Genomic DNA, 144,179 nt, shown 5'->3' with positions numbered 1-144,179 from the left:
TTTCAATGAGTACCGCTGAACACCACTAACGGTTAATACCGTTGAGCATAATTAATTTAATTTATAAAAATTTAAAATTCTAAAGGATTTAACATATAATTATAAATTAGTTAAAAATCTAAAGATAAATTATTTTAAATAAAATATTAATTATATTATTTTCCATAATCTTTTTTAAAAAAATTGGATCAAATATATGGCTTGCCTTGTTCAATAATTTGTCGTCCAAATATCGCCTGCATAAGATGGGCTTGGAGATTAATCTGAAGTGCGTGCTCTCAGGGAGCTTATTCTCCGTCTTTGCAGGTTAGAGTGCTCGTCCTTTGCCTGGGATTTTGTGTTATGTTGGGCGATCTCTCGTTTCAAGGGTAAAACCTTTGTTGTTGCTGTTGTGTTTTGGTTGGCATTGAGTGCTATCATTTATTTTCTTTGGGAGAAAGGAAATGGGAGGGTTTTTGGTGGATCTCCGAGGGGTATGGATGATGTTGTTGGTTCTATCAAGAAAGTTGTTCGCTCTAAGCTTCATGGTGTTAGGTTTAACATGTCCTTGTATAAGAACTTATGTATAGATTGAAGTTTGGTCTGATTTGAGCATCAGGTTTTGTTTGATGCTTAGGTATTTATGAGCTTTGATCTATTTCGAGCATTGGGATTTTTGTTTGATGCTCTTGTCTCTTGCAACAGTTTGCTGCTTTTCTCTTGGATATAGTACATACATTTTATCTAAAGTGGATTAAATACCAACTCAAAATATTTGATCCAATTATTGTTAAAAAATTATAAAAAAAAATAATGTAATTAATATTTTATTTTAAATAATTTACTTTTAAAATTTTAATTAATTATATTTTTAGTCCTTTAAAATTTTAAGTTTTTATAAATTAAATTAATGATGCTCAGCAGTACTCGTCGAGCGTGATAAAGTCATCTTATTATTAACAAAATACCTTTTTTAAATAAGTTTAATTTTTAAAGAAATTAATTAAAAAAAACACAGTTTCTCCCCCATAGATATTATTTTTAAATAGGAGCCTTGCTCCCCTCATTTAAAAAAGTTTAAAAAAAATAATTTCCTCCCTTTTAAGTTTTAAAAAAGACCATTAGAACTTTAAGTTTTTAAATATTTTAACTTGACCTTATAATTTATTTTAAAATTCTCATTAAAACTCTTAAATTTTAAAATGTTTTGATTGAATCTCCAAAAAAGATTTGGAAATTTTAATCAAATCCCTTTAAGTTCTTTTAAATTTTAATTAAGCCCCTTCAAAACTTAATACCAAGTTCCGCCACTATCAAGTATTTCCCTATATTAAAATAATGATGAAATAGAGTTATTTTTTATAATTAAATTTATTTTTTAAATGAATAATAATCCAGAGATCAAGAAAGCTGAAATTATAAAAATCCTTTGACCCGAACAAGCATGGATCAAAATTAATATGGCCTTAAGTCCGTAACGAAATTTGAGTTGCGGTAGAACATAATATAAAGAAAGAAAGAAATGTTGAGAAGTTCTAAGAATATATTGTTAAATGTAAAGATGAGATCATCAAAGTTGAAATTTACACTAAATAGGAGGACATCAAGTTCCAACTAATTTTCATGTGTTTAGGCAACGATGCTACAAAGCGCAGGAGATCGAGCTTGCCACTTAGTCCAGGAGGCAGGGTTCCTTCATTCTCACTCAACAGCGGAGGAACTTTGCAATATTTGGAAGCACAAGCTCCCTGCAATGCAGATGCAATAAGGGAACCTTGGACAATACACTTCCCTTCTGAACATCCAGACCTTCCGGCCTCCGTAACTATTATGGTTTCCCAGTCCTTGGTTCAATATCAGCTAGAGGCATCTGCTTCCATTTCCAGTGGACAAACCAGCCGTACTTATAGTCACCAACAATGGGAGTCCCTAGAGCTTCAAGAAATTGGAAATATGAGATATTGGGTGTGATTCATACAAATATGTGCCTCCTGCGTACATCGCTATTCAAGATAAACAGAGATAAATATGGTACCTGATGCTTCCTGGTAGTAAGTGGGCACAGTTCAATCCACGAGCATCCATTTATCATAGGACCTAGTACCCGATACTCGGTCATAGCATCTTGAGAAGGTTCTAAACCCACATTCTGAGCCAAGATGACCATCTCAGTCTTACCATTGTCGAGAAGAATCTAAAACAAACAACAAAAGATACGTGATTAAAACGCTGGTCAAGGCAGATGCAAAGAGAACCTTCGAAAGAGGAGCACAAATTAAGCCCTTCATTCTCCTTTGGAGTGCCTATCACCAACGCACAATACCGCTGAAACTTTGCATCGCAAGCATCATTCCAAGCCTAAATTCCAACGGAATATTTGTAAACTAAAAGAACAGGAAATGTTCAACCAGCAGTTTATAATGCCTGTACAAGTTGGCAGCCATTGCGCTAATAAAAATATACATAATAACATGGGATGTAGGAAGCAGGCATCTGACAATTTGTTTTCACTAGTTAGGGTACATGTTACCTTACAGGAGGATTTTGCTGGATCTATGTCATTGAACAGCCAATGAAGATGACTTATGCTTTCTTTGGTTCTCCCCATTAAGAGGAGGCCACTGCTTTCTCTATCAGGTCGATGCACCTCATAGAAGTTCATAATAAAAGCATGAGTGAAAAAGTCAGAATTGGCTTTCCAGCAAAATAAAAGGTAAAATCAGATAACAATTCATTAATAGCTACAAGCTACATTTCACTTACAAGTCAACTACAAGCAAATCTTTCAATATATAACTTACACTCCCCTAAGCCTTATCCCAAGTACAGAAAAATTACTTCTTGTGTCCTTTTTAAGAATTAGCTGAATAAGAAGCACCACAAACCCTCAAAAAAATTATTAACATCTTAGTCATCATTACTCTCAAGATATACAGTTTAACATCAATGAATCAATGAAATAAAATAAAATTACTTCAACAAGGTCCAATTAACTTGAGACTTCAACAAATGATAATGAAAAAAGAAAGAGGGGATAAAATAATTTGTACTTTTTTAATCCTATTCCCAAACATATCTTGTAAGGTTGATACAGTTTTTACCACCAAATAAAAAAATACACATTTCTCCCATGAAAAATGAGACGTGTGCTTTCTTTGCAATATTGAAGAAAAAAAAGTAAAAATCAAATACCATGTTATGGATCTCTAAGCAGAAGTCAAGAATATTTTCCAAAATAAAAGTGCATATGTGTGTGACTGAATACATACACGGAGATGATAAGAAATATATAAAACTACAACTATATAAAATACATATATCTACCCTGAACTCTTAAATCATAGTTACATGTGTGGTGTCAGGCTATTATTCGTCCCATATGCTTCACCATGATGCTAGCTCTGCTCTCAAACAAGAAAGCTTGTGTTCAGTTAAATCCAAAGCTTAACCATTAGGCCACATTCTATTATCATATGATGCTATCTATATATATCAGTGGATCAAGAAAAGTATCGACTTTTTAACTGTTACTGATATATGGCAATAATAATAACAACCAGAAACTGGTAAAGGCATTCACCATATAATTTCTACAATAAATGAGCATACCAGTTTAGGACCCTCATCATAATCATAAGACAGAGCTGCCGCTGCTAATGCATCCATACTGTTATATACAGGCAGACTTCCCTGAAGATATTGTGATAGACCAAAGTGAGAGGAAACACAATATGCTAAGACAACAACTCAAATACCTTTAATGACGTAACCAAACCTTTACTGGCAGCTTGGGGGTTTATTTAGTACAAGAATAGCATAGTCCTGAAACATAAAACAGAAGAAATAAATATAGGAAGGACATGTTGTGGGGAAAATACCTTCAGACTGAAGTAAGGAACTTGTAGCATGCATCATCATTTATCCATGAAGTGAAAAGTAGCATACTAATTAGGACGGATGCTTATCAACTTAAAGGTTTGCCCCCAAGGACAAACACATGCAATAACAGAGTAATAAGCACACGGGTTGATAAAAGATACCAACAAGCAATTAAAAACTCAATACATGCCTTGTACTTGACAAGTCTTCGCAAATAGTCAATCTCATCAGCATTTGGATGAAGAGTCCCACTCGGTATACAGTCAAATCTCTTGGAGACTCGAGTCTCTGCAATCGATACAGGTACCCAAACTCTTGCCCCTACTTCCATCACCTCATTATGCTTGATCTGTAGGTAAGCTGTATAAGTGCAGAGTAATTAAACCCGCACGGAAGGGCCCAAGAAAAAAAAGTTTTTAATTCTGAGATTAAGGGTACTTTCTCAAGGGTTTCATTTGACCACCACTTTCTATGAAGGAATCAGCTGCATCACGATTTGAGGACTCGATATCTACCTGCAACAAGAATGACGGATATGCATATGTTGAATGCTGAGATAGGAAAGTGGCAGAGATAACTACTTGGCCTAAAGCATCGAGCAAAGAAATAGGTCTCTTTTTGTGTGTAATACTAAAAGTGGGAGTAGTTTGGAATACGTACGAGGACCTTGTTAAAATGAGACTGAATGGCGGAGTCTGAAATTTCATCGAAGTAATATTTGAGCCAACTGATAGCAGTGACGCGACCAGTGGCAGATTTCTTCCCAGGGAAAGGGAGCAAGGAAAGGAGTTGGCGAGGCTTTGTACCCTGTTTTGGACTGCCCAAGTAAGCCACGTTATTGGAGACGCGGATGACCGGCTCAGCATACGCAGGTGGAGGCGGAGCTACTCTGGAGTAGTGTCTCGCTAGAGAATAAAGTGGTGACCAAGCCTATTCTTCTGCATTAGTAACCATTCACAGATTATTTTTTTTTCTTCTTTAATATGTAAAAGGAATTTTGTCGAAAACTTGGTGTGCAAAAACTCGTTGCCTTATTTAACTCTGGTCTAGTGATATTAAAGGAAAAGCTGGCGCTTTTTTATCTTTTTCGTTTTGAAAATTTATGATCAAGAGGCTCATACAATTTGATAATTGGCTTCATTGGCTAAATAATTCATGCGAAAAAAAATTATTAATGTATGGAAATTAATTTAGAATATGAATCATTTGTTAGTAGCGCACGTACAATTTATCATGAGACATGATGAGTTTTTTTTTTTAAATAGATATAATGTAAAAATAGTCTCTAATATTTATCAAAATTGTCATTTTGATCTATATTATTTTTTTAGAGCATTTTAACACTCACCATTTTATTTTGGGTAAAAAGCCTCTCTATAGATATAAATTATTAGTTAGCACACGATTAACACTCTAAAATAGGGATTTTGTTACCTAAAATGAAACACTGTAGTTAAAATGTTCTAAAAAAATAATAAGAGTCAAAGTGATTATTTTTTTCAAATATTATGGGCCTTTTTTTACCTTAAAATGAAATGTTGAACGTTAAAATGTTTTTAAAAAATAAAATAAGGTCTAAAATGACAATTTTAATAAATATTAAGGGCTAATTTTGATATTACACCTAACAATAATAAATAATTAGAACTCATCATAAGAGAGTGACGAGTTCCATACAAATTTATTTCAATTTATAGGATGAATTTTATTTTTTAAATATATTTTATGAAATTTGTCGTCCCCTCGTGATAAATTCTACATGCACTATATCAAATGACTTAGACCATAAAATAATTCTAAAAAAAACTCTCATTTTCTAAAAAGAAAAAAGGAAATTTCACCAATAATATTCTCAAATTTTAAATTCAATAATTGTAAAACTGTTTTTTTTATAAAAGTTAAGTTATTAATTAAAGGGTGTTAATATATTATTATATAAATTTAGGCTTAATTAAAAATTAATTATTTAAATTATATTGTATACACTTTAAACTTTTAAAAGTTTTTGGCAAAAAAAGGCATCAGATGTCCCTATTCATTAAAAAAAATTAATGTGTTCCTCATATTATTTTTCTCTTAATGTGGCCCTCGAACTCTGAAAACATGTCTAATGTGATCCTTTGATCAACATTTTATGTCGTTAACCGTTACGATGTTGACGTGACAGTTCACGATGCTAACATGGGATCCACAAATCTTGTAACACTCCAACTCATATCCGACCCGGATACGAGTCCGAGATGTCACATTGACATTTCAAAACCTTTATTCTTGCAAAATAACAGAACATTTGAACTTATTTTAAGAAAATACGATCATATATTATTGAATTGTGTTTGTTATAAAATTTTGAGGCAAAAACGTATTTATGAACAGTAAAATATGGTATGATCAGTGCTGTGAATAATAATGAATAGCACCCTGCTACAGTATCTAGCTACAGTACCAATGTTAAAATTTTCCAGATTATCAAAGGGGAACTGATTCCCCTGCTACAGGGAATCGATATCCTGCTACAGTATTGTTACAGTAGTTTCGTAAAATACGTATAAATTCGTAAAATTTAAAACGTTCATCATCTTTCATTTACCATTTACAAATATACGTTTAAAACATTACCAAAATTCAATCATATGATTTTACAAAACCGATTAAAACATATCGGATTCAAATCTTTGTTTACATGCCAACCACTATAAATATTACAAAATACATACTATTAACTTATTTTTTGATCTGATCTTTGGAAATGAGAAACTGACATGTCTTGTATAACTTTTATCAATCTTCTCTTTTTCGCTTTCCAAACCTACGTGTGAAACAATCGCACGCTAAGTCGATGACTTAGTGAGACATATAAAACATATATCATTTCATATAAACAAAAGGCATATATATGCAAATACTATCATTAATCCCTTTTACTTACCATATATTCATCATATAACACATATATCACTATACCAAGGAATAAACATATCATCGTGAAATTTCTATACAGATCATGGAACACATATACCATTATCAACATGTTTAACATTTCATATTCATTATCATTAATTCTTATAATTTAACAGTCTTATACATAACGCATCATGCATTAACCAAGCAATACACCATTATGTAAATCATGTGATCTATTCCATATAACAAACCACATATACATATCATGTTCAGTATCTTTGTTTATCTCTTTATTAGCCCATGGTACACTGGTGAGAACTGAAGGTATGTGAGTACATTGAGGTTGTGCACAAATGATGTCACCACAGCTCGTATAAATTCCCACTAAGGGCACTGAATATTTGTCCCAAAGGACCGCGTAGAAATGTCTCGAAGGACCACTATGTCCTGAAGGACCACTCCTTAAGAACCATATACATAATACAATAGACCAAATAAGTGTACCGAAGTACCACATACATGTTCCACATAATTACATATATGTCCCGAAGGACCACGTAGAATTGTCCCGAAGGACCACGTAGAATTGTCCCGAATGACCGCATAGACCCTCGACTCTTGGCATGCCAACTATACCTATAGCTCTCGTATTGTATAACATGAGCATTATTATTTATCATTTCACATATTCATATCACTTGTTATTTCTCTTCTGTCACATACCACATGTATGTGTAACCGTATATCTCATATCATATCACATGTATCACAAGTGCATGTATTCACGTAGATAGTTTCATATGACTTATATCATTTCTCATGTTATTATATAAGCACATATGTCACATCTTGTTCATATATACATCACATATCACATAGAATAACATATAAACTTATGCCTAAATCATTTCCATTTGATTCACATGTCACTTATCTCATTGCTTATATCTCTTAAGCACTTAATCAATTGTCTCATAATTTCATATATTCACATATCACTTATCACATTGTTTATATCTTATGATCATGTAATAATACCAAACATATTCACACATACATGTATTCACATAAATCACATGTAGAAATGCACTTACTCTATAGACATATGCATGTATTCATTTTATTGCTCTTATAATCACATATAATAACATATATCTATTTTCATGTACTCATGCACATATAAGAATTCCATCAACTATATAAACATTTAAGGAGTCACTTCTTACCATAGTAACTCCACCACTGGCTCATTGCAAGCCAATGTATGTTCAATAACATACGTAAAATTAAATTGCACTCACCTTAGCCTTGCTTTGATTCGATCCTAATTCTTTGATTGTTCTGGAACTTGTTTAGGGTCAATATCTACATAAATATAATTTTCAAAACAATTATCAGAAGCCTAAACCTTAAACTTGATGTTAATAACTTAAGCCCAAAATTCCATATTTTTTTCTTTAGAGGGGAATTGATACCCCCAGGGGGGAATCTGTACCCCCTGCGTAATATGGAATTTTCGTTCAAGCCCAGAAAATCACTGTTTATGCACGAAAATTCACTATATCAACTTAAATTCTTCATGTTTCATTCCCTTTCATATTCTTAACTCAAATATACATACTTAAACTAATTTATATCCATTTATTTCATCTTAAACCTCAAAATTCTATTCTCCATATAGAAATCAATAATCATACCAAATTTTCCATGTTATCCAAACTTAATTCTAACACTTCTAATTTCTTATTCTCTTAGATGACAAGTTAAATTCATCATCCAAATTCATTTAAACCTTCCTATTCAAAATTTCACTTCAAAACCCATTTTCTTTAATCTGTCATAACTCCTTTATCTTTTGATTTTAAGATAACTTAAACTTTCCTTAAGCTTAGTTATCATCTAATGATCAAAACCCAACATTTATAACAACAAATAATCAACAAAACAGAAAACTCACCTTTGCCTAGCTTCCACGGGGAGGAGGAAGAAGAAAGGAATAAGAAGAAGATAAAATGTTTTCATCTCCCCACGTTTTATCTCCTATTAAAGGGGAGAAAAATATCTTTTCTTGTCAATTGACCATCTTGCCCTTTAATTCCTTTGATAATTACTAATAACTTTCAGGAAATATCTCCACATAAATCATTGAACTATTTAACTATTATACCTTTATCCCAAAATTCCAAAATTTTACAATTTAATCACTAACCCTTAATTTGGGATGTTACAAAGCTAATGTGGCAATCCACTATGGTTAATGACGTGGCAGATAGGCTAAATTATTTTTTTTAATTTTGTTCGAGGGCTAAATTGATTTTTATAAAGTGCAAGAGCTTATTTAATTTCTTTTCAAAAAAATAAAAAATAATTTTAAATTATAAATATAAAATTATTTAAATATTCAAAAATTAAATATAAAAATACTAAAAAATAAATTACTAAAAATTTGACCGTACATATTAAAATACTAAATTTGTTATATATTTTTTTATAGAAAGCCTCTAGTTTTATTAAAAATAGAAAGTATCCAGAATTACAATGAAGATTTACGAGCATAACCGTAAACTAAATTATAATTATGACATTTTCCTATAATCGTTAACACAAAAACTAGTCACCTAGATCACACAATGACCATAAAAGGAAAAAGTTAAAAAACCTAACCAATGCTCAAATAAAATAAAGATACGAAAAAAATTTGATTGTAACGATAAACGAACCACAAAAGGGATGAAACTATTGAAATACTATCGACAAATCGCAAATCAAAGTTAAGCGGCGTGAGAAAACTATCTACAAGCGCAAAACGTGCATCAAATCAATCTGATGGTCCAAAGCAAGGAAGACTATCATGATAACAAATAAACGCTATATTGATAAGTTGTGACGATGTCAAATCCAAACCTGCGAAAAAAGATAAATAAAAACGACAAAAAATGGTAAGCTACCAAAAGACAGAGAAAACGTGCCACAAATGCAGAGATAAAAATGTCATAAATGCAGAGAACATGTCACAGAGACATAATTATTCTTATTAAAAAACTAAAAAGAAAAAGAAAAAATATAATCGGCGGGCGGCAATCAACATCAAAATCGGTTTCGTCACTGGTTAAACAAAATTAAAGAAGAAAAAATTGGATTGATCTATAAATTTGACACAAGTTGTAAAGAATAAAAAAAAAGGGAAGAGAAGGGGAGGAAGAAATCGACTAATTGTTATATTTTCTTTAAAATTTTGGATATATATAATAGGTTATAAAATAATTACTTATAAATTATCAAAAAAAAAATAAAAAAAAATATTTTTAGAAAGATATATTGAACATAACATCTACATGTAACATATATGCATAATATCAGCACTTATATAAAGTTTGGTGTCTGAACAAATTGAGTTGTGGAATGAATTGCTGGTTTTGAAAGGGCCGAATTCTACTTGTTGGCTAATAGCAGGTGACTTTCATGTAGTTCGAGCGTAGTGGTTGTTCTAGCATGATTTCGGGTTACTTACAATTTATTGAATTCATCTCCGGTTGTAAACTGATTGACTTGCCTTTGAGAAGGGGAAAATTCACTTGGTTTAGCCTAGGCAATAAAAGGAGTAGATTAGACGGATTCCTTATCGATGAACAGTGGTTCGTAGAAATTGAGAACGTAGTGCAACTGGGTCTCAAGAAGGTTATTTTAGATCATGTTTCGGTACTTCTGCCAGACCTGTGGTCCGATGCCATTCAAATTCATCAATTGATAACTTAGCAAATCAAATTTTAGAAGTTTGATCAATGAGGTGCTCCAAGATGATTCAAATGATAAAGCTAGTTTTTGAAGAAGGCTAAGGAAGCTAAAGGTTCACTGAAAAAATGGAATATCGAATCTTACAAAAACTTCAATTCAAAAGTTAAGGACATGAAAGATAACATCTATACCTTAGAAAAACATGTATTGTAAGTGGATTAAACGTATAAGATCAAATGAAAATAAAATTTTACATGAAAGAGTTGTGGGATTCATTTTAGAATGCAAAAAGTGCTTGGTGTCAGAAATTCGATTGGTGGGATAATCTTAAGACGTGTTTTTCGTAAAAAAATCATTATTCGTTAGGTTCACCTTCTTTTTTAGTCGTCGTTTTCATTGTATCTGGTTTGTCCAAGGATGTGAAAAGTGTGGTGATGTTTTAAGGTTTATCTTTGGGGAATTAAGAGCATTTTTCTCAGGCCTATTAATGAGACATCAGTTGATTTTGCTGAATTGTAACATCCTAATCCAGTCCGACCCGAAGATACATGGATTATGATTCCACATTAAATTACCAAAATGGTCAACCCAAAAAATTATTTTTCAAAACAGTTTATAACCATCGAAAACATCCATCATACCATATGCGGAATACAAATAAAGTTTACAAAATGTGGGAGTCTCCCAAATACGTACAAATACAATCCATGAGTTTGAAAATCAAAATAGAGTTACGACTCGAATACACAAGGTCCATATAGAATACATGCCCTCTACAAATACTCAAAACATACTCTGCAAAACATCTAGTCTGAAACGATCCTGTACTAACCTGCGCAAGGAAATACATTCCATACGCTGAGTTCACAAGCTCAATGCAAAGTACATGCATTCTTCAATTGGCTTATATATTGTTTGATCTCTTGAAAGCGGGTTTGTGTTTGAGCCATGCAGGTTTGTGTTTGTGTTTGAAAATTTTCTTGTGCTATGACCAATTTCTCGAAAATGGTTTCAAGAGATTATGTTGAAACTATTATACAGTTTGTCTCATTATTGCCTTTTCTTATGGAGCTGAATGTTGCCCTTGTAATTCTTCCAGGATAGACTGACTGTCAGTCCTGACATATACCCAAGCTTAAGCATTTCAATCAGCAAGATTTACAAGGATGGTGGTGTTGGTGCCCTTTATGCTGGTCTTTCTCCAACACTAATGGGCATGCTTCCATATAGTACTTGTTACTATTTCATGTATGACGAACTAAAGAAATCCTACTGCCAATCAAAGAAGAAAAAATCTCTAAATCGTCCGGAGATGGTTGTACTTGGAGCTCTTGCAGGTAAGTCTTGGCCTGAACTGTTTGTTTGAAATTATTAAATGGGGTTTCCCATATATCATCGATAAACCTTTGTTTCCCCCCCCCCCCCCCTCAAAACACACACGCAGCTTTTTTTACCCTTCCTATTTGTTATTTTGACCATTAGTGCATCAATGCTTAAAGAGCTAAACTGGTTCAATTGAAATGGCCAGGTTTTATTGCTAGCACCATAAGCTTTCCATTGGAAGTAGCCAGAAAACGGCTAATGGTGGGAGCTTTGCAGGGTAAGTGTCCACCAAACATGGTAGCAGCACTTGCTGAAGTAATCCGGGATGAGGACTTAACGGGTCTTTACAGAGGGTGGGGTGCTGTTTAAAAGTAATGCCCTCTGGTATCACGTGGATGTTTTATGAATCTTGGAAAGACTTATTGCTTGTTGAGAGACGCATATTATGATGGCTCTAGAAAAGAAAAATACTTCCGGTAGCTAACTAGTTGAAGTTCCTCTCTTTAAAGTGCAAGAGGATGCTGTGCTAGCATGGTAGTAATTTCAGTGTTGTTTATGGGAGCTCCACATGATGGTATTTAATAGTACCAACACCCATATACATATATGAATAACCCTATCAATGTCTTCATTTAAAAAAAAAATAGTTCTGCCTGATTATCAAGTGAGCTTCAATTTTGTTCCGCTTGACGTGTACCCTACAGATTTCTTATACATCACATGAGATTTTGACCAATTTGGTCTCTATATCTGCCAATTTCTTGTTTGAATTGAGATAATTGAACAATATCCATATCTTTCCTAGAGATGATCTTTCCGTCAAAAAATGTAATCTTTGAAACCTGATATTGCTTTGCGATGGCCGTCTGGGTAGTGGGCTAGTGGCACGGTAGTGTTGTTAATGCCATTGACACTGTTCTGTGTGAAACATGAGATTCTTCCTGCAATCGTCAATGACATTTTGAGCTTATAATTATTGATTCTGATTATAATGGTTGATATAATTGGGCGTCCTAACTAAAAAAGGGGGGGAAAATCTTCCTGCAATTTGTTGGTAACATTAACAAGAATTCCGTTGTGTCAACAAATAATCAAGCATAAATAGTTCTGGAGTTTGTACTTCTCATTGATATATTGACGTTGGACTTACAGAAACCATTAGTGCTACAAATGTGCTAAAACAGGACGCAAAAAAAAAAAGTTAGAATTTCATTCTCGGACGTTACATTTTATGGACGGAAAATACAGAACTAGAAATCAGCAATACATCTTTCAGTCTCGGCCTAAGTATAGTAAAAATCAGTAATACATCTAACAGTCTCGGCCAAAGTATAGCAAAAGTCAGTAATACATCTTACAGTCTTGGCCAAAGTATAGCAACGATACTCAACAAGGCTAGGTCCAAAGATAAAACAAAGTTTGGAAGCTTCAACTTGCTTTACCGTATGTTCAAACTGCACTTGCAATTACATATTATCGACTTCAACAGTGGTGCCATTTCTTGGCCTTTGAAACTGGGGAACGCATGTTCTGATTGACTGCAAGCTTTCCGCAAGCGTGTAAAGGCAGAACAAGCACAATCCTATTTAAGAAACACATTTTTTAAATTTTTCATAACTCTCAGAAAGATATAAACTTGAGGTGAAATGTAGAAGGCAAAACCATTTTATCAAGCATGCTAAAATTTCTGGTTGTGAAAATTTAATACATAAAAAGCAAGGGTTCTTTGATGTCAAATAGCAAATCACTTTTTACATATTTCGGCCATATTCCCAATCTTGTCGGGGAGAAGTCAATGACATTTAAATAGTATTGATAATACGGTGATTGCTCCAAAGTAGAAATATGAAATATCCAAGTGCATAAAATAATTCATGGTGATTGAATGAGCAAAAGAAACTTGACAGGAACTTGAGACAAATAGTGTGTGCTTCATTGAACATTAACCCGTTCAAATATATGTCATGTTTTACTACAAATATTAAAAGATGCAATTGATTTCAACAATAAAAAATGGGAGTTAATGGCAAGCATACCTGCATAAGCAACTGTAGCACCAGAGACCAATCGTCCAATGGCTGACAGTATGTAAAGACAAACAACGACCTGAAGGTAGACATGCATCGAATTAATAACCATGCAAGAAAAAAATCTCAAGATAATTGCAGTACAATATTAACATAATAACTTTCAAAAAGCATCAAAGCAATGAGAAATTCACTAGACGAGAAAAACAGTTGCCCAGGGTTCCAAGGAGAAGGGGGTGTTTCTCGGAGGATAGAAGAATCAAGCCGTTTGAGATGTATATTCAAAGGATATCAACTAAAGCAGAAGAATTAGGATCTAAATAGAAAAAAGTTGCTGATTTTATAGTGAACAGCTATTTAAGTTGCAACAGTTTACCCCAAAAAATAGTCTTTTGTCGTGCGCAGTTGCTGCAACCCTTAGGACTGACTCAGCTGCGCCAACAGTATTAGCTAACCATGCAAAAATGCTATTAGCGGCATCCTGTGAGATCTGCCACTCAAGTGGATCTACCGGAATCCTATAAAACATCTTTGCATTATGAGAGTGAAATGGTTCAAGGCTTCAAGCATAAAAATTCAAAAATTCATTACTAAAATGAAAAAGCAAAATCATATGAATGCCATCAGACAAGTCACATTGCATATACGCACATAAGATATCGTGATTCGTAAACACACAATTTGATCAACACTGGACTAAATTTGATAGTTCGAGTGAAGCAGAAAATAAAATAAAAGTGAGGAAAGGGGAAAGAAATATATGACAATATTAGATGAACGGGGAAAAGGAACCCCAACCTGGAGGTGAATTTCAACACAAATCAAAATCTAACCATAATTCAAACCTATTACAAACAGAAACATCTTCAGCACAATTGGAGCCTAATACAAAACTCAATTAACTCTAAAGCCCTAATAATTCACTAGATGTGGTGAAAGTTAAGATTGGATCGAACAAATACTTTCAATAAACATCCAAAATGCTAAATCGTTCAGTAAGCATGTTCTTGTCAAACATCTTAAAAAATTCAATAATTAACATATTGATAAGCACGCATAATTTCTGCTGTCACCGTGATTAATTAAATCATCTAAAACCTAAATCCAGAGACTACCGCGGTCACAAAATAAGAAGCTTACTTATTGTAAATTAAAAAAAAAGGGAAATTGGTCTTCAAAGGAAAAGAGTTCAACATCAATCCTAAACTAGCAGGAACATAAATAAACTAAAACCCCAACAAATAAAAATGATAATTTGAAAGAAACCCAGAGGTGTAAAAGAGAAGAAAGCGTACGAGATGTTCATTTGATGAAAGAGGAGGCCGAGAATAGCAAGAGAGCAAAGGAGAATGATCGAGACATCGGAGAAGAGATCATTTGATGAAAGAGGAGGCCGAGAATAGCAAGAGAGCAAAGGAGAATGATCGAGACATCGGAGAAGAGAGAGAGAATGGTTGAATTGCGGTAGGCACAGTGGTAGTACACCAAGGTACCACATATCAGCAATCCCAATGCTTTCCCCACATCGCTCCTCCCTTCGCCTTCCATCGTCTCTTCTTGCAATCCCTTTTTAACTGGGATTGTTCCAAAATTTTGCTTTACATTTGGAATCTTAATTTTCAGTTTCTTCTTGCCCCCGATGTGGATTGGAATCTTAAACGCCTTTACTCATTTATTTTATTTTAGAGTAAATTACACTATTAACCACTAAACTTTACTTCTCTCCCTATTTTACTCACTGTACTTCCAATTTTTCTAATTTGCTCACTAAACTGTACAGATTGAATCATTTTGCTCACTCTGTCATTATACACTAACGTTGTGATGATGTGTTATTTTATTATTATTATTATTTAATATATAAATAATTGAAAATATAAAGGATAATTTACACCATTTTCACTGAATTTTACTCTTTCTCTTATTTTGCTCATCCAACTATAAAATAAAAATAAAAGTGGTCGGATGCCACTGTTGGCCACCATCGACCGCCGTAGATGGTGGTCGTTTGGTTCTCAATTTTATAGGTTGCTTCGCTTCGACACATTGAGTCCGAATTTGACCTCTATTTTATCAGAATTTGCTCCGAAGTCCACAAATTGAAGATTAAAAGTGAGGAAGCCGAAATGTTTCAGTAGGGTTTTACGGATTTTTAGACATTTTCCGATTAAAAAACCACCAGATTTGGACTCATGGGTCAAGACGAACCGAACCATGAATTTTGAAACTGAACGACCACCATCAACAACGATAGACGGTTGTCGTAATGAAAAATGACTTGGTGACCTGCGGTGATAATGAGGGAAAGAAGATGATTCAAAACGACGTCGTTTTGGTGTATATTTGAGTTTTTCAAAACAACGTCGTTTTGATGCTTGTGCCATGTCATAACACCATTAAGAATTTAACGACAGAGTAAACAAAATGATTCAATCAGTAAAGTTCAATGAACAAATTAGAAAAATTGAAAGTACGATGAATAAAATAGGAGGTATGATAAAGTTTAGTGAGAAACAATATAATTTACCCATTATTTTATTTTTCTTAATCAATTAACATAATTTGTTTCATATTAATTTATTATGTAAATATTTTTTAATATTTAATTTTTTTTTTGAATGTAAGGAGGAAAAACAATAATTTAAACAGAGTAGATCACTTGGGGAGGGCTGTGAAAGAGAGTGCAATAAGGTAGCTGATGGATATTTTAATATTTTTTATTAAGTTAAAATAATTATAAAGTATTATATGTTCTAAATATTTAATTTATGATACAAATTTAATTGTGGATATTTTATTAAAATAATATAAATTTATTAGTGTTTTATTTTTATTTTTTTAAAAAGTTTAACTTATAAGTCTATAAAAATATAACTATTATAAGTTATTTAAATTCTCCTAAATTTGGTTCGATGATAGAGATATTAAAATTTAAATTTCTACTATTACCCTACTTATATGTCCTCCATGAGCTGAAAAATAAATTTATTGTATATTTTACATCAATCCCCCAGCATTGGGATTGCTTACTTAGAAGTTAACTTAATAATGCAACCTTTAGTAGTTTGTATTTGGTTCACGAAAGGTAAGATTATCGGTGAGAATGTAAGATTATCAGGGAATGTTGTATTTTGTGTTTGGTTGGTTTAGCAGGTATGTAAGATTAACGTGTTTGGTTAAAGAAATAAAAGATTATTGGAATGTATATTTAATCAAATTGTCCTTATTATATATTTATTTTTTTAACAAGTTAAAAAATATTTATATATTTTCTTTAAAAGTTTTAAATTTATATATATATTTTTTTACAAAATTAAAAATATAAAAAAGTTTAATGAAATGGTAAAATTTTATTTTAACCCCTGAACTTCATATAAAATTTTAATTATAGATTTTTTTTTATAAATCTAAAATAAATTAAAGATAAATTTGTAATTTAACCTTCGTAAAAATTTTATTATTCAATGACAGAATAATGATATTTTTGAAAGAAACAAAATTAAGGGCATTTTAGTCCAAAACGCCGGTAATCCAGCAATACCTAAGAAAATTGAGGTAATGTCATTCACATTAATATATCCTAAAAATCTACTATTGGTAATAAAACATTACCGAGAATGAGATTTTCGACCAACTAAACATGAGAATGTAGATTCCATTATCATAGAAATCTCACATTCCTTTATCCAAACACCTCTTAAGATTTTAAGGGTGATTTTGGTAAATTGAACCGAGTATCTTGAGTTTTCTAAGGGTCAATTCATCAGATAGTCCCTTGGTTTTAAGGTTCTTTATAGTTGGGTCATTTAAGTATACTCGAGATACTAGGTTCAATTTTAGCGAAGCCGCCCTTAAAATTTTAACAATTACAATACTAAATTAACTTCAAATTAAGCTATCCCGATGCAAGGGGACAACTTTTATATATCTTTTATATATATTCATAATTCATTATAGTTTAATTAAAATTTTAAAAAAATAATAATTAAATAATATTATATATATATATATAAATATAAATAAATATATAGATATATTTTGGTTGTCCTTCTGGTTGCCAAGGTTTTACCTTGAATAATTCGGAATGAGAATTTTTTTATAATTATATATATATATATATATACACACACGTGTGTGTGTGATTTTAGTCTTAAATCTTATATCCAAATAATAAGGTTAAATTATTTTAAGAGACTGAGTTAAGAATTACAAAGATTTTATTACGATAATTTAAATATTTTTATTATCGATTGGTTTTCGAAACAATATCTATAAGAGATTTTTTTATTAACATAAGAGATATTTGTGATATAGAGATATTCTTTAATATCAGGAGAAAATTTTGAATTTATATTTTTTTAACATAACATACGTTTAATAGATTAACCGCTAATGACATCAATATACCACATTCAAATCAGAACCAGGTGTTTCATAACTATAAAAATAAATACATAGAAATAGTTAAATATACGTGAATATAATATTTTAATCGATAATTTCACAACAACACAATGCATGATTTTTAAGAAGTTTTTTCTCAACAATATTGTAAATTTTAATATTATCTCTTTGAATATAAAGGAAGGAAAAACTTACTAACTTAAATTATAATTGAAGTTTGATAAACTACACCGTTACTCACTCTACTTTACCCTCTTTCTCATATATTGCCCACCAAACTTTCAATCTTTCTAATTTGTTTACTGAACTTTACAAATTGAATCATTTTGTTCACTCCCTCGTTTTTTCTCTAATGGTTGATTTTTTATTTAATATAAAATAATTAAAAAATAAAATAAAAATAAAAGGTGGTCGGATGCCACTGCCAGCCACCGTTGACCGCAAGTAGATGGTGGTCGTTTGGTCCCAAAATGGTATGGGTCGCTTCGTCTCGACGTTGTGAGTTTGAATCCGACCTCAATTTTGTCGGAAGCTGCTCCGAAATTCACAAATTTGAGATTGAAAATTAGGAAATCGAAACGTTTCAGTCCAAAATCATGGGTTTTGAGACATTTTCCGGTGAAACAACCACCAGATCAGGACTCAGGGGGTCGAGACGAACTGACCCATCCCATTTTGGGACCGAACGACCACCATCTACGACGGTCGACAGTGACTAAAATGAAAATAACGTGGTGACCGACAGAGAGAAAATGGAAAAGAGAAGGAAAAAGAGTAAATTATTACTCTATCTCATATTTTACTCACCAAAACGACGTCATTTTATAGTATAGTTGAGTTTTTCAAAACAACATTGTTTTGATTCCTGTGCCACGTCATAACGACATTAAAAAAGTTAACAACAGAATGAGCAAAATGATTCAATATGTAAAATTTAATAGGCAAATTAGAAAAATTAAAAGTTCAGTGAGCAAAATAGGAGATAAGTGAAGTAGAGTGAGGAATCGTGTAATTTAGCCTTCTTTATATTAAAAAGCTCTATAATTGAAGTTTATTAATAATGATTAGCGCAATGGTAATTTATGTTGAAAATCATGTTTACAATTTTAGAAATGATATTTATAAAAAAATATAATTGTATATTTATAAATCTAAATAATAAAATTAGAATAAAAGATTAAAATATAATTGAAATTTTTAGAATTAAACAAGTACCTGAAATCGACACGTGTATCAATATTCTTAATGAATGGATCTATTGTTGGACGTTGAATTATAGGCTTTGGATACTCGTAGGGCGCGGGATATATTAGGGCGAATTTTCCAAAAAATCATTCTATATCCATCTTTATTTCCCTGTCATATATTCATTTAATTTTATTTTCAGAACTAACACTTTTTGCAGAAAGACGTAGTTCATACATCGCGTCTTACGCCACGTGCTGAAAGATGCATAGTATAAAAATTAGGTGTTAGTTTCGTAAATTTTTTAAAATGTGACTAATATATAATTAATTTTTGTTAAGGTGATTTTTTGTGTAAAACCGTTAATTTTTTTTTTATTTTTTATGTGTGCAAAAAAAAACTTTCTCTATTAAAATCTTTAAATATTCTTTTGCAAATTATTTTTATAATTCGACAAATTTTTATTTTTGTATGAAATTACACAATACGTATAATCTAGTGTAGGAAAACTTTGAGTGTAAGTAATTTAAAATATGAATAATTTTATAAAAGTTTTATAACTAGTATTTCTTTTACAAAATGATGATGATGATAAGAAATGTTTTATAATTTAAAAATTATAAATTTCATATATTTTTGAAAAAATTATTGACTTTTAAAATTAATTGTTTAAAAATATAAAAAAAATATTAAAATAAACTTTTAATTACAATTGAGGGATCAAATGAATTATTATTCATTAATTATTATTTTTAACAACAATTAATAATATTTATTCATTTTTAATAAAATTAGAATTTAATATTTTTTTAATATTTTTTAAAATTAATATTAGAAAAAATATTTTAAATATATAGGTGATATTTTTTAGTTTTACATTCTTTTTTTATTGAATTTTCTTACAAGTTTAGATAGTAACACAAAAGAAAGGAAAATCATTAGATTTTCATGTATGCATTTATACTTTTCTTTTAGAAACATTTTACCATAACTTTTCTTAATTAATTTGAATAATAGTAAAATAAATGATTAATTTAAATTATAACTCATATATTTAAAAATTAATAAAAATATAATAAAAAAATTAAAGTGAATAAAATTTAATAAAAAAAGAATGTCAAGCTAAAGAATCAATAATTTTAATATTTTTTATATTTATAAATAATTAATTTTAAAAGTCAATAAATTTTTCAAAAATATATGAAATTTATAATTTTTTAAATTATAAAATATTTCGTATCATCGTCATTTTTAAAAAAAATACTAGTTATAGAAGTTTTATAAAATTATTCATGTTTTAAATTACTTACTCTTAAAGTTTTCTATACTAGATTATATGTATTGTGTAATTTAATGTAAAAATCAAAATTTGTTGATTTATAAAATAATTTGTAAAAGAATATTTAAAAATTTTAATGTAGAAAGTTTTTTTTCACACAAAAAAAATAAATAAATAAAGTTGATGTTTTTACACAAAAATCACCCTAACAGAAATTAATTACATATTTGACACTATTTTAAAAATATTTACAAAATTAACACCTAATTTTTACACGTGACGTCACATCAGCGTAAGGTGCGGTGCATGAGTTGCGCCTTTCTGCAAAGGGTGTTAGATCGAGAAATAAAATTGCATGGGTATCTGACAGGGAAATAAAGATGAATAGGGTGATTTTTTGGAAAATTCGCCATATATTATAGCGTTCCAATATAAAAGAATATTGTCACTGTCAAGCACATGTAACGTAAACCCGATAATTATACTACCATTTTTATTATAGATTATTAATCGATAGAAATGCTCCGGTAAGATATTGGCAAAAAAATTTATCCAGTTAAAGTACCATACATATTATTTACTTGAGGATTAAACAGTAACATCAAAAGACATTGAGAACACACGATGTTTTAAAGCTACAGTTGAATCACGATGACTGATCTTGTTTTATTGCTGAAGTTCTTCTCTCTCTTTGTTGCAGCCCTTCTTTGTCTTCCTCTCTGTTGCACATTTTAAGTTTAAAGCAACATAAGAGGTGAAAAGTATGAAGACGATACATATTTCAGCTGTCTTTAAAAAGATGTTAGGTGTTTCGATCGACTCTTGTCATCTACTGTAACTTCCACCCTACTCCAAAAATATTTTATCGGTCAAATATATTTACTCTTTTGAAATATGATTTTAAACCATCAAAATTGTTAATAAACAATTAAAATTAAAAATAGAGGATGATTCGATTATAAGTAATTCAAACTATCAGATTTAGGAATTGGGACGAATATTCGGAGAAAAAGGTAGCTGTAAAAATGGTAATAATCATGGCATTAAAATAGGAAATGATTTTTTCTCTTTTGGAAAAAAAAAGATAGTTATGCGATAGTCTTAATATACGATTAAAAAAATATTATCTAAAATATTAATATTTTTTAAACATTTTCGGTAAAGTGCTACCTAAAATATTATTTTTTTATCAAAAATGTTAATTTAGCTACTTAATTTCCGGTTAAAAAATAATATTTTAAGTAATGTCCGATATTAATATTTATGGTAAAAAATAATATTTTATGTAATACTTTACTATAATTGTTAAACATTTTAGGTGATGATTAATATTAACATTTTCAGTAAAAAATAATACTTTAGATTGAGTTTTACAAAAAAATATTAAAAAATATTAATATTTATAATAATATATTTTATTAACCGTATATTAAGATTATACTATTTAGACATCCGATGAGGGGTTGTGGGGGAGACAAAACAACATTACGTTTACATGGAATTATTAAGGTGATATTATGACACACGGAGTTCGGCTTTTTCTTCAGGAAACTTCCTCCGCCTCCGCACATTCGACCTTCGTACAGTTGCGTTGTTCGTCCGTAAGCTGTCCACGTAACTACCAACTTATGGACTACATTTCTCATCATCCATACAACTCATTATATATTGATTTTTCAAATAATCCTGCTAACTTTTTAAATTAGTAATACCATTTAATTTTATTATAAAATAAAATTTTAAAAATATGAAATTAAAATAATTTTATTATATTAAACATTTATTTTTAATCACATTAAAGAGAATAAATTAAACACTCAAAAATATCTTAAAATAACACTAAATAATATATTTAAAACCATACATAGAATATAGGCTTCGTTTCCAAATAATTCAAACGATAAAAAGATTAAGGAAATATAGGGGTTGAAAAATCAATTTAAAAATAGGCTATTTATTATCTTATGTTTTAATTTTTTGTGAAAAAAATAACGAATTTTATAAAATATAATAAATAATTAAAACCCATAATATGAACATGACGAGTTATATATAATTTATCGTCCAATTTACATGACAAGTTCTATTTTTAATATATTTTATATGGTTCATTATGTGGACATCATGGTTTCTATGATCTATATGTATTATAACAAATGGCCTAAAACTTAAAAATAATTTTCTGTATTTTTCAAAAAATTTCTTCGCCCACAATATTTTCAAAATTTATTCTAGAACATGTTTAATTAAATTAAACAACCTTAAAACATATAAAAAATGATGTCAATGGTAAATGATAAATACTATTACAGAAAATAAATATAACGATAGAGATACATTAATAATTAACTTTATCATAATTTAAGTGTGATCTACTTAGAATGATCACGAGGATTTGTTGATATGAAATAACCATATTAATAATTCAGATTGAGAGTGAATATGTAATATAAGTGAACAAATATCAACTAAAGAGATTTAAATTTAAGTGTACAAACTAACCGATCTCTGTAGTAAAAATACTTCTTGTTATCTCTTGAGGTATTAGGTTCGAACATCGTGTACGTAGGTATGTGAACGTTTATGATCAAATAGTTAAAATTCTTTAAACAGATAATATCTTATATTCATCCAAAATTTATTAAAAAAACATATCATGAAATAAAAAATATATTACAATAGAATAAAAACCATCTACAAATTTTATTAAAAATAAGAAAATTTATTAAATAAAATAATATAAATAAATGTATAAAGAATCTAAAAAAATAATAAGATATATTTAAATATATTTAATTTTTACATTTTCTAATATTATAATAATAGTCATGTATTAACTTAATTAACATTTTAATATTAAATAAATATAAAAATTACTCTTATTTTTTCATATACTATTAATTTTAGTCCATTTTAATCTCTAAATTTTCATTTTTTCTTCAAAATTATACATAATATTTAGTTTTTGTTTCATTTAAATCTTTATTTTTAAGAACAAATTACATCGTTCATCACTCAATTATCTTACTACTCCTAATTTGATACGAAAGTTTAAAAATTTTCAGTTTAACTACTCAACTTTTAAATTGTTCATATTTTAATCACTCTAATTTATTTTATTATTACCTTAAAAAAATAATTTATTTTATTAATAGTTTTGACTTGAAATTTTTTATTATTTTATTAATATATAACTAAAAATAAAAAATAAATTTGAAAGTTAGAGTAATTAAATTAAGAGTAATTTGAAAGTTAAGTAATTAAATTAAAAAAGATTTAAAATTTTGTGACTAAAATAAGAGTTAGAGATAGTTTATAAATGATTTAATTTACACATAAAAAAGTTGTCGCATGCAAATCACCAGTTAAGTTTTTAACGACGATATACTAAAACGAAATAAAAATTAAATCTTAAGTATAATTTTAAAATATTAAAAATTTAAATATTAAAACAAATCAAAACTGATATTTTAAATACTAAACACTAATTTAATCATAATTTATTTATAAAGTACTTATCATCATCAGATATATCATGATTCACGGCATCTTCTCTCTCGAACTCCTCTGAATTGTTTTTCCTTCTTTGCATCACTGCATCTTTCTCTCGATTGAACCACTAGGATTTTGATCGGTTCTTGATTTCTTTTTCTCTACTACAGTGGCATCGATTTTACTAGTTTGATCAGATCTTGAAATTCCTTAGTTAAACTCCTTCACTCGATCATTATTTGGGATTCGTTTCATTTGTATCTAGTTTCAGTTACGTAAGTAGAAAAAAATGCCGGCAGCATTCGGAGCCAGATTGACGACGTTTGAGGATTCAGAGAAAGAGAGCGAATATGGTTATGTTCGTAAGGTGAATTCCTCCCTCATTATATTATTTCTTACCTTCCCAACATCATTTTGATTTGTTTTTAGGTTGGATTGAGTTTAACTGGATATGTTTCGAAGATTTTTATTGAATGATTTGCATTCTATCATGTGAAAAACCTTTGATTTTGTTGATTTTTGACGTTTTTTGTGCTTTATGATTTCTTGATCTGTTTTTTCAAGTTTGGATTGAGTTTTTTTTTCTTGATCCGTTTCCTTTGTTAATATTAATTATAATGATTTGGAAAATTGAATCTTTGATATGTTTTTCTGGGGATTTTTTTTCTTTTAGGTCTTTGTAATGTTTGATCGGTGAATTTTAGACTGATCTGGATGTCAATTTACACGAGTATTCCGACGCTTTATTTTACATGTTTTTATTTTTATTCAAACGGCTAGTTAGCCTAATAATATGTTATATGTGTTGGGACTTGGGGTTTTCTTTTTATGTTGCTTTCACTGCTTTGTAGTCTGGTAGCTTATCATTGACTTTCGTTTATATTTCCCTTCTTTTGGGGGGGGGGATTAGAGATTCGTTAATAAAGTTTGGCTCCTTTGCTGGTTTCCAATGACCGTTTATTTTGTCAACCTACTGTAGCTTTTGTTAGACCGGTAGTAGTAAATGTTGTGATTTGTTTTGTTTGAATTGCTTTCATTGCTCAATGTGAGCAATAATGATCTGCCCGATTTGGATACTCGCCTGGTTCAGAATCAACTTTACTGCCACCTTTTATAGCAGAGCATTTGATTGAGGAAACTTGCTATTATGAATTCAATGACTATACAAATGTAAACTGACATTTTTATGAGGATATATAACTAATTGAGTTGTTGAAGAAATTGCTAGATATTCATTTTTTTTTCATTTTCCACAAAAAAGAATATGATGCTTAAAGTATTTTCTGTTCTATCAACTTGAATTGCTTTTCTGATTGGCTACCAGCCTACTGAAATAGTTGGGTTAATGCATTTTACCCTCTTCTTTTTTTCCCCTTATTCTTCTGGTAGTTCCTTGTTTCTTCACTTCAATTTTCACATTGCAGGTGTCAGGACCAGTCGTCGTTGCAGATGGGATGGCTGGTGCTGCCATGTATGAACTAGTCCGTGTTGGTCATGACAATCTAATCGGTGAAATTATTCGATTGGAAGGAGACTCTGCTACAATCCAAGGTGTTTTATTAATAATAACATTATCCTTTTCAGTTATAGCTAGCATCTATTTATTCCCTTTGTTGTTCGGAAAGATAGTATGTACATAAGAGATAAGTAGGAATTATTGTGGCTATAGTGAAGATCCTTAGCAGAAACTAATAAGAAACTTCCAATTTATTTTTATTTCAGTTTACGAAGAAACAGCCGGTCTGATGGTGAATGATCCAGTTCTGCGGACACACAAGGTGTATTATTGTTTGTTATTTTAAAACTGCACAAAAACTAAGTACCTTACAGTGTGATGATTCTATTTTCAAGCTTATAATCACATGTTCATGTTGGCTGTTGCAGCCTCTATCAGTTGAGTTGGGACCAGGAATATTGGGAAATATCTTTGATGGCATTCAGGTTCAAGAATACTTTACATGAAGTTTAAATTCTTTTATTCCTAGGTCTTTCCGTGGATTATTTTGTCACTAAAAGCCATTAACCTGTTACTAGATATGCTGTTATTTATGATTGCTATTGTGTACTCAATATTAATTGATATCTACTATTTTGATTTGTTTCGATGCTATATATCAACACAGAGGCCTTTGAAAACTATTGCTAAAAGATCAGGTGATGTGTATATCCCTCGTGGTGTCTCTGTCCCGGCTCTTGACAAAGATGTTCTTTGGGACTTTCAGCCTAAAAAAATAGGTAAGGAGCTTCTAAAATGCAACTTCCACGGAAATTGGTTTATGAGGTTGATGTTTGATAAATTGCTTACTTCCTGCAGGTGAGGGGGACCTTCTAACTGGTGGTGACCTATATGCTGTAAGTTTAATGCCCATGCCCTTTCCCTTGTTCTGTCATATATATCTTATAGTAATAGTTTCTTAAGTAAGCTATATTAGATTGCACTATCAAGGTAATAGGCACCTGGATATCCATAGGGGAATAACCTTTGTGGGAGCTGCAAATGATGGTCAGTTGAGTAACACGCTAATCTCATTTTCAGAGACTGGTTGTAGTTTTCCTCAAAAAGGAAAATAATCAGATCATGGTTTTGGTTACAGATTAGGGGTGAAATTTTCTCTCACGTATGGAATTTAAGCAAAAGGAAAATTATCTGGTTTTAGTTTTAAAATAAAATTGATGGGTAGGGTTGATGGGAGTTACTAATTGCAATTTGCTTTTATTTTGACGTGCAAATGTGAGAATATAGACAATTCTGTCTTCAATAAAGCTGTTAAACACCTACAAAAAGGAAGCTGTCCTTTCATTCTATTTAAGTCTAGGGGAAAACGAGATCGTGATAGAATATATATGATTTCGGTGCTTTGCATCTTTTAAGGCGAAATATATGCACCACTTACCTTAGTATAAAGTTGGGGGGGGGGCAAGGGGGGATAAGCTATCTGCCTAGCCCGACTCAAATTGGGCCTGACATAGGCATGAATTATTTATTTTTCAATATTTCCTGAATTATTGTTCATTTAATTATAAAATGTAATTATATTTTTTTACAATATTTTATTACTTTTTATCGGTAAAATGGAATTATGGACCGTCTCAGGCTCGACCATGGCTTCGGTAAAGGAATGCAAAAAAAACAATGGCTGTGGCCTGGCCCTTTAACGCCTATGCTTAAGAGGATATATAGGATGATAGTTTGTTTCACTCATTTTATTTCATTTAGTTCTTATAAGGTCTTTATATTGATAACATGAAATCCAAATGCAGACCGTCTTTGAAAACAGTTTGATGCAACATCACGTTGCCCTTCCTCCTGATGCAATGGGAAAAATCACTTACATTGCTCCCCCTGGTGAATATTCAATAAAGGTTTGGTTGTTAAAACGTGCCATTTATATGCTTTATCGTGGTAAAAACTTTCTTTTTGTTATAATCGACCCTTTTACTTCACGGCAGGATACTGTGCTGGAACTTGAGTTTCAAGGCGTCAAAAAACAATTCACCATGCTTCAGGTCTGTTCTTTTCCTTTTCTTCATGACATTTTGCATGGCTTTATGTGACGGTGGGTTTGGGATCAGTTGTTGATTTGTTTGGTCAAGTTGTTGGGTGGGTCTGGTCATCCCTACCTAGGAAGGTTGAGCTGTCTTATTGGCTGCCAATTGTTAAATTTGTAGTCACTTTACATTTGGTTTTGACCAGTTTCTTTAAGCGAGGTCAATACTTTGCCTGCATTACTGATAACTACTAATCACATTTTTTATTTGGAATGTTCTACACTTGTCTGTAGACATGGCCTGTGCGTACGCCAAGACCTGTTGCATCGAAGCTTGCTGCAGATACTCCTCTGCTTACCGGGCAGGTAAGTCTTACTGTAGGTTGTTTCCATTGACTCTTCTTTCAAAGGATGTGATTTGCTGATGAATTTTCCCCTCTCTTTTTATTAGCGTGTTCTTGATGCCCTATTCCCTTCAGTTCTTGGTGGAACTTGTGCTATTCCTGGTGCATTTGGATGTGGTAAAACTGTCATCAGTCAAGCTCTTTCCAAGGTAATGTTCTTTCCCATATATTTCTATTGAGCTTTAGCTTCTTCCAATCATAGATATTCATTGTGGTTATTTTCCTTATCACATGCAGTACTCTAATTCTGATGCTGTTGTCTATGTTGGTTGTGGAGAGCGAGGAAATGAAATGGCTGAGGTGTTTTTTCATCTTCTGTTTTGGAATATTAATCAATCTTTGGAGATTCTAGTGTCCTGATTCTATGTTTCTTTTTAGGTTCTTATGGATTTCCCTCAATTGACAATGACATTGCCTGATGGTCGTGAAGAATCTGTCATGAAGCGAACAACGCTTGTGGCAAACACGTCTAACATGCCTGTGGCTGCCCGTGAAGCCTCGATTTATACTGGTAAAAGCGATGATCTGCTTATCATATCGATTGCATATCAAATAATTGCTTGAAGAGTAATCTTTGGTGCTAATGCCTAAGATTTATCTATGTATTACTTTTGGGAAATTTCCATAAATTATAATAATGATTGCGAGGATCTTGATTTGTTATTTCTATTATTCTTATTCTTATTATCTAATGTGGAACAATACATCTGCTTGTAACATTCTTTTGGGTTTCTATTTCGCGGATTTGCAGGGATCACTATAGCTGAATACTTCAGAGATATGGGCTACAATGTTAGTATGATGGCAGATTCAACATCTCGTTGGGCAGAAGCATTGCGTGAAATTTCTGGGCGGCTGGTAAAACTCTTCTTGTGAACTTCACTAATGGGATTTTTTTTATGAACTTTCATAAAGTTCAGGGTTTTAGTGCTGCTATTGTTTATCATTTAACCGTTTATTCAGTGTCTTTTATTTGCTTGTGCTTTTTATATCTAATTTCACTTCATCAATGAAAAGGTATGTAAATATTAGTTGTTTCTGTGTCTGATGATTCTGGTATTCACTCGCCTCACAACTTTCTTTCTATTAAGCTAATTTTGCTATCTGTTTTAATGTGCCTTGCAGGCAGAAATGCCTGCTGACAGTGGTTATCCTGCTTATCTAGCAGCAAGATTGGCTTCTTTCTATGAACGTGCTGGGAAAGTTAAATGTCTTGGTGGGCCAGAACGTACAGGGAGTGTCACAATTGTTGGTGCTGTTTCTCCTCCTGGAGGAGATTTCTCTGATCCTGTGACGTCTGCAACCCTCAGTATCGTCCAGGTATACATAGTAGCTGTTCAGTATTATTGCTTTTCCTTATAAAGGTAGCTATTTGCTGCTGCCTTTTAGCTTCAATGAATTTTGGACTTCTCCACAGTAAAAACTTAGCTTCTTTTCCCTGTTGGTTTGAATGTTAGGTTTTCTGGGGTCTTGACAAGAAACTTGCTCAGAGGAAGCATTTCCCTTCTGTCAACTGGCTTATTTCATATTCAAAGTACTCAGGGGTATGTACATAATCTGATCCCTCTCAGTTTGAATTTTCCCAAAATTCATTTTCTGTCTATTCTTCTCCCAAGCTGGCTTTTTTCCCAAGTGACACCAGTCTTTAATGGTTGTTTCTCTTTTGTTCTCAGGCATTGGAAACTTTCTATGAGAAGTTTGATCCAGATTTTATTAATATTAGGACAAAAGCCCGAGAGGTGCTTCAGAGGGAGGATGATTTGAATGAAATTGTCCAGGTTTGTTTCTTTATGTTGCAATGTGTCTTTGATGGAATGAACCTATTATAATGCTTAAAGACTAGAAAGATGGAGAATATTTGAAATGCGGAAGTTTTGAATTCTGTAGTTCAGTTTTGACAAAGTTTTGAATCGTACACAGCATAATGTTACTTTCTCCCTTTTGTCCCCTCCTTTTTGTTTTCACCACCATGTTCGTTTTTTAATGTTAACGGAAGTTTATGTAGCCTGCGGCAACAAATGTTTAGAACATCTTCCATCTCATCTCATTTCAACACTCAGTGGATTTTGTATATTTTCAGCTTGTTGGAAAAGATGCTCTGGCTGAAACAGATAAGATCACCCTGGAAACTGCTAAACTTTTAAGGGAAGATTATCTTGCTCAGAACGCATTTACTCCGTAAGCTCATCTGTTGCTGTTTTATATCATAAAATTGTCTTAAGTAGCTATCATTGTATCAATGCCTGTCTTCGTATGGTAATCCTTCTATGAAATGTTTTTGGATTTTTTGAGACAGATATGACAAGTTCTGCCCATTCTACAAGTCTGTCTGGATGATGCGCAATATTATCCATTTCAATAATTTGGCCAACCAGGTGAAGCGTCTATGCTCTCTGCCACTCCTTCAACTGCTGATCAATGCAACAATGTTTTTGTAGAATTTTTATTATGGTCATTTTCAGTTGTTTGGTAAAGCTAGGGAAGAGACAATGACCAATCTTTTTAATTGGATCCTTACTATTGTATTTTACTTGAAAAGTTGTTGAAGTTGGTATTTGAAATTCTAAATATCCATGGGGCTAAAGATTTAGACCGTGCCATAATGCTTCATTTTATTGCTTATATATAAAGTACAATTCCAGGTTCTAGAAAAAGAGGTCCACTTTGCCTTTAGCAATTTTATCCTGTTCTTCTGGAATTCTAGTTAAGTGGGTCATGTGTACTCTTGAGAGGTGTATATTGAGCTCATATCATTTTGCCTCTAGCTTTGTACATTTCAAACACTTTGGTGTCTATGCTATTTCATTGCTGTACTCTTTATCTTTTTCATTTATCAACTGGAGTCTGTAGGACTAATGTGTACTGCAATTTCCATGTGCAGGCGGTAGAGAAAGTAGCAGGTATGGATGGTCAGAAGATCACATACACTCTTATCAAGCATCATTTAGGAGATCTCTTTTATCGATTAGTGTAAGTTGAAGTTTTGTGATGAAAATATCTCTTCTAATGATTTTTTTGGCTACATGCGCTAGGCGGTGCTTAATGCGTTAATTTCTCGACACAGGTCGCAAAAATTTGAAGACCCAGCAGAAGGAGAGGAAGCTCTTGTGGAAAAATTCAAAAAGCTCCACGAGGATCTGACTGCTGGTTTCCGTGCATTGGAGGATGAGACTAGGTGAACGGAAGTTTTCAAGTTAGACTTTCCCAGCCCCAAGGTTTCGGTCGTTGGGGTAGGCTCTTTCCCTATCAATGTTTGTGTGTACGAAAATTCTCTTTCAGTAGGTGCATATTGTGCTGGCGTTGCAGCTCTGTTGCCCTGAATTCTAGAGTGCTATATAGTCTCGAATTCATATTTATTTTGCCCTTTCTTTTTTCTACAGCAGGAGACTAGAACCGTGATTTATTATTTTATGTTTTCTAATTTTGCAATAAGATGTGTACTTATATTTTAAATTTCGTCTTTGTACTTGGCTGGGTGTGGGAAAATGATACCGCGTATAACAACCGTGATGAGATATTAATATTCATAATTGAAAAAAACTGGTAACTAAACCAACGAAATTTGGTTAAAATACCAAAAAAGTGCAAATAAATAATTCCATATTTGAATTGAACAAGGACCGTTCCCACCACCACTACTAAGCATGTCAAAGCAGGTGGAGAGGGCAAGCACTAGTTAAAACATACAGGCTAAAATAGATAATTGAATAAAGCAACTGCAAATTAAACGGCATAACATGTAACATATCATCAACAAACTCCACAGAACAAAGCAGTTATCAGTTCTTGAGCTTTGGTACATGGCACATATGTTCCATCTGAAAACACCGAGATACCTTGTGTCACACTTCTGTTTACTTTCATCTTCAATTCCGCCGTGTAGTCATTAGCTTTTCAAATTCAACTCCGAGTTACAGCAGGCATTTTGTTGAATACAGGTTAGAATGGTTGGTGCAAAGATGCTGCAGTTGCTACTCCTGATTCCATGTCAACTAATCATTACGTATTCAATGCCTGCTCGAACCAGGGTAGGAGGAATCAGATTCATCTTTGAGTAGGAAATAAATATGGCAAACACAAACTTACTCATTCAGGTACAAGCGAGTGCCATAAGACCTTTCTTGTCCGATGTAAGATTGATTAATGTATTTGGTGTGCCATTTTCTCCTACCGAATCTTCACACCTTGTCACGAGTCCCCCCCCCCCCTTATTTTGTCTATGCTACTTACTTTATACGTGAAATTAAATAATAAAAGGTCCAACTCTTACAACAGTTGTAGTAGGTAGGGATGGGCATGGGTCGGGTTGGGTCGGGTTTTGGGTCCACCCGACTCGACCCGAAAAGAAGGGTACCTCCACCCGTGACCCGACTCGACCCGACGAAATTTGAGTTTTCACCCGACCCGACCCGACCCGATGGATAGTTCAAAAACCCGATTCGACCCGATTTAATTTTTTATTTATTAAAAACCAACCCTACCCGACCCGACCCGACCCGATTTTTTTATTTAATAAAATCAGTTTACCTTCAGTATATTTATTACTGGTGTTCTTGTCAATGAAGCTTGAAGCAGTCAATTTTAAATATAAAATAACTTGCAATCAGAAGTTCTGAGAACATAATTCATCTATGATAATGCGTAACAACAAATATTTAACAAACCATGTAGTTACATAAATTAAAGAAAAAGTACCAAGAGACATACATTTAATTTAACAATCCTGGATGGCATTTGTTTGAAACTGATGAAGGCTGAAGGAGATGCTTGGGTCGGGTAGGTAAAGGGACAATAGGGAAAGTGAAAAAATAATAAAAAATTAATAATTATTCATTAACTGTTCGGGTTGGGTTGGGTAGGATTATTTTAGCCCCCAACTCGACTCCGACCCGACTCCGAAAATTTCAATGTAAAACCCGACCCGACCCGAACCCGATTTTTTTTAAAAAAAATGACCCGATCGGGTCAGGTCGGATCAGAACCGGTCGGGTTCGGGTTTCATGCCCATCTACTATTACTATCCCTGAAAAATACCTTATTATTTCGTGTTCAGTTTTAGAGATTGTTCATTTTAATACTGAATTCAATCCGACTTAATTTTACACCTTATAAAATACAACTCAAATTTGCTTTTTTTAAATATTTTATTAAATCAAATCAAATTTCATTACATTTGAATCAAAATACCATCTGTGTATAGTAGATTGAGCTGTGAAAGTAATAATTACGAGGAAAATCAAAATTTATATAATTGATTGGCATAATGCAACAAAACACTCATAACATTTGACAATAATGTCAATTTGACATCTATTTTTTTGAGCATATTTACATAAAATCACACGTTGACGTAACAATATCATATATGCAAAGGTAATAACGTGACATTTAACACATGAACAAAACTTAAAATTTTTCTTGATGTAATTATATGCAATTTTTTTAATATTTATCAACCAATTCAATGATGATGTGTTATCATTTCATTGAGTTTGATATAAAGTTACAAATTTTGCATTTGGTATGTATTGAACCCAGGTTGCTATGCTGCACGTTACCACCAGGCAAAGCCTGAAATTTGATTTTTCCTTGCAAGATTTAATATTTATCTCATGAACTGTATTTCTAGTACATTTGATCGAACACTTTCTTCTTTGTTGTAATTTTGAACACATTTCATCAACAGATATATATAGAATATTCAGTTTTTTTTAAATGTAATAGAACTGGAAATTATTTTTATGATTTAATGGCAACAATCCATTACAATTTGGCTCATTTCATGAGAATTCGAACACCAGAAAACATCAACATCAACAACACCTTGACATCAATTGTCTGGTTCGACACCGTCTTCCCGTTCTCGTACTCTTAGACCACCTTGAGCTGCTCCTTTATCTGCTTAGCCAACTCAGCCTGACTCATCTTCTTCTCCAACTGGGACTTCTATATCGCTTGCCTAACATCCGCCGAGACTCGGTCCAGAGCAGCCAGTTCTTCAGCTTCGTCGAGCTTCCTGGCGTAAACCATCGGTCTCGCGGCTTTCTTGTTGGATCCGACCTTCTATAAACAGTAATATTTGTATTTCCTTTATTTGTCTCCTTTCCTCTTACTTCACTCATTTTGCAGTGTTGGACCTCTCCATTTTCTTTAATTTCTTTCACATTCAACACTATCGCATCTATCACTTTCTCACCTTTCCCTTTCCTTCGCCACCCAAACCCATCCCCGATTTCCTGCAACTTTTCTTTCCCAAGTATGGCTGGCAATAACGATGTCCATTGATATTAGACATTTAGAACTAAATAACTGATATTTATTAAGTTTAGATTTTGATTCGTTATTTGCATGGTTTTCAGAACCGGACCGGTTAACGAACCGGTCATGCTACCGGTTCACTGGTTCAACCGGTCCGACTGGTCGGGAGAACCGGACGACGTCATAATTATTTAAAAAATTAAATAAAAAATACCAAAAATATTTAATAAAAAATAATTTTTTATATCACAAGTCATATTCAAAGCAAGTCATAACATATATAAGTTAAAAACCATAAAATCAAGTGAAACAAAATGATTCAAATTAACTACAACATAATATTTAAGGTAAAACATATTAAATAATAAATATAATTATATAACTATAATTAAAAAATAAATTTGGGGTTAAAAAATCATAACAAAATGATATTGTTTGGTTTAATTTTTTTTAAAAACAATCTCACATGGCTAAGAAACATAGAAGAGCATCCCAAAAGTCTAAAGAGTAAAAATATGAGAACAAAACAATCTCATATTGCTAAGAAACATAAAAGCGCATCACAACTAACTTCTATAAATAATAGAGGTAATTTGGCATTCAAAATCATAGAATCTTTTGGTGAGCATTGAGTGAACTATTCTTTCACTTCAATTAAGCTCGAATTTTAGGCTTCAATCGAGCTTCTAATTTTTTTTTTGAGTTCAAGCCTTTTTGAGTTTAAGTTTCAATATTATATTTCGAGTTTGAGTTGAACTTGATAATTTTTAGCTTCTGAGTTTGAGTTGAGTTGAGCTTACTTTTAAAGTTTTCAAGTTTGAGTCGAGCTCAGCAATACTCGAGTTCGACTTGGCTCGTTTAACAAACGACGTTGTTTGGTTTAATTAAAAAAAAAAAACAAAAATCCCGGTTTTTCCCGGTTTTTTCTGATTTTCAGCCGGTCCGGTTCGAACAGTTCAGCGATTCTGGCCGGTTCACTAATAGCGGTTCAACCGGTTTAGATTAAACCGGACTAAACAACGGTTCCCGGTTGAACCGGCCGGTCCGGTCCGATTTTCAAAACAGAGGTTATTTGCTTCTTAACTCAGTTTTACTTTTGGTTTAGCTGTGCAATAACCTAGTTATTTATAGTTGATTTGTTTTATGAAATGAATATTCTAATCTTGGTTTGCATTTCTGTTGGCTATTTCTTTCTACAAAACATTTTTTGTGTGGATATTTTTGTTGTTTTTTTCACGGTACAGTTTTGGCTTATTTGTTGATTTTTTTGTATTGAAAATTACAATAAACAAGGTGTTTGAAATGTTTGGAAGACACAATACATGAAATAAATATTAGATCTTGGAAGGGAATGATAACATGCAAGTGCTTTAATCTTGGCAACCTGGGTTCCACCAAATACAAATTTAGCAATTTCATATTTAACCCATGAAATGATAACATGCGTTATCATTGCTTTGATTGACAATTATTAAAAAATTATATATATTATTTTAATAAATTTTTTAATTTTTGAGATATGATATTTGTCACTTCATTACCTTTGCATGTATGGCATTGTCATGTCAGCATGTGATGTTATGTAAGTTCACAATGTCATATTCATGCAATAATTGCTAATTGATTAACGATTTTTATTTAATGATAGAGTCTTTTGATCCAAACTAAAACGTTGGAGGTAATATGCTTAAAAAAAAAGTATAGAGTCAAATTGACACTATTGTCAAACATTATGAGTGTTGTATTATGCCTATCGAAAAGCACATTGAGTAACACTACAAGTATAACGTTGTTTAGTCATACACGAATTAATAATTTTTATTGACATGGCATTTATCACATCATTATATTTATATATGTGACATTTGGTACCTACAGTAGAGATTGGGGGTATTTGGCCCCAAAAGGGATTAGGATTTTAGATAATTGGAAAATCTTTTTTACGTCAGTGTGTGATGTTATGTAAGTTTATCATGTCATCTCTATGCTTTGATCATTAGTTAATTAAAACTTTTCATTCAATGAGAAAATCTTTTAACCAAAATTAAAACGTTGAAAATAATATGCTTAAAAAAGGATAGGAGTCAAATTGACAATACTATCAAACGTTAGAAGTGTTTTGTTACATTATACCTAATTTATGAACTAGAGCGAGTATTTCTTTCACTCCTAAAAACTTTCTCGTCTAACTGACGAGACAAAGAAACGATTTCCAGTTCAGGAACAGAACAATTGTGTTTTGTTGATAGAACACCATACGTCCATACCTATCGAAAAGCACAAAGAGTAACACCATACGTCCATACGTCCAGAACATGACACATGTCACTAACGAAATATTTTAATGATCATTACAGCTGAGACACCTAAATTGATAATATTTGTAACGTTAGACATATGGATGAATAAAAAAAAAATTAGGCACCTATTTGAGAAAAACGGTATAGTTTGAGCAATTATTTTATAATTAAGCATTTTTAATATAATAACATTGTTTTAAAATAACTTTTTTAAAATTACTAGAACATGACATGTGTCACTTAACACAATTTTTCTCGTTACATTCGGGACACTTAAAGTGGTAAAGTTTGTAATGTTAGACACTTGGATAAATTGAAAAAAAATAGGTACCTATTTAAGAAAAACGATAGAGTTTGAGCACTTATTTTATAATTAAGCCTAAAACAATCACGCAAAAATAAGGGTAAATTATATGTTTACTCACTGAACTTTACTCTCTCTCCTATTTCACTTATTGTACTTTCATTTTTTTTAATTTACTCACTAAACTTTAGACATTAATTTTTTTTACTCACTCTAAGCTGACATGAATTATTTTATTATTTTTCTCATATGACGTGTTATATTTTATTAATATTTGTAACCAAATATGATTAAAATAAACATAATTTTAAAAATTACAATTATACCCTTAAATTATACCTAAATTTTCAAATTTTATCCCAAACTCTAAACCCAAATTACAACACCACCCACCCACCCATCACCCTTGACAAGTTTACCTTTCCATAGGCCATCATTCTCTCACCGGCGATCATCCAAAGCTGGGAAGATAAGAAGCATATTATTACTAGCTAATGAACAATACCCACTGGCTACAAAATTGTTTGAAACCAAAAAGAGAGTCCCAAACCAACAATTCAAATTACAGCATCTAAGTTGAAAATTTCCATAGGAACCAAATAAAAGCGAACAACACAAAGTTGAACAGGTACATGAATGTAAAAGCCATGAAATTTACCTTTGGATTTTAAAAAATTCCCCTAAAACCATACCCAAAACCATGAATCAACAGTGTTACCAAACCATACCTAAAACCATGAATCAGCAGTGTTAAAGGAATCAATCATTTAGCAAATAAATTAAAAAAAGGAAAATATAGAATTTTACATTCGGGTTTTCAAAAGGGGCGGCTCCGGTGATCGGACAACAGATTCGAACGGTGAGAAATGACGCTATGACTAAGGGACCACCATATCTCAATTAGAGCTCCATCCAACAGTTGTCGATGGAGATCGAAGAGGGGAAGTCGGATTATTTCAGTACAGATTCGTTAACATCGGGGAATTTTTCAATGAAACTAAGAGCGAATTTGTGTTTATGAAGTAAAAAACGTTTGGACCAGAAAGTTTGAAGCTCATGGCCACCGAAGAGCACTGCAACAACGGCCAACGACGGCTCTAACCCAACGATGCAGTTGAAGCATGAATGAGGGTGAGAATTTTAGTTTTGGGTTTTGGGGGTATATTTTAATATTTATTTTTTATTATAACCTAAATAATATTAAAATATTAATAATAATATGATTTGTCATATGAAAAAATAATAAAATAATTCATGTCAGTTTAGAGTGAGTAAAAAAGTTCAATATATAAAATTTAGTGAGTAAATTGAAAAAAATTTAAAAGTATGGTGAGTGAAAAAAATTATATATCACTTGTATCTAATTTATCAATATAAAAAATAGTTTAATATCCTGATTATATATTGTCTGTATTTTATATTTATAGGTGTTAAACATGTAAAAGATATAATAACATTAATTTATGTATAAAAATTATTTAATTTTAAAAATGTTTCATACAAAATAAGTGTTTAAACTATATTCCAAATTAATTTTTGGTGTATAAAGAATTTTTATTAAAAATATATGTCTAATGTTTTCAACGTTATACTTTTAGGTGTTTAGACTGTAATCTCCCTTAAATTTAGTCTTTATCTTATACGTGTCACGCATATAAAATTTTAATTTTTTATTAAAGAAAAACTTAATATTATAATTTTAAAAACTTAAAATTTATTCTTTTAACCGTCGATCAATCACCATCGATCATTGGTCGTCATTGTTGACACCATTAGAATCGTCTCGCCATCGCGACCAAAACTCAGTCTTCCACCCACCATGAAACTGTGTCGATCGTCGTAGAAAACCCCGCGAATGGCGTCGAACTTTTTGGGTTTTCATTACTATTGTTTGACGGCTCTAACTGTCCGTGTATTACACGACTGTCACCATTTAATTTCTTGCTTTGCTCTGGATAAAACTCAGTCGATGGTGACCTTTTACCGTTGGAGGTGGAGGGATGAGAAGGAAAGAGAACGATATAGGAGTGGAGATTAATTTTTTTAAATAATATTTTTTATTTTAAAAATAAATAAAAGTATAACAGTAGACGCATAAAAATATAACGAAGAAAATATAAGACACTTATTATTAATGTAAAATCTTTAGACACAAAAAATCAATTTAATGTATAGTGCCTATTTAAAGTATAATTTTGTTACTTCCTTTTATATTAAACCTTAAAAAAACAGCTAACCCGTGGTATGATAATAAATTAATTTATTAATATAATAATTAAAAACAAGATAAATTATATATTTAGTACTCAAATTATTACTTTTATTCTATTTTAGTATCTAAATTTTATTTTTTTTAAATCATGTCTAACGTATAGTTTATATTTTAATTTGATATTATATAAAAAATTAATAAAATTGACGATGCGATATTTATTATTTTTTTAATAATAGCATGCTATTATCTCACGATGATACATTAATATCACTATTAAATTTTAACTAATGATATCAAAATAAAGTTTAAACTAAATATTATATATAATTTTTAAAAAATTAAATATCAAAATAAGATAAAAATAATAATTTGTAGTTAATTATTGGAGAAGTTGTCGGATGAGACAACTCACCTGCTCTTGCGTTGCGGCTCTTTCAAGTCTCGAAGTCTAAAAGACTGAAACACCAAGAATAATAATATAACCAAAAAAAAAAAAAAACTCACTGCTGTTCTTAAACTAAAAGTTAAAAAGCCCAAAAAGAGAGGAGGAGAAGAAAACCCAGTAAACAGCTAAAACTTAGAGGTAGGGGGAGGCGATTGTCTTGTTTTTGTTTTGTTATGTTTGATTATTCTTTTCCTCTTATAATGTCTCCAAATCTCCTGATTTCACCCACTTCTTCACTTCCAGGTATGTCTTTCTGTCTTCATATTCCTCTTTCAAAAGCTTGTTCATTTTCCTCAGATCTATCCCACGTTATTGTTTTTTCTTCGAAATGGTGATCTGGGTTTGCTTTATTTTGTTACCTAGACATTGATTTTATTTTATCTTAAGGGTGTTGTTAAGCAAAAAATGACCATTTCCCCATTTTCCTTGTATCCTTTCTGTATGGGTCTGTTGATATTGAGGAAAAGTGTAGGCTTAGGGAAAAAAATTATGTAATTAAGTATTTTAACATACATTGAGCTTCACTCTTTCAGTTTGAAAATCTCTGCTTGTTTACATTAGATTTCTTTAAAATCTATCTTAGGAAAAGAAAATAGGATGGGAATTCACTTTCCTTTTTTTTCCTGTGATTTGGGCTGTAATTTTGCTTCTTTGGCTGTCTTTTTGTATGGTATATTTCTTAATTGGAAAGTATGACAATCTACAATCTATTTTTGATTGGTAGCCATAAAAGCAGCCTGGAAATATTTAGTCGACATATTTGATCTTTGGGAACTTTTGTTACTATAGCCTTGGATCTCAATCTGTTCATTGATTTTGTTTCGAATTGTGATCTAGGTATGTTCTGTGTTTTTTATTTGGGTTTATCTTTTTAATGAAGATGTTAATGATCTCTTGTAGAATCTGAGTTATTTGACTTATAGTTTGATTTCGTGGTTCCTTCATCTTTTTAACCATTCAGGAGGAAAATAATATTTTTAGTCGTTAAAATCTCAGTGAACTACACCGGAGATTCTGGTTCTTTTTCATGGTTCTCTTCACTTCCGTTCAACATGTTTTTGCGGATAAACTCCGCATAGTAAGATGGGATGTGTAGTTTGTGGCTCTAGAATGCGTAGATAGGTTTTTGTGAAAATATGTGAACGAAGACCAAAGTTGTCTCGGGTCAATCATAATGAAGATCTTAAACTTGGTTTTAGGACATCATAGAACCTTTTAGAATATTAAACAGCTGAAGATATGTTTCTTATACTTTAAATTTGTTATTTGAAGCTATTTCGTGAAACAGAGGGTTATAGGTGTTGAATCACTGGGATTGTGTTATATGACTCTTCTTTTCAACAACTATTAACTTATCCTCGAACCTGTTTTCCAGTGAATTAATTGGATCTAGTTGGTTTATTCAATTTTACCTTTAAATTTTCATATCTTTATCATTTTTTTCCTGTCACTGAATTTTCTTCAGTGAGATTCATGATTTCTGCATTGCTGCCATCAGTTGTTCTGATGCATCACATTCAAAAGATCTGACTAAAATTGGACTTTACTATTAATCAACTAATGCTTTAGCACACATGGAAATTGTTGATAAAGAGTAAACAACATAGTGGAGAAGAAAAGGAACTCTTTTTTTTTATATATTGTGAATGGTGAAAATACATCTTTTTATAGAAAAAGTTAGGAGTAAGTTTTCTATTAGAAGTAAACTACTTAGTAGTTATCCTTATCTATCTAACTTTCTAAGAGTTAGTGTTATATTAAAATACTAACTTATCTATTGCATAACCTACACTCCCCCTCAAGTTGGGGAGTAAATGTTGAAAAGACCCAACTTGGATATAATCTCATCAAAGGTAATTCTTGGAAGTGCTTTGGTGAGAATGTCTGCTAACTGATTCTTCGTTGAAAAATAATTGAGCTTCACCGTTCCACCATTCACCTTTTCAGAGATGAAATGTCTGTCAATCTCCACATGCTTCGTTCGGTCATGATGAACTGGATTCTTTGCAATACTTATTACAGATTTACTGTCACTTTGAAGTTCAAACCATTTGTTGGCACATAACCCCAGCTCAGTTAACATTCTTTGAAGCCAAATTCATTCGCAAATTCTAAGTGCCATTGCTCTAAATTCTGCTTCTGCACTACTTCGAGACACCACCGCCTGTTTTTTGCTTCTCCAAGTAACCAGATTTCCCTAAACAAATGAACAATAACCAGTTGTAGATCTTCTATTCGTTAATTCACCTGCCCAGCTTGAATCCGAAAAAATTCTTACTGTTCTATCGTCACTCTTTCTAAAAATTAATCCATGTCTTGGTGTCATTTTCAAATATCTTAGAATTCTATTCACAGCCTCTAAATGTTCTTCTCTTGGATCATTCATATATTGACTCACTATACTAACAGAGAACACAATATTAGGTCTAGTAAGTGATAAATAAATTAGTTTACCTACTAGCCTTTGATACTGTTCTTTGTTCACAGGACTTCCCAATTCTTCTCTCCTTAGCTTCAGATTTGCTTCCATGGGTGTTTCAGCCGGCTTACATCCCTTTATTCCAGTTTCTGATAGTAGATCAAGGATATATTTCCTTTGGTTGATCACTATTCCTTCTTTTCACCTTGCAACCTCCATGCCTAAAAAATACCGTAAAGTTCCCAAGTCTTTGGTTTCGAACTCCTTCGCCAGTAACTTTTTCAATCTTTCTATCTCCATACAATCATCACCTGTTAGAATGATATCATCCACTTAGACAATCAAAATTGTCTTTTTGTTGTTTGAAGATGTTTTGACAAATAAAGTGATCTGATTGACATTGCTTGTAACCATCCTGAATAATCACCTTTGTAAATCTGTCAAACCAGGCTCTTGGAGATTGCTTAAGTCCATACAATGACTTTAGTAATCTACATGCTTTTCCTGTATTACTCTTCACACCCAGTGGAATTCGCATTTATACTTCATCTTCCAACTTTCCGTTTAGAAATGCGTTTTTGATGTCTAACTGATGAAGCACCCAATTCTCATTAACTGCTAATGACAGTAACACTCTCACAGTGTTTAGTTTTGCTACCGGAGCAAACGTTTCATGATAATCAACTCCAAAAGATTGAGTGAATCCTTTCGCCACTAATCTCGCCTTATATCTTTCAATGCTACCATCAGCTTTGTATTTTACCGTGAATACCCATTTGCAGCCGATTGGTTTTTTATCTTTCGGAAGATCAACTATAATCCAAGTATTATTGTTTTCCAGTGCTTTTAATTCCTCTTCTACTGCCTTTTTCCACTTGGGATCTTTCAATGCTTCTTCCACCGTATCTGGAACAATAATGCTATCTACACTTGCTGTAAAGTTCTTAAAATAAGGCGTTAGCTTTCCATATGCAACAAATCTCTCAATTGGATAATTTCTGCATTTTCTTACTCTTTTCCTTTGAGCAATCGACAAGTCATTATCATCAATTAAAGCATTTAATTCAATGGAAGAACTTTGATTACCTTCTTCATTCTCCAAAGGATTCTCGTTCGGTTTCGGTTCATGACAGTGTCCATGCTGTGTGAGAGACTCGGGATTAGGTTCAGGGATTGATTTAGAAATTGGTTTTTGTCGTCTCTTGTAAATCTGCAACTCGGATTGAGGTATTTGAGGCGAAGTGATATGTTGATCATGCCGAGGTAAATGTGTTTCGGTGGACTGGTTTGGCAAAGATACGTTTTCTGGGTTTGTTTGGTCTGGCTGTAGCGCTTTTGTAGGCTTATTCGACTGGTTTAACTGGTTTGACGGTGTTGGTTGATCAAAAAGAGCTGGCAGCAAATCAAGTGACAATTGTTGTGAGTCAATAAACTGATATTTCTTATATGACTCCCCCTGAATAGCAGTTTTACGGAAAAAAGGTGTTTTTTCAAAGAAAGTAACGTCCATAGTAATAAAGAATTTCTTTGTACAAGGATAATAACACTGAAAGCCCCTTTGAGTCGATGAATAACCCAGAAACACACACCGAAATGCTCGAGGATCTAATTTGGACCTGAAAGGAAAATTGCTATGAACGAACACAGTACAACCAAAAACTCTAAGGGGTAACAATGAAGTCATCGGTTTAAAATTGGGAAAAAACTGAAGAAAAACATCTCTCGGACACTTAAATTGTAACGGTGGAGACGGTTAATCAAATAAGTGGCAGTTAAAAGGGTTTTCCCCAAAAATAGTTAGGAACATTTGTGGAAAAAAGTAGAGACCGAGTAACCTCAAGAAGATGCCTGTTTTTTTCGCTCAGCAATCCCATTTTGTTGAGGAGAATTGACACACGAAGTAAGATGAATAATCTCGGTTTCCTGAAAGAAAGAACCCAAAACATTGGCAAAATACTCACTACCATTGTCAGAATGAAACATTTAGATTGAACACTGAAATTGAGTTTCAACCATCTTATGGAACCGTTTAAATATTTCACAAGCTTCATATTTGGTTTTCATGAGAAAGGTCCAGGTAGTACGAGTGTGATCATCAATAAATGAAATAAACCACCGAAACCCATGTAAAGATGCGACCCGAGATGGTCCCCAAATATCACTATGGATCATGCTAAATGGTTTGGACGATTTATATGGAGAAGGTAGATAAACAATCCTAGTTTGTTTAGCAAGTGGACAAATATCACAAGAAAAAGATTTTGGACTCTTATTGACAAACAAATGTGGAAACAATTTTGCAAGATAAAAGAAACTGGGATGTCCTAAATGAAAATGCAATAACCTAACATCGGTTGAAGGTTCAAGTAAAGGAAATTATTGTATAACATGGTAGGAAGTAGATGAGTGGGAAAATAAAGTTGCTGGAAGTAAGTAAAGACCCCCACAAAGCCTAGCACTGCCAATGACTTTCCCCGAGCTAGAATCCTGAAATTCACAAAAATCAGAATTAAATTTCGTGATACAGCATAAATCGGCAGACAACTTGCTAATGGAGATAAGATTGCAAGTAAGATTGGGAACATAAAGAACATGAGATAACAAAATGTCCTGATTTATTCGAATAGACCCATGACCGGCAACACCGGATAGAGAACCATTAGCTGTTCGAATATGAGAGATAGACGAGTCGGCATGAAAAGTGTGAAAGAGCCGAAGATCACCTGTCATATGATCACTTGCACCAGAATCCACAACCCAAGTAGGAGTGGTGGATGTATTAGCCAAAGTAGCATAAGGAATTCTGCCTGCAGGTACTGATTGGGAATGAGTGTTTAACTGACTAAAAAACTGCTACAACTCTTCCATTTGTTTTTTAGTAAACGAACTTCCTTGTAAACCAGTATTCACATCACAGTTTTCTTGAGTATCACGATGTTGATGCTGTTTTGAAGACTTCCCATCAGTAGGCTTGCCATGTAATTTCCAACATGAATCCCGCAGATGGCCAACCTTCTTACAATAGTCACACCAAGGTCTCCCCTTCTTTGGCCGAGTAGTAGTTTGAGAGTGAGGGATATAATTGTCACCATTCAATCGATGACAGGTGATAGAGGCTAAAGAAACATCAGAATGGGGTGAATTAATGAGGATTTCCGAAGTGACCTCCGATGAAGAAGTGGTGATTCATGATCGACGGCTAGATTTAGGGTAAAAAAAAGAAAAAGAAAAAAAAATCGGCTAGATTTAGGTGAAGGATCGGTCACCTAGCTGATACCATGTTGATAAAGAGTAAACAACATAGTGGAGAAGAAAAGGAACTCTTTTTTTTATATATTGTGAATGGTGAAAATACATCTTTTTATAGGAAAAGTTAGGAGTAAGTTTTCTATTAGAAGTAAACTACTTAGTAGTTATCCTTATCTATCTAACTTTCTAAGAGTTAGTGTTATATTAAAATACTAACTTATCTATTGCATAACCTACAGAAATTTTTTGATGGTATTAATTATTAGATTTCTCGTGCTACTTCTTTGTGGGGAATTTTATTGTAACAATCTTTCTTCGTATAGAAGAGTAATTTTGTAAATATGTGCCATTTCCTGTTGCTATATGAATGTTTCTGTGCGTACCTGATCAGTTAGGTCCATGTCCTTTATGCTTGGTTCTTTCAACGCTAGCATACATCTCTGGAATCATTAGAATGGAACTATTCTTCTAATAGCTAAGGTGCTGTTTTTTTCAGGGGGGCTTTGACAGACTTATCGGTGGACTAATAGAAATCTTTCTTGTTGATTATCTTCTGCATTGTACATAGGAAGCTAGATGGGTTCCAGATTCCCATCTCATAAGCTCAGCAATGGGCTTTATGTGTCAGGAAGGCCAGAGCAGCCTAAAGAAAGGACTCCAACCATGAGCTCAGTGGCCATGCCCTATACTGGTGGAGATATTAAGAAGTCGGGAGAACTGGGGAAAATGTTTGATATCCCTACAGATGGTTCTAAGTCCAGGAAATCTGGACCTATAAATAACGCTCCTTCAAGGACTGGATCTCTTGGAGGTGCTGCTTCACATTCTGGACCAATCATGTCGAATGCAGCACCTCGGGCTGGCTATACCACATCAGGTCCTATTGCTACAGGAGGCATGTCTGGTTCGGCTTCATTGAAGAAGTCAAACTCTGGACCACTAAATAGGCATGGGGATCCTGTGAAGAAATCATCCGGTCCACAATCAGGTGGAGTGACACCAAGTGGACGTCAAAATTCTGGTCCTATACCTCCTGTTCTCCCTACAACTGGTCTTATTACATCTGGGCCCATCTCTTCAGGGCCACTAAATTCCTCTGGTGCTCCTCGGAAAGTGTCTGGTCCTTTGGATTCTATGGGATCAATGAAAGTGAAAGGTTCTGCTGTTCATAATCAGGCTGTGAATATTCTTGGCCAGAATGATGATTTTTCTTTCAGGAAAAACTTTCCGAAACTAATATTATATGCACTGATACTGCTCTTTATAATGGGTTTCATTGCTGGTGGTTTTATTCTTGGAGCAGTTCACAATGCCATTCTCCTCATTGTTGTTGTGGTCCTTTTTGGTACTGTTGGTTCATTATTTGCTTGGAACTCTTGTTGGGGGAGAAAAGCTATTATGGGTTTTATCGCTCGTTATCCAGATGCAGAGCTTAGGAATGCAAAAAATGGACAATTCGTGAAAATCTCTGGGGTAAGTAATCTAATTTATTGTTCAGATATGATAAACTCATTTTGCTATTGGAAAATAACAATCTTTTTTTTTTATAGGAATAGGATGCCTCATTAAAAACCTCCCTCATAGTGGTCCTCTGCCCTAAAGCTAGGACCACCTAGCGGAAGGAGGAAAAGAGTGCATCGATTTATTGATAATAAACCAGATACATAAGGCTTAAAAACAGTCTTGCAAACTACATAAAACTTAAAAACAGTCCTGAGGGTACTTTGCTCTTAAGGCTTACAAACCTGCCTAAGCAACGACAAAAATTACCCAATTCCTTCCTTTGCTAACTTATCGGCCTCACAGTTACACCATCTAGGAATCCACCTAACAAAAGCCTGAATAGCAGAAACAATAGACACAATTTCCTTGACAAAGTTTGACAGAAAAGCAGGTGTAAGAGCTTGGTCTTTAATCCAATCCACTGCTATCTTTGAATCGCTTTCAATAATTAGTCTGCCCTTCGAAGCCCATTGTGATGAAACAAATAGGTCAATTCCTTTTTTGATAGCCTTCAGCTCTGCTAGGATTGTAGGATAAGGACCGACACTTTCTGAAAAAGAGAAAAGAATATCCCGATTCCAATCTCTGAGAATACCCCCTATTCCAGCATACATACCAACCGTACTAACAGCCCCATCCACGTTCAACTTAAAAAAATCCACTGGAAAATAACAATCTATAATCACATGATCCTATACAGTTTGAAGTGCGATATTTTATTAAAAGATATTATTGGAGTGGACGTCAAGTTGCCAACTCAAGTTCTTACTGTTTAACATGGGCCTAAATGCCATTGTATCAAAAACCATGTACAGTGAACATATAGCAACATTTGTTTTATGCACGTATGATCCTCTGTAACTGTTGAACTCCTCTAACTAGTGGGAATTGTTATATTGATCGCTTGTGTTTGTGTAGCTGTGTTTTTTGTTGGAATCATTTAATTTTATCTACTTGTTAATCTGTAGATGATATTGATTAATTGTTTGGTTGTTATTTTTGAAGGTGGTAACATGTGGGAATGTTCCTCTTGAGTCATCCTTCCAGAAAGTTCCAAGATGTGTTTATACGTCAACTAGTTTATACGAGTATCGAGGATGGGATTCCAAAGCTGCCAATCCTACACATCGTCGTTTTACCTGGGGACTCAGATTGTTGGAAGTAAGCAATTGAATTGTTAATTTTATTACCTTTTCCTGAATTTTTATGAAAAAAAATGTTATTTCCTAGTTTGTGTTTACAATTCACAGAAAGGCTTGCCCTTATTTTAGAATTTCAAGTAGCTGATGATTCTTTTATGCTTTAAAAAAGTGAAAAGGAACAAGTCTTTTTTGGCTTACTATGCTGTGAAGTGGTACATTGCCCTCTGGTTATAGGTATAGCTCGGCAGATGGGCCAAAATTTGTGTAATTATTTTAACCTACACGTGAAAGATTTGTTTCTTGTGTTGTCTGTGCAATTTAGTAGATATGTGTGTGGTTGTTGAAAATGAGTGTTTTACATATCATATTGAATTTTTTTCTAAGTTTCATGTATTTTGGAGGTTCACATCCCCATATCCCTATGTCTAGTATATGCATTGGATTCAAGTGTTGGACATGGGCACTATTCTCCAGGTTTCTCTCTCTTTTGAATCTAACGTTTTCTATGTCATTTCAACAGAGGCGGTCAGTTGACTTCTACATCTCAGATTTCCAGTCAGGGTTGAGAGCATTAGTTAAAACAGGGAATGGAGCATCAGTGACTTCTTATGTGGATGACTCGATTGTTATAGATGTCAACCCAGCCAGCGAAACATTGTCTCCAGAGTTCATCAAGTGGCTGGGAGAAAGGAACCTTTCAAGTGATGACCGTTTAATGCGATTGAAAGAAGGGTAAAATTCTCTCCTTTTTGTTTCACCATGTATTGAATACTTATGTTACTTGCAGGAACAATAAATTGTATCTCAAAGGTCTATATTTCACTGATGGCTAATATTTGATATTCTTTGATGTCTTCTACAATTCTTTCTTTTCGGGATGGCTAGTCTTTTTGTTATATTTTCTACTTGTGCAGATTAGGTGACTATTTTTGTAATATGTTGTGAAACCGGATCTGAGAGTAAAGCTTGAAGTAAGGTGGCTTAGCTAGGTGTGGAAAAATCTAATTCAACTCGAAAAACCATATAGAACTGTTTGACACCAAACCCTGATATAATATGTTTGCCTGAAAAGTAAATGAATTTGATAAAATTCAAAACACTAAACTTGAAGCAACTTGAATCTGAAGTGGTTTGAGCCTGAAATTGTCCTCCAAACTTCATATAATATGATTTCTCTCAAGTATAGAATGTAATTCTAAAATCAAATAATATGGAAAAGTTTCATTTTCAAAAGTTGTGGCAGCTTTGGGGTGCTTTGAAGTCGAAGAATAGTTGTAGTACTTCTAAGCATATGCAATACAATTGTGTTTGCATTGTAGATTATGGTGGGATGCATTTGGCAGATTGCGATGACTATTTTGAAATTGCAATCTTATGTTTGTAGGTATATCAAGGAGGGAAGCACGGTTAGTGTCATGGGAGTTGTTCAGAGAAATGACAATGTTCTTATGATTGTTCCTCCACCTGAACCAACTACAACCGGATGCCAATGGGCCAAATGTATCTTCCCAGCTAGCCTTGAGGGTATCATATTGAGGTGTGAAGACGCATCAAATAATGATGTCATACCTGTTTAGAACCCTGTGCATTGTAAACTGTTTTTAATCTACAACACAAATTATTATCTTCTTTTTTCTTCATATCATTCTATTAATATTTTGGGGGGTTGCAGTAAGGACAAGCAATTAACAAGAAAGAGGCCGGTGGTGTTTCTTATCCTTTTTAACTCGGTGTATAGCTTTTTACAGGTTTCTTTGCTTTTAGTCTCATCTTGTAGGCACCGATGCTGGTTTCTTGCAGTTGTGGATTTTGTGTTTGACAAAGGTTCAAGGGAAAAGAAAAGCAATAGCAAGGTTCTTGAAGTATATTCGTGTTTTTTAATGTTGACAGTTACACTTTAGTAAGTTTGTTTGCAAATGGCAAGCAGAATTTTGTAAACTGATGACTTTGGGTTGAATTTCATATTTTGGTTACTTGTGTAAAAAAAAAAGTCTGTTGTTACGTTTGTTTTTATCGACCTGGGATTTTTTTTACCCTTTTACCGTTTGGACTTGGAATGCTCTCTTCACAATTGATTGCATTGTTTGGTTGATGACTAGAAAAACTGAAAATCGAATTAACCAAACTATTATTATAAATAATATCCAAAATTTCTGAGAAATAAACAGAAAAAGATTCACACTGCAGCTTTGAATAAGTTCAAGACTTAAGTCGTAGTCTAACTTTTGTTCCATGTAAAGGAAATGTTGGAATTAAAATTTGGCGGGAACATTTGTTAGAAATTACAAACTTTTATGTATTAATAAAAAAAACATTCTCTATAATATATTACATTTTGAGTGACGGCGGTGATTTGCAGCATCTCACCTTATGCTTCCAATAGAAGGCCAAGAATGCAACATGTTCTACTTCAGATTTTGCACTTTCCCTCTCTTTATTACCTTCCACAAAGCAGTTTTGGCTTCCTCCAACGTTTCAACAGCTTGTCCTTCTTCAAATGATAACCTCCGTATGTTGAACTGAAAAATGGAATAGAAATATAATTGTATAAAACAGACATACAATCCCCCCCCCCCCAAAGAAACCCATTTATATTCGTCATACAAAATAAACAATACCTGTGCACCTTGACGGACCCTTATGTCGATTCCTTTGCTGTCTATTGATATGAGAGCAGCATCATCAACCTCGGCTTCTGTTGATAACAGCTTCCTGAGTGGCTTTGAAAAGGTTGCATTCAGTTCCTACAGTAAAAACAAACGATGCCCAAATTAGCCTGGGAAAACGGGGCATATTGACAAGCTTCACTAGAGAATATATATGAGAATTAATTATTAGACTGTATTTTCAACATAAAAGAGAAATAATCACGTCAAAAGGGAGCATATAATCCGTGCAAATAACAAAATTAAAACCGACATTCTAAGGATTTACAAAGGTTCACCTTCAGGTTTTGTTCGCCTCCATCAGCAGCAATTTTATCAGGTTCAAGCATCTCATATTCCTTTACATCGACCCATGCAACGGTGCCAAATCCTCCAATGAAATATATGTCACTGAAATAAATTTTGATAAATAAATGTTTTCAATGTGTGCATTACATGAAAATTTATATTTAGTACAAAATGTTCAAAAAATAATATGCATAAAAGGGAAAAAAATGGATGCTAATTAACTGCTTTATCCCACTACTAATCAGGTTTCTGAATCCAAAAGCATCAGGTTATTTTACAGTCACATATATTACACAGAAAATCAAGAGTCTTAAGGTAATTAATAACACAATGAAACTTGCAATCTTAGCAAACACCAGAAATATTTCTTTACTTCTCCATGGCTCCATGCCAAACCATTTTCAGTTAAACCCAAGTCTTTGGGTAGCAGAACCACAAACTAAACAATCAAGGCAACTAGAACAGTGATTTCAAAATTCAATGAAAACGGTTTCTTTTCTATTAACAGTAGTCAGAAAAAGACTATTAAGAGCAAAAGCTGCAGTCATATATGAAAATTATCTCAGTTCACAAGTGAACTTGGCCGGGGCAAGTTAGACTAGAGTGCCTACAAGCTTGAAAACTATCCCCACATTTTGTAAGGCAGGCCATTGGTACTAGGCAGCATAAGACAGCCGAACTAAGAATCCATCCCCCAGCACCAAACAAATTAACATCTACTAAATGTTATAAGAAGTGCAAGACTATAGTGCCTGCTAATGTTATTAGCAGTTTCCTAACGGAAGTATCAGCAAGAAAAACAGGTCATAGATAAGATGCAATGCATTGATAATTAGCCTGTAGGCTTTCTGAGAAAGGAACCCAAACTGGCATTAGAAATAAGAAAATACTATAGATCGATGCAGACCTTATGTTCTGCATCCTGAAGTAGTAGAAATTCCCCCACTGTTGTGATGTACCTTGATGATGTTTTGCTACGTACTGTTTATGAGCCCATTCCTAGCAAAATAACCAAGGTGAGGAAGCCTATTTTAGGCACGAAAAATATAGACATGCAAAATACAAATCATGAAGACATTGAGTGAACCTAGAGATAAACAGTAGCCTCTAAACATGTGATCAAAGAGAAGAAAGGGGGGAATATCCAAAATTGTGCATTCCTTAAATAGTGAGGAAATAGAAGTTCCTCCTAATAGATATCCTCTAGAAACTAATAAAGGAGACTCAAGGCAAGAGAACCTTGCTCTCTACAGCCATTTTTTAAGGCCATGAGCCCGTGAAGTGAAAAGCAGAAGTCCCAATCTCTTTTTGCAAGTATCCCAACTGAGTATCAACTCACCCTCCTTCCCATCACCAAAAAAAAAAGTAAAAATGAATTTAGGTGAGCACCTGTTGATGTTCAGGAAGAGGGTAGACATCACCAAATATTGTTACCCTTGCATTTGATAAGCCACTCCACCCAGGTATCTATAAAACCATATTCAATTTATGAACTATAACTAACACATATATTCCATCAGAACAAAAGGATAAAAATAATTAACCTGCACGACAAGGGTGCATCTAGGGTCTGCTAATAAATTCCGCGTATGGATAGCCAATGGTGAAAATGAAAATATTGGATCTGCAGATTGAAAATCGAAGATATATCAAATAAACCCAACAACCTGTACACAAAATCAACAACCATTACACAGCTATCTAATTTATAGGCAAAAACGTATGCCATTTTCATGAAGGATAAATGCATAGCTATTAGGCTATTTCAATTAAAAAAAATAAGAAACCAAGAAAGTTTAAATGCTTTTTCTGGTGGAAAGAAATAGTAACCAAATAACAGAAATTCAGAAGTCTACTTACGACCCACTGAATCAGAAGTGAAATCTACCAGCGAGCCAAAGGGATACCCTTCTCTTCGGTGGTGCATCCGAGACATTACAGTGCATAAATGAGCAAATCTGGCCTTGAATTACAGACACCAATAAATACAGGACTAATAAATCGCAGTAAATTCTTTTTTTCCAAGACATGAACTCAAAATATAGCTTTTACTTGTTCCATCAGGTTGCGGACAGCTAAGGCCGGTCGGGGTAATCCATGTGCTGAAGTTGCACTCTGCACTCCACCAGATATTGGTGTTCTGAAAAGTCCAGCTCTCGTACCCCCTGTGACTCCACTTGAATGTGGAGCCGTAACTGAGTTTTCAAACTTTGTTTCGATCTTTGTTAATTTATTAGCACCCTTCTCGCTGCATTGATTGTCATCTGAATCACCCTTCAGAACATGACATAGACTATCAATACCGAGCTGAAGTAGCCACTTGATACATCCAACAAGTCTCTATGACATCCAAGAAATTGAAAAGGAAAAAAATGTTCCAAAGATCATAAACTATAGTCACATCCTCACCATTATAAAATCTTAAAACCCTCAAATGATACTTTACATTAGACCCTCTAAACTTAAAAATTTCACACTTTTTAAGTTCCATTAGGTTTTCCTTTCCGTTTTCGTTTTGCTATTTGCTTCTACTTTCTTCAAGATAATAAATTTAAGACACATTCAAGCATATCATTAAAATTAAAGCCTGGCCTTTTTCCTAACCCGAACTGAATTGTTATCTTTCAAATCATTAAAAAAAGTAGGTTTGCTTTTCTATCCAATCAAACGCAAAGTTAGTGAGATTTCTCATATATCTTTCTTAATATTCTCAAACAAGTTGTGGAGTAAAACAAAGCAAACATTACATGAATATACAACTTAAGAAGAACCCAAATAACCAAACAGGATAAATTAAAAAAAAAACGAAAAACAGGTTTAATCAGGTTACCTGAGATACAGAGAGAGCATCTTCAGAAACAAGGCTAAACTCAACATTGACAGTCCGAGGATGCGGCCGGTCCTCACCTTCATCGGGGAGATCGTGAGATGAAGCCTGGAGACGAAAACCATGAAAGTGAGAGGTTTCAGAATTGAATTTCAGAGTCTCAATTCGTCTGTTTGGCGTTTTGATCAAACAAGAAGACGATGAAGAAGAAGGAAGCGAGTGGCTGTTGAGAAAAGGGTGTGTCTCAGATAGATTAGAGATGAACAATGAACTTGAAAGCGATTCCATTGGAGGGGAAAAATATTTAGGGGGAAATAGGGCTTTTCAGTGTTTTTGTTTATGGAGGGGGAGGGTAAAAAGGGCTTTGAGTTAGGAGGGACTATGGACACTGGACAGGGGGTTTTCCTTTTTGAATTAAAAATAAAAAGTTAAAAGGATATAGATTTCGGTAAAGTGAGAGAATTTTTGATAGAGCATTTATGCAAATTTTCTCGTATACGTAATTTTTTTTAGTGGTGTTCTATTATTTTCTTTCAAAAGTTAATAAATTAAATTTATTATATTGTCTATATCTGATTATTTTTAGTTTTAAAATTAATAAATTAATCGTTTTTTAAAATTCGAGAATAGGATACATTTTTCAAAATAAATTCGATTCGTTCTCTTTTTAATGGAAAAAAAAAGAACTTTGGCCGATGTATTTGATTTTTATTAAACAAATAATTAAGGAAAATATAAAAGGAATTAATTTAAAATTGTGTAGATTTCATTCCGTATTTGCAAAGGAAAATATTGTAGAAAAAAAGGTAAGAATTAATCATTAACAATAAATCATGACAAAAGTAAAAATTAATGAAGGTGGTAACAGGATTGCTTACTTACCAAATTTACTTCATAAATTAATTACTCATACTAAATAAACAGATAGATAAAAATTAGGGATTTATCAATTTAGAACTCTTTCTTTTCTCTTGAAATACTCCGAACATGAAAGCTAATTTTTGTGTATAAATTTAAGAATGATATAACTTTAAGAATTATAATTTTTTATTTGTTTGTAAACATTATAATACAAAAAAATAGTTATTATAAGCCATATTTATTTTTGTGTGTTAATCATATTTGCATGAAAAATACAAGACATGGTATGTATATTATCTTATCTAAAATCATTTCTATGATACAGTAATCTGCAATTTTTGTACAATGTTTAATGCTTGCATGATTACTCGTAGCTCAACCTCGAAACACAATTTTTCTATTTCTATTGTTTTGAACCTCTGATTGATACCGGAACTAATGTAGGAAACCATAATGCCAGAGGAGAAAAGGGGAAGTTCCATGAATCTGAAGATTCGGAATTTGATAAGGTTATAGACCTCTACATATGTTCTTAGAGCGACGTCTTCGTACCAGACATCTCCGGCCTGTTTTATGCCAATGTAGCTGGAAAAAGAATAGCTTCAGGGAAACCTCAGATCCTTGTACCAGCTGTTATACCTGGTACGTCTGCCACCCGTCACCAACTACCTCTCTCCCTACGTTGCCAAGAAGAACCACTTGGCTTATTCGTGATTTTGCTAACCCTCCTTCCCGGAGAAACTTCGAAAGGGTGTTGGTTTGACGCATGCAGCCGTAGAAGCCTTGTAAAATGGTCTCGGGTCTTCCCGTTTACCTCAGTTTGAATCTTTTTAAGTAGAGGGAAAAGACCAACTTTGGTGGTCATACTTGGGTGTCAAGTCAGGTGCCCTTGAAAAAAGTTACCCGTTAAGATGATTTTTGGTTTTTCAATGGGGTAAGAAATGTTACAGGGTTTGAGTCAATATATTGCTTGATGCTATAGGCAAAATTTCATTGAACCGTCCTGTCTTTAATTGATATATAAAATAGTTCTTTTTAGATATAAAAATTGCATTAGTTACAAATAAAATGAATATATATTTGTTTGTTATACCGATGGAGTTTTTAACGGTTAAATAGATAAAAGAAAACATTTTGTTGGCATAATTAGATTCAAATAGATAAAAGAAACTAAACTGGTTCGACTTCAACTATTAATTTAATACCACAATGGGCCAAGTGTAAACAAAACCTGAGATCGAAATCGAATTCACTACATTATACGGAAAGCCCACAGAAGCAAGCGACCATTTCAATAATTTGTTGGCACCGCCTCGGGGCCTTCACAACCCTAATCTTACTTGCAAATTGCAAAAGCAAAAGCAAAAGCAAAAGCTTTATTACAAGTCTAATTGCTAATTCTACTTTTATTTCTCTTGCAGAGAATGAATTAACAGAAACTATCATACCAAATAGTTCATGCATTCCGAGATGATGTGTTTCGTCGAAATGGCTTGGTGAAGTACTTAGCGACCGGAGTGTTGGGGACCGGAATCAGCTTTCCGACAACCGCCAGAGGCCAACTTCAACACACAATAATAACAACATCAGTCATCAATCTGCTTTCCAAATTTCAACCATTCTTGCAATGGCAAAACAACTTGGTAGTTTCTAATCTTAACTCACATCAATTAGCAAGAGCAACATAGAGTACTATGGACATTCTACCAAATGATTAAAATTGACAAGAAGAGCAAGAGCTTACCTGATGATACCAATGCCAATAGACACAAGCCATAGCTGCCAATCAAGTCTGACCGTGCTGGTAAACTTTCCAAGGAACTCGATAATGATTACCTAATACAGTCTTGGAATTAGTATCAAGATTCACAGGTGTACTAAGTAAAAAAAAGATCACTACAAACAATATAGAATAAACGTTAAAAAGGATAAGATGATTGATCACCTGAAGAATCAATGTAAATCCAACGATCCCCATAAAGAGGTAGTTTTTAGTCACTCCTTTGAAGCAGTTAAGTTCTTCCGGCTTTCTAGCATTAAACTCATTGAATATCTGTGATTTGGAACAGTAATTAAATTTATGCTTCACACTGATTTCAATTTTGATTCAGATAGATATGCTTCAGCTCTAATGTAGTCTTTTCTCACGTAAAATAAGCAATGGCTACTTGCACAGCTAGTACTTGAATTATGGTCAAATTCTTGATTTGGTACTTAAAAAGTTAAAAAAATCGTAATTTGGTTCTTGAACTTTGATTCCATCCATCAATTTGCACAAAGCTAACCAAAAGAGTCGATGTAAAAGACACCCAACTAAATTGCAACATGTGACATGGCGAGTGTTTATTGACTGATTCTAGTTATGTCATCCATTTCAATAATGGTAACTAAGCAAATTGACAGATAGGAGAAGAGCTCTAGTTAACTAATTGTGAATGATTAAACCCTTAGATACTGAATCGAGAGTTTAACTACAACTTTGGCACTAAATGAGCAATTAACCTTAAAACTAATACCAGCAAATCGAAAGAATGCCCCAAGCAGTTCACATCATCAAGTACTTACTTGACACATGACAAATGCGTTGAATATCAAAGTATTCTTCACTTCATAAGCATGTGTCCTGTCAGGGTCATCCTTCAAATGAAGAATTGTCATGCCTTCAAAGTTGAGCATGAGGAGGACAGTAACTTGATATGAAGCCTGAAATGACGTGTGAAAACATGATAAGAGAAGACGGAATTGCAAAGACACATTTTCCAGACCGTGTGAAGTTAACAACTCTCTCAATTAATGACACTTGCAACTATGACAAGTGAAAATCTAACAGGGGAACATAATTAGTCTTATAGCGAGGGCCCCAGAAAACAGGTACCTGTATGAGTAAGTTTCTCCACATGATGTTTGTAATTAGAGGTTCCCTGAGAAATAAAACAATTTTATTAAAAACGAAAAGACAATTTAATGGTACACCTGCCCTTTCTAATCATATAATATTTATCTTCGTAATAAAGAAATTAAACTCGAGTTGAAACTCGAGACCACCGAAAAAAAAAACTTGGCTTGAAAACAAAACCTGATAGGGTAAAGCGAACACAGTTAACATAATGTAAAATACTAAATATATCCTGGATCTACATATTTTTGTCATTAATCTTCATAAATACAACAAGAGCATCAAAATAAAATTGTAAACTAATCCCATAATTAGTTTCTCAACATTTTTCATTAATATCCCCTTGGAGAAAACCACATTCAAGTTTTAAAGTGTTGGTACTTAGTAGTTATAGCAAAAGAAAGCTGCTGTAAAACTCGAGAATGGCAATATCAACTCAAGAAATATTTATCTTCTCTATGTTCTCTCTTCTCATAGTCTATTGTCATACTCTTTTTAAATCAGTCACATTCGGTGACAGGTGGAAACGTGATTTCTTTCACACCAGATGGTCCAACAATTGAGAAGAACAAAGCAAAACTGTAAAATCATTGAATTTTTGGAATGACAAGCATGGTAATATAAGTTTTAATGATTAATTTGATAGATGGTTGCCATATCGATGTTAGCAAAAGTGATACTATAAAATTAGAAAGTGCACAATGGAAATTGACATGAGCAAAGGAGTTCAAACCTTCGGCCAACTGGTGACCTATGCATAAGATTGTCAGTTGGTGGTTCAGTAGCCAATGCAAGTGCTCCAAGAGTATCCATGATCAGGTTAACCCATAATAACTGTACCAAGAGAATTAAAATTTTCAAACTTTGCTCATCACAATGAGATGTTTTACTTTACGTAGTTCCTTATGTTGACTAAATTATAGTAACATATCCTACCCGTTATTTTTTCTACTTTTTTACTCCAAGAGAAACAACAGGAAGTCTGAATTCTATTCTGCATGCATATTAACTTTGAAGTTTCATCACCACATATAAACAGATACAGAAGGAAAAACCATCATTGAACAGCTCATCAATTCATAGCCTAACCCCCTAAAAGGCTAAAACTGTCATAAATTTTATTCAGGCTTTTAATAGAATGCCATCTCTAAAACATGAAACACCCAATTACGAATTATACTTGAAAAACTTATTTATGAGCCAAGAGAAAAAGAAAAGCTGGTTAATTTTTTTAGAAGGACAACAAACCACTTCTATCCCCCCTTCAATACCTTAATTAAATTAAAATAATTTATTTCTTAAAAAGATTGCTTATGATCATCAAAAAGCAAAGGCAGCCTGAGAAATGTTTTACTGCATATTGCAACACAAAAAAGCTACCAATGAGCCTTATCTCCCTCGTACAAAAAAAATGAATTAAATGGAATGCTCTATTCCCTTTCATATAACAGGGCGTTCCTGGTAACTTTGGTCCCAACCCATCTAGAAACATGAACCATCAAGGATGCAAAAGATAAAAGAAATCCATAGATTATTTGTACCAGAAAACAAAATTCCATAAGCAAGGAGGCAGAGTAGATTAGGATATTTCAAACATTTTTATTTTATTTTATTTTTGAGGAAAAACTAGAGAACATTCATTAAGGTCTTACCTTTTGACTATAGTCAAATTAATTAGGAAGAGATGCAGGGACATTGACCAACAAAGAAAGAGCTATACCTGCACTGAATTTAAAGGAACATCACCGGAGGATATCGCTGCCACAACATTGATTACAAGAGCTGCAACATTAACTGTAAGCTGGAATTGTATAAACTTCTGAATATTGGCATAGACAGAACGACCCCAGCGAACAACCTACACAACATTGAGCCACAATTAGCAGAAATTTAATATAAGCCTTTTGTCATATTCAGTAGTAAGATACAGGAACAGAGGAAAGAATAATATCTATTTGAAATCAAGTATCTACTAACCTTCACAACTGAAGAAAAATTATCATCCAATATAATGACATCTGAACTTTCTTTTGCAACTTCAGTCCCTTGAATACCCATAGACAGACCTATATCTGCCTAAAATACAGAAAAAAGTAAAAAGAAAAAAAAAGCGATCAACGTTGAATAGAAAATGTGAAAAATGAGCAAATTAAGGTGGGGAAGATATGGCTCAGTCAACATGCAGCACCATATACAAAGTAAGTGTTCACTAGATATATGAACAAAGCTGTTTGAAAGAAGGAGTATTGGTCCATGGTAGTTCACATAGTGGGTTGAAAGAAATAGAACAATTTTCCATGTTTGATGACACGTCAATCACACAATTTTGCACTGTAATATTAGTGAAGGCCCAAAATTTTTCGGAAAGGCATCAACTTTGGCATTTATAAACAGAGTATGAAAGTGGATATGCTGTCTAATGAGGGTACATGCAGATGCTAAGCCAATGCTTAGAACATATAAGATGTATCATAAAGAATCATCATTACAAGGAAAATGAAGAGTGAATAAATCTAACTTGGTTAAACTAAATAACGAACCTCGTGAAGTGCAGGAGCATCATTAGTACCATCTCCAGTCACAGCCACAACATCCCCGCCCTTACGTAAGGCTTGAACAAGCAAAAGCTTGTCACTTGGAGAAGATCTCCCCATCACCTAGGGAACACAATTAGTTAGATACATTTTCTTGTTTGAACCAACTATGTAGCTTAGTTTGAGAAAAGTTATCAGGAACTGAAAGCAATATAATCAGTCAATTATAGCCAAAAGATACCGTTATTTTCGTGGCAACTTGTTCTCTTTCTTTATCAGATAAGTTACGGAACACCGTTCCTTCAATGATGGTAGGCTCAATAGCATTTTCAGCAGAACTGAGTATCCCGCACTCTAAAGCTATTGCTCTTGCTGTTTGGATATTGTCTCCAGTGACCATACGTACCTATATATTTGAAACTTTATGGTTTCAGGTGATTAAACAGCTACACAGAGAGAGAGAGAGAGAGAGAGTAGTTTTCCACAAAGTATTATCATTAATAACAAAAATCTGTTCAAAATTAAAGTAAATAAATAAATTATGGGTTAAAAAAATCAAATGAGCGGAAAGCTTTACCATTCAACATCTGAACTCAATACAAGTAACATTACTAAGCAAGAAGGGTATGATAAATTTCAAAGCTAATCTTACTAAGCATCAAAATCACCTTTACACCAGCATCCAAGCATATTTTCACCGCGTCTTTGACACCTGGACGACAAGGATCCTGCAAGTGGAAACTATATTAGCTAAACGCAGGCAGAAATTGCATAGATGATGCTTGGTAGCACTAGAGAATATAAGTATCACAGACCCTTTCAGGTGAATTGCATTTGATGAGGTGGATGCCTAGTAAACCCAGACATGTTTTTTTTGTAAGCTAGACTAAGTAAAGTTCTCTTGCTTTTATTTTATTTTGATTATTTTCTTGAACTTTACCTTCAGTAGTAGAAAAAAGGAAAATATCAATCTAATTGAGTATTCAACAACAAACTTGAAACCATAAGGAAAATGGTGGAAAAAGAAAGAAAAAGATTGATTTGCATATTTTGTGGGATAAAACTGGACCAATCTTTAAAGTTCATTAACAGAACTATATATCTTAACCTTATTTTACACACACACACGACACACAAATATATTGCATCTTACTTCACTCATGCGAGTGTTTTTTTTTCTTTTCCCTTGTCTTGTGCTCAGGTACATCATGAACCCTTGCTAACATTATTGAGTGTATAAGGGAATCCACCTTTTTCTAATAGATGGTTATAATATAATAACATGATTGCTCGTCTAATTAATTTTTTTGGCATATTTCTAAATAAAATTGAGGGCTTGTGAAAGGAAATATAAAACTTTATTTCTTAATAAACGTGACACGTAAATATAGCATCTTACTTCACTCATGCAAGCATTTTTCTTTTCTTTTCACTGTGCCTTGCGCTCAAGTACATCTTGCACCCTTGCAAACACTATTGAGAAATGAAGAAAGCAAGATTCTGGGTTCTTTTTCGGAACCTACGGGTCCTGGTCCTCCTATACTAGCTGACTTGAAGGCCATTCAAACTGGTTTAACTTTGTTTGTGGAATCAGAATGGTGTGGTAAGGGTCGGTTAATCATAGAGACTGATTCAGAAATTGCAGTCAAGTGGATTAAGACTCCCGAAGTATGTCCTAATGTGTTCTCACAGCTGGTTAAGGAAATTGTCAGTGTTATATTGGAATATAGTGTTATTATAAGGTCTGTAAGAAGGCTTGTAAATTGGGAGGATGACGGTTTGGCTAAGTCGGGTATAGGGTAATTGTTTAGTAATTTTTGTTTGAATGGTGTGTTTGTAGGGTGGGTTGAGATTAAGTAGGTGGGTGGTGTTTTGTAACAGTCTATTGATGTATGAGGTCTATTTTCTTTATGGAATAAAATTTTTAGTCACTCTTTTCCTTCTTCCAATGTCCGCTGAGGTACTTATGTACAACGACGGGTATGAAGGGTTTTTTTAATGAGGCCTAATTTCTTATAAAAAAAGTGTATAATGAAATCCACCTTTTTTTTTCTAATAGATGGTTATATAATAATTGGAATACTTCTCTGTTTTTTTCATCTTTTGGTGTTTTCCAACCAAGCTTGAGGGCTTGTGTGAAAGGATGTGCAAGGTTTTGTTTCTTTTCAGTATAAAACTATTGATGATCAGTAACTTTTTTAATACCTAATGAAGTCCGAAAAATGTCTTTTTTTCTGCATACCAAAAAAATCTGTTTTCTAAGCATTAACAATTACTGACAGGAATATATGCAATAATTAGTAGAAGCAAAAATTATGAGGCACAAAATACGCCTAAGAATAAATGGCACTCCTAGATTCTGACATGCTCAAAAACAATGACGATGTCAAAGTTATAAAGTGGGAAAATAACAGGGAAAATGCCACAGCATAAAGGATAAATAGTTCAGTTCCAAGTAATTATGTTCTCTTTCGTCAGAATTAATTACCCAACTAATCTTCGATGAGTAATTTTGTTTCTAATAATAGATCTACTTATTTGCATGTCCATGCATGTAATACTTTTTTCTAGTGATATATCATCAAATTTATTGCACTTAAAGGAGAAAGTTGTTTCCATTATTGACACAATTGCCATTCGGAGATGCTTGGAATAATTGATTTTTAGATTCCAAAAGACAGATTAAAAATAGACAAGTAATCAGATCAGTAGATATATCATTTGGTGAAAGAAGTAGATAGTTCATACTATAACTGAAAAAGTGTACCTTTATACCCACAATAGCAAGCAAAACAAGGTTATCTTCAGGTAAGATCCATCCATTAAAGCCCTCTTCATCAGTAGGAACCTTTTCTTTTTCACATAATCTGTATGCAAGGGCTACACAACGCAAGCTATTCGCAGCCATTTCATCAATAGCAGCCTTAAAAAATTCCTGCACAAAAGAAGTTGAACACGAACATTGAATTATCCACTGACATTGAGTGCTTGCCCATTGTTTCTGATTCACAACTTATGCCTTGCATAATTTCACAAACACGGATCATGAAAATATGCAATGCTGTTATTAAAACATATCAATTGCAATGAAACTGGTATAAAAAACCGGCAGCATGGCAGACAAATTTACAGAAGAAAATAGTTTTTTTGAAGAAATAATAATGAAATACATAAATGCAAAATAGCAATCGAAAACAGGTGTACAATTGTATGTAATAAAATAATAATCACATAGTTTAGTTTATTGTATCGAGGAGGCATTTGGGGCAACAGAGTCCCAGTTTCAATCGTACAAGAAGTTGAAGACTTCTTATCAACTAAGCGATTATTTCTGGGTAAGGGACAGCCTATGTCCTAATGTATCTTTAACAAGGTTCTGTTTGCGACTGAGCAACCATTATCTTTCAATCATACAACATATTATCGCATTCTTTTGTGTGCATGAATATACATCATGACAAACCTTGTCATCGCTGATGGATTGAAGGCAACCATTTGAATCAAAGTATTCGGAACAAGAGGCTAAAACTATCTCAGCTGCTCCCTTCCAATGTATATGGACTTCAGAATCAGCCTGTCATAAAGAAAATAGAGCAAGGCCACTGTATGAATTCATAATTGTTATAAGTGGTCCAGAAAGTTCAAAATATTGGGAAAAGGGGCTTTCTTTTATTGTTCCGGATCACATTAACTAAATTCTACAAAAAGAACTTGAACCTGGACACTTCACATATAGTAAAAACACTTGAGCAAGGAAGCATCACAGTTATATGCTTAGAGAAGCTAAGAACTCACTGTTTCCCAAGGTCAAAACTCCACAAGTCACCTAAGAGATCCATATAAATAGGCTGACGTGTAAGAAAGCCATCACATTTAGTTGTAGGAAACAAAGACATTTTTTATTGTCAAAAAACCAAAATCAATAAAAAGAATTATTTAGTATTTTTCAATAAAATTATTAACATTTGATTAGGGGTGTTCAAACGGTTAAAACGGCTACCGATCGAACCAAATTATCATTAACCGAATTAACCAAACTTTTTTTTAAAAATATTAACCGAACCGAATAAAGTTCGGTTATTTCGGTCAGTTAACCGAATTAACCAAAAAAATTTATAATTTTTCTAATTAAATTAATTTGAATATAATAGAAGTATTTTTTTAAAAAATTGGGTTAAAATTTAATTATGTATTAATAATTTAATGAGTCTAGTGTGGTTAAAAAATAATTGGATCTTAATTCTTAATGGGTTTGAGCTTAAAATATGTATTTAATATATTTAATATTTAATTCGGTTAATTAACCGATTTCGAACTGAATTAACCGTTAACCGAATATAGAAAAAAACATTAACTGTTCTCCGACTGAACTAATTCAGTAACCGGCCGAATTAACAGAACTAATTCAATTCGGTCGGTTAATTCGGTTAAAAATGAAAAATGAACACCCCTACATTTGATGAGAAAATATCAACATATAATATTCATTTTAGAAAGAAAAAGGAAAAGAGGGAAATCAGAAACAATCTAGAGTACTAAAGCTTTTCATATTTGTTGTCATTTTTGTCACTGTCACTTTTTCTTTCTTTTTCTTTTATGTTTCATTTTCTTTCACCAAAAAAAATAGAAGGGAGGGAAAGAAAAAGGAAAGGAGGGAAATCAGAAACAAGCTAGAGTACCAAAGCTTTTCATATTTGTTGTCATATTTTCACTGTCACTGTCACTTTTGCTTTCTTTTATGTTTCCTTTTCTTACACCGAAAAAAATAGAAGGAAGAAATTCTTGTTATCCACCCAAAATTTATTTTTTCACCCAACAGAACCACTTCTCTTCCCAAAGGCCAAAACCCGCTAAAAACCCAAAGCCTGGCTTCTACCTTTATCTGCATGGTAGGGGAAAGCTGCACCAGCTCTGCCCAACATAGTTAGCTGAAGGGGATGCCAGATTAGTCTTCCTCATAGGGATTTATTTCTCCTCTTCTCCTCCCTCCTCCACTGAGCTAACTCACAAAATGAAAATAATACACAAACTGTTGTTTCTCCAAGCACTGTTGAAGCAGAATTCTGAGCTTTAATACTTGGAATGTGTGAAGGGTTGTGGCCGTTGAGACTACTAAAAGAATTGGAGTTGAGTCAAGATGATAAATTCTGGATGTCTAGTGATAATTAGTCTGCCATCATGATTGCTAGGAATCCAGTTCATCATGATCGGACTAAACACGTGGAGATTGATATCATTTCATTTCAGAGAAGGTCAATGGTGGAGTGGCTGATTTGTCCTATGTTTCCAAAAATGAACAATTAGCAGATGTGCTTACTAAGGCACTGCCAAGGGCAAATTTTGATGACTGTACTTATAAGATGGGATTATACAATGTATATTCACCAGTTTGAGGGGGAGTGTGAGTTGTAGGTATGTCTGGGCAGATTTAGTTTGTTATCTGTAGATAGCTTCTAGTTTATTAGGGTTAAATATTATCTTTAATTTGAAATTTAAATTTGTACAGTTTGTTATGCAGCTTAATAGGAGTAAAGCTCTAGGATCTAACCTATAAAAAGGCTGTACTTTTTAAATATTTTGATATGAAAATACTGTGAAACATACCTGGTTTTCTACAGTTTCTACACAGATAACATTCATTTCCTTAATTCCAGACACACTAATAGTGTCAACTATAAATTGGAATAAAAATGTTATCACTTCACAAGATACGATAACTGTTGATACAGTGCAGTTAATAGTGATATGAATTCATATAGAAGACAACATTAACTACCATCAGTATTCAAATTCACCAGCATCTAATGAAATATAAAATGATATTAAAATCTCTCTCTGCACCATTTGATGAAAGTTTTAGATCATCAATTTCAATTGCCAATCAGAATTCACCACCATAAGAACAAAAGTTAAAATAGGCCAAAATTATTTATGATATGTTTGAAACCCAAAATTGGCATGCAGGCATGAAAATCTGCTTATAGAAATTGAAGTTTAAGAAATCTGTTGGCTAAAAGTTTGACCAATATCATATTCCTAGGGAAAAAAATACATAATTGGGGAATAACCAAGATGCTTCTTTCAAAGTGCTCAAATATACATCAAATGTCAGCATAATAATTGTGCACAATTGTATCAAATATACATAAAATGTAATCGGTTTTCTTACTTTTGATAATTGCATTGTAACCCTTTTTATTAAGTATAAACAAACAAAGTCAAAAAGCATCAAGAAACCAGACAGAAACCATTACCTGTTGTAATGCAACACCTCCTCGCTTTTTCACTGAGTTGAAAGGAAAAACATGAAGGATTTTGGATTCTGATCTGACAGTATCGAATTTCATTCCTAGCTGCAACACAATTTTCAATGATTATTGCATTACAAACAAAAGAACATCTAACGTCGATGATTGAAACAAGTTAGGGAGTTACCTTTACTGCCCAAGAAAGTATAGCCTTTTCTGTGGGAGATCCAGAAATCTCAATCTTACCACCATCCTGGAAAGATAAATGCAATTCATTGAGATGTTCCGAGTTAAGAGTAATAATAACAAAGGTAATCTGCAGAATCAATAAGTTACAAAAGCAGTGGGAAATCGAGTACTTAAGAAACGTGAACTGAGCTAAACCAAAATCTAATCACTTAGAGACTGGAGAGTACAGGAAAAAAACAAAACAGAACAAAGCATATTTCCATTAGGAAAGTATATAATGTATTAGGAAGAAAAATGATTCCAACTAGCACTTAAACAGTTAGAACTCATTGAAAAAGCACATATTTTTTATGCATGAATAAATATTTATCTTTTGACCTTAACATAAGGAATTAGATGAACTAATAATGGAGTTGATCTTACCTTAGGCACAAATATGTTCCCAGTGCTATTCTGTGCAACTCCTTCGCTCAACAGAGATACAACTGATACAGGCAACTGGGAAGAATCAGCAGGTGGATTTACCTTCTTTTTCCCAGCTACAGCTTCAACAACCGTCATCTGTTATACGAGTTAGTCAGAAAGATATCTAATCTAAAAGCTTTCAAACAACTGAATTAGAAAATAGAAACTGTTTTACAGATTCAAAAAGTTGTTCTTCTTTCAAAAAACCAAGCTGTTTTTACTTTTGACCGAATAAGAGCAATCCAATTGAGTCAAAACTTAGGTATGGAAATACAGCATTAAGAAAAGGCATGACAAGAAGAATTTGTCAATGGTGTAGCCAAGATCAATACAAAATAAGTTTAACAAAGGTATACTGCAATCAAGTGTATATTTACTTGTATATTTATATGATCACTATTATAGAAATGTTTCACGCACAGTGCCTGTGTTCATTGAAGCGAAATTATATTAGTTAGCATGGGATGCAATCCAGTAAAGTTTAGAGCTATGATGGGATTTAAGTAAGAATTGGTAGTGAAAATAAAAGGAAAATCTTCCAAATAAAGGAAAATAAATTACAGAAGATTGGCTTCTACTCGTATGAGAATAGCTTTCAGCATAAAGCTACCCGGTCATTTGGTCTTAAAAGAAACGAAATGTAATCAAAGTTAAAACCATCCATCTTCTTTAATATGAACTAACCTCATTCAAAGTCAATGTTCCAGTCTTATCACTGCAAATTGTTGTTGCGGAGCCCATAGTTTCACATGCTGAAAGCCGACGCACCTGTATATCTATGCCTGTTAGATAAAAAAAAACTAAAACCAAACAACTTTGATACAGAATCAACCATGGAAGCGAAACATTTAGAAAGTAGAATTATGAGCTTGCCAAAGCTTTATCTGCCATCATCTTTCGCATTGAGTAAGCCAAACTGTAAAAGTTCAAATATAGAACAAAACCATGAAACGATGAGAAGGAAATGTATAAGAAAGTACACTCAACAGAAGGAACATAATTGTGTCAGAGTAGTAGGGGGAAAAGCTGTGACTTGAACTTACGTCAATGTAACAGCCAAAGGAAGCCCTTCAGGCACAGCAACAACAACAATTGTAACCTGACCAACCGCATAGTTAGGAAATCTTTGACTTGCTCTTAAATAAGGATAAAAGTATAAACATCATCTTTGTTCAATGGGAATAACAAGAGGTGAAAAATAAGCTGGTTGAGCAGGATTGGTATTTTACATTCAGATCATTTTAGGATATGAGTTATTTCAGGTTTGGGTAATTTTATGTTCTAATTCTTTGCAGTTTAGGCAGAGATCAAATATGGTCTACTCAGGTTAGTTTTAGATTAATTACAAGTAATCATTTCAGCATGCATCTAGACTTCAATTGGAATATGCGTTCAACATGATAAAATCATTTCAAGTTTTGGTTTTTCCAAGCTTAGATTTTAGTTCAGATCTTTCACAGTTATTTTCAAGTGAGTTTTGGGTTTTCTTGGGTGAGTTTTTAGGGATTGGGACCATTCCAGTGCTATTTCAGATGGAACATTCATTCCTATTTTCTCTTCACTTTATAGCAACTCTTATTCTAGTCACCAGGTCTATTATGGTCATAATTGGAATCCTATTCCCCAGTCCCAAACTGCATTAGCTATTCCTGGCCTGTTATGAATAGAAACACTATAGCAGGTGGTAATAATCCAAACACCGCCGGTGACCAGAGAATATAAAAAAAAACACATAATTCACCAAAAATGGTTATGCAGCTGTGGCAGCCGGCAATTGCATATCAAGAAGAAAAGGCAACATATATTACTAGCTCTGGCAACACCTAAAGGCCTCACACCAGTACATCTCAATAGCAACACCACAAAGGCATAATACCATGAGGCCAGATCTAGCAGCCAACTGTCAAATCCGGCCCTTGCAGCACCACAATGATGCAAGTGTTAAACATGCTTGGTTGTGCCCTGTTATGCACCGGTAAGGCATGTTTAGGGCCGGATCTGACCAGCTACAGCACCAAAAGAATGCATCAACCACTAGACCTGGTCCTAGAAAAAGGAAGACAAAGGAAAGAGGAAAAACATAATGGAAAATTAGCATATATAGAAGAACAGTTGTCAATTTATTAGATTTAAATGTCTTCATTTGTTTATTATTGCATATTTCCGGGTATTATTCCAACTATACAAATTAACACCCTTCCAAGATTTTGGCATGTAGGAAAAATAGGTGAAAGGAAAAAAGAATTCCTCAATTAAGAAAGGAGTATTTTTATGGTTGAATGCGGAAATGTGAGATTTTAAAAACAAAACCAAAAATAAAAATAAGAGTCAAAATCAAATCCTCATTTTTTAGGAAGGTAAAATAACATTTATATCTGTAGTTTTCTATTTACTGTTACTTTGTTCTTTTTGGATAATTTCACCAAATTGGTGTCACGATTAGGTTACTTTCCAGCATGTAATAGTATAAACGTGTTCTATTCAATACGGTGTACTTACTGCAATTGTAAAAATTATAACAACGTCATTAAATGCCTCATCAAATTTAGTGCGCCCTTTGACGAATTGTGTAGTTCCATCTGGATCTGTTGTATGTCCAGTGAAATATCTATAAAACCGATCAAATAGTAAGCATTTGATCAAAGACAATTCATCTAGCATGAAAGTATAAATTTATAGATTCCTTCATACCTGATCAAAAGAACAAGAAGCACAGCAACAGCTACAGAAAGCCCAACGATGCCTATAAAAGTAGCAACTCCATTCAGGCGTACCTACAGTGTGAAATGAATAATATGCTTAAGCTACATCTTAATAACTGGAAAGAGATACTGTTAAGGCACATTAAGGTGAAACCTGCAAGGGGGTCTCTTCACCAGTATCCTCTGAGATACTTGCCATTAACAATCCCCACTCAGTATTGATTCCAACACCAGTCACCTACAAATGATTTAAGACAGTCGACTTTTAAATGGAATCTACATTAGAGTCTATGTCATTGCAAGACAAACTCCCTACTAAAGGGATAAAGACACAGACTATCAAGTGCCATATGTCAAGAATACCAAATCAGATATTAAAGAAAATTTTCTATTCCTGACCAAAGGAAAAGAAGAGCATTCTGCACTTCATACCATAAACCTTGTACATTTTGTTGGCAAATCAACAAAAAAATTTAATCCACAAAAAATGTGTATTGATACATGCAAATACAATCAAAATTAGTTCGCAATACAAGGATCATATCAGATAATGAACTGAAACATATAAGATAATTTGAGTTGAAAGATAAAATAACCATTATCACAAATCAGAAACCAGCCTAAACAAAACTCATCACTATATAATAGAGGGAACAAGCAACAATTAGAAATGTATAGGGGCAATGCCAAAACAAAAGAGGATACCCACTCCTAAAGTTTCTTCACAACATCCATATAAAGAAAGAGCAAAAAGTTCAGTGCACATAGAAAACATCATAATGCAGAACCAGTAAGTAACCAGTGAACATCAAGATAAATAACAAGAGACAAAGTGCACCTAGGGGAAAAAAAGACAAGATATAACCTACCAGCATGGTACCAACACCATCTGCTACTTTGCAGCCAGACATCAAAAATGGTTCTTTTTTATCCTTGTGAACCTACAAGAAAACTTATGTGTAAATACAATGAAACCTAAGCAGTAGATGCATGTATTACAAAAATAAACAACTTACAATCTTGCTTTCGCCAGTCATGCTAGACTCATCAACTGCTAGAGAATGGCCAGAAATTAAGACTCCATCAGCCGGGACCTAACCAAAGCATCCAACTATTATTTAGTGCAAGTACACATCAATATCAACAGCCTGAAGAAAAAACTGAATGACCCACCTGGTCACCTATTTTCAAAGGCACAACATCGCCAACAACAACATCATATATCGAAATCTTCACAGTTCTACCACCTCTCATGACCTAAATGGATATTCAAAAAACAAAAGTTAATAATAATCAAATTGAGGGTAACAATTGAAATGGATGTCATCATACCACTAGAACATACCTCTAATTGGATATTTCTCTTTTCCTCATTTAGATTTTGAAACTGAAGAGACTGACGATAATCACTAGTAGCTAGTAAATAAATAAAAGACAAACAAGATTAGAAAGGAATCATCCTGCAGTAAAAACAATTGCCTTGGTTTTAAAAGCACCAACATTACATAACTTGGAAAACTTTTATTACAAGAAGCTGCAGTGGAACAGTGGACTGAGATATTACTTGCATCCTATTTTGAAAAATGATCAAATTTCATACCTGTAACAACTATAACAAGAAAAACAGCTAAAAAAATGCTACCCCCGTCGTACCATCCTTCTTCCAAACCCTAGAAAGAATGTCAATTAAAACAAATAAATAAACAAGGGAGAAAGGGGGATAGGTGCCACGAAGGGCAACAAAACAAGATCTGAAAAAGGAGACAAACAAAAAAATGCAAGGTAGACGAAGACAAATAACGAAATGTAATAAGCAGGGGAGGAAAATTAAACAAAATAATAAATTTTAAGAAAGAAAAGTACATATCATATATGATAATTCATTTGAGTGGAACAGAATTAAAATATATTTCTTCAGTTTGGAGCCTGTGAACTAAGACCTAACAAACTTTAAGAACATGGAGGGATATCCACATGCCAGAGTAATTTTTAAAAACCATAGAATCAACACATGCTTAGAAAAATATAATAACGCTTCAAATCCTATGAAATATAATTGAAAATTATGAAAATTCAGAACCAGCAACTCATTCACATCATACAAAGTAGACCTAGATGTGACAAAATTAAAATTACAAACTTCTGCTTCACCTGATCACTCATACCAGAAAGATATTTAGCACTTCTACTGCCTTTACATTAACTTCTTTGCTATTAGAAAATATCATAGCATATAACAAAAAGCCAAGTCATTCCGAAAAACATAGTTAAAACTTTCAATCCCATAAGAATAAGGGAGTGTTAACAACCTAGCAAGGAAACCACTATCCAATATACAAAGATTAAATACAATAGTACAAAGAAAAATCAGACCTCTGTCTTTATTCCCAACACCAATGACACAGATGCAGCTACAATCAATATGATAAGGGTTAAATCTTGCCATGCCTCCCAAAGGAACCTCTGCGAAGCAGCATAGGTATCACAGTATCAGTAAGCAATAAATTTTAACCATGAAGGTAACAATGAAAACAAGAATAAGGACTAAGAAGAAAATAACATACCCAGAAACTACGCCCCTTTTTCCGTGGATATGTGTTTGATCCAAATGCGTTCTTCCGGTTTGACAAATCAATATCATCCCCCTTTATTCCTGTCTCTAAATTTGTTCTCAACATACCAGACAACCCCGTAACCTGATGAAGGAATCCACCAAGAATAACACCAATCAACCATGAAAGAAACACCAAGTAAAATGATATAACTATATTAACAGGTAACTTACCCCACCATATTGCTCAAGAGAAGATAACTTATGATCCCGGGTCATTGAAGCAAGTTGTTCTAGTCCAATTTTATAATCACCGACAGAATCTGGTGGTGCAATTGGTGTACCTGACACTGAAATAGCAGAAACAGGATAACATGAAGATAAAAAAACTATGAGTAAAACAAACAAAGTATCTCGGAATTAAAATTCTCCTTAAAAACAAATAAAATAACAATAAAACAATTTAATAAGATCATCTTGGGAAAAAACAAGATTGATTTTGACTTTTAAGTCCCAAGAGAGAAACTGAATCAAAAGCTACATTAGCACATTCATGCTAAGTATGATGTAACAAACTTATTTCTCTCAACCTTTTCCGCCACCCTACTCAGCCCTGCCACTCTCCACTTTCTTCACCTAACTAACCACCACCGATCACTAAGCTCAATACTTTAAGGTCTACTCTCATCTTCCTCTTTTCCATATCCTGGCACATTGCATTTCACTTGTTTGCAGAGCTTCCTCTCTCTTTACCAAAGAACCCTCTAAAAAATGCTTCTCATAAATTAACTGTTCCAAGGATCCTAATTTTTAAAAAATCATGAAAAGGAACTTGAAATGTAAAAAATATAATAGTACTAAACTTATAAATGGAGAGATAACTTAGGTTTCAAAAATAAGAAGTGGAGTATTTGTGCTTTGTGCATATATGTATACTATGTTAAAAATATGAAAATCAAAAGTTTAATTAGGCTTGCAAGCAACTCAGGAAAAGAGAAAAAGACTTGAACATGGCTCAACACATTCATCATCCCCATCAGCTCAAGCTAAACTCGGTTGTACATTATTCAAATAGTACGCATTGAGTTAAGTCATAATTGGATTCTAACACATTGTGCAATGATTTCTTATGAAGGATTCTTCTGTCCCGAACAGTATACTTCCACTATTTGCCAAAATTGGAAATTGGATTGGAAACTTGGACAAAGAAAATTCTCAAATATAGAATAACGAGAAATACTGGAGCAAAATATTATTGTAAAAAGCATACCGATTTGCTTTTCCCCAGCCAATTTGAAAAGCAATGCTGCCTGCAGCAACATCAAGACATCAGTATGATTTTACTGGGATAAAAATATCTAAGTGAAATTTCAATTAAAATATTCAGCATTACTCTTATGACTTGTGCATGAGCTCTGATCATTCTCTTTCTTTGGTCTTTTTCCTCTTGCTTTCTCAAGTCCAGAGTATACCGAAATCGGCGAGAAGCATTTAGCACAAGTGCTGCTTGCTGTATAGGGAATAAAAAATAGTAAATCTCCAAGAAAAATAAGGGTGCCCCAATCATCAACCTATGCTAGTAAATAATAATAATAATAAAAATAATTGACTATTGGTGCATGCCAAAAAGAGAAACCATGAATTCAATGTGGCAAAGTGCAAATAATAATAATTATTATACGAAATTAGTAACACTTGTTCATAAAGGCATGAACTTAGAAATTAGTAAAAATGTCCATATGGTCCATCTAAGAAGTTCTTAAGATGATGTACAATAATCGAAGTGCCATTCAAAAGGGACAACACAACAATTACAACTTGGAGATTTCATTTTGTACTTCCCAGGTCCTAATTCATTGGAATAGAGAGTGCCATTTATTATCATTGTGATGCTAAAAATTTTACCATTACTTCATGGCATAGGGTCAATTTACATCACTGATAATATGCAAAACACAATTCTCAAGCAAATTAATACCTTAGTTTGTGATAGGATTTGATGAATATCAAATCCCTTAATCACCTCTTTATTCGTTAAGCAAAGGATCGTGATTATCACATAAGGCAAGTAAGGGAAAGGATTGGGGGAATTAGTTGTAGTTGCCACAAGTCAAATAAAGATAAGATCAGCTTAAACACCATCTCTTTCATACGCTGTATATGTTTCTTTTTCCAATCACTAGGGAAGTACTAAGAATGATAGTCTATCACAAGTCAGGGAACATTCTACCCACATACAAAGGGTTAACAAGAAGGGCACAAGTAAAAATTGCTCTAGGATACGAAACTATTAGAGAGCATTCCAACTATTTGGTTATTATATTGTTAAAATTTGATAAATTCTGACTTCACTTTATTTCTTCCAAATTTACCTCTTAAATAGAGGTTACATATTAGGTCAAATAAAACACTTACCGAAGTAATTAAAAGCAAGTCTCACACCAAGGTATGACTTCTCATGATTTAAAATACTAATAAACTGATTTCTTAGTGATAACCAAAAAATTGGTGGCAATAATAATATTGCCTACAAAGGCAATCCATAACACTCCTCGATCTCTTAATGGTTTAATGTGGCATGCTTAGAATAGGTTGTCAACCTCAAGCTTAACTGCCTGGAAATTTGAGAAAATAAACCTACTAATAAGCTTCTATACCAAATATGGAGTTAGCAGAAAATTTAATTATTTTTTTTCTCTAGTAGTCAGTTGTATGCTTGCTATCAGATGATGTAAATTTGATTACATACAGCTTGCTGCAATGATTTGCAGGATGTTTAACTTTTTAGCAGAGAATCATGCTTTCTTTGACTAAATAAGATTGCAATTATTCAGATATTTTAAGAGTTAAGCCTTAATTGTAAAGCAACCACTTTTCAGATTGACCATAAAGAGTCCTTCATTGCAAACTGCCTGCTCAGTACACTGAGTGATTCAAGAATGAAACATGAGAACAAGAAGACAACAGATGTTTCGCCCATGATTCAGTTTATTCCAGGTCCGGCTCCTCATATAAATTTAAAACATGAATGCCACACCTAATGCATTCTATATTTTGAAGTTAACCTGTACAAGCTTTAGGGGATAGAAATATGCAATGTGCTCATCCCAAGCTTACACTAAAAATTCTCCATCACTACAAAGCCCCCCTCATCCATTGTGGTGAATAACAAGAGAAAAAGAAATATAGCCCACACATACAAATGAAATGGAAATTCATTTAATTACCACTAAATCCCTATATAAGTCACGTCTATTTCCAATTACAATAAGAGGAGCAAAGAGATAGGGACGTAAGAAGAAGAAGAAGAAGAAAAGAAGGTAAAGGGATTACCCTCCAGCGCTTGAGGGCCTGGGGAGGAACATTCTTGGTGTGATCAATGTCGAAGGGGTCGGAGGAGTCAACATCAGGATCAAGGTTAGTGTTAAGGTCATCATTGTCCTTAGAAGGGCCGGCCTCCAAGTCTTGGAGGTCGGGACGAGCATCGCCAGAAGAAAAGCTGCTCATATTGTCGATGATGGATATCCCAATTCAGCAGTGAAAAAAACAGAGAGAAGAACTGTCGCAAGGGAGATGGCTAACACACACAAAAGCAACGGCACAATCGCTTTAAAAGGAGGCGAGAGACCTCGAATCTCCAAAATCCAGAGGCCGCAGAATCACAGGGTAATCTCCATAAGTTATTTTAACTTTCAAACTAGTGGAAGAAGAAGAAGAGAACCAAATACTGGCAAATCGAACAGACAGCAGAGACAAAGAATGTGGCTCTGTCTATTGATATTGTTATTAGTATAGTAATTTGCAGAAAATGCGGACGATTTCGTTAATCGGTAATAACAAAATACAAATAACGCTTAGCTAATCGCAGATTCCGCAGCAGCAGAGTACTACAACTTCGGCATAACCTTTCTTGTTTTCTTTTTCCCCAATTAAGGATAGAATAGTAAACGGATAAATGTCAAAGACGGTTAGATTGTTGAGAGATAAATTTGGATCACTTATTTCATGAAAACTGATTGGCGGACTTTATGATATTTCCACTACGACTGTGAGTGAAAGTAACAAATCAAAACTATTTGCCAATTTGCAAAAAAAGAAAAAGAAAAAGAAAAAGGTAAACTATGAGTTTAGTATCTAAACTATCAGTTTTGATCTATTTTAGTATCTAAACTTTTAAATTTTCATAATCATATCTAATATTTAGTTTTTGTTTTATTATAGTATCCCAATGTTAAAAACTTAACACATTTAGTACCTAAACTATCAATTTTGGTCAATTTTAGTACCTAAACTCTCATTTTTTTTTCAAAATTTAACGTTAAATTTTGAACAAAAGTACTAAAATGAAACAAAAACTAAACTTTAGGTATGATTTTGAAAAAAATTAAAAGTTGAAGTACTAAAATGAGCCAAAATTAATAGTTTATGTATTAAACGCGTAATTTACCTGTAAAACACAAATGCTCCACGTTTCTATATTTTTTGAAATCAAAACTATTTAGAATTGTTAATCTCATTAAAATTTTAGGCTTAATACCAAAATAAATGCCTAAATTATACCACTTTTACCAAATAGGTGCCTAAACTATTTTTTGACTCATCCATGTGTCTAACGTTACAAATATTATCCATTTAGATGTTCGGGCCCTAAACGACATTAATTTACGCCCGTAAAGTGACACATGTCACAATTTAGTATTTTGAAATTTATTTTTTTTAAAAAATAATAAAACTATTATGATATTTACCCAAAAAAAACTAACTTTTCTTATATTATAAAATAACCTTAAAATCCTAACTCCTAACCTTAATCCATCGTCGGCGTCCTTTCTGGTCACGACCAACGCCACCGACATAGTCCCTACCATCATCCTACTCATACGTCGTTGTAGTTTTCGTCGATTGGCCATTGAAATCATGTGGGATCTCAATTTTCATCATAGGATTCGCGAGGTATAAAACATTGATTCGTCGTCAATCGGTCATAATTTCATGGGGGGTTTGGTCACCAGGGGAGGGGAGGTCTAGTGGAGCTTCGTCGATGAAAAAAGGTGATAGTCAACGTGGGTTTAGGGGTTGAAATGAATGTTTTCAAAGTTTTAGGTTTAGTTCAAAATTTGAGTTTTCTTTATATACATATATACTTTTATTTTTAAAATTTTAAATAAAATTGTTAAAATTACCAGGGTGTGACATGTGTCACTTGACTGAGGAACTAACACCGTTTACAGTCCGGACACCTAAATGGGTAATATTTGTAACGTTAGGCACTGGGATAAGTCAAAAAATAGTTTAGGCACCTATTTAGGAAAAGATGTATAGTTTGGACACTTATTTTGGTATCAAGCCAAAATTTTACTTTTAAATCTATGTTGAGTATAATATTATTTTATAATATTACACCAATAAATTTAAAAAAATCAAATGATGAAAAATTAGGTTTTACTTTTTAAATCTAAAAATAGAACCAAAATGTTAAAAATATACGCTAGAGGACAAAATTCAAATATGCAAAAAGGATATAGACTTAAGACATATTTAATAAATCAAAACTTTTTTTAAATTATTTTCAAAAAATAAATAAAGTTTCTACGAAACTTTCTTGAGATCCTAATTTAAGACTTATTTTTTTTTGTTGACTCTCGGTTTCAAGGTTTTGTCTTGATTAATCTAAAACGACCTACGTCGCACACTTGATTTTGGTGGATGAGTTTCTCAACATGAATTTTCTGCATACACAAGAATTTGAACTCGAGAGATTGCTTAAACAATATCAAGTTGTTTACCACTTGAATCAATCCATGTTGATAATTTAAAACTTAATTTTTTAATATTACAATATAGTATCTAATTAAAATTTTCCTTATCCATTAATAATGTTTACACATCCTCCAATAATCTTTCTTTAACATTTTATTTATATTATTTACTAATTTAAAAATCAATATTGCACAGATGGTTATGAAAAAATCAGTTTCAATCATAAATTCTATAAGTTGTATAAAATTAGTCACCTCATTTGTGCTAATAAATTCAATTATGTCATATTTATATTAATAATCTTTAAAACAAGTGGTTAAAAAATATATCAGTTGACATCTTTGCCCCCCTAAATTATAAGTTCAAATACAATACGTGTTAGAGAAAAAATGATTCTCATTTCCCTCCTTCAAGGTAGTGATTGTTAAAAAAAATTATGTTACATTGGTGTTGATTTAATTCATTGTTTCATATCACTAATTAAATTTAATATTATCATATAATTTATTAGATTTAAAATTTTAGATAAATTAATTTCATTCAATTAATTTCAATTTAAAAAAACAAAAGAATTGCGAAGAAAATGTCCAAAAAATATGAACAATATAATCCATTTTTGTATAGCAATCACACAATAGAAAGGAAGTAAATACAAACACAGATGTATTTTATCTTAGTCGTTCTCTCCTTTTTTTTTTCTTCCTTAACTATGTTTAGCTAGTGATAACACTAGTTTTGATGCTTGTTATCGACCGCCTATTTTTTTTTCTTTATTTTTGTAATAAGAGTGATTTTGCCTTTGTGATATTTTTTTTGTCTTTTTTCTTGGTCGTTTGACCATTCTTTTTATTTTATATGTTCTCATGATTGCATTTGAAGATATCATGATTGATTAAAATACTCTTATTTGTAATCTTGTTAATCTTCTCTACTATGGACCATCGGATTGATTTTGGACAAGCTATTTTAAGTTCGGGGATATTTTCTCACGACGCTCGACTCTGATTTACAGTTCTCGGTGGTCTTTCAATAGATTAATATCTATTTGTTGTTCGGTGGTTAGTTTACGATGATAGGTGTAAACCCTTATTGTGATTTTGAATACTTTCAATTTTTTAATAATACTAGCGGCTTCTATTCAAAAAAATATCCACACAAGCAAAAGAAAAAAAAGCAAAGTTAAATATTTAAATAGAATAGATGTTAAATATGTTTATTTTGTATACAATCAATTTAAGTAAAAACTAAATCACATGTGAATTAATATTTTACAATTCATTGTCAAATGAATTGAAGTCATCATGATTTTTTTATTATTTTGAAAAAAAAAACGTTATTATTTAGTAAAATTGAATAATTATTATGAATTTTAAGGGTGTAACGATCATTTCGAACATACTAGTTTTTCTTCAATACGTTTAACCATTGTAATTATATTAATCTTTTAGTATATTAAATCAATCAACCAAAGAATCAAAATACAAAACATGTTAGATGGTACGCTATTTCAACAAGTTACATAAGAAACCAACAAGTTAATTGATTAACGTTTTACCAAATCAACGAAACGGCAAGCAGAAATACACGTTCACCAAGACCAGAAGCACCGTGTTCCTATTTCAACTAAAATCGGATTGAAAGGTGATTAAGTGTTGTTAACTTTTGGTACTCCAGATACTAAAGAGTAAAGACATCTTTTTGCTCGTCATTTCATTTATTTTGAATATCTTGTCCTTGTCGTGCAGGTTTATACACACACACTTGCACATGCATATCTGACTCATCTGTTTGTGATTTTTTTAAAAGAAGTTTTTAAGTTCTCGTCTTGTTATTCATTTATGCAGTGTAGATTAATCATGGATGGGTACAGCAAATTTTCTTAAAAGTTGTTCTTTTACTTAGCAACTGCTTACCTGTATTTTATTTTAGTTACTAAATGCTAATCAAGTATTCTCAACCTCAGTAAGTTGAATCGCTGAAATAACTTTGTTTAACTGCATTTTCTTTGATATGATATTTCTTTAATAATCACGATTTTGGTCAATTAATTCATTTTGGCCATAGTTTTATGTTTTTATTTGTTAGATTCTTTGTGGATGCATGACTGAGTTCTCTTATGAACCATTAATATGTGACCTAGTTGTTGGTACTGAAGATCCTGCATCTCTCTTGGTTCATTTTTCTGATGTAATGGTATCATATACTTCCACTCATTCGATGTATATTCCACTTGCTCTTATAGGACTTCTTTGAGGACGTCGGACCACTATTAAGCATGCAGTTGGGAGGGCAAACATTGGAAGGTTTGTTTCAGGTGTTTGACTCATATGTGAACATGCTCATAAAAGGATTACCTGTTTCAATTGATGAAGAAACAGACTTTAGGGGTACTGGAAATAAAATTGTGCGAATGGCTGAGACTGAGGCCCAACAAATTGCATTGTTAGCAAATGCATCATTGTTGGCAGGTGAACTTCTTCCACGTGCAGCCATGAAACTGTCCCCAAGTCAGGCTAGCTACAAGGAAGACCACCGTAGAAGAACTTCAGATAGGCAAAACTGTCATCCTGAGCAACGGGAATGGAAGAGGCGCCTTCTGAGTTCGGTTGAGAGACTAAAGAATACATTTTGTCAACAGCATGCCCTAAATCTCATTTTCACAGAAGAAGGCGATAGCCATCTTACTGCTGAAATGTACATTAATATGGATGGTTCGGCAGATGAGGTGGAATGGTTTCCATCTCCAATATTTCAGGTAATTTTATCATTCTTTTCCTTTTTTAAAATATATTTTAGTATCATTTTATCTGGTTCTCTTGGAAAACAAAGCTATGAGTTAATTATTAAGACATGGATGCTTAGAGTCTCTTGCTTTGCTCACTCATTGCCTATTCATCAAATCTTGTCATGATGCAGGAACTTTTTGCAAAACTAAACAGGATGACTAGCCTGCAGCAGATATGTTTGTAGGAAGGGAAAGATTTGCCACATTACTATTGATGCGACTTACAGAAACTGTTATTATATAGCTTTCAGAAGATCAAAGCTTCTGGGATGATATTGAGGAAGGACCGAGGCCTTTAGGTCCATTAGGTTCACAACAGGCATGCAGACTTAGTATCATTCTTTTTCTGTTTCTAAATTTGTATAAGATTCTTAAAATTGACCTATTTCTAATAAATGTGCAGCTTTATCTGGATAGAAAATTTGTCATATGCTTTGCTTCCCAAGGTCGATACCTATCAAGAAATCTTCATAGAGTTGTCAACGAAATAATTGTTAAAGCCATGGCTGCATTTGCTGCTACAGGGATGGATCCATATAGGTACGCTATGATGCTTGTTATTATTATTATTAGTCCCCCAGCTATGCCTGTTTATTCTAAATGGATGTATACTATTGATAAAACCAATTCCATAATGCTTGGATTGCTTAATTTAGAGCATTTTTTCTGTGGGGGGAGTTATCACAGATGTGAGAAAGAGTGGGACTAGTAGTACTGACTTCTAAGTTTCTTATCACAATAGGTTTGAACCTATATCTGCATTATGCCTTTATCACTATTGCACCAAGAATTTTCCTAGTAGGGAGATGGTGTAATTGATATAACTGGCCTTATAACTTCTGATTTATAGAGAGAGAGAGAGAGTGAGTTTTAATGAGTTGAATCTAGGTTATAAGTGTTTTGAGATGGAGAAATGTTTGGTTTTTGTTGAATACCTTTTTGTTTAGCGTTGTTGGATTAAACAGGAAGATCGGTGTTGGCCATTTTGAAAATTTGTTGGATGTATGTACAAGTATAGGAAATTCTCACGAGTTTCCATTGAAGCATTTGTGTTTTGTTCTGTCAGCTTGCTGCCTGATGATGGTTGGTTCAATGACATTTGTCAAGATGCAATAGAAAGATTAAGTGGGAAACCGAAAGCAGATCGGGATCTGAACAGCCCCACCGCCTCTGTTTCAGCACAATCAATTTCATCCGTGAGATCATATGGGAGTTCCTTGGTTGCCTTTTATTTTACTCTTGTATATTTGATAGCTAACACGTTTGAGCAATGACTATGGATCTCTCTACTCTATTCATAAGGAATCATTTTTTTTTAAATAATTCTGCTGTTGAATGTAGTATATGGCACTACATTTCTTTGGGTTGATGCCTACATGGTTGGTCCATTTGATCTTTCCAAATACCACCTGCCAACTTAGTGAAGCAATGGATGAACTCATCAATATCACTAGCAAATAGAAAACCCGGGATGCGAAAAGACTTATATTTAATGGCAAGCACAATTTATACTGCTAAACTATTTCTTCATGTACAGTTTGTTCATCATCTCAAAAAACACCGGTAATCGTCTTCTACAACCTTTGATCCATCACCAACTGAAATTGAAAACTGAAAACAACTAGCCTATAAGTATCTGAATAGAAAACCAGCAGCAGGCGGGCTAAGGGTCTTCCATCTCAAAAGCTATCTGTCGAAACCATTTTTCTTTATGGGTGAGATTTTAAAAACTACATTAATTCTTAATTATCTCTTTTTAATTTAAAAACAAATGTAATTTAAAAGACCTCTCGTTTCGAAAAATATTGGATTTCCTTTACGATCAAAAAATACGGTTCAAAGAGTCGCCACCAATCTTTGATTAGGGTGTGATTGGGCACCCAAAAATGTTTACTATTTTATATAAAAAAAATTAATTTTAATTAAAACAACAAGTTAAGGTCTGCATTACCAAAATCGAGTTCGGGAGTCGGTTACGTGTGGGGAAGGATTAGCACCCCCACAACGCCCTAAATCGGTACATAGTCGATTAATTAATGTCTTTGCAATGAACTTTACAACTTTGAATTTAATTTGATTTTTGATCCCATAAGACAAAAATGTAAATTTAAAAAACATTCAAAAGCACTCAAATAAATTAAATTAAAATTACCGAGTCGTTTTAGAAAGATAAAGAATGTTAGATTATTTACAAATATCGAGACCAGATCTTAAAAGTTATAACAACCTTTTCTCGATAAATTTAAATAACCGAACATTTCTTTTTCTTCCATTCCCAAATTTTAAAGTGATAAATCACTTTCTTAAGTGTCACTAATGGGATACACTTTTAATTTAAAATCGTTAGAAGCGGACCTCTAATCAGTTAAGACAACTCACTTAAAACAAATTTAAATTAAAAGGGTACTACCCGTAATCCAGTTATGTTGTATGGTCGAGTTGTGCACATGAGGCTAACATGCTTATAAAAAGAAAAAAATACACCATGCTAGAAATAATATATACATGTATACATATATCATAATCGTTCAAACACCTACTTAGTATACTTTCGAATCTAACTGTAATCTGATCCTACATGTATATGCACGAAAGAAAATCTTAAACATGGACTAAGGCAAAAAAAGACAGATTTAAGGTCAACATCACAAACTAAGTAAACTGAAAGATAACATGTGTGAAAATCTCAAACATCATGCACTACAAACGTAATAAAGCCAAAGGAATACCAAGGATTAAAATAAAACAAAGCAAAATTACATATCAAATGTAAAAATAACACGAATATAACCCTAACACGACATTGGACCAAAATGACATGAGCAAAAAAATATAAAGGTGAAATTAAAAAGTGTAGGAAATATGAATTAGGGACCAACACACATGAAACCAGAAATTTGAATGGCCCAGAAAGAAAATAACCCACATGGGTAACTAATACCCCAAAACGCCGCCGTTTTAATAGTCTTATATATTTAAAATCTAGGGTAAAAATGAAACCCTAACTTCATTTGCTTTCTTTAATTTACCCTCAGTCGCAATCTCTCATACCTCCCTCTCTCCCTGCCTCTCTTCTTCTTCTCCAAACCCGTGCAACCTAAACCCCTAGTCAACAACAACACCGCTTCTCTCCTTGAACCACCATCGCCGTGACACTCACCACACCGTCGTGGATCTCAACGGTTACCTCACAGTGCCATCACTCCGATTGACATCAAATCAACCTGAGAAGCTTGATCTAACAACCCTAAATAAAACAAAAACATTAACCCGACTCACTCGTCCTCTACTCTTCCTCTGGTCGACCGAGAACCATAAAGCTTCAAGCTTCAAACCGTCGTGTCGTGGCAACCCTAAACTCCGAAGAAATATAAACCAAACAGCCCTAAATCCAACTCTCCATAAATCCCGACTCCAAGACAACCTTAGGCCCTTTTTTCTAAACCCCAAATCACAAAAAATAGAAAAGAACTTAGGGATTACCTTTGACGACGAGAGGCTCCGCTTTTGCTCTGGCGACAGTGACGGTGGCTCATCCAAACGGGGTAAGGTTTCTCTATTTTTACTCTTTTTTCTTTCGTTTTCTGCCTTGTTTTTTTAATGTTGGTTCTCTAGTTGTTATTGATTTAGGCTCGAACGGGTTGTATCTTTACTGCTGATGGTTAATAGCTGATAATATTTTTGGTTATGTTTTGTTGCTCCCTGATTTTCATTTCCCTCTTCGATCATGAATGATTTGGTTCAATTGTTTAAAAGCTAGTGCTGTAATTTGTAATTGCAAAAGTAAAAAAAAATCCTCTTCATTGAGATGGCTAAAACGGGGGAAGGCCAAAACCCCTTTTACATGCTTTTTCCTCCCTCGACTGGTAGGAACAATAGAATCCTTCCTACCCCCTAAACCCCCCTTTTTTGTTAGAAATCTTTTTCTTTTCTATCCTCTGTGTAATTCCCCCCCAAAAAAACTACCTCGTTCCCCCTGTTAACTGTCTCTTTTCCCACGTTTCTATTGGTTAACTGCTAATAGAAACCGATCCTTTACAGTTTTCTTGACTGCTCAAAATATCTCTCTCTATTGCTAACGGTTCCCTCCACGTTTTGGTGTTGCCTTGCGTGTCCTTATGCTCCAATAACTCTTCTCATGTGTTTTGGTGAGCTGGAATGGTCTTGAAGGTGCTCCAACACGTTGCCCACTTGTGCTATATTTTAATTCCCTTGCTGCCATATTTTGTGAGTGGGATTTGTCTTCTAGTGCTCCACTAAACACTTCAGCATGGGGCAGTTCTTGTGTTCCTATATGTGCAAAGAATAAACAAGTAATTCAATGATATTAAACCCTTATAATCTGTTTACTTGCTGCGTGAATGTCCTTGTGCTTTGTGAACCATGATGCATGTTTATTAACATTAAACTACAATAATAACACGTGAAAGTGCTGGATGCAAAGTTGAATGCAAAGACTTACACAAACGATATGCTAATACGTGAAAAACATGACAATTCTTTTTATTTTACATGAACCAACACGTATGCATGAATTCTAAGATGACAAATATTAATGAGCTAACAAATAATTATATATGAATGCAAATGAATCACACGAATGCTATGTATACTGCCATGAATGAGAATGCACGAGAGTTAACAAAATAAATAATAACATGATGTTATGATAAATGCTAATGCAAGTATATCTAGTTATAATAACAAGATTTTGTTCCAACGTGTCTATTGTGCAAATGAATGGAAAAAAAAGGTCTGTTGAAAATTCGTAAATCCCGTATTAATTTTCCAGCTTGCACCGTCTTCATTTATCTGAGCATATTTCGAGCTACCGATATCGGATTGATACGATCAAAAGTGAGTTGGAAAGATAAGAGATAGATGATTGAATGTTAAGAAGACTTCATCATCCAAATATACTCGTAACATGTTCAAAATTGGCGAGCACTATGGTTGACATGCACTGTTTGTAATTTGGGGCCTGATTTGTGCTTGGTGTACCTTGGCATACAAAATGATAACATAAATAATGTTAACATTAATAATAATAAAATAATAATATAATAATAATATCTCGGACAAAATGGGTGTCTACACTATCATTTCAATCGTTTTCTCTCTTTGGTTATTCTCATGCCAACATACCTGCAAGCACAATTTATACTGCTAAACTATTTCTTCATGTACAGTTTGTTCGTCATCTCAAAAAACATCAGTAATGTCTTCTACAACCTTTGATCCATCACCAACTGAAATTGAAAACTGAAAACAACTAGCCTATAAGTATCTGAATAGAAAACCAGTAGCAGGTGGGCTTAGGGTCTTCCATCTCAAAAGCTATCATTTCAGTCGCTTTCTCTATTTGGTTATTCTCATGCCAACATACCTGCAAGAACAAAGTAATGCTTATTAGATTAGTTGTTCAGTTTTTACTGGGAAACCACCAGTGTTCACAATCAACACTGACCTCCCAAGCATCATCACAGTTGCCTGAGGGTTGGTTCCCAGAGATATAGTAAACGTTGATCCGTCGACTACTCTGAGTGCATCAATTCCAGTGACATGATAATTTTGATCAACCACTCTCCCCACAACACACCCACCATGGTAATGCCATATGGTGCTCACGGTACGCCGGTAAAAATCAGCCATCATTTCATAGTTTGATTGGTCTACAGGCAAGGAAAGTCCTACAAACCTGAAATTTCTGCCCCCAAACCATTCAATGAACTTAAAATCATCCATGGATCGACTCCTCAAGATATCTTCGATCTTGCGTGTACCGTTCACGTAGCTCTCCAAGTCTATATGATTGTTAAGGTAGTTAAAGCGTACTATAGGGTTTACCCTGACATCGGTTGAGGCCAACCTTAATGAACCAGTCGAGATAGGCCCGACAATCTTCTCCATGATGGTAGCCACTGTTAAAAGCAGAGGGGATGAAGGTGGTCTGACAAACACTGAGCATGAAGAGGTTGTAAAAGAAATAACATTTGAAGCTGCCTCCAAATAAGCCCCCATTTCTGTTATCCCAGCAACTTGTATAAGTGAGTAATGGTATCAGAGGCAAAATCGAGATGCCATTCCTCGGATTATCGTATACGAAATGACCCACGTTTGGATGGTGATACACAACCGGAATTCCCCAAGAAGACAAGTAAGGCCTAGGACCAATTCCAATCAGCAGCAATAATTGTGGAATTCCAATAGCTCCAGCACATAGTAGCACCTTACCTTTCTCCTTCACCATAGCGTGGTGATACCTCCCCATTTCATCTCGAAACACAACCCCGATCACCGACAGCCAAGACATCACGTTTGAAGAAGAAGAAACCAGTAATACCCTTTCCACACTTGCATAATTTGATACTCTAATATTAGCTGGTTTTTCATAATTCAGAAGATCAGTTGCGCTGTGCCTCTTGCCCGCGCGATCAAAAGTGGAGCCACCGATCTTTGTTCCAACAAAATGTTCCAAACTAAACCCATGGTGAGGATCGATCCCCATGGTGAGGATCGATCCCTGCCTCAAGTAGAGCATCCCTACAAGCTGATTGCCAGTTCTTTAACTCCGACCAAAACACAACTCCCTTCTCAATCAAATCATAAGATTGGTTAACCAAACTGAGATCCCAATCTACACCCGAACTCGCGTAAAACTCTGGATCAGCTCAGCTATAGAAACTGGCATTGATGGCATTGCTGCCGCCAAGAACCCATCCTCGGGCATTTAGGACGCCGTCCTCGGAAGTAAAGGTCTGAGCAGGAGAGTCGTAGGTGTCGACCTCAGTGACTGCGGTCAAGAATCCTTCTTGATTCATCAAATTTTGGTTACCATAGGGAACGCTTCCTCTTTCGAGAACAAGAACCCGAAATATCTGCGATAAGGTGGCGGCCAATGGACAACCTGCGGTTCCTCGTCCCACGACAATGTAGTTTTAGACACCCGTTTTTTATCTGGGTCTTTTTTTTTATTAAAAATATTATTATATTATTATTATCGTTATTTTGTTATTATTATTATTATTAGTTTACATATTTTGTTTTGCATGCTCATTAAAAACCCAGAACCCACAAGGATAATAGACCTAAGCCTAACCTAGCATATTAGGGTTTTAAACCCTAAAATAGATTAGGGTTTTAACCGTAATCCCTAACAACAACCGCCGCCTTAAACTCCACAGTTCCCAGCAGTCGCTCAAGCTGGATTTCCCTGCAACGCGTGAGCCTGCCGATCAAGCCAAGCTGCCTCCGACAACCTCTCATCGAGCCGGCCAAACAGTAACCGAACGTCATCCACAGTAGCCTGCCAATAACCCAAATCAGAAAATAAACAGTAAACAAATCACCCCTAAATCAAAAACCCATTAAAAAAAAGATTAGATCCCGATTTTTCAAGATTTAACAGATACCAAATTAGGGAGACCAATTCCCTATTTTCATATATCTCATCATATCTTACCCAAAGGTAGTGAACCCATTAAATGGAGCATACAACGAGATAGAGAAGGGGGAGGGCATTCGGGTTTTTCAAAGATTTGGGATTTTTGAGGGAAAAATCAGAGAGAAAAATACCGAGAGGGGGGAAACCATTCGGGAAAATGAAAAAACAAAGAAGAACATACCAGATTCGAACAAAAAAAAAAGATAGAGAAAGGAGGGGTGAGATTTTACCTCGTCAAGGTCATGAACTGTTGGGCTTTGGGATTTGTATGCTCCTTATGGCCACAGATCTATGGTGGCCAGGGAGCCCTTGGTGTTCTGTTCTTCTCGGTGGAGAGGATTCAAGAGTGAAAGGAGAGAGATTATAGAGAGAAGAGCGGCTGAGAGAGGAAAACAAAATGAAAATAGGGTTTTAAAACCCTTATTGGGTCTTATAACTCACGCGTGAAACGGCGTTACTTTGGATCAAGGGAGTCTGTGCGTCTGAAAAAGGAGATAATTTCATCTTTAGTCCTTGTGATTGTGTAATCTCACCCCACGTGTTCTGGGCGTTCGAGGTTAATACCACATTTGATCCCTATAGTTTGTAATATTTCCATTTTCATCAGTCAATGAAAATTTTATTTCTTTGTATTTCGAGTTCTTATTTTATTTTTATTGTAATTTTATCCTTTATTGCCTTTGAATGCTTTTATGTTTATATTTAGGCCTAGATCTTTATACTTTAGATTATTTATATTTATGCAGTACATGTTTATATTAATTTATTTTAGTCATTTTTCTTTTATTGCATTTTTGCCACTGGTTTATGGGTTAATAATGATTTAGAATTCTATATCTTTACCATGTTTTATATTATAGTCATCAGGAGGCTTGTTTTCTTTGTTTGTTCTGATTTTGACATTCTGTTTTATCTTGTTTCAATTTGGTCACTATGTATGCTATTCAGCTTGTTCTGAAATTGACTACTGATTTTATTCTTTTTCATTTTAGCCACTGATTTTTCTATTTTTTATTTTATGACTCTGATACTGTATTTTCGATTTATGCATATTAGTCACTTGTGTATAAAGTTTATTAATTTTATGTTATTTGTGTTATGGTATGCCATATTTGCATGTTTACATTTTAACCTATGTTATAATATTTATGTACATATATCATGTTTCAAATGTACTTATGCATATACTAATTTATTTTTATTTTATTTCATGCACATACTGTATCATATGTAATTATATACTTATTTATTAAGTTTAATTTTCTACATTTGTATATTCATGAATGAAAATGTGTTATTAATGTTTATTCTATTTTATTCAATGTGATTTATTTTAATTTATAAAATTTTCTATTTGCCAATATTTTAGTAAATTATTCGAAGATTTTTAAGAACTCGTATTTATAAAACGAGCGTATAAAGCATCACTTGATCGACGTGGTACAATATAATACGACGTTTGAACTAAATGGAACTTGAAATAAATCAATTTTTAGTTTTTTTATTGTTCATTTTTATTTTACACTTAAAAATACAGGTTATGTACTTTATTTTATTTTTCGCAACTGTCAAATTGCAATTTATATTCGATATGCATCTTTTACATATTCGAGGACGGAATATTCTTTAACAATGAAAAATAGTTACAATAGTTTTCCCAACGGAGGATTGTTAATTTCAAGATTTTTTATCAAGTTAAAGGATTTTCTTTAATTGATTAATTTTGAAGTAAATTAATTATATTTCAATAAATGAATCGTAATTTAACTTTATATTCGATTTATAATTTCCACCATTATAACAATGTGTAAGCGATTCAGTACCAGTTTTTAGGCGTTGTTGGGTGTTAATCCTTCCCCACACGTAACCGACTCCCGAATATGTTTAAATAAATCTTTAGTATACGCAAACCATCTTTTGTCTTAAAAATGATTTTCCTTAAAATTGTTTTAAAAGACGTTTTCAGGTATTCGGCCTACCTAACCCAAAGGTCGATGTCGACTCTTTTCTATTTTATTCAAATTAATTCCAAATCCCCAATTTTTCAAAATTAAAGTTATAATTGTTTTTAAAAATAATATTTAATTGTTTTTTTTTCAAAAAAATTATTATGACAGCTTGGCGACTCTACTGGGGACTTTTTTTAGAGAGTCAAGTTGTAGGCCAGTTACACATTGTCGTCTTAGTAGAAATTATAAGTTTGAGTACATAGTTAACTTATGATCTGTTTATTGAAATTTTTAATTGCTTCGTTTTTTGTCATACTAACATTTTATTTTTGGCTTTCAACTTTGTCAAGATTTTATCATTTTTTTCCTTGTTCTGAGTCGAAGGTAAGTATGTTCCTCCTCACACACATCACTGCATTTACAAAACATAAGCTCTAGACACGAGCTTCGATCCAAATTAGTTAGGGTGATTGCTTTACTCTCGTAAGAATTTATTCTTCGTATGAGTTTTAGCAAATAACCCATGGGATACACACTTTATACCTTCGTAGGGATTTATTCCTCGTATGGGTATAAGGCAGTGAATCCCCTCAAATTGAACTCGTTCCGTTCGAAACCTGTAATGGGTGAGGATCGAGGGTTTGGCAGCCCAAGGGGGCACCGACATCAAGGACAATTCGAGTACCCTTTTTCCTCGTAGAGCCGAAACCATGCATATAGTGAACCGTAGAACGATCACCCTAGGTATAGTCATACCGAACCTCTGTCCGTTAGTAGGTACCCAAAATAGGTATACACAAAGGAGGAGTATTTCTAAACCCTTATCTCTTACTTTAAGTTCTTAGAATATATTTATTTTTGAATAAAAGCATGCGAACTAGATACCATGCGGTTAGGATTAGTTTCTTGAAAAATCATTTTGGGTAGATAACATGTATGGGTAGGAATGTTATCTAATAAAAGCATGCTCGGGTAGATATCATGATGCGGTAGGTGTTATATTCATCTTTGAATAACATTTTTATCTGTATCGATTGTCTTACATGTACTAACTATTTTTCACTTCTTTTGTTTCTGTACACTAACCTATTTTTTTCTTTTGTCTTTGTCATATTTCATCATTTTTGCATTACATTGCATCGTCATAACATAATGCAAGAATGTTGATCAACAAGGGGATATTCATGAGAAAATCTTCACAAGAAGAGATAAAAGTTTTCAATTAAGCAATCACATACATAGATATACACCAAGGGCTAAAAGAAGTTTAGAGTACAAGAATGAGACTTTCTCGAAGATCGTGCAATATTCGAGACTGAAATGATGATCCACTGATCCGAGGAGTAATCTAGCAGTGGAGTCTTATTTACAGTCACCTCATCGTTTACCACCAAAGAGAAATGCACTGGCTTCAGCGCCATCGAGGCATTAACAGAGTTAGTTTACAGAGCATTGAGGGGCATTAGTTCCAAATACGAAGATCCAAGATGAAGCATTGAACTCGAAGATCATGCAACATTCGAGATTGAAATGATGATCCATCGATCCGAGGAGTAACCTAGTAGTAGATATTTATCTACGATCATATCATCACTAGTTATCAAGGAGTGACGCATTGACTTCCGCACCATCGGGGCATTAACGGAGTTAGGTTACAAAATACTTGAGGGGCATGTCTGTAAAGTGGAATGTCTTGTAATTTGAAAACTTTTATTTCTGGTGAAAATTATTCTACGATATTCATCGTTGGGATCAACATTTTTGTATCTGCATTTGCATCTTTACATTTTGCATATGTATTTCATTTAAAGCATTTTTACATGCATTAATCATATCTCATGGGAGACTTTGAGGAAGCGCTTTTAACTGTGAAATTTTGTTCACACAGTACTGAGAATGGAATTCGAGCAATTGAAGAAAGAGCTAGAAGAGAGTTTTCAAAAGATGCAAGCAGAGTGGGAAGTTAAAATGGAGCAGGCATAAAAAGCCACCATTGATCGTATCTTGCAAAATCAAAGTGACTTAATGGATCAAATGGTCGCAAAAATGAATGAGCTCAACCTAGAAAAAGGCATAGAGAATATTTCCTTGACCCGTGAAACAGTTAAATGTGTGAAGGCACATACTAGTTTACAACCACTCATTTTGCCCAACAGGATTCCTAGCCACCCATCAAGCTTCTTTGTCACTAAAAATCGAGCAACTGTGTTATATCCTTGGGATCATTCTACTAATCACAACATGTCAAATCCTGATAAGATAAAAGGAGCCAACAATGAGATTCCAGAGAATTTTAAAAAAAAAGTGGTACAGAGAGACATTCAAGGGAACAAGAGGACATAACTCTCACAATGAAATGGATACAATAGAATTAGTCTTAGTTCCCAACTTGGTGCTCCCGCTCAAATTTAAGATGCCCGATTTTGAAAGTACAAAGGAACCAGTTGCCCTAATGCCTATCTCACGATGTTTATTCGAAGGATGACTGGATAAACCAACAATGATCAGATGTTGATTCATTGCTTCCAAGATAGTCTGATTGGACCTACTTCTAGGTGGTATAATCAACTGAGTCGCGCTCAGATCCACTCTTGGAAGGATTTGGCTAGTGCTTTGTTTGGGCCAATACAAACATATGACTGATATGGCCACCGATCGAACAACGTTGCAAAATATGAAGATGAAGAATGGTGAGAGCTTCTGAAAATACGCACAAAGATAGAGGGACATTGCATCTCAAATGCATACACCAATGACTGAAAGAGAGTTCATAACCCTATTCATCGATACATTAAATGTAACACCCCAACCCGTACCCGACTCAGATACAAGTCCGAGATGTCACATTGATTTTTCAAACCTTGACTCTTAAAGAAAATCATGAAAATTTTAAACTTTCTTTAAGAAAAAAGATGTTAATTTACACAAGTTGGACCAAAATAAACAAAATTAATCAGAGCATTTGAAATCCACAATTCTTTTACATGCCAACACACTATATACAACCAAATACCTACACTTAACTACCATTCTGATCTGATTTGTGGAAAGGAGAGTCTTACGTGTCTTGCTCATCTTCACTTCTCTTCTTGCTTTCCAAAACCTACGTGTGAACACTCACACGCTAAGTCGATGACTTAGTGAGGCATAAAAAAACATATAATAGAAACTCTAAATCAGAGCAACGCATGAACACTTAATATGATTCTACCATTCACAAACATAAAATATTTCATATAACATATTCATACATGCAACTGTATATTATCATCTTCACACTTAGCATTATTATCAAACCTTCTTATCATATAATCTCATCTTCACTAAATGTGCACATCATCAATCACTTAGAGCAATTCACAAAGAATCAAACATAACAGTGAAATTTACGTTTGTCTACTAAACTATAACACATATGATCATGTTATGCACATATGCAAATAATTCTCTTATGCAAATTTCACTTAAATTTTATCTTTGAATTGCCCATGTACATTATTGAGAACAGAATGTACGTGAGTACACTGAGGTTGTGCACAAATGCTGTCACCATAGCTCAAATAATTCCCACTAGGAGCACTGAATATTTGTCCCGAATGACCACTATATCCCGAAGGATCACTGATATGTCCCGAAAGACCACTGATAATCCCTCGACTCTTGGCATGCCAATTATACCTACAACTCTCATATTAAATAACATGGGCTTAAAAATGGATGTCGTAACCAGTTTTCGCCCGGGTACGAATTTTTAACTTGGCGGGAAAAATGATGTGAATAAATGGTTTTTTATAATGTTTTGAGAGTCACCACAAGCCTTTTGGGTTAGGTAGGTCGAATACCTAAAATTTATCTTTTAAAAGAATTTGTTAAGAAAACATCAGTTAAAAGATAATATGGTTTTCGTTTTAACCAAAAATTTGTTCTTTTTAATAATAAAAAGGGATTCGTGGTCGATTACGTTTGGGGAAGGATTAGTACCCCCACAACGCCCAAAATTGGTACTCATTAATTATAAATTGTCTTTATTAATAGAAATTTAAATATTCAAAAATATATTTAATTCATAATCCTGTTATTTAATATAATTTTAAGAAAATCTATTAATTTATAAATAAAATATTTATTTATTTAGAAATATCAGAAAATGACTTCTAGGTGCTTTAAGACAGCCCATTTCTTAATATTAAAAAATAAATAAATATTAATAAAACATTTAAAATATATATAATTTTAAATATTTATTTATTTAAAAATATCAGAAAATGGACATCCAGTTGCTTTAAGACCGTCCTTTCTTAATATTGAAAAATAAATAAATATTAGTTATAAAATTGATCAGATAATATAATATTAATATGAATAAAATTAAAAAAATATAAAATGAAAATAATAATATGAATAAAAATATATATATGTTTTATAAATTCAATATGTAAATAAACATATTTATATAACTAAAATAATAATTAAATAATAATTAAATTACTAATTTAAACATATTGTAATTTAAAAGATAAATTAAATAATGACTGAAATAAATAAAATTAAAATAACATGAATAAAATGTTAAATATTAAAAATTAAGAGCTTAATTTCGAATTATCAAAAAAAATCTAAGTATTAACAGTGTGATTAAAATGCAAAATATTTAAAATTAGTGTTCTAATTTTGAAATATCACAAGATCTAGAGGTCTATATTGTAATTTAGCCAGAAATATTAATTATTTGGGTTAAAATAAATTTTATAAAACTATAAAGGACTAAAATAGTTATTTATCCTAAATATTATATAAGTATGATAGTGACTGTATTAGAAATAAATAGAAATGTGCATACCAAATTAAAAGTTTGTTTCAGTGGCTAAAATATAAATAAATAAAATTATAAAACTGAACCAAAATACTTATAAATTTGATTTAGTGACTAAAATGGAAATTTATAAAATTGTGGGTATTGCGGAAAGGGTTCACCCCTTTATAAAATTACGCATATACCCCTCCCAAAACGGTGTTGTTTGGGAAGGGGTATAAATACCCTAATAAGGCTAGCGCTTCGGGACATTCTCTTCATTTCCTCTCTTCCCATTCTCTCTCTAACTGAGAGAGAATTAAAAAAGCTCTAACCTCTCTCTTCAATTCCTTCATCGGAGGGAAAACAAACCCGGCCAGCAGCCGCGCTCCGACATCGATCACAACCGCCGACCACCACCCACGGTGGCCGGGATTACGATATTACCTTCAAAATATAGATCTCTTTAATCTAAAGTCGAATCCGACTTTATTTACCCCTAAAAATCCTCTGTTTGTTATAGATCTAAAATAAACTGAAGAATATACCTTCAGTTCACGACAGTCCGGCGATGTTTGGGTTCTTCAAGGGTAAACTTCGATACTCTTTTTTTTTCTTTTCGTTGATTGTGTTGGTTGTGCGTTGCTGTTCCCGTGTTGTCTCTGTTGGTCTCCCCTTTTCTCCGTTGCTGTCTATCTCTATTTCTCCGTGTCTCTGTTATTTTCTTTTGCAAGATCCGGTGGCTTTTATAGCCAGCACGGCGTTCTGTTTGGACCGGTCCCGAGAGGGAACCCTCGGAGAGTCACCAAAGCTAGGCTGGTGACTCACCGTAGGGATGGTTTTGGGCTGCCATCTGGCGTTCTGGAGTTTTCCTTGAGGCGGCGGTGTGGCAGCAAGGCATCGGCAGCATCTAGAGCGTCAACGTGGAGGCGGCGGCTGAGCAGAGCTCAAAGGTTATGATACCCTAGGTTTTTTCTGGATGCATCTTGATCGTTGGATCAAGGCCAGATCCAACGGTAGTAAACTGAAGCGGCTGGAAGCTAGGGTTTTAAAACCCTAGCTGAAACTCCAAATGGTTTGGGCTTCTCGGGCTTGGTTCAAGTTGGGTCACTATTGGGCTATCTGGGTTGGGCCTAGAACTATTGTAAAATGGGTCTCGATTTTGGGCATTGTAATTTATTTAATAATAATAATAATAATAATAATAATAATAATAATAATACTAAAATATAATATTAATAAAAAGATGAAAAAATTAATGTCTACAGCTGTCCCTCTTTGCTCATTCTTGTGTTAACATGAATGGGGCAAAGACGAAATAGAAAAAAATTTTTTCATTTGGCTTCTTGAGTAGGATTGAAATGTTGAAAACATCATGCACTGTAGGTCTTACAGATGACCCTGAGGCTTTAAGATCAAAAAGCTCCCGAAGGCTTTTTGAAAACATCATGCACTGTAGGTCTTACAGATGATCATGAGGCTTTAAAATAAAAAAGCTCCCGAAGGCTTTTTAAAAACATCATGCACTGTAGGTCTTACAGATGACCCTGAGGCTTTAAAAACTTCAAAAAGCTCCCGAAGTCTTTTTGAAAACATTCTGCACTGCAGGTCTTACAGATGACCCTGAGGATTTAAGATCAAAAAGCTACCGGAGGCTTTTTGAAAACACAATGTATTGTAGGTCTTACAGATGACCCTGAGACTTTAAGATCAAAAATCTCCCGAAGGCTTTTTGAAAACACCATGCACTGTAGGTCTTGCAGATGACCCTGAGGCTTTAAGATCAAAAAGCTCCCGAAGGCTTTTTGAAAACATCATGCACTGTAGGGCTTACAGATGTTGGAAATAGTTTACTAAGTAAAAAAACTATGGAAATCATTTTCTCATTGAAATAACTTGTTGATTGGGTAACATGTTGTCCGTTGTTTCTGAGTACTAAAATATGATGCGGATATGTGTGCAATTATACACAATCAAACAAGTAATAAAGTGATAAGTAGAGTATCGTCTCCACAGGGAATTGGGGAAATCAAATAGGTTTGTCAAGGCACTTTACTTTGTCACCTAAGTAAAGTTAGTTATGGTATATACAGATGAGAATGTAGTGGCAAAATGGAATGTACGTAGTGGAAATGGAGTAGTGATAGTGTGGTAGCAGATGGATATGTCGTGGGAAATTAAATTGTGATACGTGAAAACAAATGGATATGTCAAGGCAAAATAAAAATGCAAATACTAGATTTAATATATGTAGGACTTTAGCTTTCTCACAAGACAAGCAGCAATGGAAATAAGTGATGGGAGACACAAGGAAAACTTAAGTTTATTTCTTTGAATGGTGCTTCTTCTATGCTTACCCTGCCCGACATAGTCTACTGATGTGCCCTATGCTATCTCTAGTAAGGGACTCGACAGACTAAAGATGCCCTGGCAAAACCGATTGGCGTAAGCCCAAGCAGTGATCCTATTGACTCAGCTAATAGAATATGTCTCGGCAATGCCTTTTTGCGGCAACATTAACATATAACCTATCATTTATACACAACTCCTTTTAGTCGAATGAAATCCTATCCTTATCTCTAAGGTGGATTAGGCCTAGTTACTATCTAGAACCTGTTGTTTATGTAGTTCCTCCCTAGCTTCTCTCGAAGACTAAAGATAAATTGCCAAGGCATTCTCTCGAACCTCATGAACCCTCCTAAGGAAAGGCTACTCTCGTAGCTCCTACAACCTCAAGGCTTTAAGCATCATAAACAAAACAAAATAGAGCATGAAACAACAACCATTCATTAAAATAACAACTTAAATAACCATGTGAACTCCCACCAAATAGGATTAGTTCATGGTGGGGCTCGAAATCAACAAGCACAAAGCAATATTCATTCATTCCTTACAACCCAATAACAAAATATAAAAGCAATGACTAAGGGGAGGAGAGAAAGCCTTCGACGTGCACTGCCAAATGCCTTCCTCGGCCACCAAGGACTACTCCCAACGGACTAGCTCCTCTCGGATGCTCATAACGCCACTCCCTTCTGATAGTCAAGGAGAAATTCCACGTCAAGTGGGATTAACGGAGAAAGATGAGACTTTCTCTCTCTAACTTTTTAAGATCAAATGTGGCTGGAACTAAAGTCTTTTAACATTGTGGCTTCATCATATATTTATAGGGGGAGAAAAACCCTAAATGTTTGTGGAAAAATTCCAAAGATACCCCAAATCATGCTTGATTCACGTGATGATCGGGCAGAGCTGACAGTGATCCTGCTGGGCAGCTGGCAATGGTCCAGCCTGTGTGGTTGACTGAGCACCCGACAGGATCCTACTACAGCAGACAAGATCTACAGCAGGGCGGCGTGGCAACACTGATCTAGGCACCCGATAGGATCCTGTCGCAGCAGACAAGATCTGCAACAGGGCGGCGTGGCAGAGATCACGTGCAAATAGGGAACAGCTGGCTTCGAAAATATCTTCTTTCACTTTGTGTGCTCTTGAAATGCCATTCCAACTCGGTATTTTCATTCTGCTCAGCAGTCTCCTTATGCCACGGCATTTTCCTTTTTCTTTTTCTTGCTCTCAAATCCTACACATCATTAGACAAACACCTTCCCCATAAGGTAGCACTGATGACAAATTAAAATGACACGGCAAACATAATTCCACCACATGCAACTATATGCTCCTAAATGCATCTAAATGGTCCTAAATGTGCTCTTAGACATCCAAAATGTGTCCTTTTTAAGGAGTTATCACACCCCCAAACTTAAGCTATTGCTTGTCCTCAAGCAATGGATAATATTAAGCAAAACAAAAATACCATGGCAAGTTCAGAAGCAGAGTAGTTTTATGGGATAAAATTTCAGCCCTCAGCTCATATGGCTTCAACATGCTAGACTAGTTTGAGAAATCAAGTACCGTCCCCTAGGGCAAGATTCTTTATGTGGGTGTGTGCGTGTTTGTATCCAGTCCATGCTTAACAAACCTAAAAAATTTCTACTCAAGCTTTCTCAATTTACCATGACATTTTCAAATTACTACTCCCCTTTGTTTTCTTTGATTACTTCTGCTACGAGGAGAGTCATCCCATCACTCTACCATCCCACACTCTAGATGAAAGGGAACATACCTTTCACCCCCAAGCTAGTCAGGTAGAGTCATCCTGTGGCTACTTTCATTCACTCATATGCCAAGACATAGCGGAGTGTTCCTCTACAGATATGCCAAGGCATTTATTTATAATTTATATTTCTTTCTTTTTTTTATGCGGGGTTTTCATCATTCACAGTTTTATGCCACGACATTTAAGAATTCTCTTATAAAAAATTTCTAAGTTTCTCAAGCATGGAAAACATACACTCGTGTTCAAGGGTTTCAAAGAAGCAAGTCCTAGAGTTGGTTCTATCATCCTCAACCATTAATATACATTCTATCCTAGCCATCAAGAATTCTTCATCATCGGGCATCCTCAATTAATTCCAGAAAACTAATTCTATATTTACTAATGTCATGGCATATTCATTTTACTAATACTATCATACAATGATGCGAGAACCCTACTTCCCCCAAACTTGAGAGAAGCATTGACCCCAATGCTTACTAAATCTAAGAAAAATGAAAACTACATGCTGTGAATGCAATGCAATGCAAGGTACCTTGGCTTCATGGTGGTGGTGCAGCAGTTGCACGACGAGTGCGCTTGCGGAGCTTAGCGGGGCTGGAATACTCAGAGTCAAAAGCTGGTGCAGTTGGAGGAGTGCGAGGGCCTTCTTGAACAGTTGGGAGTGGGGGCTCCTGATGTTGATATGCCTTTCGTAGGCGACGTCTGCTCCTACGCAAAGGAGCTTACCGTGGCATCTCCGATTGTGACTCCTCGGCTGACTCAGTAGGTTGTGATACTTCGGGGTTGGCTGCTTCCATCGATACAGCAGGTTATGGCATTGCTGGATGTTCTTCTACGAACGGTTCAATAAATGGGGCAGGCTCTGGGAAATTAGCAAGTTGGAGGTTGGCTTCTCTGTCTACATCAGGCGAAACTGCGTGGACCAGATCAGGGTCCACTGGCTCCTCTGCTTCAGCTCGCTGGGGACTGTCTTTACTCGATGAATGTTGAGCAGTCGCTGGGGCGGGTGGAGGTACTTCTGCAGATGCCTCGGCATCTCAATGCGATGGGACGAACTCATCAGAAAAAGGGGGAATGGTAAAGTTAGTGTGCGGGAAGAACTCCATCAGGGCACTGGTGAGAAAGGCATCACGTCGTTTGGCATAAGCAAAATAGACCATCAGTTTGTCGGACAACTGCCCAACATGCTGGTGAGTGCGCTGGACAGCCTACTCTAGGTCAGTTGAAGATGCCCTGACATGTGGTGATGATGCAACGCGAGATGTGGTTGCCTCGTGTTCCTTTCCTTTGGCTTCCTTGTAGCCCAACAACATAGGTATTTTCGCTTTGTTGAGTCCAGCAATGCCCGGCAAAATCTCATCAAATATTTCTTCTCGAACTTTCTTTTTTCGGCATAAAGCAGTGATGAGATTTGGGAATACCAAGGCACTTGTCTGTCGCTTTAGGCATAGATGAGCCTGTTCCACGATAATCTTCCCTATATCGATGGTTCGTCCGGTGATGATAGAGTGCAGCAAAAGCATCTGCTGGCATGATACAGTTGTATTGTGGGAGGTTGGAATAAGTTTGTGCTTCATGAAATGGTTCCACAGTTTGACATGAGGGAGCAGTCGATCCCTATCCACAGTCTTTCGTTTCAGTTGCTGACCGTTCCACTGAGTACCGGGAAGACACAAGTCTTCCAGGATGCCTTGGTAAGTTTCATGGTCGGCCTCTTGGGCAAAGCTCGCATGGTGGTCATCAGCAACCTGCAGTTTAAAATAACGGTTAATAGCGGTAGGAGTAAAACGAATAGAAATGCTGCGAACCATCACGACATGCTGATTTGGCTCGGTAATGTTAGAATAAAACTCCTTCACTATTGTGGCGTTGACAGGGGCAGGATGTTTGGCAAACTTCTGCCACTTATGCTTAGTGACCACGTCCAGCACTACGCTGCCCAAATCGGCGTTCTCCGCCTCGGAGAAGACAAAGCCCAACTCAAAAAAGACTCGCCGGTTCTTTATGGTTTAATAGTGTTCCTTGGCAGCCTCGTCGAAAAAGCGTGGTGGTGAGGGTGGTGGGGCTGGTCGTGAGCGCACCATCGTGAGACTGCAAAAATAAATGAAGGAAGAGAGCTTTTTGAGGCGGTTGTTATGGTGGTCGACGGCAGTTGGAAAGGAGAAGAGGAAACTAGAAAGTGAAAGTAAAAAGAAAAGTGAAAAGTGAAAAGTAAGTGGGGTAGGCTATTAAATGGAAATATTTTTTGGGGGGGGGAAATAGATAAGCGGTGGGGTAGGGCGGGAAAGAAAACAAAATGAAAAAAATTCATTCCTAAGTCAAAAGTCAAAATAAAATTTCCCTCCTTTTTCCTTTTCATTTTGCCGCCCAAAGTGTTCTCAACTTCGTCAACACGCCTCACGTGCTTAGTGCGTGGGATTCCCTGGCAAAAATATGAAATGATAGAAATATTAAAATAAAGGCAAAACAAAAATAATTTATGTACAGATGTAAGTTAAAAATGCCACGGCATCCTTAAGATGCCGGACCAGTGTCAACGTCTTGTAAGAGCAACGCCGACTTGTCACGTGCAGGTGGGACTCATTGATAAGCCTTTAGGCGCTGGCCATTGACTTTAAAGATGGATCCATCGTCCAGGTTCTTGATATCAACAGCACCATAAGGGTAAACATGGTGAACTTCAAATGGTCCAGACCAGCGTGACTTTAATTTGCCTGGGAAGAGCTTAAGCCTAGAATTGAACAACAGTACTTTCTGACCCATATGAAATTGCCGTGGCAAAAGCATTCTGTCATGCCACTTTTTGGTTTTTTCCTTGTAGAGCTTGGCATTTTCATATGCTTGCACTCGAAACTCTTCTATTTCATTTAGATCAAGTAATCGTTTCTCCCCAGCAATTTACTCGTCAAAGTTTAACTTTTTGATTGCCCAGTACGCCTTGTGCTCTAGTTCAACAGGGAGGTGGCAGGCTTTTCCATATACCATCTTAAAGGGCGACATTCCTAAAGGTGTTTTGAATGCTGTCCTATATGCCCATAATGCTTCGTCAAGCTTTGGGGACCAGTCTTTCCTTCGGAGGTTAACCACCTTCTCCAGGATTTGCTTAACTTCTCGATTGGAGATTTCAGCCTGTCCATTCGTCTGCGGATGATATGCCATGTCAATATTATGTCGCACTCCATATTTTTGTAATGCCTTGGCAATCAACTTGTTGTCAAAGTGAGTGCTCTAATCGCTGATAATAGCTCTTGGGACTCCAAAATGAGTGAAGATGTTCTTATGAAGGAACTTGAGCACAGTCTTTGAGTCGTTTCTCGGCGTAGCAATTGCTTTAACCCACGTTGAAACGTAATCCACCGCTAGCAAGATGTATAAATCTCCAAAGGAAGATGGGAATGGTCCCATGAAATCGATGCCCCAAACATCAAAGAGCTCAATCTCCAGAATATTTTGCAGCGGTATTTCGTGTCGTCTGGAAATATTTTCAGTGCGCTGGCATCTGTCGCACGCCTTGGAAAATGTGTGGGCATCTTTAAATAATGATTGCCAATAAAAACCTGACTGGAGGACCTTTGCAGCAGTCCTCGAACCTCCAAAATACCCTCCACAAGTTGATGTGTGGCAATGGTGTAAGATATCGCTTTGTTCTTCTTCGGGGACACACCGTCGAATCATTTGATCAGCACATTGCTTGAATAAGTACGGTTCATCCCAAAAGTAGAACTTGGCATCATGAAGAAACCTCTTTTTTCCTTGGTTATTCAGTTCATAAGGAAAAACACCACTAACAAGAAAGTTAACCAGGTCAGCGTACCACGGAATTGCCGTGGCATATAAAATTTTCTCGTTAGGGAATTCTTCTTTAATATCAAAAATGTCATGGCACTCTGAAATATTTTCTAGCCTAGATAAGTGGTCTGCAACCTGATTTTCCGTACCTTTCCTATCAATTACCTCTAAGTCGAATTCTTGCAGAAGTAATATCCACCTGATCAGTCTAGGCTTGGCATCTTTCTTGTTCACTAAATATTTTATAGCTGAATGATCAGTGTGAACTATAACCTTGGTGCCTATCAAGTATGACCTAAATTTGTCAAATGCAAATACCACGGCAAGTAATTCTTTCTCAGTGGTTGTGTAATTTAATTGTGCATCATTTAAGGTGCGGCTAGCATAATATATGACATGAAAGATTTTACCTTTACGCTGCCCAAGCACAGCTCCCACGGCAAAATCACTTGCATCACACATTAATTCAAATGGGGCCGTCCAATCTGGGGAACTACAATTGGTGTAGAGATAAGTTTCTGCTTCAGCTCTTTGAATGTGCCATGGCATTTTTGATCGAACACAAAGGGTTGGTTCTGTTGCAGCAAGGTGCACAAAGGCTTGGATAGTGTGGAAAAATCCTTGATAAATCGTCTGTAAAAACCAGCGTGGCCAAGGAAACTCCGAATGCCCTTGACAGAATTTGGTGGGGGAAGCTTCTCGATCTTAGCCTTGTCGACCTCAATGCCCTTTGCAGAAATTTTATGTCCTAGAACAATGCCTTCAGTCACCATGAAGTGGTATTTTTCCCAGTTTAGTACGAGATCAGCCTCCTCGCATCGCTTCAGTACCTTTGCCAAATTGCCGAGGCATTTTTGAAAATCGTCTCCGGAAACAGAAAAATCGTCCATAAAAATTTCCAAAAAATCCTCCACCATGTCAGAAAAGATGGCTTGCATGCAACGCTGAAAAGTTGCCGGGGTATTACAGAGTCCAAAAGGCATTCTTCGAAAAGCGTATATGCCATACGGGCACGTGAATGCCGTCTTCTCTTGGTCCTCTGGTGCTATGGCAATCTGATTATACCCTAAATAACCATCCAAGAAACAATAGTATGCCTTGCTCGTAAGTCGATCCAGTATTTGATCGATGAATGGCAAAGGAAAATGATCCTTCTTGGTGGCTTTGTTAAACCTGCGGTAGTCCATGCAGATGCGCCATCCAGTGACAGTGCGAGTAGGTATTAAGTCATTTCCTTCGCTCGTTACCACGGTCATGCCTCCCTTTTTAGGCACGCATTGGACGGGACTGACCCACGAACTATCCGAAATAGGGTATATCACTCCAGTATCGAGCCATTTGAGAACCTCTTTCATCACAACGTGCTTCATGATTGGATTTAATCTTCGTTGTGGCTCTGTGGATTTGCCGTGGCATTCTTCCAACAAAATTTTGTGCATGCAGATTGTTGGACTTATTCCCTTGAGATCTGCCATCGTCCACCCTAACGCTTTCTTATACTGTGACAAAACACTTAGCAAACTAGATTCTTGGTTAGGAGTAAGGGCAGAGGAAATAATCACAGGCAAAGTGTCATTACTACCCAGATAAGCATATTTAAGATGTTGTGGCAAATTTTTAAGTTCAAGGGTAGGTGCATGCTGTAATGAGGGCTTAGGAGGAACAAACTCTTCGAAATTCAAAGGTTCAAAGCGCGTACCTGGGCTAGCTTTAAGGAAGCTAGCCTGCTGTTCCTCGGATGAAAAGTCATTCGGCTCTTCAAGGAGCCTCTCATCAATATCTAGCTGAATGAAATTGTCGTGGCAAAATCGATCTGCCTCTTTTGTAATTTCAGTGTCTACCTCAAAAATGCTCTGACATTCTTCATAATCATCCATGTGTTTGAGAGATCGGAAAACATTAACAGTGATATGTTGATCGGTTACTCGCATGGTTAGCTCGCCCTTCTCGCAATCGATGAGAATACGACCGGTGGCTAGGAAAGGTCTCCCCAATATAATGGGCGCTGTGGCGTTGACCTCACAGTCCAGAATCAGAAAATCGACAAGGAAAACGAACTTGTCAACCCTCACGATGACATCTTCAATTCGCTCTTCTGGACGCACATGTGATCGATCGGCAAGTTGCAAGATGACTGAAGTAGGTCTCGTATTTCCTATCCCCAGTTTTACGAAAATCGACTTAGGCATCAAGTTTACACTTGAGCCAAGGTCACATAGTGCTTTTCCAACAAATTTGTTTCCAATCGAACATGGAATGATAAAGCTGCCCGGATCACGTCTTTTTGGTGGTAGCTTGCTTAAGGAAGAGCAAAATTCTTTTGCCGTGACAATTGTTTCATACTGCTCAACCTTTCTCTTCTTGGTGACGATTTCTTTTAGAAATTTAGCATATGTGGGCATTTGTTCCATTGCTTCAAGAAATGGAACATTGATCTGCAGTTGACCCAGAATGTCAACAAATTTTTTAAACTGAGTATCCTCGTTATGTTTCTTCAGTCTTTGCGGAAAAGGAGGCGGGGGTCTGGCTTATTGTAATGATGGGGTGCGAACATAAGTTACCGTGGCATTTTTATTTGCCCCCTCAGCTTTGTTACTTGATGAACCCTCAGATTTATCTTCTTCCTTCGGTGCTTCCTCCTGCAGTTCTTTATCAGCTTGACTGGTTGTGGGGGTGAATCTTCTTTCGGTTTTCCCCCAGACTTATCTTCTATATTAATTTGTGTACCACTTCGTAGAGTTAGCACATTACATTGTTCTTTTCTATGAGGTTTGGTGACTTCAGTGCCACTTGGCAAATGTCCGGGTTTGCGTTCTTGTAATGCCGCGACAATCTGACCTACTTGACTCTCTAGTGCCCTTAACGATGAACTATGGCTCTGGAGTAGAGCTCCTTGATTTTTTATAGAGGCCGAGTGGTCTTGCAGCGTTGTTTTTGTTGTTGCAATGAATTCTTGCATTGTGGCCTCCAAAGAACTAGTATTTGATGAAGATGACCCTCCCTTGTTTTGATTATGCCCTGGGAATCATTAAAATTCTGCTGACGAGCTGGCTGTTGAGCAGTGCTGTTTCTTTGATTTCCCCAAGAAAAATTTGGATGCTGACGCCATCTAGGATTATAGGTGTTTGAATAAGGGTTGTTATTGCCTCGATTAAAATTTCCAATAAAGTTGATGGATTCTTGATTGGTTGGGCAATTACTCTCATTGTGATTGCCTTTGCATAATAAACAAACTAAACAGGCTGCCTTCGCTTCCCTTACCTCACTTGGCCTTTGTAAATTTTTTAGCATGTTGGTAATGGCAGCAAGTTGGGCTGACAGGGCATCATTAGAATCTAGCTCGAGAGCTCCATGTGTCTTACGCCCAAACCCATGCTTAGTTGAGGGAAACTGATAATCATTGGTAGCAATCCTATCCAAGATGTCAAATGCCTCTGCTGGTGATTTATCCAGTAACGTCCCATTTATCGAGGCATCTAGCATCATCCTCGTGGGTGCGTTTACTCCATTATAGAACATCACTACTTGTGTCCAATCTTGAAAACCATGGTTTGAACACTTGCGAAGCAATGCTTTGTATCTATCCCAGCACTCATGCATCGACTCATCATCAGCTTGACGGAATGAAGCAATGTCGTTCCTAAGTTGGGTGTTCATGTTCGGAGGATTATACCGCAGCAAAAAATATTTGCACAGATCTGTCCACGACTCCATAGAACCCGTTGGAACTCCACTCAACCATGCCCTTGCTCTGTCTCGTAGGGAATATGGGAATATCTTTAATTTCAGAACATCTTCGTGCACCCCTTGTTGGCGAAAAGAATCGCACACTTCCAAGAAGTTACGAATATGCTGCCTGGCATCTTCATTTGGCATGCCCCCAAACTGCCCTATAGAGTTTAACATGTTGAACATGACAGGTTTCAGCTTGAAATGGGCTGCCTGAATATCGGGTGCCACAATTCCAGGGTTGAGATCCTCTAAGATTGGATTTAAATGATCACGAGTAGCCCGAGGCCTAGCTGCATTCCCAGCATTTGGATTTGCCTCGGCATGTTGATCACCCTCATGGCCAATGCCCTGATTTCCGAGTTGGTACATATTGACACGTTGTGCTCGTCTTCTTTGTCTAAAGAGCCTTTCAATTTCAGGATCAATAGGTTCCAATGGCTCTTCAGGGTTGCTTCTGGTCATAAACTCGAAAAAAATCTGAAAAATTAAAGAAAATATAAAGTAAAGATAACTAAAAGAAAAAAAAAATTTACACAAGTAATATAAAAATGCTATGACAAATCAATTTAACTTCCAATTGCAATTCCCCGACAACGGCGCCAAAATCTTGTCCGCTGTTTGTGAGTACTAAAATATGATGCGGATATGTGTGCAAGTATACACAATCGAACAAGTAATAAAGTGATAAGTAGAGTATCGTCTCCACAGGGAATTGGGGAAATCAAATAGGTTTGTCAAGGCACTTTACTTTGTCACCTAAGTAAAGTTAGTTATGGTATATACAGATGAGAATGCAGTGGCAAAATGGAATGGACGTAGTGGAAATGGAGTGGTGATAGTGTGGTAGCAGATGGATATGTAGTGGCAAATTAAATTGTGATACGTGAAAACAAATGGAAATGTCAAGGGAAAATAAAAATGCAAATACTAGATTTAATATATGTAGGACTTTAGCTTTCTCACAAGACAAGCAGCAATGGAAATGAGTGATGGGAGACACAAGGAAAACTTAAGTTTATTTCTCTGAATGGTGCTTCTTCTATGCTTACCCTGCCCGACAGAGTCTACTGATGTGCCCTATGCTATCTCTAGTAAGGGACTCGACACACTAAAGATGCCCTGGCAAAACCGATTGGCGTAAGCCCAAGCAGTGATCCTATTGACTCAACTAATAGAATATGTCTCGGCAATACCTTTTTGCGGTAGCATTATCATCTAACCTATCATTTATACATAACTCTTTTTAGTCGAATGAAATCCTATCCTTATCTCTAAGGTGGATTAGGCCTAGTTACTATCTAGAACCCGTTGTTTATGTAGTTCCTCCCTAGCTTCTCTCGAAGACTAAAGATAAATTGCCAAGGAATTCTCTCGAACCTCATGAACCCTCCTAAGGAAAGGCTACTCTCGTAGCTCCTACAACCTCAAGGCTTTAAGCATTATAAACAAAACAGAATAGAGCATGAAACAACAACCATTCATTAAAATAACAACTTAAATAACCATGCGAACTCCCACCAAATAGGATTAGTTCATGGTGGGGCTCGAAATCAACAAGCACAAAGCAAGATTCATTCGTTCCTTACAACCCAACAACAAAATATAAATGCAAGGACTAAGGGGAGGAGAGAAAGCCTTCGACGTGCACTGCCAAATGCCTTCCTCGACCACCAAGGACTTCTCCCAGCAGACTAGCTCCTCTCGGATGCTCAGAACGCCACTCCCTTCTGCTAGTCAAGGAGAAATGCTACGGTAAGTGGGATTAACGGAGAAAGATGAGACTTTCTCTCTCTAACTTTTTAAGATCAAATGTGGCTGGAACTAAAGTCTTTTAACATTGTGGCTTCATCATATATTTATAGGGGGAGAAAAACCCTAAAGGTTTGTGTAAAAATTCCAAAGATACCCCAAATCATGCTTGATTCACGTGATGAACGGGCAGAGCTGACAGTGATCCTGCTGGGCAGTTGGCAATGGTCCAGCCTGGGTGGTTGACTGAGAACCCGACAGGATCCTACTGCAGCAGACAAGATCTACAGCAGGGCGGCGTGGCAACACTGATCTAGGCACCCGACAGGATCCTGTCACAGCAGACAAGATCTGCAGCAGGGCGGCGTGGCAGAGATCACATGCAAATAAGGAATAGATGGCTTCGAAAATATCTTCTTTCACTTTGTGTGCTCTTGAAATGCCATTCCAACTCGGTATTTTCATTCTGCTCAGCAGTCTCCTTATGCCACGGTATTTTCCTTTTTCTTTTCCTTGCTCTCAAATCCTGCACATCATTAGACAAACACCTTCCCCATAAGGTAGCACTGATGACAAATTAAAATGCTGTGGCAAACATAATTCTGCCACATGTAACTATATGCTCCTAAATGCATCTAAATGGTCCTAAATGTGCTCTTAGACATTCAATAACTTAAGTGAAAAGGTCCCAAAATGTGTCCTTTTTACGGAGTTATCACATGCCCCATTTTAAAATAATGTCTCTTCTGTGGATTGCGTCTATCTATTCTTCAGATGTTTGCGTGATTCTTGCATTTGAGGTTTTGAATTCTACCTTCTTCTTGTAAGGTATTGTTCATCATGAATCTTCTTTTTCATACGAAGATCTGTAAAACTTCATATTTGAATGCATTCAGATGTATCAATGTAATGCATTGTCTATTATGTAAATGATGTTCTTATGAATGAATGTTTATGCAATCTTCTTTTGACTTCAAAGTGGTGAACTCAGTCTCCCTTCACTTCATCATTTATTGCCAGGGTTACCTTTGGATATCAGTGTAGCAACTTATGCTATCATGCTTGTATCTCTAAAAAACCATCTGATCAACTTGTATCTTTGTGTCTTCTTTGTTTTATTTAAGTCTCAGAAGAAATATTTCATTTATGGAACTCTTGTCATAGTCAGAACTATGACCTTGATGCCCCATTTTGTCTTTGATAACATCGACTTTCTTTATCTGGACTTGTGTAGAAATTCAATAAAACTTTCATCTTTGAAAAGAGAATCTATCATCTTTGAAGAGTGTAGATGTAGATATGGCTGACTCAACAGGGATTAATTAGGAGAGTAGAGTCTGTTCTGATTTGACTCTTGAAACATATCTTAAGGAGTATTTATCCTAATTCCTTTCATGTCTCCACATCTAATTGGATCTCGAACAAGGCAACTTGGACCATATCTTGTCGAGATGTTTAACAACAACCTGTCATTCAACTTTAGTTGGCTCCACTAGTTTCTTGTTGTTAAAATTTCTGCTTCCCTTTTATGGAAAGAAATCTTCATCATATCTCATTTCAAACCTTGGGGTTGAAGAAAACTTTATCTCAGATTAATAAATGAAAACACCATATGATAGCAACATTGGTTCAACACCATAATCACTGGTTCGGAAAATATTTGACAACACATTTATCATCTCATGTGGTTTCTGCCCAGATGTTCATAAAACATTTGATAACGTATTTATCTCTTCCTGTGGCTTCTGCATAATTTTCTTCCATAGCGAGCATTGTAGGAAGTATAAACACTTCAGCTATAGGAGCCATGTACAGAACGATATCCATGGAATTCTTACCGTTGGGGATGAAACGCACATGATAAAACCAAATGGATGAAAACTCAGTTTATCCTAGCTGGCAATGATAACCCCAATAACAACGGGAATAGGGATAAAATTCAAACAAGAACTGATGTGTAAAACAACTTCGTAACCTCAACAGTATGGTTGAAATTAATTTCCAGGAATCTTAAAGAAATATTTTCGATCATCAGTGACACACAATATACCAAGTTCAAAGCCGATATCTTGAGGAACTGGACCTTGGATCGAATAGCCTGCCTAGAGACCATCTTTATCTATGCAACTATGATGTATCTTAAAGAACACGCTGTCATGTGACACTTAGTTAAGAAGATTGGGTATTTGAAACCACACTTACTGAGTAGATATTTGTTCAACAACAGGACCATAATGCAACTGTCTGATGAATGAAGCAATTATGTATAGTCAACTCGACTGTCATTGTTTCCCCATTTTCATTCTTCATACATTTATGTTTCATTGGAAATATTTGCTCAAATCAATGATCTTTAACACATGATGATGTGGGCCTTCAACATGCACCTATATTTGTTGATATGAACATTCAAAATACATCAACATTCCTGATTCTGATTGAAAGGGGTTTTCAGCATGCCCCAACAATTACTTCTTGTTAATATGAGCCTTCAAATTGCCCCACATGGATCTGTCTGAAGTAACCTTTAAAATGCCCCAACATTTGTTGATACAGATGTTAAAAGTGTGCTCAATATTACTTCTTGCTGAGATGAGTCTCCAAGAATGCCCCACCATTCTATTTCTGGTTGAAATGGGTTTTCAAGATGTCCCGCATGGATCTGTTTGAATTGGGCCTTCAAAATTCCCCCAACCTTCTAAACTGTAAGGCTTACTTTCAATGTTTGTTTGATTTCAATATCATGATCCCCACGAGGTCCAATTTTGACAATGTACTATTGTGGGTACTTAAGGCTTTATTCATGCCTCAAATCTGTTTATCTTGAATACTCTTATTCTAATGTCACTAAACAACATTTGTCAAGTAAATTGAGGAATTCTCTTCATGTTGTCACAAAATTAATAAGTAATCAATCATTTTGATGGAGATGTCTGAGATATGTGCCTATTTTGAATGAAGTGCCTATTTTAGGATTTGAAGGGATCTAGTCAGATATAGTGGTATAAATCGCTTGGTAATTCATTCTAGGCTGACACATTGAACCTTGTTTTTAGTGAAGGCTCTTGAAAAGTCCGCACCCATGCAACATGTTGATTCTGATAACTACTCATCTGATTATGAAGCGATCTTTCAGGATGATTTCACAGATTTTGATAGTTCTTCTGATACCGAGTAAATACTGAATTCTGATTCTAATGAGGAGAATAAACTATTATACTTGAAAAAATGGGTACTCAGAGGCTGAGGCTTCAATAGCCATGGATAGATGTGGTCCGGATTCATCAATTACAGAGTTGACAGATTTTATATGTGCTGCTCAAATGGCTAAGGCTGCTGACGCACTTCTTCCGATAGAAGATAGGAAGCTATTATGCAATGACCCCAATTACAAGAAAAGACAAAACTTGGGCTATGATTTTTTAAAAGGAAGAAGCAGAGGAAGCTTGAAAAGAAGCTTCTTAATGAAGACAATTATGCAGTTCATCTTCCAAATCTAATGATTGGTTTTGCGGTTTCTACCGAACCAAATCAGATAACTCAAAGAACACTTTCAGAAGATGCACTTGGGCCTCCTTATTTCTACTACGAGAATGTGGCACTTGCCCCAGTTGGTGTTTGGACCGAAATATCACGGTACTTATACGATGTAGAGCCAGAATTTGTAGATTCAAAGTATTTTTATGTTGTTGCACGGAAAAGGGGTTATATTCATAATTTGTCAATTGAGAATAGATTTCCTTTTATTTCGCTTCCTCTATGCACAACACATGATGCTTTTCCATTAACAACAAAATGGTGGCCTTCCTGGGATCCAAGAACAAAGTTGAACAGTCTACAAATATGTACAGGAAGTGCCAAATTGACAGAAAGGATCCGTAAGACTCTTGAAGCTTATGACGATGATCCATCTTCGAATGTCCAGAAGTATGTTCTTGATGGGTGTCGAAAATGGAATCTGGTATGGGTTGGAAGGAATAAAGTTGTTCCACTTGAACCTGATGAGGTGTAAATGCTTCTAGGTTTCCCTAAAAGCCATACACGAGAAAGAAGATCTGCAAGAGACATGTTCCCGGTAGTATCAATGTCCTGTCTCTTTTCTCTGGGATTAGTGATGTTGAGGTTGCCTTCTATTTGTCATGGCATACCTTTGAAAACAGATGCACAAGAACTGAATGGTGATCGGTTGGAGCAATTGATAAGTGGACTTGTCGAATTCCACCTTGTTGTCGGTGGCATCCAGTGTAACAACCTTTCCGTAAGAAAAAACATCATCAGGACAAACTAGAAGATTTTTGTTGGTGCATTTTCTTGTAATGACTGCTATAGTGACTGCTGCTTCAAGATACACACCTACATATCATATTCTTCTCAAACCATGGAAAAGTTTAGTTTATAGTAAAACTGGTTATTTCTTCTTTTGGAATCCTGTAAGGCCTACAAGTGTAGAATCTATTCCAATGTCTTATTATGTGCCATATGTTCTCAAATTCAAGTTCAGCAATCTTCTGAAGGACATAATGGATATAATCCTAACAAAGAAAATGATCGGCATAGAAGAAATAACAATGATGTATCAAGACTTGAGCCAGCATCACGGTATAATCAGAGTGCAATTGTTAACTTGTTCATTCCCATAATACACCTTAATGAGACTTATAGCTCTGTGATTGAAGGATAAATTGATGGCTGGGGAAAATAATTTGTTTGGTGATGCTTATTGCCCTTAGCATAAGATAAGTGATAATATTTCTTGATGAATTGCTAATAATGTCAAAGGAGATCGTCATTACAAATTCAATTCTCCAGACTTTCTGGCTTCTTGAACCACTTGCTTTCAAGAAAGTTCAATGCTTCATCATTCTGGTCTCATTTTTTCTACAATAGAGGTAGAATAAACAATAACTTGCTTCAAGGACCTTCTTTATTTGAGACTGTCCTGTTTGAAAATGTTTTTCCTTCTTTCTTTATCGAAGAATGAAATAATTTTATAAAATGTTGTCTATCACAGGTTCACAATAAAATCAAATCATAAGCATGAATTCAAAGAATATCAAAATAATCAACAATTCTTTAATGTTTGAAAATTATAGTTATTTGACAAGTATCAAGATTTGGTTTGGTTTCAGGATGACTTTCCTATTTTCTATGGTTACATCTATTTAAGATGTCACTCATCTCTCGCTCTTTGTGAACTTTGTCACATGCCTCACTTTGAGGACTTGGTATTTTAACCGGATACGTACAAAATTACGCAACTAGGATTGCCAGTTACTAGACCTTTTAGAGTCCTTCCATTTCAATTCTCTGGAATCTTTCATTTAGACTCATCTAATCAAAGTAGTGTGAAAATATCGATCTAAAAATGAAATTTTTGAGTGCTTATGTGAAGTTGACTATAACAGGTGTTTCGCAACTCCCTTAGTCTATTTTTATACATTTGCTATTTTGGCTAGCTGAATTCAGCTTTATTGTATATAATAATATAATCACCTTTATCAGGTTAATTGAAACTTATCCATAAAGCCGGGGCGATTAACCAATTGCTCTAGAGGGACAGTTTTATTGCATATAATAGTATAAATAGGTTAGCTGAATATTATCCATAAAGCCAGGGCGATTAACCATTTGCTCTAGTGGGACAACTCAAGCTTTATTGTATATAATAATATAACATGGGTATCCAAATCCAATTTCTTAAGCTTGTTAAGAAGAACCTGTTATAGTCTAGGTGTTTTGGTAGAATTCATAAAATCTCTTTGTTAGAATTCAATTCCCAAGCAACTGACTTAAACTAGATTTACCTATTTGTAAAAATTATGTTCATCATCGAATGTCATCAATAGAAAAATATTCTAATCGGTTTTGTAATGTAATACACCAACGATGCCCCATGTTGTACGCTCCTATATATAAATATCAAGCCTTTTTGTAATTTCTTTCAATAGGAGTAGGCTATCTCATATTTGTAATAGGATAGTGTTTGGGTGTATTTCTTCTGAGGTAAGGTCAATGGTCCTTGTTTTTCTGGTTTTCAATCCTGATATTCTGTCAAAGATTATAACTCTAATCATGAAGAGCTTTTTAATCCAGTTGACATTCAAAGAACTGCAAGATTACAAAATTGACTCAATGCTCATAACCTTAATAAGCAACACAAATTTATTTATTGCACAAAAGGCAGATAAAGGAACAAAAAACAAGTTTAAACAGGATGCTGAAAATAGAAAAGTACTACAGTGGTAGATAACAACTTCCACTTATTTATTTATCACGCCTCTCTAATGTTGGGTGTGTAATAGGATCAGGGTTATTGTCCTCATTTGCCCCCCATTTCTTGATCATTTCTTGTGTCAAGACTCCTTTGTCAACAAGTATCTCTATTTATTTTAACAGTTGCCTATAATTTCCCGTGGAATGCCCAAATACTCCCAAGTGGAAATCACAAACACTACCTTGATCATAGCTATGAGCAGAAGGGTTTGGTGGCATTTTCATTGGTCTTGGTGTGATGTACTGACCTTTAATCAAATGAGGGTACAAGTCTGAAATGGAAGTTTGGAACACTTCCAAAGTTTTTCTTGATCGTGTGACTTTCTTTGGTCGATCCGAACAATTATTTGCTCTTTTTCTTTTGCAATTGCAGGGACTCTGGATACAACACTTATTTACATCATCAGCTTTCGCTTTTTGATCCGTCGGGCTCTTAGATGTGACTTTTGAGTTTTCTTCGCTGATTATATTCTCAATTAATTCTCCACTTGTCACAAGATTCTTGAATTCCTTCGTCGGATTTGTCTGCATTAACTCGAAGAAAGAAGCGGGAAGAGAATCACGAAACATACGTGATATCTCTTTTTCTAACATGAGAGGTTGAACTTGTGCTGCCACTCCTCTCCATTTTAAGGCATATTCTTGAAACCTTTCATTAACTTTCTTCTTTACTACTTGAAGATTCATACGTGTTGGAGTTAAGCCTTTGACATACCGATGTTGTTCCAAAAATGCATCAACTAAATCAACCCATCTCTTGATCTGTTCTTGGGTCAACTGATTATACCATACTACTGCTGTTCCACTGAGGCTATCATGGAAGGAGTGAATTAACAGATCATCAGAACTTAAATATCCTTCCATTTTTCTGCAAAACATTTTCAGGTGGATTAGGGGACAACTGGTGCCGTTGTATTTCTCAAAATCTGGCATTTTAAATTCATGGGGAATAACCAAGTCTGGAACCAAGCTGAGCTCTCTTGCTTCTAATTCTTTGTGGGAGGCATTAACACTTTTCATATTTCTGATTGCTTCATCCATCTTCTTGAATTTTTCCTCATACTGTGAATAATTAACGAGGCTATTCCTTGGGTTCGAGTGGGATACCCCAGGGAATATTATCATTTTTGACTCTTCAATCTGACAGCATGGTTGCTCTTTATCGGTTATCTCTTCTTTATCAGATGCCCTCCTCTGAATAATTTGATTTGATCCATCTGGTATTGAATCTGATGCTTCTTTCCTTATAACCTGAGGTAACCCTGTCAATTATTCTGGCCACTGATATTGTAGTCCCTCATAAGATTGTTCTATTATTTTCATGATGATGGTACAGTAAAATGAATGAAAAACCTTTCATTAATTATTTACATGTTTTTATAATTAATGTATATACCAATACTTAAACAAATAAAAAATGTAATGTAAATGCGAAAATGCATAAATACAAAAATAAGAATGCAAACTATGCAAGACAAAAATAAACATAAAAGTATGAATACAAAATGAAAATGCAAAGATGTAAAATGCAAATGAATGTATGAAAAGGTGTTACTCAAGAGTGATCATCTTAGAACAGATTTCATTGAACACAAAAGTTTCCGTGCATCAAACAAAACTTTTACATGTAGGGGACAACTTTCAGTCCTAACTTCAACAAAACTTTACATATAGGGAATAACTTTCCCATTTTCTTCTCTAAAACCAAGTTAGTCTATCAGCTTATGGGCCATATTGCTTGTCTGGACTGCAGCTTCTTCCATGATATTCTGATGTTCTTGGTGTTCTTTCATCTCCTGTGTCAATTCTCGGAGTTGCTCATTTTCCCTTGTGAGAGAACCTTTGTGTTCAAGAAGTTCTTGGACAAGATCTTCATGTATGTTGCAACTCTTTTTCAGTTTGGTGACCCCTGTTATCCACTCTTCTGGGGTGTTTTCTATGCCAGCATTTCGAAAAGCTTGATTGATCTTCTGGAAATCTTCCTGCATGGTTTCCATTTTGGTGCTTAATTTATTGTTTTCCATCTTTAAATGACGTATTTGAGCCTCGAACCTCAACAAGTCTTCTTATTTCTGGGCGCCCCTACTGATACTCTTACCTTTGAAGACTTTTGGTATTAATCTAGCAGGACCTTTGGTTACCAAACTAGGTCGATCATTTACCATGAATTGTAAGGTTCTATGATCCAAAAGACTTTGGACTCGACGTTTGAAGGCAAGACAATTCTCGATGGTATGTCCTTGAGCTCCGACATAATATTCACAATGAACGTTGATGTCATACCAATTTGGATACGGATGTTGGAATGGTTTTATGTAATATGGAGCCACTTCTCATACTTCAAGTAGATTTTCATACAACTCTTTATATGATATAGGTATAGCATCAACATGAGAACCGCCTTTTGTCTTGGATTGAACCTGAGTTTTAGATGTCGGGAGCAGACTAAACTTTGATGATTTCAGGTTACATAATTTCTTCTCTTCTCTGGGATCTTTTACAGTTGTCATCATTTCTTTGGTATCTCCAGACGACTTGTGATTACGAATGATGATTATCTGTAACTTCTCCAATTGATTAGGATCAGAAGTCCCTTGCATATATGAATTTGCAAGATTATGTTCATTGATCTCTATATCTTTTTGTGCAGGAATCTCTTTTTCTTTGGTCAAAACATATATTCTTTCCATCATCTTGGACATCTGCTCTCTTATTTGTCGTATCTCCTTTTGCTCTTCAATGGGCATACGATCTTTGGGTGCATAGCTCTCTTCTATCATCGAAGTTCCCTCAGGATGCCATTCCTTGGCCGCGTCATATTTTGTTCGATCATAAAACTTTTTGTCCATGTATGATTTCTTTCCAATTTGATGAACAATCTTTCAAGTCAACACCTTTTGGTTATGCCATGATCATGCAATGCAGACAGAAGAAATTAATATGAACAAGTTAGAGCAAAATAACATTCAGTAAAAAATATAAGAAAAAATAAAATGGTTAGTACCAACTAATGGAAAGAAAAAATTTCTATTTATCAAGGTATAAATCCTAACCTCATGCTTTCTAGTTCCATGCTTTGTTTGGAAAAATTAACCTAACTGCATGATTTTTAGTTCGCATGCATTTATTTAGGAAAAAAGAAAAATAAAATATTAAAAGCTAGAGCTTATTTATCCTTTGTGTACACCTAAGGACAAAGGTTCATTACAGTCTTAGATCAGGAGAATTTCTAGGGTTTATTATATGTAGGGTTTCAGTTCTAGGAGTAAAGGTACTCGAACTGTCCTTGTTGGTGCCCCCTTGGGCTGCCAACCCTCAATCCTAGTCCACTACAGACTCAAGCGGATCGAGTTCAATTCGAGGGGAGACATTTCTCTATGCCTGACACGGAGAATAAATTCCCACGAAAACATAGAGCATATGAACACCGAAAGCTACTTGCTAGGTCTGACACAGAGAATAAATTCTCACGAAAACGTCGCTTTCACTCCCACTTAAAAAGGACAAGCTTAATTATAAAGCTTATGTTATGCAATGCAAGTGTTTTGTGTGTGAGGAGAAATATTCAAACCTTTGACAAACAAATAAACAATGAAATTTAATTCCTGAAAATAAAAAAAATAGTAATAAAGAAGGATATATAAAATATTATGAAAATAATAAGTATATATATAAAATATTTGAAAAGAAAGAATTATAAATTAAATATATGAATTTTTAATTTCTAATTAATAGAGACAATTTGTAATTGATTTTAAAGTTTAACCGGTCCCCAGTGGAGTCGCCAAGCTGTCGTAACCGGTTTTCGCCCGGGTACGGATTTTTAACTTGGCGGGAAAAGTGATGTGAATAAATGGTTTTTTTAAAATGTTTTGGGAGTCACCATCGGCCTTTTGGGTCAGGTAGGTCGAATACCTAAAATTTATCTTTTAAAAGAATTTTTTAAGAAAACATCATTTAAAAGATAAACTGGTCTGCGTTTTAACCAAAAATTCGTTCTTTTTAATAATAAAAAGGGATTCGTGGTTGATTACGTTTGGAGAAGGATTAGCACCCCCACAACGCCAAAAATTGGTACTCATTAATTATAAATTGTCTTTATTATTAGAAATTTAAATATTCAAAAATATATTTAATTCATAATTCTGTTATTTAATATAATTTTAAGAAAATCTATTAATTTATAAATAAAATATTTATTTATTTAGAAATATCAGAAAAAGACTTCTAGGTGCTTTAAGACAGCCCATTTCTTAATATTAAAAAATAAATAAATATTAATAAAATATTTAAAATATATATAATTTTAAATATTTATTTATTTAAAAATATCAGAAAATGGACATCCAGTTGCTTTAAGACTGTCCTTTCTTAATATAGAAAAATAAATAAATATTAGTTATAAAATTGTTCAGATAATATAATATTAATATGAATAAAATTTAAAAAATATAAAATGAATATAATAATATGAATAAAACTATATATATATTTTATAAATTCATTATGTAATTAAACATATTTATATAACTAAAATAATAATTAAATAATAATTAAATTACTAATTTAAACATATTGTAATTTAAAAGATAAATTAAATAATGACTGAAATAAATAAAATTAAAATAACGGGAATAAAATGTTAAATATTAAAAATTAAGAGCTTAATTTCGAATTATCACAAAAATCTAAGTATTAACAATGTGATTAAAATGCAAAATATTTAAACTTAATGTTCTAATTTCGAAATATCACAAGATCTAGAGGTATATATTGTAATTTAGCCAGAAATATTAATTATTTGGGTTAAAATAAATTTTATAAAACTATAAAGGACTAAAATAGTTATTTATCCTAAATATTATATAAGTATGATAGTGACTGTATTAGAAATAAATAGAAATGTGCATACCAAATTAAAAGTTAGTTTCAGTGGCTAAAATATAAATAAATAAAATTATAAAACCGAACCAAAATACTTATAAATTTGATTTAGTGACTAAAATGGAAATTTATAAAACTGTGGGTATTGCGGAAAGGGTTCACCCCTTTATGAAATTACGCATATACCCCTCTCCAAAACGGCGTCGTTTGGGAAGGGGTATAAATACCCTAATAAGGCTGGCCCTTCGGGCCATTCTCTTCATTTCCTCTCTTCCCATTCTCTCTCTATTTGAGAGAGAATTATAAAAGCTCTGACCTCTCTCTTCAATTCCCTCATCGGAGGGGAAAGAAACCCGGCCAGCAGCCGCGCTCCGGCGTCGACCACCACCGCCCACGGTGGCCGGGATTACGATATTACCTTCAAAATATAGATCTCTTTGATCTAAAGTCGAATCCGACTTTATTTACCCCTAAAAATCCTCTGTTTGTTATAGATCTAAAATAAAACGAAGAATATACCTTCGGTTCACGACGGTCTGGCGATGTTTGGGTTCTTCAAGGGTAAACTTCGATCCTTTTTTTTTCTTTTCGTTGATTGTGTTGGTTGTGCGTTGCTGTTCCCGTGTTGTCTATGTTGGTCTCCCCTTTTTTTCGTTGTTGTCTATCTCTCTTTCTTCATGTCTCTGTTCTTTTCTTTTGCAGGATCCGGTGGCTTTTATAGCCAGCACGACGTTCTGTTTGGACCGGTCCCAAGAGGGAAACCTCGGTGAGTCACCAAAGCTAGGCTTGGTGACTCACCGTAGGGAGTTGTGGGCTGCCATCTGGCGTTCTTGAGTTTTCCTTGAGGCGGCGGCGTGGCAGCAAGGCGTCGGCAGCATTTGGAGCGTCAACGTGGAGGCAGCGGCTGAGCAGAGCCCTAGGGTTATGATACCCTAGGGTTTTGTCTAGATGTAACTTGACCATTGGATCAATGCCAGATCTAACGGTAGTAAACTGAGGTGGCTGGAAGCTAGGGTTTGAAAACCCTAGCTGAAACTCCAAATGGTTTGGGCTTCTTGGGCTTGGTTCAAGTTGGGTCACTATTGGGCTATCCGGGTTGGGCCTGGAACTGTTTTAAAATGGGTCTCGATTTTGGGCCTTGTAATTTATTTATTAATAATAATAATAATAATATTAATAATAATACTAAAATATAATATTAATAAAAAGATGAAAAAATTAATGTCTACAATGGATATACTTCACATTTTCATATATCTCTTATCACTCATCATATAATACATCATTCACTTCACATGCACACATATGATCACTTAGCATTATCCTTTGGTAATACCGCTCATTACACATAATGTCATTAAAACATGGATGAATTATGCATATAATCACTTGCACGTAGAACAATTCCATATAAATCACATATCACATGGCTTATAACTTATTCTTATATTTTCTCATAAACATATACTCTTATAACTTCTTATCATAACCTTCTTATCACTTGATTTCATATAGCTCAATAGTCACGTGACTTATTTTATATACATTTATTCACATACTTTTTAATTACATAGTTTACTCCATTTCACCCATAGTCACATAATCACATAATTCACTTACATATATATCATTTTCATACCTAAATCATATAACACCTAAGTCTTCCTCGTAAAGTTATACTATATGTTCATATAATCTCATTTTATCCTATAAGTCAATACTTATCTTGACTCACTTTTCCATTTATTCACATAATTAATTATATCAATTTGTATAATTTTTTACACTATCCTGCATTTATATTGATCATGTAATCTATATCATAAGATATAATTTATATACTAAATTAATCCATTTATCTAGCTACATGTCACATGACTCCTATATCATAGTTTCTTTTAAATATAATTCTTCTCTAAACACTTAACTTATAATTTGGTATCATCATTTATATTTATGCACCCTAATTTACATACTATTCTCCTAAAGTCTTATAACCTTTTCTTATATAAACCCTTATACCATATAATATAACCTATACTTTATTATCTTATGATCACAATTACTTATATCAAATAATGCTTTAACTTACAACCTAGGTCACGTGTTTATTTCATTCTTTATGACTTTATCACACAGCTTATGTCACATTTCATACAATTTCATATTCCTTTATTACTTGACTTATTTCTTGTTCCTATATCTTCTCATATACATATAAATATATGCTTTCTCATCTTATAACTTATATTACATATGCATGCAATCTTAGAAGTTAATAATCAGTAACTCAGATAGTATTCTTGTATTATTTCATACATCATTGTCATATAACACATAAATACGCATCACATAACATGTAATGCAAGCATGTCACATTCACATAGCACACAATCTTAATCATGCTTCGACTCATGCTATCATATATTCAAAATATCTGGAACAGACTTATCATAAGTCCAATTCCCATGTAAAAGTACATATATTCCAATAGTATGCACTCACCTTGGCCTCACTAAGTTTCAATCCCCTTTTATAATTTCATTTCTTTCGATCGAATCTTAACTTTATAGTCATCCCAGAACTTGTTCGTACTCTATATCTACATAATCATACATTGATACATATCAGTATCCAATTGATATACTCTAATCTATCATTTCTTAGACCAAAAGAAAGGTATATTTCTATTTCCCTTTGAAGTGCATCGATACATTTTACAGTGTATCGATGCATCCCTTAACATGTGCATCGATGCATCCCTTAACATGTGCATCGATGCACTACCCCATGCATTGATACACAATTTACATTCGATATTTCCATTTTAATGGGTGTATCGATGCACTCCCTATGCATCGATGCACTCATTGCATTCGATGTTCATTTATTTGAGAGTACACCACAACCCCAAAATTATATCTTAAGCACGAAGATGTCTTGTTTTGACCTCAAATTCTACTTATTAATCTCTTCTTGTACCTTAAAACTTATCTATACATATGTAAACCTTCTTATAACACTATAACACTTTACCATCTCCCATAATTCACCATAATTCTTGAATCAAAGAATTTCATTAAATTTTCCATGTGTTCTAAATTCAATTTTATCACCTCTAACTTCTTAATTAACCCTTTGACAAGTCAAATTCATTCTTAGAACTTCAAAACCCTTTTTATAACAAAAGTTCATTTCTTAACTCTTAATAGAAATTCCTTTCTAATTCTCTCTTCTTGGTGTTTTAAACTTATATAAGCTTTCCTTAAGCTTATATAACCCCCAAAGACTCAAATCCAACTTAAGAATTCAAGAAATCAACAACTAAATCAAACTTACCTTTAAAGATGGAAGCCAACGTGAAGAAGGAAAAAGAAGAGATAAGCTTTCCAGATAACTCTCCCCATCCCCACATGTTATCTTCCTAAATAAGGAAGATAAAAATATCATCCAATCCAAATTACCATAATACTATTATAATCCTTTTATATTTACCCTTTTATCCAATAATTAAATATTCCTATTAAAATCCTTGAACTTTTAATTTTTCCTAAATTGATCCCCAAATTTCAAAATTCTCATTTTAGTCACTGACCCGGATTTCGAGATGTTACATTAAAATCTCCATATAGTAATTATATAGTTGGAACTGCCACGAAGAGTTTCTCTGACATTGTCATGTGTGGAGAAATGATCGAGAGAGCAGTCAAAAATGGCCAGATATGAGGCACTAGCCATACCGACAATGAGGAAAGAGCTTATATTAACATTGAGGGATCTTATCTAGCTAGTATGGGGACCAAACTTCATAAGGCATTCTGTGAAAAGACTCACATTAGTACAATTCCAATGACATATGAGAAGTTGCTCCCAATGCTAGTTGAGATGAATCTGGTGACTCCAGTTCATTCCAAACCATGAGAGTCCTATATCCTGAAGGCCATGATATTAACGCCATATGCAACTATCACATTGGGAGCTCAGGGTACAACACTGAGGATTATGAGGCATTAAAGCGCAAGGTCAAAAATTTGATCGATTCAGGGGCACTAACTTTCAATGAATGATGGGACATTCTGATCAGGAGTCGAATGGGGCATCAATTAGAAGTTTTGTTGCATTCTCATGCATATCATTTTGTTTGAACTTGTTTTTTTATCCATGTTTAAATATTTGTAAATCACTTGACTTTCGAACATTTTCAATAATATGTTTCATTCTTAGGAAATGAACATTGAACAAGTTTTAATCTTTAGTTCTTTGAATATCGAATGAATTACGTATTCTCTTAATTCTTCAAGAATTATAGATTTTTGACATATGGCAAGATTAGACCTATCTTAGCCCATCTAAATCAAAATAAAATCTCAAATTTTACCTAGAATAATTCCTGGTCACTGCCAAAGAACCAATTTTTTGACATTCACTCTCTTTGAGACCTTGAAACAATCTTTTCAAATTTGAAACATTGTATATATCCTTTCGATATACAAAAATCATACCCATACATTTTGTTGAGCCAATAAATTCACACCATCGTCTTCTTAGACGTCAAACCAACATTTTTTACCAATAAGTCCTATAGACATTGAGTACAAGATTGTTCACTTGAACATGAAGCTTCCTACAATAAGACAACATGGGTCATATCACATCAAGTTTCTGAAGATGAGCTTGTACAATAGAGACATGCTGAGAGAAAGAAGAAAGAAAAAGCAAAATTAATTCAAAATAATTATGTCATGCATTAATTACATTTTTTCAAGTGAATAAAGATTAATCCTAAAAATCTACCCCCTGGGGATATCTCTTATGTAAAGTCTTTCATGTATGAGATGATGAACGAATTTCTTTCTTTATCCATTCACAATAGGAGAAAATATATATCCCTTGTGTCCCCTTTTGAGCCTAAAATTTTATTTTCTTCTGATTCAACCCTTACCAAGGATCACCCTTCACACTAGGAGGCAAGATAGAGGAAATCTGCTCACATGAGTGAAGACATCGATTCAGAATAGATACCGAAAGGTGAACCAGATGCAGAGTGTAAGGTCAAATCACAGCAAAGAGAAAAAGAAAAAACAATGAGAAAAGAAACAAAGAGAAAAAAAAGCAAAGCAAGAAACAAACAAATAAAAAATGAAAAGAAAGAAGATAAGAAGCACACTCAAAGAGTCACTCGACTCAAATGACGCATCAGGCTTTAAACCATGCGATTGATCAAGCACAATTATTCTAGAATCGCTTCACTCGAAGATTATGGAACATCTAGAAATATGAACACATACGAGTAGATCCAATTTGAGCAAGAGAAGATTGAAGGCATCAAAGTGAATTTATCCTTGGTTCAATTACCCGCAAATACTTGTTTGAGCCTTTTATCTATTTCTTTCATTACCATGAACCACAACCTATATTACGTGCCTACAAAGTCCCTTCCAATCATACAGGGATTTCTAAACAGAAGAGACTTTCTTCAGATTTCATCCCGCCCATCAGGATTAATCTTTTATTTACAAAAGGTTTTCTAAAATCTTTAATGCATGATAGAGAAAAATAAAAAGGTGGTTCAAGATGTAAATTCTGAATAATGTCTTGAAACCAAAGGAGGACTCGAGTTGAAAACCTAAAAAGGCGACTCGAATATGAAGATTGTACAACTATTGTATAGAAGGCGATCGCATAAATCTCTTGATAAGGCATCACACAACCTGAATGAGAACATGAGAACTGGGAGTTGGAGAACAATTCCAATAAATGAGTACATAAGCTACTCCATCCGATCAGTGAACAACAAATAAATTAGAGCACCATACCTTTAACCAAACACAATAACCTGAGACTTTTTATCCTTTTCCTTACTTAACCATTTCTCAAATATAGCATTGATCTTGAAACTTGTCAAATAACTATAATTTATTGAAGGATTAATAGAGTGATTAATTCTTTGATATCCAATGAACTCTTGTTTTATGATTTGTCAATTGTGAAGCCGAAGAAGGGGCATTATTTTGAAAATTCACATATTATTTCTTCGTCAAGTTGTTTTCAAAAGAAGAAAAACATTTTCAAACAAGATAATCTCTCTGGAGCCATATCTTGGAATTCAACGAATATCTCTCTGAGGCTCAAGATCGAAGCTGGGGCAAGAAAAGATAAATTTTTGGGGCAAAATTTGATAGGGCAAGGAAAACAAATTATCTCCGGTCGATGTTTGCAAGAGTACACCCTGGTGGAAATACATACAAACTAAATCAATGATAAAATGAAGATTGTTATCCCAACTATTCTCCTTCCAAATTGAGAAAAACATACATCAACACATATATACATACATGATACATAAAATTTGCATGAAACATTTATTATCATGAGTATTCAAGACATTCTTATTCTCTCTTGAGGATGAATTCAATAAAACATCAAATAAATTTTATCTTGACATCCATTATAACATCAAAGATTAGGCATTCATAAATACATCATTTTGATCTCTCAGGAAATCAAATCTCGGAAAAGACCAGATGTCTCTAACCTGAAGAAACAATGATTTGACTTCCTGAAGTCAACAATCATATATTCTGAAGGCATTTCATCCACTAGCAGGAACAAGCAGATTATCAGTATCCTTTGATGTTGTTTCTCTCGAAACAAAATGTTGTCTCGCTAGAGACAGTTTCTTTTGAAAAAAAAATTGTCTCGCTTGAGACAATTTTCTAAAAACAAATTTTGTCTCATTTGAGACAATTTCTTGAAAAATAAATTTCGTCTCGCTTGAGACATTTTTCCTTTGAGATACAAATTTTGAATTTGTTTTACACTAAACAAAGTTGATCTCACTTGAGATCGTTTTCTCAAAAAAAAAAAACAAACTTTGTTTCGCTTGAGATAATCTCTCTAAAAACAAATTCTATCTCGCTTGAGACATTTTTCCACAAATTTTGAGAATTTTAAAACAAATTTTTGTCTTGTTTGAGACAATTTTTCTCAAAACAAATTTCGTCTCGCTTGAGACATTTTTTTCCTCTCTGAGATACAAATTTAAATCTGTGGTACTTGAAACAAAACTAACCTCACTTGAGATTTTCAAAACCGATTCCTATCGCTTGAGCAATTTACCCTTTTAAACATAATTTCTGAAATTGTTTCACTGGAAACAAAATTTGTAATCTATAAGTATGTTTCTTTTGAAACAAATCTTATTTTCCTTGAGACTGTTTCTTATGAAACAACCATTTTTGAGATCGTTTCTCTTAAAACAAATCTTATTTTCCTTGAGACCTTTTCTCATGAAACAAAAATCATCTTTGAGTTGTTTCTTTAAAAACAAATTTTATCTCTCTTGAGACAGTTTCTAATGAAAAACCAACCTTTGAGATTGTTTCCTTTGAAACAAATTTCGCCTCACTTAAGACGTAATCCATCTTTGAGTCTGTTTCTTTGGAAACAATATTTTGTCTCTCTTGAGACAATTTCTTTTGAGAAAAATCATTGAGTCTGTTTCCCTTGAAACAAAACAAGCATCTTTGAGATTGTTTCCCTTGAAATGAATTTTGTCTCAATTGAGACAGTTTCCCATGAAACACCGATCTTTGAGAACATATCCCTTAAAAATAAATTTTGTCTCGCTTGAGACAGTTTCCTTTAAACGTCATCTTTGAGTCGTTTCTTTTGAAACAAATTTTGTCTCTTCCGAGACAGTTGATTTTGAAACACATTATCTTTGAGTATGTTTCTTTTGAAACAAATCTTTGAGTTGATTTCTCTTGAAACCATAATCCCTAAAGATGGCCAAGAACTCTTCATCACGTATGAGACGTGCCCTTCCCCGACCAGACCTCCTCATCGCGTAGGAGTCGTGTCACCCTAGATAACCAGTAGTCCTCATCACGTAGGAACCATGTTATCTCCCTTCTTAAAGATGGCCAGAACTCTTCATCATGTATGAGTCGTGTCATTCCCTGACCAGCCCTCCTCATCACGTAGGAGCCGTGTCACCCATAAATAACCAGTCGTCCTCATCGCGTATGAACCGAGTTATCATCTTTCCTAAAGATGGCCAAAAACTTTTCATCGCGTATGAGCAGTGTCATCCCTCGACCAGATCTCCTCATCACGTAGGAGCCGTGTCACCCTTAGACGACCAGACCTCTTCATCGCGTATGAGCCGTGTCGTCCCCCAACACAAACACATCAAGTTTTAAAACAAAAAAAGAGAACCAGACAAAAACTGGTTATCTTTTTTGTCTTTGCCCTATTCTTGTTAACACAAGAATGTGTAAAGAGGGGCAGCTGTAGACACCCATTTTGTTCGGGTCTTTTTTTATTATTAAAAATATTATTATATTATTATTATCGTTATTTTATTATTATTATTATTATTATTATTATACATATTTTACATATTTTGTTTTGTAGGCTCATTAAAAACTCGGAGTCCGCAAGGATAACAGACCTAAGCCCAACTTAGCATATTAGGGTTTTAAACCCTAAAATAGATTAAGGTTTTAACCCTAATCCCTAACAGCAGTCACCGCCTTCAACTCCTCAGTTCCCAGTAGCCGCTCAAGCTGTATTTCCCTCCGACGCGTGAGCCTGCCGATCAAGCCGAGTTGTCTCCGACAGCCTCTCATCGAGCCGATCAAACATCAACTGAACATCATCCACAATAGCCTGCCAACAACCCAAATTAGAAAAAAAACAGTAAACAAATCACCCCTAAATCAAAAACCCATTAAAAAAATAAGATTAGATCCTGAATTTTCAGGATTTAATAGATACCAAATCAGAGAGACTTATCCCCTATTTTCCTATATCTCATCATATCTCACCCAAAGGCAGTGAACCCATTAAATGAAGCATACAACGAGACAGAGAAGGGTGAGGGCATTTGGGTTTTTCAAAGATTTGGGATTTTTGAGGGAAAAATCAGAGAGAAAAATACCGAGAGGGGAGAAACCATTCGGGAAAATGAAAAAACAGAAAAGAATATACGAGATTCAAACCAAAAAAATAGAGAGATGAGGGGTGAGATTTTACCTCATTAGGGTCATGAACTGTTGGGCTTTGGGGTTTGTATGTTCCCTATGGCCACCGATCCACGGTGGCCAGGGAGCCCTTGGTGTTCTGTTCTTCTCGGTGGAGAGGATTCAAGAGTGAAAGGAGATATTATAGAGAGGAGAGCAGCTGAGAGAGGAAAACAAAATGAAAATAGGGTTTTAAAACCCTTTTTGGGTCTTATAACTCACACGTGAAACGACGTCACTTTGGATCAAGGGAGTCTGTGCGTCCGAAAAAGGGGATAATTTCATCTTTGGTCCTTGTGATTGTGTAATCTCACCCCACGTGTTCTGGGCGTTCGAGGTTAATACCACATTTGATCCCTATAGTTTGTATGATTTCCATTTTCATCAGTCAATGAAAATTTTATTTCTTTGTATTTCGATTTCTTATTTTATTTTTATTGTAATTTTATCCTTTATTGCCTTTGAATGCTTTTATGTTTATATTTGGGCCTAGATCATTATACTTTAGATTATTTATATTTATGTAGTACATGTTTATATTAATTTATTTTAGTCATTTTTTTGTTATTGCATTTTTGCCACTGGTTTATGGGTTAATAATGATTTAGATACCTATATCTTTACCATGTTTTATATTATAGTCATCAGGAGGCTTGTTTTCTTTGTTTGTTCTGATTTTGACATTCTGTTTTATCTTTTTTCAATTTGGTCACTATGTATGCTATTCTGCTTGTTCTGAAATTGACTACTGATTTTATTCTTTTTCATTTTAGCCACTGATTTTTCTGTTTTTTATTTTATGACTCTGATATTGTATTTTCGATTTATGCATATTAGTCACTTGTGTATAAAGTTTATTTATTTTATGTTATTTGTGTTATGGTATGTCATATTTGCATGTTTACATTTTAACCTATGTTATAATATTTATGTACATATATCATGTTTCAAATGTACTTATGCATATACTAATTTATTTTTATTTTATTTCATGCACATGCTGTATCATATGTAATTATATACTTATTTATTAAGTTTAATTTTCTGCCTTTGTATATTCATGAATGAAAATGTAGTATTAATGTTTATTCTATTTTATTCAATGTGATTTATTTTAATTTATAAAATTTTCTATTTGCCAATATTTTAGTAATTTATTCGTAGATTTTTAAGAACTCGTATTTATAGAACAGGCGTAGAAAGTATCACTTGATCGAAGTGGTACAATCTAATACGACGTTTGAACTAAATGGAACTTGAAATAAATCAATTTTTAGTTTTTTATTGTTAATTCATTTTTATTTTACACTGAACAATGCAAGTTATGTACTTTATTTTATTTTTTGCAACTATCAAATTGCAATTTATATTCGATATGCATCTTTTACATATTTGAGGACGGAATATTCTTTAACAATAAAAAATAGTTGAAATAACTTTTCCAACGGAGGATTGTTAATTTCAAGATTTTTTATCAAGTTAAAGGATTTTCTTTAATTAATTAATTTTGAAGTAAATTAATTATATTTCAAAAAATGAATCGTAATTTAGCTTTATATTCGATTTATAATTTCCACTATTATAACAATGTGTAAGCGATTCAATACCAGTTTTTGGGCGTTGTGGGGGTGTTAATCCTTCCCTACGCGAAATCGACTCCCGAATCTGTTTAAATAAATCTTTGGTATAAGCAGACCATCTTTTGTCTTAAAAACGATTTTTCCTTAAAATTATTTTAAAAGACGTTTTCAGGTATTCGGTATACCTAACCCAAAGGTCGATGACGACTCTTTTATATTTTATTCAAATTAATTCCAAATCCTCAATTTTTCAAAATCAAAGTCATAACTGTTTTTAAAAATAATATTTAATTATTTTTTTCAAAAAAAAATTGTTATGCAGAGAGCCTTGGTTTTTCGCTTTCAGTGCACAGCAATCTTGATGTTGTTTTCTGCACCTTCTTCTCTAGCAAGACCACTTCCTCGAGGAGGTCAGTATCATTCAATTCATTTAAGTTTCCTCTTGTTCTGTTTGGTATATCTGCTTTCTTTGAATTCTGGTTTTTGGCGTTTTTTTTTGTTGCCATTTTTTACTTGGAGGAACTAACTAGATGTAAGGAATGTTTAGTGGGTCATTTTTGTTTCGAAATGCCAACTCATAATGGGTGTTTTTTGGGCAGACCCACTTTACTTGAACTTTCCGTTGAATGCGACGTATTTTCCAACAGAGGACTACTATGGCTACGGTAAAACTTTCGAGATAATGTTCTGGAAAAAATTAATTCACGAGATAAAGCACTCCCAAGATTAATTGTTCAAATAAGGTGAAATCCACAGTGTTGGTCGTAGGTCGCCATGCATTCCGGGCGACCTACTAGGTCGTCATGTCTTCCCCGCGAGCTACAAGAGATAGCATGTGCCATGCACGTCCCAACACGCTGGGCATCTGAGGCCATCCGACCGAGGCTATCCGAGAGCATCAGAGGCCATCCGAGAGCATCCGAGGCCATCCAAACGAGCTATGCGAGGGCATCCGAGCGAGATATGCGAGGGAATCCGAGGGCAGCCGAGCGAGGGTAGGTCGCCCGGAGTGCATGGCGACCTACAAGGTCGCCCGAACGGCATGAAGACCTATGTGTTGGGACGTGCATGTGCCATGCAACACGTTCATTCTCTCTGTTTGAGCAAGGGTAGGTCGCCCGGAGTGTATGGCGACCTATAAGGTCTCCCGGAGTGCATGGCGACCTACAAGGTCGACCGGAAGGCATGGCGACCTACGGCCAACACTGTGGATTTCACTCTATTTGAGCAATTAATCTTGGAAGTGCATTAGCTCATGAATTAATTTCTTTCAGAACATTATCTCGAAAGTTTTGCCGTAGTCATAGTAGTCCTCTGTTGGAAAATACGTCGCATTCAACGGAAAGTTCAAGTAAAGTGGGTCTGCCCCAAAAAACACCCGTTATGAGTTGGCATTTCGAAACAAAAATGACCCACTAAACATTCCTTACATCTAGTTAGTTCCTCCAAGTAAAAAATGGCAACAACAAAAAAACGCCAAAAAACAGAATTCAAAGAAAGCAGATATACCAAACAGAACAAGAGGAAACTTAAATGAATTGAATGATACTGACCTCCTCGAGGAAGTGGTCTTGCTAGAGAAGAAGGTGCAGAAAACAGCATCAAGATTGCTGTGCACTGAAAGCGAAAAACCAAGGCTCTCTGCATTTATGTTTAGTTTTTTTTCTTGGGGGACTGAGAAAATTCAATTGGCTCTTTCGTGAAGGACTTGGAAAAATAGAGTAAGAACGAAATTTTCAGTTAATTATCGTTATGTTGATTGTAAAGGGGCCCCACAATAATCCAAGCGTTGATGATTGGTTAATCTTCTATACATTTTAATCAACGGTCAATGATTTTTTAAACAGGTTTTTTTTTTGTTTATATTTTCATTTTCCTTATATAAAATTATTGGCTAAAAGCAATGCGCAGATCTTGTACTATAGTACAAGGGCATTTTGTCCATATACATAATGTCATGATAAAATTTAAGGTTATTCGTAGTCTATTTATTGCAAAAAGATATCAATAATAACTTTAGAAAAAAAACCTAGTTTTCTCTCGTTGGTGTGCATTTTATCTTTTTTTTTCATCTCTGTTGATCAACGACAACATTAATTTTAATGTTGATTGTCGACCGTCAGTATTTTTTATTGTCTTTTTCTTCTTTATATCATATCTTTCTTTTGTTTTTTTTTTATTTTCAAAAAGTCTGTCTGTGTTGCACGTTTTTATATGTCTTCATGAAATGTTTTCTTATGTTTTTAGCATGTTTTTTTTCAGTTTTTTTTCTTCATAAATCTCTGTTCTAAGAGTTGATTTAACATCGCTACGACCAAAGCCGGCCCTGGGCCGGGGCAAAAGGGGTGCCCGCCCAGGGCCCATAAAAGTTTTATAATTTTTATACTATATATTTTTTAAGCATAAACACATCAACATCGCCATTTGGAAGAGGAACAAGGCCCTGGGCCGGGGCAGAATGGTTGCTACTATTTGTTTATTTTAATAAAAAAATTAATATCAATTTTATACTATATATTTTTTATAATTTTTTTAAAATTAGGGGCCTATTTCTTTTACTTAGCCCCGGGCCAAAAAATACCCAGGGCTGGCCCTGGCTACGACTGATCAAGATGACGCTTACATGATATCTTGTTAATCTTCACTACTTTGGATCCTCAGATTAGATTTGGATATCGGATTTGCTTTTTTGGATATCTTTCCACGTCGCTCGAGTCTAATTTGGGGGTTGTCAGTGATCTTTCAATAGCTTGATCCATTTTTTAGTTCATTTATCGATGCAATCAGATCTATTCGTATCTATCTTTGTTCGAGTTTTTTTTGTTAGATTTAAGCTTATGTGATCTTAAGTTGCTTGTTTTGTTTCAATGATTATGGGAAATTTTCTTAATTATGTACTTAATTTACGATTGTTATGATAAATCTTTATTGTAATTTAGGATATTTTTTATTTTGAATAAAATTAGTTACCTTTATAAAAAAAATTAAAGTTATACAATGAAATTTAGTAATTTTGATCACATTTTAAATGTATTTGCTAGTAATTTATTTCACCCATGCTTTTGCTGATAATGTCACATTAAAAGGTCGATGAACCATTCAAGACATCATTTTAGATGAAACACGATAAACTCAAACATTAATTGGATATAAAAGCTTGTGTATTGTATATATAGAAATGAACCAATCTAACTATGATGGCTTAGATAAGAGCAAGCAGTACAAGATTTGTAGAATCATTCAGCAAAATATCAATTTCCAAACAATCTCCTAAACGGCAGCCCAACTCATCGTAGCCCAGTCCCTCTCGGCCCCAATCTACATAAATGGTACGAGACATGACGTCCAAGGATCATCATGAAAATCTTATCATATTTGTGTCGAATACACAAAAGTATCCGACAATTCAACTAATATAGGTGACACTGCCATGTTTTAGAGGCTTTCTTCTCTGTCAATGGATTGCACACTTGCACTGTTGCACATTAATCAGAGGATTACAGAGAGACAGTTTAAGGCAGGCTGCCCAAACCTCGGAACAGCAGAAGAATCTCAACAAGACAACAAAACAAACTTTCCAGATTAAATGGCTAACCCCGCCATATCTTTCTTCAACCAGGAACTGGAAATAAGACAACCAAAAGGTGGGAAAAAAACCCAGCAGTTGCGTATCTTACCATAACTGGAACACGCTTAAAAATAATCAACAAAAAAAACATCAGAAATCCACCCAGTTAACCCTGGCTATTATAAGTCATATAATTAATAAGCATGCCTTCACAAAATAGACCAGTAGAGGAGGGGCACTGTTGCACAATTTTTGCAACAGAAAAGGGTAGCCAAGCCAATGAACAACACGAGAATTCCAAAAACAAGATATGGAACTTCCCCTTTTTACCCAGCCTCCAGGATAAGATGACAGACAAAGAGATAAGGCACCCATTCCCCTTTTTGTTTACTATAATTCTCTACTAAGCCTAAATCTAGAATCTCTCTAGTTCCATCAACACTGACGGAATTGGAAATGGTAATAGTAATATAACATGATTAAAGGAGCCTCTAAAGCAAGCTGGTGAAGATACAGAAAGCAACAAACAGAATCAGAAGAAGGCCAGTCATAATAGAGGTTTTTTTTATTATTAATATTGCAAAGCTTATCTTTTTATCAAAAGACCAAGATTGATTAATAAAAACATGAAGGGGGGAGAAGGAAAGACATTGCACCCAACTCCCCCCAGACCCTCGTTATATCAACACTTACAGAAGATATTTTGCCCTAAATCCAAAACAAATAGGAAGAGATAGGAAACTAGGAAGTAAGGGGAGGTGGGGTGGTAATAACTGATGAAGGTTCTGAGCAACATGATGTTGTTGTTGTTGCCCTCTGAGTATAAAAGGATGTTGCAACAACCAAGTCGCTGTCCACCTCCTGCCTGGATCCTTATGCAAACAGCATGATATAAAATGCCTAAATTCATTCGAAGCAGTGGGCGGCGCCTCCGGTGGCTGAGACATACAAATTGCACACATAAGGCTTGCCCAATCCCCTTGTCGGCCAACCGCAAAAGGGAATCTCCCAAAATAAAATTCTAATATGCTAGCCCCTAAACTCCAAATATCCCCAGCGTAACCATCGTAGAGCCCATGGTTCAAATCGGTGTTAATCCTCTCGGGGCTCATGTAAACTATGGTACCAACAGATGAATTACACGGGTCCATGGTTTGATCCAAAATTCGACTCACCCCAAAATCGGCTATTTTGACCACCTTCTTCGAATTGATCAGCAGATTCGAGGGTTTTATGTAGCGGAGAACGATGTTTCGCCGGTGAAGGTAGTTTAGACCGCTGAGGACTTGGCGGGCTAGATCTGATAAGCTAGACTCGTGAGATATGGGGATCCCTTCCAAAGATCCGCCATCCATGAATTCCAAAAGGACCTGGATTTCTCCGTTGTGACCGTACATTTCGTGGCATTTCACGACGTTGGGGTGGTCCACATCCCGGAGGATCTCGATCTCCCTACTGAGGCTGAGGTGCGGCGTTGGAGTTGGAGGTAGGTGGAGCGGAGTTGGAGGAAGGAGGAAGCGGGAGAGGTACGGCGAGAGCTGGGTCGCGTTGGGGAAGTGGTAGGGTTAGGTCAGCTCGTCGACGTGGACGGCTCTTATTGGCGGAGGAGTAGGAGCCACCGGCCGATGGTGGTGATTGCAGATTGGGCCTCATGTCTACCGATAAAAAAAAGTAGTGAATGATGCGAAAAAAGTGTTCTTTTCTCTTCAATTTTTCAGTTCAATTTTTCAGTTCAAAATGAAGTTACAGGACTGATAAATTAAAGAGAAAATAATAGTGACAAAAAATCTCAGATAATATAAGATTTTAACTATTTTTTTTTGGATTTACGAAAATGACTAACAAAATCGTAATGCGATATCCGCATTGCGATCTCCGCTATCGTAAATTCGCATTGCATTTCGTGTTGCGATAGTTGAAAATCGCGTTGCGATTTTCCATTTCGCGTTGCGATAGTCTACGGTTATCGTTGCGATTTTCCATTTCGCGTTGCGATAGTCTACAGTTGTCGTTGCGATTTTCTAAATTCGTTGCGATAGTCTACAGTTGTTGTTGCGATAGTTTACAAATTCGTTGCGAAAATTCGTTGTGATAATTAAAAAAAAGATTTTGTTTCTTAAGAATTTTCTCTAAAAATATAGTATCCGCGCGGACGTGTCGAAGACACGTACTACCACGACCACGACCACGACTTCAACTATCGCAACGCGAAATGCAACACGAATTTGCGATAGTGGAGATCGCAATGCAAATTTGCAAAATCGTAACGACAACTATAGATTATCGTAACAACAACTGTAGTCTATCGCAACGACAACTGTAGGCTATCGCAACGCGATTTTCAACTATCGCAACGCGAAATGGAAAATTGCAACGCGAAATGCAACGCGAATTTGCGACAGTGGAGATCGCAATGCGAATTAGAGATCGCATTGCGATTTTGTTGGTCATTTTCGCAAATCTAAAAAAAATTGATCAAAATCGTATAATATCTAGGATTTTTAATCACTGAAGTTATTTTCTCTAAATTAAATAGAGGTAAATTCATTATTAATATCAGCTTTTTCCTCCCATAATTTCACAAAATTTGGTTCGACGGAAGCCAAGGCCCTTTTTCCTGCACCAATATCATTTTTAAAATTTTACCGTTGCCTTTAACCAAATCCATTTTGACATTATATTATTTTTTAATTATTTCAGCCCACAATCTTGTGGTCTTTTTGTAGTTAAAACAAGAGTGGTTTTGTTGTGTTGGCGAGTTTTAGGGAAATTTATACTAATTACTAAAATAAGTTTTAATCGTCTGGTCTAATGATAAGTTATAGATTTAATTACACATCAGGTCCTCCGATTATAACCATCATTTAATTTTTTCCTGAATTTTGAAATATTTTTTTATTAATCTTAAAATTATAACTCCATTCAAGACTAATTCTTAAACTTTAAAATATTTTATATTAGTCCTTGAAGTATCAATATCATTTCATTTTTAACTAATAAAACTAATAACATATTAATTAAATAATATTAATAATTTAAGGATTGATGTAAGCGTTTTAAAGTTCTTGGACAAGTTTAAAATAATGTTCATAGTTTAAGTACTAATATATAATATTCTAAAATTTAAATATCAATCTAGATTGATGATCATGATTTGTAGACACCATACATAATTATTTTTTAAGTTATATTGTATCTTTAATTAACAAAATTGTATGTTCTAACCAATGTTTTCAAAACTGGACCGGACATTGAACCGGTGAAGGTACTGATTCACTGGTTCAATCGGATTCAATCGCGGTTGAACCGAATTTTATATAAAATAATATTTTTTTTTAATTTTACATAATATTCAAAGCAATATTAATATATATGTAATACTTTTTTTAAGTTTATAATATTAAAAGGTATAAAAATATCACAAGTCATAACATGTATAAATGAAAAACCATAAAATCAAGTGAAACAAAATGATTCAAATCAACTACAACATAATATTTAAGGTAAAACACATTAAATAATAAATATAATTATATAACTATAATCAAAAAAAAAATTGGGGCTTAAAAAATCATAACAAATGATGTCATTTGGTTTAATTGTTTAAAAAAAAACAATCCCACATGGCTAAGAAACATAGAAGAGTATCCCCAAAGTTTAAAGAATAAAAATATGAGAACAAAACAATCCCACATGGCTAAGAAACATAGAAGAGCATCACAACTTACTTCTATAAATAATAGAGGTAATTTGACATTCAAAATCATGGAACCTTTTGGTGAGCACAAAGCGAACTATTCTTTCGCTTCAATTGAGCTCAAATTTTAGGCTTCAATTGAGCTCAAATTTTAGGCTTCAATTGAACTTCTAATTTTTTTTTGAGTTCGAGCCTTTTTGATTTCAAGTTTTAATATTATATTTCGAGTTGATAAATTTTAGCTCGTGAGTTTTTGAGTCAAGTTGAGCTTACTTTTAAAGTTTTCGAGTTCGAGTCGAGCTCAGCAATACTCGAATTTGACTCGGCTCGTTGAACAAACGACGTTGTTTGGTTTAATTTAAAAAAAAAAAAAATGAACCAGACCGAACATGCCACCGGTTCACGGTTCAACAGGTCGAACCGGCCGATCCAGTCCGATTTTAATAACATTGATTCTAACTTCAGAGATGATATTCTCGGAAATGATTACCATAATTTTTAAAGTTAAACAATAAAATAAATATATTTGTTAAATCTCATTCTACATTAAAATTTATTTTTGTTACACGTTCGCATTTAACACAATCTATCACGTTTGAAGACGGTATTAAAGTAAATAATGTCTTTAACATAAGTCTAAATAAATTTTAAAATCTCTAGCCGTTCTCTTCCTCCTTCTCTTTTCTCTTCTTTTATTTTTTACAATTTGTGTCAGTTTTATTAATTAATTCATCTTTAATTTTGTTTAACCGACAATGTCACTGTTTTAATGTCGGTTGCCGCCCATTGGTTATCTTTTTTTCTTTGTTTTTAATAAGAATAATTATGTTTTTGTGACATGTTCTCTGTCTTTGTGGCATGTTTTTCTCTTCCTTTTGGTAGCTTACGATTTTTGCCGTTGTTTTTGTGTATCTTTTTTCTTAGGGTTGGATTTGATATCGTCACGACTGATCAAGAAGGCGCTTATTTGTTATTGAGATGATCTTCCATGCTTTAGACCCCCAGATTAATTTGGATACACGTTTTGTGTTCGGAGATAGTTTTCTCATGTCGCTTGACTCTAATTTGTGATTTGTTTGTAGTCTTTCAGTAGCTTTATCACCTTTTGTGATTTGTTTACCGATGCAGTCAGATTTATTCGTATCTTTATTTTATTCAATTTTTTTGTTAGGTTTTTTAACATTTTCCTTCTTTGGGTCCTTATGTGATATAGGTGGCTAGTTTTTATCTCAATGGTTATAGTAAAATGTCATAATTTTATTTTAGGTTTATGATTATGATTATCAATCTTCATTGTAATTTTGAATATTTTTTATTTTTAATAAAACTAGCGACTTTCTATAAAAAAAATCTAAATAATTTTTTTTGAATAGAAGCCGCTAGTATTATTAAAAAAAATAAAAATATTAGAAATTACAATAAGAGTTTACAACTATCATCGTAAACTAAATACATAATTTAGACTTTTCCTATAATATTGAAACTAGTCACTTTAAATTATATAACTATAAATGAAAAATGTTAAAAACTCAATCAAGAGACTAAAATATATATGAATAAATCTGATTGCATCGGCAAACGAATCACAAAAGAGAAATAAGCTATTAAAAGACTACCGAGAACTGCATATCATAGTTGAGTATCGTAAGAAACTATCCACAAACGTAAAATCATATGTCCAAATTCAATCCAAAGACCCACAGCAGGAAAGATCAACAAGATTTTGAATAAGCGTCATCTTGATCAGTCGTGGTGTCGTCAAATATAACCTTGAAAAAATATAAATAAAAGAACGGACAAATGACTAAGAAAAAAAATTGAAAAACGTGTCACAAAGGTAGAGATAAACGTGTAACACAAATAGAATAAATTAAAGTCGGTGACGTCGCCGGTTAAAGAAAATCAAAGAAAAAAAATTGATCTAATCTATAAAAAACGATACAAACTCAAAGAAGAAAAAAAAAGGAAGACAAAGAAGGGAGAGAGCGGCTAAGTGTAAATAATTTTTTTAACTTGAAAGTAATTAAATGTGCTTTATATTTGTATTTATAATATTTAACAATACATATTTTAGAATAAATTAAAATTCTAGTCTTCTGTTATATAATGTCTTAACTACTACTAACAATAAAATCTTTGAAATTTATTGTTTGTCTAAAATCGTCACTATATCGAATATATTATAATAATAACGATATTAATCAAATTGAAATTTAATTAATTTAAAATTGAAATAATTATACTATAAACTATTATTTTAATGACTAGTCTACCCATTAAGATTTCTATTTTTATAAACTCATAATTAAATGTATCATTCTTTGATTCATTAGTTTTATTAATCTCGGCTTAACTCAATTAAACTACAAATTTACATGATATCGTCATGAGTAAGAAAATAATTTAGATTTTCTTATATTATATTTATGACCTGGAAATCTCATTTTTCACACGCTTGTTAGAGAATATTGTTCGTTAAATTTAGATTCGTCCACCCACTTTTTCTTCTCCTACAATTTTCAATCACTTTTTTAAATAATTCATAGCATGTTTGTTTATTTTTAGCATTACGGAGCATACAGATGCAGACAAAATAAGAACACATAATTGCTTGGAAATGATACAAATTTGATACGTAGAGAGAGATGAGGTATATCGACAATGTAAAAGTCAACGTAGTCAATATTTTCAAAATCCTTGTAACCCGGGTTCGATGGAAGTTGGGTGGTCCTTCCTATTCAGTCTAACCGCATAAAACAAATAAAAGGAGGACCCCCAATGCAGAAGAAATGAAAAGAACTAAAATATAAAAAAAAACTATACAAGTACGTAAAACCATATACACCCGTGAGTAAAGGTAGAAAGAGGAAGTACGGACTTTTCATCAATACTTCGGTACCATTTAACAAGAATGAATGCAATATTATGCACACATACATTCCACAGTAATGAAGGAAAACTATTCGATTCAAACGAACAATGGTCGGTACATTGTTGAAGTGACATCAAATGATTGCTGTCCTTGTACTGAGAACTCAGAATATCATCATAGGCGATGGTTGTGCCGGCAGGTGCAGTAGGTGGATTCGGAGGAAGTCCTCCAGGAACGTTGGTAGAATTCCCAAAACCATACCCAGACGCAATTGCAGCAGATTGAGGCAAGCTGCTAACAGAAACAATATTTTTGTATTGAGGGAGCACCGCTGCCAGGGACCGAGGGTAGTTACTATTTACCAGCAAATGCTTGCTGGAATGCAGATGGCATATAAGTGTAACTCTGGGTCAAGAAAGGATAACTAATCATGTTGGCAAAATGACCCAACGGATGCGCAGGTTGGGGAAAAGGGTGCATGGCTAGATGCTGTGGAAGAGCAGTTCCCGTGAAACGCTGGCACCAGGCAGGGTCTGTGGAGTTGCCTGTGGTGCAGAAATATTATCAATTATAGAGTTTTTTAGTTAGGCTTCGAAAGTGGCCCATCATTTTCTCTTTCTCCACCCCCAACTATATTGATGTTTATGGTAAGTTGGCATTTTTGCTCTTTTTTGACAGACACATGCACATGACAATCATGCAACGAAAGTAAAGGCAAATCTGGTAGAACCAGATGCATAATTGAGGACAAAGAAGTGACCGATAGGAAATAGTCAAAGGTCTCCATTCCACGTTAGGGATCAATGATGCATAAAAAACTAGAGTTTAAGGGTGCTTCGGTTTCAGCATAGAATATGTGCTTTCACAACCAAAACTTATCAGGTCAAATATATAAACAAGATAGTGCATTCTTGATAACACCAATACCATGAAAAGTTTAAGCTAAAATGACATTAAAAAGAGCTTCAATACTTAGATGGTATGATGTTTCATATCACTTAAGTAAACCATTGAAATGATACTCCAAAAATTGGTTTGCTCTCAAGACCAACACCTAGAAATAAGAGTGCCCTACGGAATGGGTAGGTCTCCCATATCAATCGGAGAGATCCAACTCAGATTCCAATTTAAAAAATGTCCAATAAAATAACAAAACTAACTTTAAATTGTGAGAATATAGGACATTTGTTTTATAATTATATCCTCATCACCAACTCTTAGCTGCCTCTTATTTATCTCTTCTCAAACAAACCAAGACCAAATCAAATGTGCAGAGTAACTTCTCTCAAGTTTTTTTCCTCCATCCAATCATCACTTTAGTACTATACACCCACCCATACGAATATCTTGAGTCTCGATGGTATTCTATAAAAGCTTTTTTAGATTTGAAAATATAAAAAGGAATAGTAGTTGGTCACAATTAAAAATGCACAAAATAGACATCAAGAAATTAAGAAGAGAAAGCAAAGCGCACCTCTGGCATAGAAAGTTGGACCACTAATGGAAGAGAATGCATTGGTGTATTTTGTAAGTATTGACTGAGTCACGGGGAAGGGTGAATATGGAAGATCTGGCTCTCTTGCAGTCTGAACAGTTGATGTCAGCAAAGTGCTTGGCAATGAATTTGTATATGCTTGCTGCAACAAAAGCCATTATGGTAAGAAGGGAACTCCAGATACTAACACTGTGTTCAAAGAACATAGCAGGTCAATCAATCATTTCAAACAGTACAACAGGGTTTTTCTTGAAAATGAAACCTAGAACAAGAAGATGCAGCCATCAACCAGAAAGTTATATGTAAAAGAAAATTTTAAATCGAACTATAATACGTATGGTTTGAATTATGAACTAGGAAAATAAAGTTTATGTATTCAGAACAGGAAAACAGAATCATACAATTAATTTGCATTACCATTACACTTGAGAAAGGAGTGAGATTTTGTATTTGAGTGTTTGTCTCCGGATGAGTAAAGGCATGATTTAACTGGAATGAGTTCTCGTAGTTATAACCAGATGCAGACGAAGGAAATGTATACTGACTCCCTTGGGCAGCTTCAGAAGCATCCTGTTTCAGTACAGCTGGTTCAGAATCTTCATTAGCCTCATAATTTCCAGTGCTGACATTACTTCTAATCATTATATTCCCATCTGTGTTGCTTGCGATTTGTTCATCCCCATAATACACGGGATTTCTGCAAGCAAAAACGTTTACCACAATTGTACATGGAACAAAAGAGTGAAGCAAGGAAAATTAAAATCTTGGGGAAATATTCTAAAGAATACCTATTCTCAGTGTGCCCAATAGATGAGATATCTGCTGCTTCAGGAACTTCATCCAAATTATTCTTCAAGGGCCTTGATGCAAATGATCCATAGAAGGTAGAACCAATGTCAGGTCCAAAACTCAAATATGAACAGTCCTGTGAGTGGACTTGCAGTTGCAGGTGGTTTGGTATGATTACAGATGGACCATCCACTTCATGTGGTGGCTCCTGGTCATCATCATGCAATTCAAGTTGCCGCATATTCGCAGCAATTGATGAAGAACCATCTTCAGCAGGAAAAAAAGGAGAAACAAGATAAATAGTGTTTAAGTCCATAAAACCTTCCTAGCAGTTATCCCATGAAAAACTAACTGTATATCAAGGTAAGAACCATGCTGTGGAAAAGGTTAGACTTAAGATTACACTGTTTTAGTGAACCACAGGTTAAAAATGTGGGCAATAATTTTGGTGAAAAAAGTGGCAGTCAAGGAAGGCATCGTCTAACTCTAGCTGTGCTCAGGGCTTACAATCTACTTCGTATGACAGAGAAATGTAAAATTATTCAAAGTAAAGAACATATAATATTTTAATTGTATGAAAGGGGTTCTGTAATATCATAAACTACGGGTTAGTGACTAAATTGTAAATTTTCAGAATTTGGCGATTAAAGTGGAAAAGTTGAAAGGCTCAATGATTTATTTGAAAGTATTTCTTGAAAGTTTTAGTAATTATCAAAGAAAATAAAGGGCAAAATGGTCATTGAACAAAGGAAATAATAAAATAATAATTAATGGGTATTAAGAGATATGAAGTGATAGAATTGAAATTAGAGCATGTTGAAAATTTGGTATGATTCTTAATTTTAAGAATCATAATGAGATATGGAAGATAAAGATGGTTTAAATGGATATAAATTAGTTTAAGTATGTATATTTGAGTTAAGAATAGAAAAGTGAATGAAACATGAAGAATTGAAGTGGGAATAGTGAATTTTCGTGCAATGAACAGTGATTTATGGGCTTGAACGAAAAATGGAATTTTGGTTCATTAAACCGGCTTAAGTTATTAACATCAAGTTTAAGGTTTAGGCTTCTGATAATTGTTTTGAAATGTTATATTTATGTAGATATTGAGCCTAAACAAGTACCGGAACAATCAAAGAATTAGGATTGAATCAAAGCAAGGCTAAGGTGAGAGCAATTTAATTTGTGCTTATGTTATAGAAGAACATTGGCTTGCGATGAGCCAGTGACAGAGTTACTATGGTAAGAAGTAACTCTTAAAATGTTATTGTATGTGACATGATTTACATGATTACATGCATATGTAAAATGAATGACATGAAATGTATGTATGCTTGATTATTTGAGTGAATATGTTCTTGTAAGTGCTATGTGGCTTATGTAAATAAATAGAAAGGTGAAATAAAATAAGTAGTATTTACTGATAAGATAAAAGGAGATTATGTGACAATAAGTTATATGAGGTGAATGATATAATAAGAAGCTATGTGATAAGAATATATGAGTTTATGCGTTATAAAAGTGTATATGTGAAATGACATGATATGTGATAAAACCGTAAGCCTGTATGAATATGTGATATGAATGTGATATATGTGATGTATGTGAAGCATATGAGAACAAGAGATGACAATGATTTATATGTCATATGAACACAAGAGAAGTGTTATAAGCTAAGTGACATATGATTATGAAATCATATGAAAAGTGA

General features: G+C 34.3%; 6 protein-coding genes and 6 pseudogenes across 9 annotated transcripts; 4 read left to right on the top strand and 8 right to left on the bottom strand.

The window, feature by feature from the left end:
- Nucleotides 1–1,457: 1,457 nt before the first annotated feature.
- Nucleotides 1,458–4,251, bottom strand: LOC120131679 (annotated as a pseudogene).
- On the bottom strand, nucleotides 4,218–4,874 carry LOC120131680 (annotated as a pseudogene).
- A 6,571-nt stretch (nucleotides 4,875–11,445) lies between these two features.
- LOC120131826 (probable mitochondrial adenine nucleotide transporter BTL1) lies at nucleotides 11,446–12,189 on the top strand. Its single transcript, XM_039148720.1, has 3 exons — nucleotides 11,446–11,451; nucleotides 11,597–11,834; nucleotides 12,026–12,189. The coding sequence occupies exons 1-3, from the start codon at nucleotides 11,446–11,448 to the stop codon at nucleotides 12,187–12,189; spliced, it is 408 nt and encodes a 135-aa protein (XP_039004651.1).
- Nucleotides 12,190–13,132: 943 nt separating this feature from the next.
- On the bottom strand, nucleotides 13,133–15,525 carry LOC120131340 (reticulon-like protein B22). Of its 2 annotated transcripts, none has more exons than XM_039148347.1 (4): nucleotides 15,208–15,525; nucleotides 14,224–14,365; nucleotides 13,857–13,926; nucleotides 13,133–13,402 (listed from the first exon to the last, which is right to left on the bottom strand). In XM_039148347.1, exons 1-4 carry the CDS (start codon nucleotides 15,393–15,395, stop codon nucleotides 13,287–13,289), a joined length of 516 nt encoding a protein of 171 aa, XP_039004278.1. In that variant the 5' UTR covers nucleotides 15,396–15,525; the 3' UTR covers nucleotides 13,133–13,286. The 2 variants fall into 2 exon arrangements, with proteins under 2 accessions (XP_039004278.1, XP_039004277.1); XM_039148346.1 differs by having other exon boundaries at nucleotides 13,138–13,402; nucleotides 15,143–15,525.
- Nucleotides 15,526–24,496: 8,971 nt separating this feature from the next.
- Nucleotides 24,497–31,331, top strand: LOC120131755 (V-type proton ATPase catalytic subunit A-like). The gene is made up of 20 exons (XM_039148683.1): nucleotides 24,497–24,574; nucleotides 25,632–25,758; nucleotides 25,930–25,985; nucleotides 26,092–26,148; nucleotides 26,331–26,442; nucleotides 26,522–26,559; nucleotides 27,469–27,570; nucleotides 27,658–27,714; nucleotides 27,990–28,061; nucleotides 28,147–28,248; nucleotides 28,337–28,399; nucleotides 28,478–28,610; nucleotides 28,851–28,957; nucleotides 29,225–29,419; nucleotides 29,557–29,643; nucleotides 29,773–29,877; nucleotides 30,180–30,277; nucleotides 30,396–30,474; nucleotides 30,981–31,069; nucleotides 31,164–31,331. Exons 1-20 carry the CDS (start codon nucleotides 24,497–24,499, stop codon nucleotides 31,276–31,278), a joined length of 1,872 nt encoding a protein of 623 aa, XP_039004614.1. The 3' UTR covers nucleotides 31,279–31,331.
- An 8,365-nt stretch (nucleotides 31,332–39,696) lies between these two features.
- On the top strand, nucleotides 39,697–49,573 carry LOC120131892 (uncharacterized membrane protein At1g16860-like). Its single transcript, XM_039148766.1, has 5 exons — nucleotides 39,697–39,864; nucleotides 45,786–46,762; nucleotides 47,798–47,953; nucleotides 48,455–48,666; nucleotides 49,319–49,573. Exons 2-5 carry the CDS (start codon nucleotides 45,866–45,868, stop codon nucleotides 49,509–49,511), a joined length of 1,458 nt encoding a protein of 485 aa, XP_039004697.1. The 5' UTR covers nucleotides 39,697–39,864; nucleotides 45,786–45,865; the 3' UTR covers nucleotides 49,512–49,573.
- Nucleotides 49,574–50,156: 583 nt separating this feature from the next.
- On the bottom strand, nucleotides 50,157–54,069 carry LOC120131444. 3 transcript variants are annotated; one of them, XM_039148434.1, is made up of 9 exons: nucleotides 53,719–54,057; nucleotides 52,941–53,228; nucleotides 52,749–52,851; nucleotides 52,433–52,512; nucleotides 52,278–52,355; nucleotides 51,796–51,887; nucleotides 50,879–50,990; nucleotides 50,553–50,678; nucleotides 50,157–50,453 (listed from the first exon to the last, which is right to left on the bottom strand). In XM_039148434.1, the coding sequence occupies exons 1-9, from the start codon at nucleotides 54,001–54,003 to the stop codon at nucleotides 50,340–50,342; spliced, it is 1,278 nt and encodes a 425-aa protein (XP_039004365.1). In that variant the 5' UTR covers nucleotides 54,004–54,057; the 3' UTR covers nucleotides 50,157–50,339. The 3 variants fall into 3 exon arrangements, with proteins under 3 accessions (XP_039004365.1, XP_039004367.1, XP_039004368.1); XM_039148436.1 differs by having other exon boundaries at nucleotides 50,158–50,453; nucleotides 52,941–53,162; nucleotides 53,719–54,055; XM_039148437.1 differs by lacking the exons at nucleotides 50,157–50,453; nucleotides 50,553–50,678 and adding an exon at nucleotides 50,718–50,805 and having other exon boundaries at nucleotides 50,836–50,990; nucleotides 53,719–54,069.
- A 1,797-nt stretch (nucleotides 54,070–55,866) lies between these two features.
- On the bottom strand, nucleotides 55,867–76,067 carry LOC120131841 (calcium-transporting ATPase 9, plasma membrane-type-like). Its single transcript, XM_039148732.1, has 33 exons — nucleotides 75,495–76,067; nucleotides 73,555–73,671; nucleotides 73,432–73,471; nucleotides 72,396–72,511; nucleotides 72,175–72,306; nucleotides 71,984–72,073; nucleotides 71,211–71,280; nucleotides 70,956–71,026; nucleotides 70,784–70,867; nucleotides 70,627–70,704; nucleotides 70,480–70,551; nucleotides 69,765–69,848; nucleotides 69,600–69,682; nucleotides 69,408–69,516; nucleotides 67,952–68,007; nucleotides 67,782–67,824; nucleotides 67,593–67,676; nucleotides 66,867–67,004; nucleotides 66,442–66,507; nucleotides 66,261–66,359; nucleotides 63,470–63,580; nucleotides 62,774–62,941; nucleotides 60,675–60,734; nucleotides 60,248–60,412; nucleotides 60,013–60,129; nucleotides 59,450–59,548; nucleotides 59,193–59,330; nucleotides 58,206–58,306; nucleotides 57,452–57,497; nucleotides 57,142–57,279; nucleotides 56,522–56,629; nucleotides 56,321–56,412; nucleotides 55,867–56,138 (listed from the first exon to the last, which is right to left on the bottom strand). Exons 1-33 carry the CDS (start codon nucleotides 75,666–75,668, stop codon nucleotides 56,033–56,035), a joined length of 3,255 nt encoding a protein of 1,084 aa, XP_039004663.1. The 5' UTR covers nucleotides 75,669–76,067; the 3' UTR covers nucleotides 55,867–56,032.
- A 3,954-nt stretch (nucleotides 76,068–80,021) lies between these two features.
- Nucleotides 80,022–81,980, top strand: LOC120131825 (annotated as a pseudogene).
- Nucleotides 81,981–85,805: 3,825 nt separating this feature from the next.
- Nucleotides 85,806–131,691, bottom strand: LOC120131824 (annotated as a pseudogene).
- Nucleotides 131,692–134,262: 2,571 nt separating this feature from the next.
- LOC120131622 lies at nucleotides 134,263–135,321 on the bottom strand (annotated as a pseudogene).
- A 4,805-nt stretch (nucleotides 135,322–140,126) lies between these two features.
- LOC120131823 overlaps nucleotides 140,127–144,179 on the bottom strand; it is a 48,940-nt pseudogene continuing 44,887 nt past the window's right edge.

This window comes from Hibiscus syriacus, unplaced genomic scaffold (genome assembly GCF_006381635.1).
Source record: "Hibiscus syriacus cultivar Baekdansim isolate YM2019G1 unplaced genomic scaffold, ASM638163v2 tig00110556_pilon, whole genome shotgun sequence".
NCBI lineage: Eukaryota > Viridiplantae > Streptophyta > Magnoliopsida > Malvales > Malvaceae > Hibiscus > Hibiscus syriacus.
This window is presented reverse-complemented; position numbering and strand designations above follow the sequence as displayed.

Coding starts and splice junctions, on each gene's coding strand:
- LOC120131755 (XM_039148683.1), top strand. CDS start 24,497: ATGCCGGCAGCATTCGGAGCCAGATTGACGACGTTTGAGGATTCAGAG. Junction 28,062..28,146: donor CTCCTCTGCTTACCGGGCAG/GTAAGTCTTACT, acceptor TCTTTTTATTAG/CGTGTTCTTGATGCCCTATT. Junction 28,400..28,477: donor GAGGAAATGAAATGGCTGAG/GTGTTTTTTCAT, acceptor GTTTCTTTTTAG/GTTCTTATGGATTTCCCTCA.
- LOC120131826 (XM_039148720.1), top strand. Junction 11,835..12,025: donor TGTACTTGGAGCTCTTGCAG/GTAAGTCTTGGC, acceptor TGAAATGGCCAG/GTTTTATTGCTAGCACCATA.
- LOC120131892 (XM_039148766.1), top strand. CDS start 45,866: ATGGGTTCCAGATTCCCATCTCATAAGCTCAGCAATGGGCTTTATGTG. Junction 46,763..47,797: donor AATTCGTGAAAATCTCTGGG/GTAAGTAATCTA, acceptor TTATTTTTGAAG/GTGGTAACATGTGGGAATGT. Junction 47,954..48,454: donor GGGGACTCAGATTGTTGGAA/GTAAGCAATTGA, acceptor TCATTTCAACAG/AGGCGGTCAGTTGACTTCTA.
- LOC120131841 (XM_039148732.1), bottom strand. CDS start 75,668: ATGAGCAGCTTTTCTTCTGGCGATGCTCGTCCCGACCTCCAAGACTTG. Junction 72,074..72,174: donor AAAAGGGGCGTAGTTTCTGG/GTATGTTATTTT, acceptor GCTGCTTCGCAG/AGGTTCCTTTGGGAGGCATG. Junction 62,942..63,469: donor AATCCATCAGCGATGACAAG/GTTTGTCATGAT, acceptor TCTTTTGTGCAG/GAATTTTTTAAGGCTGCTAT.
- LOC120131340 (XM_039148346.1), bottom strand. CDS start 15,345: ATGTGGTACCTTGGTGTACTACCACTGTGCCTACCGCAATTCAACCAT. Junction 14,366..15,142: donor TTTCATCAAATGAACATCTC/GTACGCTTTCTT, acceptor GATGTTTTATAG/GATTCCGGTAGATCCACTTG. Junction 13,927..14,223: donor ACAAAAGACTATTTTTTGGG/GTAAACTGTTGC, acceptor GTCTACCTTCAG/GTCGTTGTTTGTCTTTACAT.
- LOC120131444 (XM_039148434.1), bottom strand. CDS start 54,003: ATGGAATCGCTTTCAAGTTCATTGTTCATCTCTAATCTATCTGAGACA. Junction 53,229..53,718: donor ATGCTCTCTCTGTATCTCAG/GTAACCTGATTA, acceptor TGGATGTCATAG/AGACTTGTTGGATGTATCAA. Junction 50,991..51,795: donor TTCAGGATGCAGAACATAAG/GTCTGCATCGAT, acceptor AATTTATTTCAG/TGACATATATTTCATTGGAG.